A 144,179-nucleotide genomic window follows, 5' to 3' on the forward strand; every position below is an offset into this window, starting at 1 on the left:
AAAATCTTATGTTTTTATTGAAAACATTTTTAGTTATCAAATGTAGTATAATCAGATTAGTGAAATTCTCAAATATTTATGCACATACTTGTAATTATGGAAGTTGGCATTTGTAATAGTTATGTTTTTTATAGTTTTCAGTTAATATTTGTAATGGAGAGCTTATGCCACTTCTATTCTCTTAATGCCATGAATATTTTGAGCTCAAAATTATTTCCGATACTACCAGCATATCAAAATTGGTGTTAGATTGTGTTTGACATATGAGAGAACATTTGCCTTTAGAAGTCTTGTGGCATCAGTTTTAAAAAATGAGAATAAATATGAAGTGATGAAGAGAGAAGTTACAGAAGTGGAAAATATAGCAATTACCTTTTACAGTAATGAGAAATTATTGGTAACTACTGAATATATATTGAATTAGTTTATTTTAACAAGAACTTGTAGGAAACTTAGACAATTCGGGGATGAGTAGCAGAAAGACTGTTTTGGACATGAATAATCTGAACAAAATTAAATAAGTTTTAGGTATACCATCAACTTTGTGTAGTATTAATTTCTTTTTATTCTAACATTTTAATCTATCCTAGGCTAAGTGATGATTTGTCATGTTATTCTAAAATACATTTGATAACTTTCTAATTTTGGTTCAGCAACAATTTGCCTCACTTAACAGTCATAAGCTGGCATATTACTCGGAGTCAGGAAGCTGTTTTATTTGCTTTTATTTAAAAGCACATAATCTATAATCTAAAATATATTGGAAAATGTATGTCACCGATATTTAATAGTCATTCTAAAATTGTAAGTTGCCATACTCAGAGTTAATGTATAATGCTGATATTACTAGAAGTTACTTTGTATTGTCTCCTTCCTTTTTAATTTTTTATTTTGAAAAATACTAGATATAATAAATATGTGAAGAACAAAATATCTTACAAATTTAAACTTCAGAAAATTGTCCTTCAAATACTTCTATAAACCAAGAAGATACCCCTTTTTCCTAAGGGCCTGGAAGATACTTTTGTCTATAATAGACAAAGGCCCTCCCTACTCTTTTATTGTAATAAGTCTGAAAAGACAAAGATACTGATAAAAAAGAGATATTTTCAATAAGACAATAAATGCCAGCAATCATTGCCCACTAGAGGGTGGAGTATTAATTTGAAAGCATATCCTGAGTTATACCGTCAGTTTTCTTTGAGTTTTCACAGTGTTTACTGTTAGTTTCTAGGGAAAAATTATTCTTTTCACCTGCACTTAGGTTAAATGTCTGTCTAACCTAAGAATGAACTATCACAGAAACGTGGCTGAAAATCTGTATCAAGCCAAATGATAGATCATGACTTTGCCATTTTCTACTCACTTCTTACCAATATTTGATGGCAAAAGACCACATGCTTTGTATGAAGGGGAGGCAATGGTTATATGACACTAAATGTAAGGAAAATAGTGTAGGAGTATTTGGGAATATGTAGTAAGAATATACTACATCTCAGGTATACATGGATCTGTAATAGGTTGCTGGGAGTGAGTTAGTTTGCTGGGGTTGCCATAAGAAGCATCACAGGTTGGGTGGCTTAAGCACCAACGATTTATTTTTCACAGGGCCAGAAGCGGGACGCCCTAGGTCAGGTGTTCGCTGGGTTGGTTTCTACTGGGGTCACTCCACTTCTGTAGATGGCCATCTTCTCCTTGTCTTCATATGTTCTCCCCGGGCCTCTGTATCCTAATCTCTTGCAATGACACTAGTCATAATAGACTTGTGCCCACTGTAATGACCTCATTATAATTAATCACCTCTTTAAAGGCCCTCTGTCCAAAGACAGTCACATTCTGAGGTACTGGGGTTTTATGACTCCAACATAGAAAATTGGGGGAGACATGCTTCACCCCATAGCAAGGAGACCTGGGGGTATCTAGAAAGCATGTGTAGATCTGTTACTATTTTAGAAGGATGATTACAAAGTAATTAACATTTCTTTGTAGGACACATGGGTGTGGTATAATATTTAGTTTCCAAATACAAACTTGTGTTAAAAATACATTATTTACTTATACAGATATTTCCACACTGGCTACCAGAAAATTTTGTACAGAAAAATAGGTCTGAGAATGAAAATTAATCTGTATCACCAGTGAGAAAGCCTGTTTTATGGATTAGACCACGCGTGCTTTTCAAATGTTGCAGCACAAGTCATCTCACCTGCTGTGCACTTCAAACGCAATGCGAAGTCTGGCATTTCAGAAATCTTCTCACTTAGCATGTGGGTGTAAACAGCCTCACTTAATGGCAGGTTTAGAAGCAACCCATGTAGTGAACAGAAGGACGAATCTAATGGGTTTACTTGGTAGCTGTAGAACTGTAGATCATACATTAATTTCTGAAAGCCTTAATTTAATTACCCCTGCATCAGGAATAATTTCATCACCCTTGCAGGAATCTAGTTATGGTTTTCTCAGCCTTGGCCCTGTTGCAGCCCTTCCGTAACTCATGGGGGATATGTTCCAAGACCCCCAGTGGATGCCTGCCACTGCCGATAGTGCTGTACCCTAAATATATGTTTTTTCATGTACACATGATACAGTGTAAGTTATAAGTGAGACACAACAAAAGATTAATGACAGTAATAAAACAGAACAATCATAATATAATGGGTAGGCAAAAGTAGGTTTATAGTGGTTCATATTGAAAACACATTCAGGTTATGATTATTACAATAGCTTTATTAACTCAGAAGAATGTCACAAGGGCACAGAGCACAATACAAATTAATGCCATAATTAATAAATAGTAATATAAGAATAAACTGTGTTTTACGTGTTTACAATTATAACCTACCTTTGCCAACCCCTATATTGCAATAAAAGTTATGTGAATGGGGTCTGTCTCTCTCAAAATATCTTAGTGTACTGTGTTCACCTTTTCTCTTAAAGAAAACTCTTTATGGTTTCTCTTTGGTGTAGCCAATTGCCAGCATCACTACTCTTGTGCTTTAACATTATTAAGTAAAATAAGGGTGACTTGAATACAAGCACTGTGGTGTCATAGCAGCTGATAAGATAACCGAGGTGGTTACTAATTGACCTAGAGGAGCAAGCACAGTGGGGGTATGCTGGGCAAAGGGATGATCACAGAGTAGGCAGAATGGAACAGAATGTTGAGATTTCATCATGATACTCAGAAAGGTGTCCAATTGAAGACTTAAGAATTGTTTATTTCTGGAATTTTTCATGTAATATTTTCACACTGCATTTGACTATGGTAACTACAGTTGCCAAAAGCGAGATCACAGATAAGGGGACTACTGTGCTGATATACTGGACAGAATGGGACTGTCCTTTGCATCGTATGATGCAAATGAGGGTTGAAAGCAACAATGCATCCACCTTTAACAGTGGCATTATCCTGAAAGAGAAGTGGCTCTCACTTTTCTACTTGATGCAGATAAACAGGGAGTTTTCCTTTTCTGACTCAGGAGCTGTGCAGGCCATGAGGAAAATATCTATACATTTCTCAATTTCCAGCTCAGTCCCACTGTGTGTATAGTTATTATAGTTACCAGAATCTCCTTCCGCTTTCTGAAAGGATCTTTATTTAGAACTTCAGTTTTTCATTATGTGGTGAGTTATGTCTTTTCCTATTTTCTTCATGATTTACTGAGAAGGTGGTAGAGCCCCCGGAGGGTGTGTTCCTTTCTGGTTTGGAGATGTATGTGGTGCCTGGTAACAGGGTGTGGTCCCAAACCTGAACCAGTCCCCGAAGGGTGAATGGAAATTAAAGGTAAGAGTTGGAAAGAGTACACCAGGATGAGGAAAAAAAACGTATTCAATACCAACGGATATTTTAAGTAAATACTCTTTCTCTTAATTAGTGTGCCTTGCTGAGTCTATGTATCTTTGTGTGCCTATTAAAATTTCTTTTAAGAGAAAAACATAAGCAAGTAAAATGAAATTATACTAGATATATTTTATTCATTAAACTAATAATAATTAAATTTTTTAAAACTTTTTTATTGATTATGCCATTACATTTGTTCTATTCCCCCCCCCCCCCTCCATTCCCCTCCACCCTGCATACCCCTCCCCCACAGTTTCCCCCTTTAGTTCATGAACACGTGTTTCAAATTCTTTAGATTCTGTATTTCCCATACTATTCCTACCCTCCCCCTATCTATTTTCTATCTACTGTCCATGCTACTTATTTTCTGTACCTTCTCCCCCCTTCTTCTCCTCCCACTCCCCTGTCGCTAATGCTCCATGTGATCTTCATTTCTATGGTTCACTCCTGATCCAGCTGTCCTCTTAATTTGCTTTTGTTTTAGGTGTGGTTGTTGATAACTGTGAGTTTGCTGTCCTTTCACTGTTCAACTTTTTTATGTTCTTTTTCTTAGGTAAGTTCCTTTAACATTTCATATAATAAGGGCTTGGTGATGATGAACTCCTTGAATTTGGTCTTATCTGAGAAGCACTTTATCTGCCCTTCCATTCTAAATGAAAACTTTGCTGGATACAGCAATCTTGGTTGTAGGTCTTTGGTTTTTATGACTTGGAATACCTCTTTCCAGCCCCTTCTTGCCTGTAAGGTCTCTTTTGAGAAATCAGCTGACCGTCTGACGGGAACTCCTTTGTAGCTGACTGTCCCCTTATCTCTTGCTGCTTCTAGGATTCTCTCCTTCATTTTAATTTTGGCTAATGTAATTATGATGTGCCTTGGTGTGTTCCTTCTTGGGTCCAACTTCTTTGGGACTCTCTGAGCTTCCTGGATTTCCTGGAATCCAGCCACCCAGGTCACTGGTTTGTGACGCTGTGTTTGGGGGCGGGGTCAGAGAGGAAACAATGGCGGTCCTCTCGGCTAACCCAGTCTGTCTGGTCCCACCACTCGCCCTGGCCTGTTTATCTGATCGGAATTGTGCGAGCCTGCTGCCCCCACCTTGCGGTCTCAATGCTCACCTCTTCACTGGTTTATCTGCACGCAGATGTGTGACCTACCGCAGACAGCCAGCCGCGTCTCTTCCCCGTGTGCTCCCGTAGCTAGCCCGCGAATCTGCGCCTTCAGCTGCTTGCGCACCACCAGGTCAGGGATCTTTCTGGTCAACCCGCTCCGCTGCTGGCTTTGCCCCTCTTACCAGTTTAGCTGAGCATTTCATTTTTTTTTTTTTTAGACTCCGTATTGTTGATTTTCTGTGTGGTTTGGTTGTGTTTATTGTTGTTAAAAATAGTTGTTCCTAGATTTGGTTGTGCACAGAAGCAAGGTGCTTCCACCTACGCCTCCATCTTGGCGGAAGTCCTAATAATAATTAAATTTTACTCCATTTGTATTTTGTCACATTTTCATATAAAATTTTAAATACTTTTTTGTCAGTTTATATTACATGTAAAATATTTTGCATATGCAAAATACTGCATACTGTATACATATGTATACAATATATACACATATATCTAAATATTGTATATAAATATAGAATATAGGTAAATATTGTACATAAAATATATGCATACAAAAGCTATTTTTTAAAAATATATTTTATTGTAGCCCTGGCTGGTGTAGTTCAGTGGATTGAGCGCAGGCCTGCGAACCAGACAATCGCGGTTCAATTCCCAGTCAGGGCACATGCCTGGGTTGCAGACCAGTTCCCTGCAGGCCAGTTCCCAGCAGGGGACGCATGAAAGGCAACCATACATTGATGTTTCTCTCTCTCTCTCCTTCCCTTCCCCTCTAAAGATAAATAAATAAAATCTTAAAAAAAAATAAAAGCCCTGGCTGGCATAGCTCAGTGGGTTGAGTGCGGGCCTGTGAACCACACAATCGAGGTTCGATTCCCAGTCAGGCACATGCCTGAGTTGCAGGCCAGTTCCTGGCAGGGGACTCATGAGAGGCAACCACACATTGATATTTCTCTCCTTCTCTCCTTCCCTTCCGCTCTAAAGATAAATTAAAAAATTTAAAAATATATATATATTATTGATTATGCCATTACAGTTGTTCTATTCCCCCCTTCATTCACCTCCACCCTGCACACCCCTCCCCCACCATTCCCCCCTTTAGTTTATGACCACGTGTCTCAAGTTCTTTAGATTCTTTATTTCCCATACTATTCTTCCCCTCCCCCCTATCTGTTTTCTACCTACCATCTATGCTACTTATTTTCTGTATATTCTCCCCCTTATCCTTCTCCCATTCCCCTGCTGCTAACCCTTCATGTGATCTTCATTTCTATAATTTGCTCCTGTTCTAGCTGTCCTCTTAGTTTGCTTTTGTTTTAGGTATGGTTGTTAATAACTGTGAGTTTGCTGTCCTTTCACTGTTCTTTTTTATCTTCTTTTTCTTAGGTTAGTCCCTCTAACATTTCATATCATAAGGGCTTGGTGATGATGAACTCCTTGAATTTGATCTTATCTGAGAAGCACTTTATCTGTCCTTCCATTCTAAATGAAAGCTTTGCTGGATAGAGCAATCTTGGTTGTAGGTCTTTGGATTTCATGACTTGGAATACTTCTTTCCAGCCCCTTCTTGCCTGCAAGGTCTCTTTTGAGAAATCAGCTGACAGTCTGATGGGAACTCCTTTGTAGGTGACTGTCCCCTTATCTCTTGCTGCTTCTATGATTCTCTCCTTCATTTGAATCTTGGCTAATGTAATGATGATGTGCCTTGGTGTGTTCCTTCTTGGGTCCAACTTCTTTGGGACTCTCTGAGCTTCCTGGATTTCCTAGAAGTCTATTTCCTTTGCCAGATTGGGAAAATTCTCCTTTATTATTTGTTCAAATAAGTTTTCCACTGGTGGCTGTGCCTTTCCCCCTTCTGGTACCCCTATAATTCAGATGTTGGAATGTTTAAAGATGTCCTGAAGGTTCCTAAGGCTCTCCTCATTTTTTTGAATTCTTGTTTCTTCATCCTTTTCTGTTTGGTCATTTTTTTCCTCCTCTGGTCCACTCCTTTGATTTGAGTCCCAGTTTCCTTTCCATTACTATTGGGTTCCTGTGCAATTCCATTCATTTCAATTAGTTTAGCCTTCATATGTTCCTCTAATTTGTGACTAAAATCAACGAGTTCTGTGAGCATCCTGATCACCAGTGTTTTGAACTGTGCATCTGATAGGTTGGCTATCTCTTGGTCGCTTAGAGTTATGGGCTCTGGGGCTTTGAGTTCTTCTTGAGCCATAATGTTTGGTCTGTTCACACCTGTTATGTATAAGGAGTGGAGCCTTAGTTGTTCACCAGGGTGGGGCCACCCACATCGCTGTATTGTGACGCTCTATGTGGGGGCAGGGTCAGAGAGGGACAATGGTGTTTCCCTCTGCTATTTCCCGCCACTGGGCCTGCATAGTCTGTCTCACCGTTCGCTACTTCACCGGTTTATCTGCTCCAGAATGTGTGACCGTGGTCAGCCTTCAGTGAGTCCTTAGCTTTGGGCCCTCAGTGGGTCTGCCCGCTTCTCCACACCTGGGATCCGCCTACTGCTGCCAGCGTGCCTGGGTCTCACGCCCCAATAGTTTCGGTGGGTCTTTCAGGCCCTACCCAGCTCTGGTGCTGGCTCTGCCCCTCTTACCAGTTTGGCTGAAGGGTTGGTTGTTGTCAGACTTCCGTATAGTTCAATTTTCTGTGGTTTGGCTGCGTTTTTGTTGCTAAAACTTTGTTGTTTTTAAACTTGGTTGTGTGAGAAGGTACAGTACTTCCACCTATGCCTCAATCTTGGCGGAAGTTTCTCAAAAGCTATTTTTTTGAACTTTTGCTGATACTTTTTTATTTTGTTGAAGTATAACATACATAAAAATTGTTCAAATAACAAATATACAGCCTTAAGGATTTTAACTACATAAGCATGTGACCACTACCCAGATAAAAAGTTACAACATTAACGGCACCCCAGAAGCGCCCGCATTCCCTGCCGCCATTCTAGTCGCTGGCTCCTCCTTCCCTCAAAGTAGCCATGCCCCTGACATTTAATCTCATACATTAATTTTCCACACTTTTACTTTTATGTAAATCAAATAACATAGTATATACTTTTCTATCTGGCTTATTTCACTCCAAACTAGTATGCAAACTTTATTTTTACAGCTTACTTGAAAAAATAAGCTATAAAAATGTATGCATATATACATCTATTGCTGATGTATAATGTTTTAGTTTTTATGGGTTAAATATGTTTTTATATACTTATTTGGGAACCTGAACACTCTACTGTGTTTTTAGGGAGAAAAGATTAGGGTTTCCTTTCTTAACCTAGTAAAGAGCATGCCGGAAGCATACTTCCTTGTGACAGACTCAATAGTATTAAGAAATAAAAATATCTTTGCTGTTGTCATGATGGTTTTGAGATTTTTTTCAGGTTAAGTGGTTCTTAACCTGAAATGATACATTTATATGTCCATTATGCATTTCTTAGAGACATGTACATAGGTTGTATAAAAATGTGTTATTTTGGTTTAAAGCTGAACAAAAAGCAAACCTAAAAATGCAATGGGATGTATCTTGACCATGATCGCCTCCGAAATGACTTTCCAGGTATAGATAAAAAGCCGAAACCTTGTGCCTAAACCATCCTGTGGAAGTCAGCAGTCCACACGGAGGTCTTTATCCATGAGCGCAGCCATGTGCTTTTTGGGTCATTGCTACCCTGAGGACTGTGCTTACTTACTTCTCCCTGCTGAAAGTCCTATGAGGTAGTGAGGTAACGCTACATCCTCATGTTATAGGATATGGAGACTATGAGGCAGGAAGGATAATGGGTGGGCCTGATGTCTGTGAATCTGGGACCCTCTCAGTGGGGATTCAGTGTCTACTCCTATAACCTCTGCGGTGCATTGCCTTTGTCAGTGGGATTGGAGCTTCCTAAGGGTCCTCTCATGTTTTCGGTCCTCTAATAGTGAAAGCTAATCTATTTTTCCAGATGTTTGTTATTTTCATCTTATATTCTACTCTATTTTAGAGGATAATGAATTTACATGAAAAGTTCATAAGTTTTTAATGATTATTTTAGGCTTCAGAGGCCTTGGGGGATTCACAGATATATAATTTCTGCATGGTGATAGAGTTTTAAAATAAATATTAAAAGCTTCAAAGAGAGCCTAACATTTTTCAACTGGAGAGTTTCAGGTTTAGAACATAAAATCTGAATCATTCCAATTTATTGATTTTTCATTTCTTTCTTAAATTAACAGTTAAGAAGTAACTAGTAATTGTTCATTTGTTGATTCTTTTTAAAATTTTCTTCAGTGATTAAGAAATACTTGGCCAGAGTGTTCTACATGTCTTATATTTCGTAATCCCCTGACAACTGGCTCACAGATGGAATGTTCTTTGCTAAATGTCTTATTTAACAAAAATACTCTATTTTCCTGTTCTTGCTTTTTAAGACATGCTTTTTCAGGATGGGTAATAAGTTTCTTGTGATTACCTTTATAGTTGGTAAGAGATTATTCAAAGAAAGAAAATTTTAAGTGAAATGTATTTGAGACACCTAATTGCTAATACTGGCTTTCTTTGCGTTCCACACACTTGACCTTTTAATGCCTGTGTATGTGCAGACAGTGGTGTAACGCCACTGCTGGTGACTCTGTGATCTGCAATATTCTACATCGATTCCCCAAATGGATGGTGAAATAGTGTGGTCTAAAAAAAGAAAACAAACAAACTTTATTTATCCCTTCCTGTTACTTCTTTAAAATCAATTCACTATGTAACTACTAGGTGCACAGATACCATGCTAAACAGACAAAATTCCTGTTTGTTACTTACATGTAACAAAAGTAAGTTTCAAAAGTTTAGTACAAGGCAAAGTGATATATGTACATGAAGTTCAATGACTGTGGGCATTTAATAGGAAAATGATAAAAATCATCATTCAAGGAAGTTATAGCATGCCAAATGGGGATTGAAAAAGAGATATGATTTGTACCAATCCCTTTCATTAAAACAAAATATTTACCACATCCAAGCACTTCTCTAGGACTTTAAGGAAAATGCTATATAAGACATAGTGCAGTATTTATCTAAAGCAATTGTCAACTTACTGGGAGAAAAAGCTATGAACCGAAAGCTGCATTGTGTTAGTTTCTGATTTAGAGAAGTATGTAGTAAGCTAGCATAATGTTGAGGAAACAAACACTTATTAGAACCAGAATAATGCTTAGAAGTTAAAGCTAAGATGGGGCAAAGGATGAACGATTATATGTACTGTGTGAAAGAGAACAATATCTACTCAGCTAGCTGAACTAACATACATATTATTTCAGGACCTAATGTGTTAGACTTGAGTGGGAGGACATGTGGCTGGTGAGGCAGAGTATAAATAATGGTGTCAAAAATGCCAAGGAGTGTGCCTTTTATTCTAAATTGACTCTGACAACTAAAGGGTGACATGATTAAAATTGTACTTTAGCAAAATCACTGACTGAAGAGGCTGAAATAAATGAGAGAAGGACAAAGTCAGTTTTGGTTACTCAATTCTTTTTTTTAAATTTTTTTTATTGATTATGCTGTTACAGTTGTTCTATTCCCCCTTTATTCCCCTCCACCCTACCCCTCATCCCCACCATTACCCCCTCTTTAGTTTATGACCATGTGTCTCAAGTCCTTTAGATTCTATATTTCCCATGCTATTCTTGCCCCCCCCCATCTATTTTCTATCTACTGTCTATGCTACTTATTTTCTGTACCTTCTCCCCCCTTCTCCTCCTCCCACTCCCCTGTTGCTAACCCTCCTTGGTTACTCAATTCTTAAAGAAAGTGATCAGGAATTAGAATGGCATTAGGTTCCTCAATAGAAATAAGAGAATTGTAAGAGAAAATTCTTTACAATCTACTATTCTATAGCAAGCTAAAGTTCCAATTGTGGGTTAGGTAGAACATGTTTTTCAAGAGTGAAATATCTCAAAAAATACTCTTCATATATTAGGAAGCTACCATAGGATGTGATGCAAAAAATGAGGGATTAAACAGGAAGGAACGGAGGGAGGAAGGGAAGGAAAGAGGAGGATGAGAGGGAAGGATGGTTGGAGGAATGGATGGAGGGAGAGATGGAGGAAAAGGAGAAAAGGGAAAAGAGAAGAAAGACTTAGGATCTAGGAAAAGGGGTATGCAATAAAAGAAAGAAACGGATTCTTATTGGTAAAGTGAAGAATGTCCACAGAAGAGCGGCTTATACAATTATAGAGAAAGAAGGTAAGGGCTCCTTAAGAGATTGCTCTAAAGAGGAAAAAAGAAATGGATCAATTGCCTCCAGTGCCTGACCACATTAGGAGAGACCTGTAGCAACAGTTCCATATTATCATTAATTTTTGATGGAAAATTCAGAAAAAAACTACTTTAAAAAATGAGGTTACTAGTAACTTCGGAATATAGAGAATGTACAGGAGGGAAATTTTAATCATATTGTACAGTACAGGTTAGCACTTAACAATGTTTACTAGTAAAATTATGCAAATAATGAATATTGATGTAATGATGAATTTTAGAAGAGAAGGATCCTATGTTTTGGGAAAAAGTAAATTATGTAAAAGAGCTAAATTTTCTTCTTTTGCATTTTGGAGATGTTAAATACTACCTCATCTTAGAAGACCAAGTAGTATTTATTACATAGCAGTAAGAATTAAATAACAGGAGAAATATCTAGAGAATGCAGGATGGTTGTGACTATGGACAGTGAATTTTGCAGGTGTAAAGGGTAGGGTAAGGTATTGATAATTTAAAAAAATTAGGTCATTTAGAACTGTTTGGCTGTTTGAACTATGCATTACAATGACAAAAATGAAAAGTAAACAAATTAAAAAAATAAATGACTTATAGAGATAAGTGATAACTAATATTCTGAAAAATAGCAAAGGATCAGAAATGGAGGAAAATAGCTTTAAATGATACAAGTTATTTAATTTTTAAAGGATTTGAATATCTGAGCATATTTGGAGGCAGAGGGAAAGGAAACAATGGTGTTGGAAGTATTAAGAGAGAAAAAAATCTAGTTATTTAATTGAGTAAGTCCTCCGGAAAGCAGCTTTAGACTAGTATATACTTATGCATCTTTTTCACACTAGCTGTCTTTGCTTCCTTTAATTATTGTTTAATAATGGTAAAGAAAAAAATCTGCCACTTCAGTTTTTTCCCCCATTCCACTTATATTCGTAGATTATCAAGCTTAAGTGTGCTATTGGCTTTAAATGAAGCGCTAGGTTGATACCTAGCAGAAGAAAGTTACTGGTTGAGGTGAAAATAGTTTTATAAGAGACAGGAGCATCTTTTGATGTGTGTAAGGACATTTAGGGAGACAAATCTGAATACAGTGTATAGAGTGACAATGAAAGAGAAAATTCAAAGAGATTGTTCTGACTCCTGGGGAGAAGGTTTTCATTGAAATGACTGAATAGAGATTTGGAGAAACTAAGAGGTGTGGATAATGCTTGCATATTATAGGAGAAAGATGACAGGTTGCAGGAGAAAAAAAGAACTTATCCAAAGAAAAGTTTATGCTGTATTTTTCCCTTCTTGGATTTTTGGTGTTCCTGAAATGGCTTCATATTTCAGTGATTACAAAAGACTTTCTCATGAGGATCAGATTTTCAGTTTTCCTCTAACAGAGTGTCCAACCTGCGTCCCATGGGCTGCATGTGGCCTAAGATGGCTGTGAATGCAGCCCAAGACAAAATCATAAACTTATTTAAAACACTGAGGTTTTTTTGTGATTATGTGTCACAATATATTTAATGTGTGGTCCAAGACAGTTCTTCCAGTGTGGCACAGAGACACTAAAAGGTTGGACACCCTTGCAGAAGTTCTTCATTTTGTGAAACACAGAAAGGTCGAATGTTTGCTTGTCCTTTTCATCATCAACCTTCCTTGAGGAGACTTCTTTTGCCCTATTTTTCTCCAGATGTACTAAAAGAGTCTACCTTTTCCTATCTGGTGATTCCCTTATTTGAAAATAAAACTGACTCCAGTATTACTCTCAGAAAATGGCTATACTTGTAAATCAGGATAAATCTCATTAATTTTCTTCAGCAACTTCAATGTGGATTGCTCTATTAGCTATTTTCATAATCCCACAATTTGCATATAATGGGAAAAATTTCATTACTTTCTGTTACCTATTATTAAGTTAGAATTTGGCATGTTTTCTTTCAGAATATTTCTATTGGATAAATGAGAGCAGATTCATCTGCTTGCACGTTTTTCTAGGGTGCAGGAAAATGACTGGTGAAACACAGGTTCGTTGACACAGAGTTGGATTCCCATCATGGTGTTTCCATTTATTAAATGTGGCCTCAGGGATGTTATTTATTTTCTGTGGGGATATAATATTACCTGTCCCAAAGGAGTATTGTGAAGACTGAGTTCTCCCTGAAGGCTGGTGTGGAGGCCCATTTGTTTTGCTTTGTTTTGTTTTGTTTTTTTTCTGCACCTAACATAAGACCTCACACCTACTAGGTAATTTAACAAATGGTTTTCCCCTTTAACTGATTGATCATACCTGTGATGTGTAAGTGTGACATTTGGCAAAGGTTGGAGCTTCCATAAGAAGTATGTCTTTCTTTGCCTCTAGAATTGTCTTCTATGAAAAGCATGCTGGCTTGTTTATTTAATTTTTATTTCTTTAAAAAAAAGTGCATTATTCCTATGTGGCCTAGGCCAACAAACTTTTGAAATTATATTTTTTTCTATGAAGGAGTAAAAAAGTGATTTTGAAGTGCTGTCTTAAATTGTTTAAAAATAAAGGTATTATTCTGTTTATAAAATGGAGACTGTCTTAATCATGAATAAACAAGCAGACATATGTTCTTTTCTTTTGACCTCTTATATCATATACATATACATATAAGGGCATATCATATACATATAAGGGCATGTTGCACTGAAAGGTGATTCACTGTCATGCTTTCAAAGTTCTACAAAAGGAAACAAATCTCTCTTCCCAAGTCCAGACTCATGACAGTGCAAAAGAACTAGAGAGCAAGAATGAAGGAGGCAGCTTGTGAAACCGGGAAATCTCAAACCCAGGGGCCTCTGATGGCTGGGGTGTTATAACCACAAAGTGTGATACACCAGGCTGGTAGCAAGGAAGGAAGGAAGCAAGCTAAGGGACATGGTGGAGAATATGGCACATCTGTGAGTTTAGGATACAGTTGTCTGAGAAGGCAAAGAAAGAGAATAGCAAAAATATAAAAAGTATGGATGCAGCTTATTTTAAGATCTTGAATATTTGCTTTGTGCCAGGTGCTGTGCTGATTATTAGACAGAATAGGCAGTCCTCATTTCAGTGAGCTCATGTCTAGCGAGGGAGAGAGGAATAGGAAGACTGCATTACAACAGTAAGTACTTCTACAGAATATATTGTTAGAAGTTCTGTATGTGGAAATCACTAGTTTTAAAGAATAAAATAGGATTTTACTGGCTTATAAGAATCCCTGGAAGAAGAGAGAACACTTGCTGCTCTACAGGGGCTTCCAAAGAAAAAGCAAGAAATAGAAGCAGTACGCAGATGACATGTGACCCTATCTGCCATGCCAAGGAGTTTGGATTTTAATTTATTGAAAATGAGATCATGAATACTTTATTATTCCTCCTTTTCTTATGCAACGAACACTCTGGCAAAGGGTGGTGTGTGGATGTGAAGGAAGTAAAAATGAAGCCATAAAGATAAATTACTCAGGTTTAATATTATTAATTATTTTGTCCAGCAGTTACTGATTGCTTAAATTGTGTCAGGCACAAAGTGATACACACACACACACACACATGGACATACATATATGTAACTGCTGTTCATAAAAGCATTTACAATGATCACAAGGTTACTATTTTTCTTTGATTTAATTTTTTTAGAGAGAGAGGAAAGGAGGGAGAAAGACAGGGAGAGAAACGTCAATGTGAGAGAGAAACAATGGTCCCTCTCATTGCCTTCAGTATCCCCTGATTTGGGATAAAACCTGCAACCCAGGCATGCACTCTGACCAAGAATTGAATTGGTGACCTCTGGGTTTGTGGGACCAATGCCCAACCAAATGAGCCATACTGGCTGGGCAAGGTCACTGACTATTTAGATGAGATCAGGCATGTTCAGGGTGGTATGGCCGTAGACAGGTCACCAACTATTTAGAAGGTAGAATTAACAAGACTCTATCATCCTTTGTAAATTAGGTTTATAGGAGGAAGATCAAATTACCAGAGTTCTGAGGTTGGGCCAGTTAGGATGGTGGTAGTGGTCATAGTGAAATCTAGAAGTCAGTATCTGAAATCTCAGATTGATTCAAAGAAGAAACTGGTATAGTCTGAGTAGGCAAGCCAAGATAAATAGGTATCAGTGACAACCAGGAAAATCAGCGAGAAGAATATATGGTATCAGTTCTCAGTCTGAAATTAGTCCTAATAGATCCAGCTGAGCTGAGTGTAGTAGATAGTAGTGAAGTCTTGCTCTAAAGTAAGAGAAGTACTTCAACATTCAGCCTAAGAATAAGGAACCATTTAGAGATGAGAGCGAAGAGGGAATTAAGAAAGAGCATGTTGGTATCCAGGGGTCACAGGACCACTACTTGGTATAGCAGCTGTTTGCAAGTGTTCTTTTTTGATGGAATAAAGGAGAGCCGACATGTGAGCAGGAGTTTAATGGGTGTAGTGTGTGTGTGTGCATGTGTGTGCATGTGCGATGATTAGAAGTTAGACAAAAGGCTAAGGCACCTACAGTGAGTGCTCCTGTCATTCTTCTAGCAATGGCTGCAGTGGTGACTACTTAGAGTAATGCTCAGATTAAAGGAATGACAGCCATGGCACCCCTTCATGCACAACAAACCTTGGACCTCAGTTGTCTGTAGTTCCATTGATCTCTGTCATGAGATGCAGGCAAATGTTTCTTTTACTGACCATTTGTCTGTGTTTCCATTTGTGGACAATTTGGAAAATGCAGAGGACAACCTCTTATTCTTTAATGTCGGAGGCCAAAAGAATTTTTTGGTATCTTCTTGCAAGAAAAGATTGAAAGATCTACAAATATCTTTAAGTGGAGTAGCCAGACAGATGATGATAGATAGACAGACAGGTAGTTTATGGGGAAGCTTATGGCATTTTTCATTTTCTCGGTCCTCGCATCCTCTTTGCCTCCCTTCTTCTCTGACTCCCCAGCCCATTCACTGTATTCCTCCTTTCCTTTTTTAAATCGAGACATACATTTTTACTATGAGTGAGTATGATGTAAGGATGTCAGGATAAATGAGTTCTGGCCTCAGGAAGTTCTCAGACTTATGGAAAAATGGCATGTGAGTGCCGCAGAAAAGGGGAGATGTCTATTAAATGGGAATCGCTTGTGCCATGGATGGCTCTTTCTAAAGAAATGAGAATACTTCACAAAGAAATTAACTTTTAACCTATATTCTTTCCAGTGTTTTTTTTTTACACTGAGGAGAAAGAGAAATACATCTTAGGCAATGAACAGCAGGGAAGAGAAATGTGAAAATCTATGCTACCTTTGAAAAGGATTTGCTAGTTTTGTGGTGTTGGAACATCTGGTATAGGAATATGACTTAAGGGATATTATAGATCATTCCCGGGTTATGAATGGTCTCATTTACCATGAAGAGTATTTAGAATTTTATACTGTAAATAATATGGAGCTTACAGACTATTTTATAGAGGGGGAACATCATCCAGTTCTTTATATATGATTTTATTTTCTATTTATTTTCTGAAACCTAGTGTTTAAATTTGATGGCAAATCTAAACATGGCAGGGAATGCACTTCAAGGTGATAAAAGGAAGAGGATTGGCTGGGCTAGAATTTCTTAACTAGGAGAGGGACAGAAGGACACAGGGTGTAAGAGGAATGGTTTGTGTATCTGGGAAGATCAATTTGTCTGTTCTTTCAAGAGCTCCCAACTGAATGTCTACTAAGTATCAAGTACACTAAGGATAAAACACTGACTAAGAAATGATACCACTTCATTAACCAAGCAGCCTGAAAGCCTTGAAAAATTATATATGCAGCCACTAAAGGCCATTCCTAATTAATTGAGTGCTTCTGGTGCCATCACTCACTCCATTTTGGCCTCATCTCTAATTTCAACGATGGCTGCAGAACATGTTTTTAAGCATCTTACTTCAAGTCTTTGGCACATGTAACTTCACCTCCTCTACCAAGATTTCTTATATGGTACAGAAACTTGCAGGGGTCCTCTCATCAGACATTCCTGACTTGGGAGTGAGGGTGGTCTAGAATGACTGGTAGAAGAGGGAGATGATGAATATTAAAGACAGCCTCAGTACCAGGTGCAGCCAGATTATTTCACTGGCCTTCTATTAGTAATTCTGCCATTGGGACCATGACTCCCCTCTTCCCTGCACATTCTTTCCATACAGGTATGTCTCGGTTAACACCACCGGGGGCATATCTCGACCAGAAGGAGGAAGATCTGCTGGATAAATATTTTTCAAGGTTAATTCTTAGGCTAATAATTCTGAGAAGCATTTTATTCTCCTCAGAAGCTCCCCAACAGGAGTGAACACCAGTCGACTCTTGTGTTGATTTTAATAATCACTGTTAGAGTACCTTTTCATCTTATTTTCTCTCTTCATTCAGTATCAGGCTCTGCTTTCATATGAATCTCCAAGATACAACAGATATAAAAAGTATAATGTTTGTTGGACTCCAAAACAGTGCAAAGGCTACAGAAAATATTGGAAAAGGGGGATTTTTATAAGCAATGTAAGTTACCAGTGTCTGCAGTTGCTAGTGTTTCCGTAGCCAGGGCAGACTGCTCAGGTCGGCTAATATGAAGGCACCTTGTATCTTAGCATGATTATGCTTCAGTTTCCCTCTATTCTTAATTTTATATCATCAGTAGTTTTCCCTGATAAGCATAATGATTCTATACTTATACTATTTAATTGATCTTATGGCTTTGGATTATGTAAATGTCAAGATTTTTATCAGACTAGTAGAACTGGAAAAAGTAATTTGTTGTCAAAAAGGTGACATTGACTATGCCTTTTTTCTACACTGAATCACTGACGGCAACTTCATAGGCCATTTTCCTGTATGTAGAAATTCTTTTGGAACTTTTCAAGAAGGGCAGGATCAAAAAGTATCCAGGTGTATACTTCCACATATCTGGCCTTTTTGATAAGACTCTGCCATTAAAAGTAAATAAATAAATAAAAATAGTATGGTAAAATTCAGAGTGTAAATATTAAAACTGCTCAGCAAGTTTTTACATTATTGGGTTATATTTATTTGCTTTTTCTCTCTATGTGTATTTAGGGATTAGAGGAAAAATGGAAAATTGGTATTTTCACACATTTTTCCTTGTTGAAGAAAATAATAGTGGTCCAGACTATGAAAAATGATTTTCATTTGGATGATTTTATGGTTGTGCTTGATAGAAATCTGAGCACTTAATGATGAGGTATAACAGTGAATTCCATGGAAGATGCACTGAATTGTAAGACAGACCATAAATGGTCCAGAGTTAGCAGGCAAGCCAATCATTGCAGCCACATTATTTTCATACTGTGCATATTTCATCATGCTTTTGGAAGCCACGTTTAAAATTTATGGTAGAAATGAGATCTAATATTCAGAAGCAGTAAAGAGACCTTCATACAATTTAGTTATTAGATTTCTAGTTCTACTTAAAGGAAGGTGGCTATATTTTATAATAAGAATGATTACTTTTTATAGAATTTATAGTAATAAAATCTATGCCAATTATAGAGTCAAAATTCTTTTATTCAAGTAGAATCAAGATCTAATAAAGTAATAAAAATATATGTGGATTTCATTGGTTTGAAAATATTAAGGTTTACCTAGCAGTGTTAGTAATTATCTGTTTTAATATGTAACAAGTATATTTGTGGGAAATACAGAATTTTTTTCTATATTAAGCTGTATCACACAGAAAGCCATTAAAATGACAAAAATACAGTTTAAAATTTTTTTCCAAGTAAGCTTTTTCAAAATACATTTGGGATAATACTTTAAATTGTATTTGAAATATATTCATCATATGAAAGTAGAATTTCACACCAATTTTAGAGAATAAATTATTTTTAATCTGTAGCCCCTGTTCTCATGTCTATTAGAAGACGAGCCAAACAAAAAGGAAACAACACCCAAAAAAAAAAAAAAAAAAAAAGGAAAAAAAAAAGAAAGCAAACAAAAGAATTCCAGAATAATTCTAGATGAATTTATCACATTGTATATTTGTTATTTGCAATTTGGTGTATAAAAGATGCCTTAAAATTAACATAGCTAAAATTGAACTTGATTCCCTAAACTACCAGTTATAGTTGACATCCATGTTAATAATAGTGCCACTAGCCAGTCTCTTAAATAAAAAAATGTGACTTACTATGATTAAATTTCCTCCTCCCACCTCTAATTAACGTTTTTATTATCCAATATTCAGTTATCTGCAAACCTTCATAATGAAAACTCAGCAAACTGGGTAAAGAAGCAATGTACTTCAACATAACAAAGGCCATATATGTCAAGACCATAGTTAACATCACACTCAATGGTGAAAATCTGGAAGCTTTTCCTCTAAGATCAGGAATAAAACAAGGAAGCCCACTCTCACCACTTTTATTCAATATACTACTGGAAGCCCTAGCCAGAGCGATTAGGCAAGAAACAGAGGTAAAATACATCCAAATTGGAATGGGAAAATAAAATTGTCTCTGCTTGCAGATGGCATGATAATATGGTTATAGTGTTATGGAAAACCCTAAAAATTTGACCAAAGAAATGTAAGACCTAATAAATGGATTCAGTACAGTTTCAGGATACAAAATAAATATTAAAATGGTTGCATTTTGGTATACTAACAACCCTTTATCAAAAAGAGAAATTAAAATATTAATTCCATTTATAATAGCATAAATAATAATAAAATTCTTAGGAATAAATTTAATCAATGAGGTGAAAGATGTATACATTAAAAGCTATGACACTGATGAAGGAAATTGAAGACATAAATAAATATAAAAATATTCTGTGCTCATGAATTGAAAAAATAGTTTTAAAATGGCCATACTATCTAAAGCAAAGTACAGATGCAATGCAATTTCTATTAAAATTAAAAGGCATTTTCTTCACAAAAGTAGAACAAGCAATTGTAAAATTTGTATGGGACCACAGAAGTTTCCAAAATAGCTGAAGCAATCCTACTTAGGATTTCAAAGCATGTTGCAAAGCTATAGTAATCAAACAGTATGTTATTGTTATAAAAACAAACATATAATCAATGGAACAGAATAGAGAACCTAAAATTAATCCATAAATATATGATCAATTATTTTACAGCAAAGGAGCTAAGAATGTACAATGGGGGAAGGGTAATCTCTTCAATAAATTATGTTGGAAAAACTCTGCATGTCTTGCCTCATACATAAAAATCAAGTCAAAATGGATTAAAGACTTGAATATAAAACCTGAAACTATAAAACTCCTAGAAGAAAACATAGTTGATTAGGTCTTTTACATTGTCTTGAAAAGTATTATTATTTTTATTTGATATCGAAAACAAAGGCAACAAAAGCATAAATTGACAAATGGGACCACCTCAAGCTCAAATGCTTCTGTATAGCCAAGGAAGTAATTAACAGAATGAAAGGGCAACTTGCTGATTGGAAGAAAATATTTGTAAACTATATATAATCTGATAAGGGATTAATATCTAAAATACTTAAATAATTCATACAACTCAGTAATATAAAAGGAATCTGACTAAAGAATGGGCAGAGGAACTGAATAAAAAAATTGAAAAAAGACATAGAAATGGCCAACAGGAATATAAAATGGCTCTTTATCTCACTAATCGTTAGGGAAATGCAAATCAAAACTGTAAGACTGCCCAATTATACATCCCACCAACAGTATATGGGGGTTTCAGTTCCTCTACATCCTCACCAACACTCGTTATTGTCTTTTGTTAATAGCCATCCTATAGGGTGGGAAGTGGCATATTTTTCTTGATTTCCTTGATGACAAATTGAGCACATTTTCACATGGTTATTTATCTTTTGTATATTTTTTGAGAAATGTCTATTAGTATCTTTTCCCCATTTTAGATTAGCTCTTTGTCTTTTTATTTCAAGTTGTAGGAATATCGTTTTATAGATTCTGGATAAAAATCCTTAATAAAATACATGGCTTGAAATACTTTTTTTCTGGTTATGTGGCTTGTGTTCTTACTTTCATAATAGTGTTGATTGCAGCACAGCATTTTTAAATTTTGATATAGCCCATTTTATCTATTTTACTTGGGTCATTGGTATGCTTTTCTTGTTTTACTTGAGAAGGCTTTACATAACCCAAGAACATGAAGATTTACTTCTGCATTTTCTTCTGAGAGTTTCATAGTCTAACTCTTACATACAGTCCATGGCTTATTCTGAGTCAGTTTCATTGTTCATGGTGGAGAAAGCAACCCCCTTTACTCTCTGGCACATCGGTATACAGTTCTTCCAGAAACATTTGTTAGAAAGGCTGTTCTTTATTAAATTTTCCTGACATCCATGTCAAAAATCAGCTGACCAAAATGTATGGGTTTATTTCTAGATTCAAAGTCTCACTCCAGTAATTTTTATGTTAGTCTACATGCCTGTGCCATGCTGTCTGGATGTCTCTTCCTCAGTGGTAAGTTCTGAAATTGGGAAACATGAATCCTCCAACTTTGTTCTTTTTTTCAAAATATTGCTTTTGCTATTGTGGATCCTTTGCAATTCTGCATGAACTTTCAGATAAAGTTGTCATATTTGGGAAAAAAACTATGATTTTTATAGGCATTTTATTGAATTTGAAGAATTAAGGAATATTGCCACCTTAACAGTATGAAGTCGTCTGATCAATACATGTGGGAAGTTCTTCTATTTATTTGTATCTTATATTTTCTTTAATAGTCTATATTTTCCTCAACTATATTTTCTTTAATAATCTTATATTTTCTTTCAATAATATTTTATAGTTTTAGTCTACAAATCTTACACTATTAAATTTGTTCCTATTATTTAATTATTTTGATGATATAAATGGAATTGATTTCTTAATTTCATTTAGAAACTTCTTATCAGTGTGTACAAATAATATTTATTTTGAATATTGATCTAAATATAGTACATGCATATATTATGTAGATTTTCAAAGATCCACCTCTGGGTTTCTGATTTGAAGTCAGTTACATTGTTTTTTCATCTATCCAAATGACATCCACAGATAAGTGACTATTATGCATCTTACTCATTTGTACCTATAGATACTGAAAATAAACACTGTAATGTGGAAAATAAATAGTGAAACCTTCAGAAAACATGTGATTGAAATATACTGCTTAAACTATAATAGAAAACAGGCCATTTAAAAATTGTACAAGGAAGTGTTCAATTACATAGATTACTTACACAATTGGGAAAGCTGGGCTATATTTATTTTTAATGAAAATTCCAAAAATGTCTTTAGTTGCCTGTGTTCTCAATCTTTGTGAGAAAAACTAACCATTTAGCCCCTGTCTCATCCTGGAGCAGCCCTGCTCCGAAGTATTTAGCCACATTCAAACTGGAGATCCCATATGCTTCCCCACTGTAAAAACAATGAACAATCCACAACATAAAAACACTGAAGAAAATAATAATTAGAGATCTGATTTTTTCTTGATTTATTATCTAACATCTTTGCTGCTTGGTAGGCCTTATCACGTCTTCTTAAATCAGTTAAACTTTAGAACTCAGTATACCTATATTCTGAACATAGAACCTATGAGTTTGGAGGAAACTTAAAGACAGTTTTCATTCGTTCTTTAGTAAGATAAAGGATGTCCCCTTCACTTTATGAAATAGGTGGGCTGTATTTAAGATATACAAGAACTCTGTTCAGGGCAATGCCCTGTTCTGACCTCTCCTGCCCTACTCTGCTCAGCATCGCCATGTATTCCGGTGCATTTCTTGGTTATCTCATCATCAGCCAATATCTTCCATCTCTCTCAAAATCTCTAATTGCTCTGAATACTCTATGTGTCTCCCTAAATATCTCTTACCTCGAATATGCCTAAAATCATCTCCAAACTTCATCTGCTCCTCTCAATTATACTCTCAAACCTCTTAAAATTTTCTAGTTACTTATACTTTCTTCATTTCTCCTTTATGGCATTTTCCAATATTGGCAAAAAAAAAATACTAACATTCTTTAAAAGGTGAATGCTTTCAAAGTTGTTTTCATTTTTTTAGATTATATTTAAAGCTAATTTTTCTTCTCTTACCTTTCATACTTTACTGCCAAAATCAAAATCAAAATAAGTCCACTTAAATATAAGAATTACCAAAGAAGAAAAATGAGAAAAGAATACATTAACATTTAATGAATACCAGTAAAGGAAGTTGAAGTATAGTTCATTATTTTCATTATGGTATATTCATTTAAGACTATGTAAAACTAAAGTCAAAGATGTGAAATGATAGTTGATCCAGATCTTACGCTATAAAACCTAACTTTTCATCATTCCCTTAAAAAATGAAAGCTAATATTAAGAAATATTGAGAGAATATTCCTGAGAAATAAGAATCTAAATTTGCTATGAAAAACTGTCAGTCGCTAAACTATGATTAAATTTATTAGGTTGAGCACTGTTTTATTAGCTATATTACACAGGAGATGACATATCGAAAATCTTTAACACTGGTTTCCTGTCAGTAGTGAAAAATCTTATGTTAACATAAAATCTTCCTCTCCATTCCAAGAGTTATTTATCACATAGAATAGATTGAAGTTAGTGACCAGTTGACCGGTAAAATAGATTGATTTTGACAGAAAACTGCCTGGATAAAAAAAACCGAATCAGACAAGAAAGAGAATTGTCACCTAGGCTGAAGCCTGGTTGGAGAAACAGAATATTTAGCCAGTTGAGGAGATTAAAGTGTGGAGTCTTGTGTGGATTTTCATATCACAAAGAGCAGTTTGATCAGTGCACAAAGGTAGCCAGCTAGTGGGGCAAATGGGAGTCTAAAATGCTAAAATCCCTGATATTCATCCGAGGCACAGCCAGCCAATCCCTAAATCCTGGTGCATCCATCTGTCAATGAAGGGAGTAGCTCCTTCTGGTATTAGCTTTGTTCAGAGAGGTCTTCAGTGATCTATCTATTAAGAAAGTGACCATTATTACTGTGTTTGCTAAGATGTTTGTATCTGTGACCAAATGTCCCAGATCATTTATAAGCAACATGATCAAGCTCCAGCTAAAAGCTCCACTATTGGAACAGGCTGATTTTCTTGATATAAACCTCAAGAAAACAAGTTTTCTTCCTCATGTTATAGTGATTGTTTGAACCACAAAACTTCAAGGGCACTTAGGCATTCTAAGTAAATGTCATATTTTGCCTTCTTCCTCAGAGGGAAGACAGAAGTCCTGAGATTTGAATCCATTCCATACTGATTCACACTGACCCTTTTCTTCTCTCCAGTTATAATGGGTGCAGAGTCTGCTTTCTGGCTAAGGCCGATTGGTACATTTGTGGCTGTGCAAAACACTCTTCAGTCCTCAAAGATTTTTCTCCACCCTTCCTTCTTTTTTCTGTATATTCAGCTTCCACTTCTTTACAAGCTATATATCATCCCCATTTTTAAAATTATACAAACCTTTTAAATCTTTAAAAGGCATTAAGCATAGAAAAAATGTTTTCCCCACTATTCTCATTCTTGGTATCACCTTAATTAACTGTTTAACAAAATCACTTGAAAAGAGTTACCTAGACTTAGAGTCTAGACTTCCTCATTTCCTATACATTTCTCCACCCAAGTCCATCTGCCTCCTATTCCTCACCGACACTCAATGGAAACTGCTCTTTCCAAAGTTGCCAAAGTTTTAAGTTTTTTAAAAATTTCAAGTAAGTTTAATACCTGTTTCTCAGTCCTCACCTCCTACTGAGTTCTGACAACATTTTAAATTATGATTCCCACTGTGTGCCAGAGATTTCTCACCTTCTACTACCCAGTCTTCAACTCGCTTCTTTTTACTTGCGTGATCACTGTTCTCATTCTGTCACCAGTATTTTTGTTTCTTGTAGTGTTTTCAACCAGTCTCTCCCCTTTTCCCACTTGCCTTTCTCATCTTTTATAGAGGAGTTCTTATACTTCTGTGACTACAGTTATTATCTTATATCTCAATCTCTAATTAAGCTCCCATTGCAGGGCTACCAAGCAGCATATGTGACCGCCTTTAAAACATATCCACTGGGATATCCCAGGGGCATCCTCGGTGCATATTTAAAAGCAAAGTCAGTATGGACAAATCCTATTCAAATCTGCTCTTCCTATTACAATGGTTAAAATGCATTGATCGTGTGCTTACCAGATACTGTGTCCTTATAAACATGTTAACATCTTTAATCCTTTCACTTAATCTTTGAGATAGACACACTTATTATCCTCATTTTCCAAATGAAGGACTTGGTGTACAGACAACACTTGATCAAGGTCACACATCTGATTGGTAGGGAGACCTTGATCACCCCCAGGCAATCTGGTTCCAGAATTCATTCTGACCACTACATTATTCTGCTTTGCTCAAGTCAGAAAGCTAGTCACACACCTGACACTTCACTCTCTTTAAGTAAGTCACCAGTCATGCAGATGTCTTTACAGATATCCAATAGTGCTATATTTTTCCTTTTTTTTCTTCCAAACCTGAACATTCTTTTCTTTTTGCCACTCTACACATCTTCTAAATTCATTGGCCCCCTTTGTTATCATTACCATGAGTCTACTTCCTGCTTTTTATGTTTCTTACCTAGTCTATTACAACAGCCTTGTAAATCTGGTTTTCATATTTTTATTATTTCCCATGCGAATATATGATTTTTTTATCCTGTAATTAGAGTGAGTTTGAAAAAAAGTATGCCTAATTATACTACACACTTATTTAAGAGTTCAGTTACATTTTGAATAAAATATGAATCCTTTATAGTACACAATATCAGTCATGATCTGCCCTCATAAACAGGAAAGCATAATTCAAAATACTATTTAGAAAATGGATTTTACAAATAAAGTTTTTTATTTTTATACCACAATTCTGCCTCAGGACATTTAGTTTCTAAGTTTTTCATTTTTTACAGTCTTCTTTATTAACATCAATGTTAGAGAATTACATGTCTCAAAATTTTAGTAAATTCATTAAAAAATATATATAAATTTAAAGTAGATTTTTGATGTTTACAGATAATATTTAAATGAACAATAATTTCATAGTATATTTCCTTGGTGTCTAGTTTTCTTATGACAGTATTTCTGACTGAGTTCTTTAATTAGGCTAAAATCCTAAGTCACAAGAAACATAGCTAACTGCTGATATGGTAAAAATTAGGGCACTTATTTTTTAATAATATCAATATGTTATCTATGAAATATAAAATCCTTATTTCAACTTTAAGTGTTGTGTGTGTATGCATTTGTGTTTTTCTTTAGTCAATGAACATGGAGCTAAAATGGAAGCTCTGAGAGAAGAAACATGTTCTGGTTTAATGTCCTCTTTATAATACAGATAGAGGTTGATTAACAAATATAAATCATATTCCTTGTCCCACAGTTCATCCACAATTATATCTGTTATGAACATAATTTATCAAAAATGTGAAAGGGAATTATATTGATGAGTGGTTCTGTTTTATGAGTCTAGTTAGTCATTAAATGCAGTTTTCAAATGACAAATTATACTGTAATGTTCTGAATACTTTTTAGTAAGAATGCTTCTAAATTCATTTTGATGATATTATATTTGATATTTAGAATTAATCATTCCATACACATGTTTAGATTTTGATATTTTTGATTATAAAATTATTATAAGTGTATATGGAGATCAGTTGTAGGATTCTGTCAATACTCTTTTTGCCAAAGAATTAATTGTAAGCCTAAAACTACAGAGATTTTAAAGCTGTATAGAAAGAATCGTCTGCTTGACTATGACAGTCACCAGACAAAAGTTGGCACTTCATATAAATCCAGTTGTTAGCTATCATATTAACGTTGGTATTCTGATTCATAGCTCTACATAGCCTGGAAGTATATGTTCTTTATTACAGTAGATCTCTATGTCTCAAACTACAGGGCAATATTTTGAAATATAAGTAGGAAACTGTCTTGGACTGTTCAAGCTGCTATATCAAAATACCATAGACTGGGTGATTTATAAACAACAATTTATTTCATAGTTCTGGAGGGTGGAAAGTCTAAAACCAAGTTGCCAGCAGATTTAGTGTCTGGTGAGAGTGTGCATCCCACTTCATGGAAAACTATCTTTTTGCTGTGTTTTTCTGTATTGGAAGGGTGAGGAAGCCCTGGGGGGGCCTTATATAAGGACACTACTCCCATTCCTGAAGGCTTCACCTTCATGACCTAATCACCTCACAGACAGGTGGGGGATTAGGTTTTAACACATGGATTTTGGGAAGAACACAAACATTTATGCCATTGCAAAATGGACTGTTTTATACTCACACATGCATATTTGTTCACTCAGGCTGTCATAAAAAATGCTGTAGACTGAGTGTTTTAAACAACAGAAATATGAACAATAATTAAATAAAAATGATAATAAGAAGTCATTAATTTCTGAGAGTTTTGGAGACTGGGGAGTCTAGGATCAGGTTGCCAGTATTGTTGAGTTTTGGGGTGAGTTCTCTTCCTGGCTTGTAGATGACTGTCCACTTTGTCATCACGTGGCAGAGAGAAAAAGCAAGTCCTCTGGTCCCTTTAAAGGACAGTATTCCCATTATGTGGCCTTTTCTCAACCTAATTCTCTTCCAAAGGCTCCATCTACAGATATAGTCATATTGGGAATTGGAACTACGATGTAATGGACTTTAGGGGACACATTTTAATCCATAGCAATGTACGGGGGTGGTGTGTGTGTGTGTATAGATGACAGGTAGATATATAATAACATAATATAGTATACTATAATAATATAAGAAATATAATAATATAATATAATAATATAATATAACATAATATAACATAACATAAATACAATTAAAAAATTTGTCCCCCTTCCATTCTTTTCCCAAGCATCATTAATTTATTATTGAAATGAACTATTCCAGTAGATAGAGAAGAAAATGCATCTTTTCAGACTTACTTTTTCAAAATTTAAGGACAGATGTTTTCAGAAAACTGATTTGTCCTTGTTGTCATGACTCCTGAAAGGTAGGTCTGTGGTAGCAGACATTTGGGCCGAATCTGAGCCTCCTCTCTGTGCTTGTTTCACAACTGAAGAAAAGATGCAGAGATAAGCTATGCATGTGGGTGGATGTGTGGTAATTTTCTTTGCTTCAAGTCCATTTGAATTATGGCATTTTGTTTAAAATGACCTTTAGATTGCTTCAAAAATAGAAGCGTGTTTCATGATTACTAGGGGGATAGTAAGAACTAGGAAAAAGGAAAATCTTGCCCACATTGATTTCCCTGGGAATAAAGGGTGTTTGAGCTTGAAAAATAAATTAAGAGAGCAGTTTTCCTGTGCTGGGATCAGATTAAGTTCATGTTCAAGCTACAGTCCTTTCTTAGCTGTCTCCAGAAATATTTTATAAAAAGGTAGTCACATGGAAGAGGTGACTTCCTATGAATTATTTCCCTTACATCTCAACTTTTAATTGTTTTCTCTTTTGAAGTACTTTACACTTCAGCCCCTGCTCTAATTTATTTCAGAAATGAAAACTAGCTGAAAGTTTATTCAGAGCAGTGAACACACTGCCTCGTAGGTAATTTGAAATGTGAGTAATGAGCTGCTGTCGTACACATTCATGACTTCAGTAGACAGCCTGAGTCCCTGTTACAGAGTACATATGTCGGCTGCTTGACTGCTGTTCTAGCAGATTTCTAGGCGGCCTATCTCTCACTGATGTCAGATTCTTTTGTTCCTAATGTGGGTCACATGTATATCAGCAGGCTTGTTAAAGCCAAAGTGAGATGACAACTGCCAACCTTGCTAAGTACAGATTTTATTTTCATTACCAGTAGGTGAATTGCTCTATGGGTCTCTTATTAAGGTCAGTCTGATTCAATAGCCAGCAACCTCCTTGAAACCTGTCTGTGCTCTCTCTGTCTCTCTCTCTCTTTTTCTCTCTCTCTCTAATTTCTATTGTCTGTTATCCAGGTAAATGCTGCAAATAGACTTTTGTCTAGGGGAAGATATCTGAACTTAATCCTAATATTGCATATGTATTTTTCCATACATTTTCAAATAAAAACTGTGTTGCTAATAATCATTTTGAGGTTTTCTGGATTATCTAGTTGTTTTTTTTTAAATAGACAATGCTTAATAATTTAGACACACAAAATGAAATAGCAAGTGGATATTTTCCAAGTCATTTTTATGTCCATTTATAATACATTGTGTCTGATTTGATATCCTATGTAGAAGTAACTGTGGCCTATAGTCATTTGGCATTGAAGAGACTTCTATGTTTATAGTTCTCTTTTTGGAGATTAAGCTTTAATACTGGGGAGGGGAAGGTCAGTGTTTGGAAAGTCTCGGGGCAATAGAGTAGAAAACACACACACACAAAGTTAAGGACAGTGCTCACTGCAGGGTCTATTATGGTAATTTCCATGGTGTAAAAATAGAATTCAAGTTTTTGTTGGACTTTCACTTGCTTTCCCTTTCTTCATGCCAGTCAAAGAGAAGAAATTCAGCTCTTCAGTGAATGAAGGGAATTGCCATGAAGAAAGGAAAGAGGAATTCTTTGAAAGGACAGAAGGAATGAATACAGAAAAATTTTCATTTCATTTTGTCACTTAAATTGAAGTAGTTGATAACATGTGCTACTTTTGGTAATAGGCAGAAACATGTACTCTTTTTCATCCAGCCAGCCGTACTCAGATCCCTATAAATATCTCAACACCCAGTGGACACTAAACCTTTTTAATTACCAAGGATCTCAGTTCAACCACATCTGAGTGCCCAGGAGAACTCTTAGTGGTCTTGGGACATTTCACAGTTAGGGTCTATACTATACTACAATACTTCTTTCTTAAGTTTTTTTAAGAAACAGTAGTACTTTAACCTTAATTTTACTTCCTTTCATTTTACCATACAATGCACATATTTTTTAAGCATTTATTTACAAAAGAGGATTCTTAGGTGTATGGAAAGGAAGAACTAGAGAAGCCACACAAATTTAGTGGTAAATCATGCATGTCTCAGAGTAAGATAAAACTGGAGTCAACTCCCTGATTAATTTCCTGTAATCTTCAGAATACGGGTTACATAAAATCACTTCCTAATGCTGAAAGTAGAAAAAAAATACAGTACTGTGGTAAACACAAATTACAGTAATTTTACAAATACTCAATTTTAGCTTCAATTTTAGCCACCACTGGCAGTAATGGTTTTTAAATATGATTTGTTCTCAAGCTTACAATTTGTTGGAAGTATAATATTTTATAAATGTGATGCAGTGGAAAGAGGTTAATATATCAGAGCTATTTAAATGGAGATGTTTATTCTGCCAGGTTTGGGCTGAGAGAAAAAAGAATACCATTTTAGGAGGAGTCAAATGTTTCATTTTTCCTAAAAAAAGCCATAAATAAAGTGAAAAAGTTACCCTTTATTCTACCTTTATATATAGTCAGCATCCCTGTGCTTCTGAAACAACATTCATTTTATATGGTTATAGTCATAAAACTAAGTAACCTGGGTAAATACAGATTAGTTTTAATAATATTTAAGAGAAGTTCTCCGGAGAATAGCATCAGCTTCTTCAGTAAATTTTGGAGATTCCCACATTCTTTAGTTTTTCATAGGAAATATTATGGTAATATAAGTAACATTTATAATTTATTAATTTTTATAGATTTTTATTTATTCTTCTTTAGAGGGGTAAGAGAAGGAGAGGAGAGAGGGAGAGAAACATCAATATATGGTTGCCTCTCATGCATTCCCTGCTGGGAACTGGCCCACAACCCAGTGGAATTGAACCATAATCCCTTGGTTCACAGGCCTGTGCTCAGTCCACTGCACTACACCAGCCAGGGCCATATTTATAATTTATTAATGATTTTTAGTTATAGCAACAATCAAACCTCCCTGGTCATGCTTTCATTTTCCTAGCTGTCATTTCAGAGTGTCCTTTTCTGTGTCTGTGTAATTTGAAAGGTATCTTATTCAGTAGTCGCATATTTACTAAGTACATCCTGTAGTTCAGGGATTATCATTTGGGGGTGTTTTTTTGTTCTCTACCAACTTGCTCCTTTTTAGATTGCAGAGAAGTTCTTTGAGAAACTTGAGCACTTTTAAATTAAAAATTTAAAGGGGTAATTTAAAGAGTGAAATCTGACAGACTATTCATGTTAGGAAAATATCCAGTCAAAGGATATCACTAATCTCCAATTATCCATTGAGTGTTCAAACTACAGGAGAGATTCTGTCACATCACAGAGATGTTCCCAGGGCGGTGATGGCAAGTGCTCAGTAGAATTTGGAGACTTTCCTTTTCTCTTTTCTCTGAAAGAAACAAGTTCTTACAGAATAATTTTGGGAAGAATGGGCAAATTTGTTCTCTGGATAACTTTGTTCACCTGATACTTACTATTGAGTTAGAGTTTAAATGTGTCCTTATATTAATAGAAGTGATGAGGAGTTCAATACATATAATAATATTATAAGCTTTTATAAGATATTAACAGCTCTGAGAAATATTAAAACAATGAAACAATATTGTATAACATAAGAAAAAATAACATTTAAAAAAATTTTATAAAATTGTTTCTTTAATTAAAATTGTTTCTACATTAAAGTAATTTTATTCTAAATTCTTTCTTTTTCCCTTCTGAGCATCTGAAAATCCCTATGTGGTTGGTTTAAAAAGTCCAAGCAAAGCCAAGAAAGGAACATTAAAAACACTTAAATAAAAGCCCACTGACCATTGAAAAGTATTAGGATACATGAAATAACATAGCTGATCAATACTCTTCAAAAGTATTAAGTTCATGAAAAATTGGGAAGATTGAGGATCTGTTATTGTTTGATTTTTAACTTGAAACGCATCATTCATTTCTTTCAATAAACCTACCACGTGCTATCCTTTGTTATGGGGATGTATTTCATTTGCTAATAATTTGTTCAGAATGTTTGCAGTTATATTCATAAGTATATTTGTATGTCATTTTTTTCTCATGTGGGCCCCACTTAGTATTGAAAGCTTCCCTTCCTTTTTTCTGAAAGGGCTTATATAGTATTGGTAGTACATCTTTTATAAATATTACATAGAACTCACCCATGAAAATGGTAGAATTTTTCTATGTGAAAGGAATTTTGAATATTATTCAATTTCTTTAGAAATATAAGGCTATCCAGATTTCCTGTTTTCTTGGGGTTAACTTTGAAGAAGACTTGAATGTTTAAAATCTTTAAATTTGTGGTGACAGATTTTGAGTGTGACATTTTTAAAAACATTTTTTGAGAACACAAATGTTATAGTATAGGTACTATAGTAGGATGGCTGTATATCCCAGTTTGCCTGGGGTAGTCCTGGTTTTGTGTGTTATCCTGAAATGTATGTTAACAGCACCTACTTTGACTCTAGAAACTCTCCTACCTTAGATTCTAAAAGATGTGCTTGACTTAATTATTAGATTTCTTAATCTTCATGCTAATTTATAGAATGGGAAATGCTGACAACTGTTGAAGTCAAGTAAGAAAAAAAAACTTTAACAACTCTTTGAATGCAGATATTAAATTTTTTACTCACATTTACTTTCCCAGTCTTTTAATATACATGTAAAATTGTATGACTGAAGATAAAATGTTCATCTGAAGTTTCCAATGAAGACTACTTTTGAGATACATTAAATATTAAAAGATATATATGTGTGTATTTATATATACACATACATATATATGTATAAAATAAAAAAACAATTTGTTTATTAAAAACTTAGTGCTTCTGCCATGTTTGTTTTACCTCTTCCACATGGGCAAAACTTTGAAGACTTTTGTCATCCAGGGAAACAAAAATAAATAAAGTTGCTGGGATGAGATCAGGTGCATAGAGAGGGTAAGGCCTGGGGGTCAGGCTGTTTTTGGTTAAAAACTGCTGAACAGTCAGCATGGTGTGGGCAGGTGCACTTGCAAATCATCCCTCATGAAATGGGCAAACACATTGTCTTAAAAAAATTTACTAAAGCCGAACACAGTCTCTCTCAACACCGCCAGCTGATGTAACACTGATTCACAGATGGGTTCCTAGAATACTCACCTAGAGGGGGAAGCCTACCCTAAAAATAGTGTCCCTTCCAGACTGTAATTTCATTTTCTGGGGTCTCCCTTAGTGTGTGTGTGTGTGTGTGTGTGTGTGTGTGTGTGTGTGTGTGTGTGTTTGTATCACTACACATTGGATGACATGTATGTTGTAGCTGCAGTCAGTATAACCACTGATTATTAAAAACTGCCATCATGGGAACAATTCAGACATACAAAAAAATCTGTTATCTAACAAGTGATTGTAAAGCTCTAATGATGAGAAATGCATTGTACAATAAATTTTCTCCCATGTGTAACTATCATATTCCTTTGGGATGGCTCTCAGATTGCTTTCTTTATACAGAGCTGCGACACATATCTTTGAATTCAAATTCTTATTATGATAGTTAACTAGGTCTGTTGGCCCCTCAAGGATGCTATGAACATTATGCTCATAAGATATTTTGATATCCTTAGGAGTAATACATGTAAATAATATGCATTTTTGGGAATCAAAATTATCTTGGAAATTTTGACTGCTAGATTATTTGTGTAATGTCAGTAAGATAATTCAGGTATGACTGGGGAAAGATCTTTGAAGTGTGTGTTGCAAAAGCCAAATTATTTTTTATGTTATCTTGGAAAATGCACTCTTAAAACTTAACCTGGATGAACTACTGTATATTATGTTGCTGACCTCTCCAACTAAAACCAGTCATAAATATGAAATTGCAAAATTTATCTTTAACCTCTTCAACCTCTAATTTCTCTCCTATTTTTCTCTCCTGACAGACACTAATCACCATGTGAGTCATATTGGATTTTCGTAATTGCTCCTGTTCAGGGTAAGTCACAAAGATCGAAGTCTCATAGCACATTTCTATGAATCATAGATCTTACCTATCACAAAACTTTATTATCAATAATAATTTAAAAGATGCCAGAAAGAACAAAGCAGAGACATTGCATTTCTTTTTGAAGTAGGTTGAACCATGCCTTTCACTTACTTTAAAGCTTGGATCATAGTATGACAGATGTATTGTCCCAATGTGTAAAGAAATATTGTTCTCCAAGGAAGCTATTTCCATTTTAAGGCCCTCAGTTTTAAACTGTTAATTGCCCAGAAAGAAGATCCTTAAGTGATTACTTCCCATGTTTTACAAATTCTAGTTAATATATGAGCCAAATGGTTTTTGTTTTTGTTTTATTTTTTGCTTTGTTTCTATTTTTACTTTTCAATACTAAATGAAGAAACACCAGACTTTCCCCTTAAAATGCAGTTTTAAAGCAAGAACTTTCCATTGTATTTCTGTAGTAAAAAGCATCAGCCTTTTTACAGTTACTTCTTAGACTCTGTTTCGTGCGTGTGGGGCTACTTGATGCTGTCTCACATGTCAAAACAGAACTATGATTCTGCTAATTTAAAAAAAGTTCTTTTCCTCTGTTTTTTTCAACTTGGACAATTTCTATTTATCTGCCTGCAATTAATTTCACTGATCATTTTGTTTTCCTCCCACATGCTATTAAGCCTGTCAAATGAATTTTTCATTTGAGGCACTGTAATATTCCTTTCTAGAAATTCAACATAATTATTTTTGTAATTACCAGATCAATGCTAAGATTTCAAATGTATTCTATTATTTGGACCATAGTTTTATATAATGTCATTGATTATACTTCCAGTAGCTAATACAATGGTCTTGTCTGTTAGTTCTGATATCCAAGTCATCTCTGGGTGTGTTTTCTATCCATGGCCCTTATTGTGATCAGTGGTTCTCAGTTTTCTGTGTCTTCATGTATTTACAAACTTTGATTTTATTTGGCTGCTTGATGATCATAAAGACACTGATTTTCTTATCTGTCTTTTAAAAGCGTCTACTTTTGTTCAAAAAGGCTGCTGAATTATGAACATGTTTTGTGTGTGTGTAGAGATGAGTTCAGATAAGCCTGCATCAGTTTTGCACTTAGTTATTTTTTTTTACTATGAAAAATAGAGACATTTACTTGAGAATATACAATATACAAGAAACGTTGTACATAGGACAATGATGCCTCAGTTCCCTTCAAAGTAGGCACCTTGGGACTTCATGAAGTTCTCCAGCATCTTTTTCACTGTTCGAAACACTGCAAAATCATTTGTTGAAATTGACATCAGCTGACCGCTCAGATTTTCCTGAATCTCAACCAACAGTCTGAAATCTCTTCCCTTTCAAAGGTGATTTTAGTTTTGGGAAAAGCCAGAAGGCCCAAATTGCCAAATCTGGGTTGTAGTGGGGCTGAGTCACCTGTTTGAGTTGATGTTTCACCAAAACTGCATGGGATGTGATGCATGAGCAGGCACATCATTGTGATGAAGCTGCCAATCACCAGTTGCCCATAGCTGTGGTCATTTTCATTTTCCTTGTATTGTATCTCTCAACTGACAAAGAACATTGATTTAGTTATTGATGAGTGCCTTAATTCTGGGATGCAGTCTTTCTCTTAGGCATGAGACTTTTGGAATTTTAAATCAAAGCTCAAGTGTGTACCTTGTTTCTCTAACCTGTGAGAATCAAGCTCCAAACTCTTTTCCTCCTGCATTAGGAGACAGCAGAAATATCACCTCAGCTTTTTAAACCTTTTAGCACTTGCTTGCTGTTGGGATACTGGGAGTCTCCACTAAACAAGCCCAATTCATTGGGCATTCAAGGTTATGTGGGTTTTATATTTACATATCAGACATAATCCTGTGTGGTTGCTCACATTCCAGGACTTCCTCAGTTTATAACTGCTTTGAGATCTGCCAACTTTGTTATCTGACATATTAAACTGATAAGCTCATCTTCCTTTTATATTTCTAAGTGCTGTGTACTTTACAAACAGGGGAAAAGGTTATAGAAAGCTTATTGGATCAATTTTCCATTATTGAAAAGTTGAACCCTCCCTAGTTTCTCCTTTATCTTGGGTTTTCTCCAGTTGTTTTAAATAGTTGGGTTTAACACATATTTAACCTAGAACTTATAATTAGCAAACCTGACAGACAAAAATCATTTAACCAACATTTTAACCAACATTACAAGTATATGTACTGTGTTCAAATACATTATTAATATATTTATTTAACATTGAATATTTTATGGAATTAATCATATACAGCACCATAAATAAATCTTAAAATTTTCAAGGAACTTTTAGAGTTTGTTCTTTGGTGAAAGAAAAATGAAACTTAAAATAATATTTAAAATTCAAGAAAAATCATTAGTTCTTTATAAATTAATCAAGATTTGAATCCAAGATTTGTTTTTGGATCAAATCATTAGTTCTTCAGAAATTAATCAAGATTTGAAATTTGGATTCTGAAATCCAAGTTTCAGAAATTACTAAATGTTCCTAACTGAATGATTATAAATGGAAATAAAACCTTATGGGCTGTATATATAGACCTGTGTTTAAATGCATATAGTAAAAAGGCATAACATGCAATGACTTTAATTCATGTCTGAAAACATATAAGAAGGTAGAACTAATTAATGTCATTAAGTAAAAGGAAATACAGACTACCAATATGAGCATAAATTCATGAAATTTAAAATAAATTTACTTTAGATAGGCTCAACCAAAAAGAAAGAGAATTATCCAGAATAGCTAATAAAAGCTATAAACCTTTTGCCAAAAGTATTTGGAAAAGAAAGAGACAGAGAGAATACAAAATCTGGAATATAAATATCAAACATCTATAAAATATATCTCACTATGACTAAAATAGACATAAAAAATTGAAGTAACCCAATATTAGTAAATGAATTGAATTTATAGGAAATAGTTTCTCAAATAAAATATTCTAGACCCAGAAACCTTAACTCATTAATTTTAACAAAACAAAATAAAATAGAATTATTACAAAATTCTTTAAGAACATTACCCATCTTTATTACTGAATTTATTGGTGTGATACTGGTTCATAAAATTATACAGGTTTCAAGTGCACAATTTTTTGGTACATCATCTCTATATTGTGTGTTTACCACCCAAACTCAAGGGTCCTTCCATCACCATTTATCCCCCTTTCACCTCTTCTATCTGCCCACACCCCTCCTCTCCTCTGGCGATCACCATACTGTTATGTCTGTTTTACTGATTTTTCGTGGAATCCCTTACCATTTTTCAGCCAGTCTCCTGACCCCTCTTTTTTTCTGACAGCTGTCAGTCTGTTCTCTGTTTTGTTATGTGTCTGTTTCTGTTTTGTTATTTTATATTGTTCATTTGATTCCACATGTAAGTGAAATAATATAATATTTATCTTTCTCTGTCTGGCTTATTTTACTTAGCGTAATATTCCCCAGGTCCATCCATGCTGTAGCAAAAGGTAAGATTTCCTTCTTTTTTATGACCAGGTATTATTCGATTGTGTAAATGTACCACAGCATTTTTATCTACTCATCTACTGACAGGCTGCTTCCAAATCTTGTAATGAACATAGGGATGCATATATTCTTTAGTTTTGGGGTTTCTTCAGATACATCCCCAAAAGTGAAATCACTGGGTCACAAAGCATTTCCAGTTTTTATTTTTTGACAATACTCCATACTGTTCTCCAGTAGCTACACCAATCTGCATTCCCAAAACAGTGCATGAGGGTTCCCTTCCCCACATCTTCACCAACACTTGTTTACCGATTTATTGATGGCCATAATGACAGGTGCAAGGTGATATCTCATCGTGGTTTTAATTTTCAACACTGAGCATCTTTTCACATGTCTGTTGGGCATCTGTATGTCCTCTTTCAAAAGTGATCAGGAGCATTCCACTGACAGAAGATACGGGAAAGTCATTTATAGAAATGTGGAACCAAAGCGACAACTCATTCTGATTGGTTAAAGCTTAAGTGACTGCCTTATTTGGAAAAGACTGGTTGGCTATTTATGATTGTCTTAGGTTTCCATTTCTTACCCACGACATATGTATTTACAGGCTTAGGTTTTGGTTTGCTGTTATAGGCTGCTAAGGCATTAGAACCACCTCAGTGCAATGGCTTCCTTGTTTAATTAAATTAATGTAACTTAATATCAGCGTTATTCATGATCACCCCTATTGGAACCAACACAAGTTTCCCAAAAGAGAAGATAGATGAATAAATTACAGTGTTTTCATGTGATGGCACAAACTGTTCATACCATTTAGAAAGATAATGATTATTCATAAAATAGGAGAATTTATACATAAACATTTATATTTTACATTTTTCCATTGATGAGAAACCTGTGCAGCTGCACAAGGCCACACGTGGTGTAATGTTCTACTATCACCACCTTGAACTTTTCAGTGAGTTTTGCACCAGTGCCCCAACCTTTCCATTTGGCAATGGCTCTTTCAAATTATGTAGCCAATTCTGACTGTGTAGTTCCATTTACATAAATGTAAGAAGAAGAAGGTCACACTGATACGTGCATTGTAAGTCAGGGTAACTGTTATCTAGTTATCTGGGAAGAAAAGTGTTGGTGTTATTGGGAGAAGGTCTCGATGGAAATGTTTTTCATTAGATCTGGTTGCCGGTTAGATGAATAGGCTTATGTCATGAAACTTTACTGAGGATTTTTTATGTATGAATGTTATACTTCAATTAAAATGTTTTAGAAAAGATTCACTGATGGTGAGTTTTTCATGATTTTATTAGAACCTGGCTATCTTAAAATTCTCTTTGAAAAACATTAGTTATAAGGTTCAGAACTTGGGTATGAATAAGCCTGTTTCATTTTCTGTCTCAAAATAAAATCAGTGAAAACCTGATTCCATTACATTATTTGTAACTTTCACTAAAATGTATTTTTGTGGACTGGTTAGTTGTAATTCCTCTTACTTTGAAAGCCATTATGTTAACTACTAGTCACATTGGCTTATTAACATATCTGAGAATTAGTAAAAGGAGTAGGTGGGATTTTTATATTTGATTCCTTTGTTTTATAATGTGCATTTTCTAAAATTATATGAGATTCAGGTTAACTCAGAAGAAATTCAAAAGTCAGAGTGTTCAAAATTCAAAGGAAGCAAAATAGCATTCTGTTTCATCTAGGCAAAGCAATTGAGCCCAATGCCCTCATTATACCCTGTCACAGGGCTTGGTGGGGCACTGCTCTGTGTGTGTCCTTGAGAATTTGCATGTCATTTGGGGAAATCTTAGATGGGAGATGATTGTCACAAAGAATTTTTAATAAAGGATTTTTCTACTGAAAGGCCCCATATTATACTCTATGTTTTAAACCTAGGGTTTTGTGTGGCATATTGTGGATTTATTTTTCAGAATTAATTGCAGTTGAGGAAGAAAACCTTGAAGGACAAATCAGTAAAACTAGATAAAGTTAAATCAATGAAGAGATAGATACTGGTCATTTTAAACTCTTTATCAGTCATTATTACTAAGTGCATCAAATATTAACTCCCAAAAGGGTTTTTTATTCCTATCGACCTTTAAAAAATGCATCTTCTTTCATATGTATAGATAGATCTTCTCTGTAACTATCATACACAGTCATGTTGATCAAATCATAGCTTATTTTATGAATAATTTTCCAGAAATAGTAGATTTAATTTTCTTTGAAACAGTGAGAAAGTAAATAACATTGAGGAATGTTTTTTTGGAAAAAACATTGATGTTTTTTTAAGATCAACTTATTTATTTTTTTAAATTAAATTTATATTTATTTCCATTAGATGCTTTTGCTCAATTCCTCTACCACCTAACCTTCCCTCAGCTCAGCTGTCAGCCTGCTCTCTATGAGTCTGTCTCTGTTTTGCTTGTTAGTTCAGTTTGTTCATTAGATTACACATATTAGTGAAATCATATGGTATTTGTCTTTCTTTAACTGGCTTATTTCACATAACATAATGTTTTCCAGGTCAATGAATAAAAATACAATAAAAATCCAAAAATTTTTATTTATTGGGGTGACATTGGTTAATAAAATTACATAGGTCTCCAATGTACAATCACATAATGTGTCATTTGTATATTGCATTAAAGTTCCACCTTTGAACATAATAGTCTCCTTTGTGCAAGAAAACTATTGACATAATTATCATATTTATTGCTGAAGATTTTTCATAAATTTGAAACTGCTGCCTGTGTTGGTAGAAACTGACAGTCTTTGAAACACTGCTTTTTCTTTTGCACAGTCAGCCTGTAACCACAGATCAAAAATACCCCCTTTATTTCAGATTGCAGCACGCAGGACTGTATGGTTCAGGTTCTGATTTCCCAGCAGGACTACATTATTGGAAATGGTGCTTCAGGGTGTCTTTCTTTTTCTTTTTCTCTTTCTCTTTTTTCTTAAGCATATTACTTTTGGTTGATCCACTTAGTTTATAATTGAAAATTACAAAAACAAAACATCTGCCTTTCCAGTCCTCATAATTCCTTGTATCATGTTTACGCAATGGTGACCATCAAATTTCAGATTCCTTTGGTGGGCCCTTGCCGCCCCATTGCCCTGCCTACCTTTGGAGTAAAGAGCACAATTAACTTGATATGAGTAGAATACAGTATCATTATTAAGCTTTCTTTTTCCTAAACAGATGCTTTTCCACTTACCAAAAAAGAGGAAATAGAAAAAATGGGGATCATTGAACAGCACTGGCCAAATAGTATGTACCAAACTAGGGAATTAGCTGTAATTTGAATAAAAGATCTAACAGAAGAAAGTGCATCAACAAAACAATGATGATTTGGGAAGCTCTGGGTTAGAGATGAATAAGCAGAGTTGAGGACAGATGATTCTTTGGTCAAATCCAAGAATTTGTGTGTGTGTGTGTGTGTGTGTGTGTGTGTGTGTAAGAGAGAGAGAGACAGAGATCCAAATACTGTATTAGGCCTGTACTAAAAGATCTAAATTTGGAAAACTGTTTGAGAGAACCAAGAATATCATTCAAGAAAGAGCTAATCTATCAATTTGGCTAACTTCAAGCTCTTAGAGAAGGAATGGAAATATTTGCAAGAGAAGAACAGACTAAGAATGCAGGAAAGAGGATGGTTTCCTGCTGTGTGCTTCCCAGACAGAAGAATTCTCAAAAACATTCTTAAAATCATGAGCTTCAGGGTTTTTGATTTCTCTTCCATGGCAACCACAAAAGGCCTATTGCATGTTGAGATCCCTATACATGCTTACCTATGTATAAAATCTTTTATTAACTTTTTCCGGTAGGCTAGGGAAGAATTAGTAGAAACAGAAAGAAAAATCACTAGATTCAACTAAAGAAAAATGTATATTATATGTTTTGTAAAGACTTTTCTGAGATAACTAAAATTTCTTGTAACGGTGCTTTTATTCCCCACTTTTAATCTCAGAGTCAAACTTTCTTATATGTACTGAAAAGCTGTATTAAATAAGAGTTGGGGAAATTTCTATATCAATAATGAATTTCTCTGGGTATGAAATCTGACTATAGCATCTTTTCTAAGATAAATAATTATTGTCTCACCTTCTATGAGCCTGACATTGTAATAGATTCAAGGTGGGGCTATGCAGGAAATTGTAAATTTTGAAGGTTTCTAATTTAGTTGAAGATTGAACAGGTCATTCTAACACTTGCCTTTGTGTACGCTCTGCCTCGGGGCAGCTTCTTTTCTGTTGTTTAGGCAAAACATTATTCTGCAAATATGTTTTTGGCATAATCCTTCTTGTAGAGGATCAGTAAATAATAGTACCCGTTAGAATGAATGATAAAAATTATTCTTTTAATTCAACATAAAGCCATGCAAACAAAACGTCTTTTTTAATACAAATTGAGATTATTTTACAGTTCTCGTTTATGCTGCTGCTCCTTCTAGTTGATGCCCTCTGTATGTCTTGAGGGCCACTGGCAAGCTAAAAGGAAATTGACTATGGTTTTAAAAAATTCATGATTTATACGTTAGCCTATCTTACTCAGATGGAAAATGCATGAAATCATATTTGGAACAAAAGTAACTTATTGCACACCCACTGAAGTTTGAAAAATATTGCTTCAGTAGTTTGTACAAACCACAAAAATACCTGCAGCATGAAATATTGAAATAATTATAGTCATTTTAAAAGTAATGAATTTCTTATCGATTATAGTAATGGATTGAGGTGAGGGCATTTTCTTTGTATTCTAAGAAGTTTTAACATATAATGAAGTATAATACTAAGAGATGGTCATGTAGGAAAACAATTTCTCACTGTTAAAGTCAAGCTGTATTATTAAAATCATATAAGATACCGAAAAAGCTTCTCTTCCAGTAATATGACTGATAATCAATTTCTGGTAAGGGGATGGATTGATATTAATTGTTCCAGTTCTTTTTACCACTTTTTTAGATGGTTTTAAGCACTTTGAATTAATTTCCTTTTTTTTTTTTAAAGCCATCTGAGTAGATCGGCTTTTTCTTTTGGTTCACAGAGTGTATCTGTGGGCTGCTTAGGCAATTCCATCCCAGAGAACTTCCTGTATTATTTTTTTACTCCTTGGGGAACAGAGCCTTTCTTTACCTCATGTCCCCTAAAATTACTATATGTGGTGTTTCGTTTTAATAAAAGACTTGGATTGAGCACATGAACCCTTCTAATTGCTTTCTGATTGGGTCTTGAAGGGAAGCTTATGAGCAGAATTGGAGTGCAAATTTCCAACTAAAGTTTTATGCTTTTAGCCCTCCCCTTTCTGCTATACTTACTCTGCTGAACCACCCCCATGGAGGAAGCTCCTTCACCTTCCAGTTGCCTCTGCCTTCCTGATCTCTCTCTTTGCCAAGATGAAAACATGTTCTTAGAGAACCATTCAAAATTCAAACAAAGTGAACTGAGAATACTATTGATATATGAAGTAAGTAAGACTTCTTCTCAGGTCTTTCTTTGTGAATAATGGATCAAACTAATTAACACATTAGGTATAAATCAAGCATGGAGTAGAGTTTAAAATATCAATTAATAAAGGATACTTGTATTTTGACAATGATGTCACCTAGTAGTGCCCAAGATTAATTTCATCAAGTCAGCATTTAAGGTTCTAGTGATCCATTGGGTTTTTATGTATAAGAAAAAGCAAAACATAAGCGAAATTCCCAAAACTGTGACTTTCAATTAGGGAAGACTTAGTGATGTTCATGGTTAATATCTAGACTATATAGCTGACCTGAAAAGCTTATTCAAGTTTAAATAAAATTTAGTACGGGGTGTTATTGGCAACCTACTAGTTCTCACCTATCCCTTCATAGGCATATGAAGATTGTGTTAGTAAGAGCCCAGTCTGGTCATTGTATTTATTTATTTTTTTTTTGAGGCAAGAGTATGTCTCCAAGAGAAGTTACAAAAAGAAACCAGAATATATAACAAAATAGTATAACTTTTTGGGGGGGTTGGAATGTTTAGACATTCATTTATTCATGAACTCATTCACATAAAGAACAATGACAAAAAAGATTACTCCTTGCAAGGCTCTGCATTAGATACTCCACAGAAACCCTGCTCCTGCCATCAGGGAGTATATTTTCTAACAAGAGGCACATACATTAAGGAAAGATTACAGAATCAGTGCAGTTACGAGTGGTGCTATGACAGTTAAATGCAGAGTGCTGTAATAACAGCATGTCAGTATGACCCACAGAGAATTCCTCAGGTTATATTAGTGCTGAAGCTGACGTCAGGTTTGTCTAGGTAAAGGCAGCTGAGGCACAGAGTATACATGTAGGCTGTGCTGTCTGTGGCTGGGCAGCAGTTTGTGGATAGAAAGGTAACAAGATATCATGATTGCAAACCTCCAAATTGAATTGGTTCATAAGGATTATCCGTAGAATAATTCTTTTAAAAATTGCTCCTCATCATTTCTACTTTTAAATTTAGAATATTTTTTCTTTTTCTTTTTATTGAGCTTATTGGGGTGACACTGGTTGACAAAATTATACAACTTTCAGGTGCAAAATTTTACAATACATCACTTGTACACTGTATAGTGCATTCACCACCCCCACTGAGGTCTCTGTCTATCATCATTTACTCCACCTACAGACTCCTTACATCTACATTAATTAATAATTAATTCTATATGCTTGCTTACTTATTTTCTTCTCAAATTTCTTTGATGTGAGTCTTCTGGAATATTATCTCGTGCAAATCTATCATTATTTTTAGCTGTAGACTAATTTGAGTTAATTAAAGCGAGACCTTTGGCCCCTCCCCGTGCTGTGTGCTGGTGCCTTCCACCCATTCAGCCTACGATGGCCACCGAGAGAAAGTATGTGAGACCAGGAAGGAAGGTATGACTTGATTTAGGTTTCCAAGTACCATCTCTTTTATATTTTATTTATTTTTCAATGAAATTTATTAGAGTGATGTTGGTTAACAAGATTACATAGGTTTCAGGTGTACATTTCTATGATACATGGCCTGTATATTGCATTGTGTGTCCACCACCCCAAGTTCAATCACCTTCTGTCAGCATATATTTGACCCCTTGACCTTTTACTACCCGGCCCCCTTCCCTCTAGTAACCTCCACGCTGTTGTCTGTGTCTATGATTTTTTGTTTGTTTGTTTTTCTTGTTTGTTCTTTTTTAGCTTTCAGTTTTATATCCCACATCCAAGTGCAATCATATGGTCTTTAAATTTTTCTGTCTGACTGAATTGCTTTTAATTGATATTTTAACCATAATAGAGAGAATGTAGTTTAAAATTTGTTATTTTTATCTGCAACAGCGGGACACTTTATAAAAAATGCATTAAATATATATATTAATTAATATTAATGACAAGGAGTATACATTATATACAATGTATAGTGTCTTTTATGTCTATATGTAATCACATATACACCAATGTACATATTAATACATTTTATTGTATATGTCCCTATTACATTATAAATGTATATTTTTGTGTGTATATATGTACATATAAGTAGATGTAGCATATTATTTCTAACAATAGAGAAAAGAAAAAGCCGTGAGACTATCCATATGACTTAGCTTTGTCCTATTTTTATAGGTGTCTATTTCCATCACTTTGAAATTCTTTTTCTACTTTTCTGTGCTATGCAGTCAAAGTGGAGCTGACTTCTATTTCTCCTTTTGATGAAATTACATCTTAGAACGATTTTTCTACTTTTACCTACTAAAATCTGGCCCTGAGAAACACTGTAATGTGTAACCTTTATTCAACACAACATACACCTGTGTGTTTTCTGCCACTCATCCTTTCCTCATCCCTCTCCCTCTCCTACACATGTAGGCCTGTGTTTCACCCGGTACCTCTTCCTACCCGACAGTCTGCTGCTGTTACTGTTCGGAGTCCAGGAACATGCTTCACCTCTGCTCTGGTGGCACAAACAGCAGCCGATCAAGGCCGTGGGAAGCTAACTCTATGGTGGATTTGCCTGCCAAGTGCTCTTCTCTTCTTGACCTTGAGAGATGCATTTTTATAATTTTCTTATCTGTTACCAAGCACTTTTACCAAAACAAACATTAATTATGGGGTTTGTAAAAATATTTTGCCAAATCGAGAAAGAGCGTTTCTACTAACATTTCCACTTCTAAACTGCTGTAAGCTTTCATAGACTCCCAACAGCTTTACTGAAAGAAGCTGCAAGGGTTTTCATTTTGACATTAATCTTATTTTAGCCTCAGATGCTCTCAATTAGCAGCTGTCTTTGTTTCTTGAGAAATGCTTTTGATTAGCAGGTTTTTGTTTACATGGTTGCTCAGACCACAGTGGGACAGAACAGCTAATTTGCTCACCAACTGCTTCTCTCTTGTGTGAAAGATGGCTTGCGTGTTACAGAGAATTGTCTCTGTTTAATTAGTTACAAATAAAATAAGTTCAAGTTTTGGCAAATAGAGATTATTTTCTTGTACAACTCTTACCTTACACCTTTCTTTAAGCTTAAATTCAGTCACTACATCTTAAACTTCATGATAAATAGTTCAGTGTAACCAATGAATTTAATTATCTGTGTGCAGGAAATGTCTATAATGGTGAATGCACTTCTATATAATGTAATTTGATCTTAATGAGATTTATATATATATATATATTTTGATAGGTATGAGGATTGGTGTTTTGAAAATCAATCTGCCTTAAAAACCTTCTGTGATGAACATATTTACTTAAGTTACCATAGGAAATTGTCCTTGCTTTCAGTGTTACTGTGTCTTCAACAAAGGAAAACTTGATTATTTTGATATTTGCCCAGTGAAGTGTCTTATTCATCCTTTAAATCTTTGAGAGTAGCACTTAAATTGAAACTTCCAATTGAAAAGAACTCCTCAGCTTGGCTTAGAAATATGAATTATTCAATCTTAAATTGAGTTGAAAAGCCATCTGCATGGATGTCATGCCTATTTTATGATCTTTCTCACAAATAGACCCTATGTAAATTTTAACAAATTTCGTCATTACGAGGCTTTAAGCAGAATGGGGAGAAACAACGTTTGTCTTTTTCTTCTTCTATCTCATTTATACCTCTTGCCTATTTTCTAAGACCCTAATGCCCATATCCCCACTTTGTATCCACTTTATTAATAACATTGCTGTCCTGAGGTTAAATGTGGGTTTCCAAATGCTCAGAAAAATGAAAAGTCAATGATATGACTTTAAACACTAACAACCAACTAGGAAAAGCACATTTTATTTTGGCAAAAGGTTATTATGCCCTCAAAATAAGACTGTGAGGGGCTGCTTACGGTGTTCGGTAGGAAGACTAAAATAAACCTAATTTTGACTCAATTTTAACATTTATTATACTTCAAACGCATGGATTAAGGAAAGAAATAAGGAATACTTACATACTTAGATGCATATTATTTATGGCAAATTTGGTTTAATGCTTATAACTTAAATATTTGAACATTGTACATTTAATAAGAAAATAAAACTTTTTAGGCCTGTAAATGATCATAAACCATATTTTATTATTTGGATGAGCTTTAATTTATCTTACTGAGCTCTAGTAGGGTATATTGTTAATATAAAATATCATTATACAATGATGCTAAGTATATTATAGCTTAATCTTGGTCCACTCTTTATTTGTTTTGGAAAAGTTTCCAGCCCTGGCTGGTGTAGCTCAGTGGATTGAGCACTGGCCTGCAAATACAAAGGTCACTGGTTCGATTCCTGGTTGGGGCACAGGACTGGGTTGCAGGCCAGGTCCCCTGAGAAGGAGCTGATCCATGTGTCTTTCATATATCAATGTCTCCCTCTTTTTCTTCCACCCTTCCCTTTCTCTAAAAATAAATAAATAAAATATTTTAAAAAAGAAAAATTTCAAAAGTTGGGAGCACAAGTGTAATAATAATAATATTTGTAATTAAGTACTTAAATTCATATTTATTTATTTGTAAACAATTTTGAGATTATTTGAAGACAATTACACATTCTTCTTATAAGGTTATGAATTTTTCCATTGGAATGATTCATTTTCACCTTTAAGATTTAGTCCCTTGGACATGGACAAAAACAAGGGTGGGGTGGAAATGGGAGGGAGGTGGGGAGGGCTGGGGGGTGGGCTGGGATGGGAGTGAAAGACAGAAAACTGTACTAGAATAACATTTAAAATTAAAAAATAATAAATAAAATTACTTAAAAATAAATAAATAAAAGATTTAGTCACTTGGCACATGATTACTTTAAAGAAGAGGTTAGCAAACAAAGCAATTGATAAATTTGATACAAACCATACAGTTGCCAAATTTTGCTAGGTCCCAATGATGAGTAAGATTTACTTCCCTTTTTATATATTCCAGCATAATTACTAAAGTGCTGTTGAATAATATTTACACATCTTTTTAAAGCAAAAAAAAATCCCAAATTAAATCATATTGAGAAAAATTGCTTGATTTTATTTTATTTTGCTTTTTTTTGGATCCATTATTACATTTGACATCAATTATAAAGAAATTATTTAAAAACATAACACTTTCCTGTAGAGTCTGTTCCCCAATGTAAATTACGGAATTTAATTTTATTTAACCTACATTTTGCTCACATCTAAACTAACATGCAGTTTGAACAATATTGAACATACAGACATTATTCAAATTAAAAATAATTCACAATTGGAAGACAGTCACTTTATTTTAAATAATTGAGCAATTCTGTTTGGTTGTGAATATGTATGTAAGTGTGTTGGAGAGAGAGGGTGGGGAGACAGAGAGAAGGAATGATTATTTCATTGATTGATTGAAACATAGAAATTCAGGGATAAACACATAAAGTTATAATCCCATTCAAAGAGTGAAAATATTTTTATTTTAAAAATAATGGTATTAGATAATGTGATAAAATAAATATTTGATCTTAAGACAGGAAAAAAGGGATTTGCTCTTTACTGAAAATATGACTAGAAAAAATGAAGTCATTTCTATATTATAGTTTTTGAAAATGTGAATATATATTAATATGAATATGTCATTGCTTTTAGTCAATATTTAGAGGAATCTAAATTAAAACAAAACAAAAAACAAAACTTACCAAGCTCTTTTTAGTGAAACCATTAGTACACTAATAGAAGCTAATTAAAAATTCAATGTTGCCTAATAAAAAGAAGAAACATAAAATGAATTTATTGACTAAAATGTGTATGCAGCCCAAGGTTAAGCCAAATTTCAGGTTTATTCATGGCTCTGTATTTCCATGATGAAGTCACATGTGATGACCACTGTTACATTAATGCTCAAATCACATTTCTTATTCCTGGAGAAGAAAACTTTAGATTATTTAATAAATCAAACCAATTCTCAAAATGATAAACAAAGACAAGTCATGCCTCTTTTCCAGAATTTATGAGTGTAACAAGAAAGCTCCATGTCACCTACCACCTTGGTCTAAGTCAAGAGCTAGACCAAAACATCTGGACTGAGAATGGGAGAACATAAATTTCTCTGAAGCAAAATTTAAGAAATGTTGCCCCAAGAAAATGTAGTTAATGAACAAAAGAACAAAATAAAAGCTAGCACAACCAGGAAAGAAAGGATAAAGTTCTGTTTTATAGTATAATATATTCACTGACCAATAGGTTGTTACATTATTTGCTAGGAACTGTAGCTTCTTCTTAGATAAATGTGAAGGCAAACTTAAACCAAAACATCACAATCCCAAAGTGCACATCATCACCTGGAGCCTGGAATGCCTCGGTTTTGAGGGAGATGTTGGCACTGAGCAATGGTGGGACCTTGCACTTATGGGGACTATTGAAAATGTCCAGTGAACATGGAGCTGCTTTCCTAGAAGTGAATGTACTACTCAAAATTACAGAAATTAAACTAAGGAGTCTAAGGAATGGCTCTCTCATAGGAGAAAGATCAAATGCTCAGAAGTCAAACCCCCTGATAAGGACTCAGTGTGAAATGAGGTGAGAGTTTTACATCTCAAGGAAGATTGGCAGTGGTCCCAAAAGATCTAACAGAAGAGGTTAGTAAAAGAATCTGAATATTTTTAAATTCCTTAGGAAGGTCTTAACCCAACTTTACACCATAACTGAGAGAAATCTCCCACCAGAGAGCTTTTATTTACTAAACAGATGAATTTACTTTGGGTAAGTCCTTTGGCTTAGAAAACTGTTCTTATTTTCAAGACTACACCTAAAGAAGGAGGAGGAAACAAAACCTAACAAGAAGGCGGCAGAAAGGTGGGCTGGACATAAAAATTAAGTTATCACGCTTGTACACTTAGTTGGTAGACCAAGATTCATATACAATACATGTTGTGGAGCCTCTTATCAGGATGGATAAAATTCTTAAATGTTTGGGAAGTTTAAGAAATATTTCTTTGAGGTGTTTAAACATTTCATAGAAATAGTTTGGTGATGTTCTTTCTTGAGGCAAAAGATATATTCAATGTGCTTTTAAAATTCCTTTCAAAGTAATGATTCAATGGTATTTGCTTTTATGTTCAGGATAAAAGTATTTATACTGCAAAACTGGTGGCCTTTATGATTCTATACAATTCTGTGACACTTTTATTATTTATATAGGAAAAACTTGAATCTCCTTGAGCACTGTATAATGAGAATTATTTATTATGGAATAATGGAATTTTCTTTTTATCTTGTGTCACTATTGTTTGGGATTAGCAGGATATGGATGTCCACAGTCCATCAAAAGCAGCAGGTGAAATATGTTAGCTTTAAACATCATAGGATTTTGTTGGCTCCCTCTTTGTTTAAATGACAGCCAGCTACCTATAATACCTGACTTCATGCCAATGCAGGGGCTGTGTTGTCTATTGTGTCACACTGGAGAGCCTGATAAAATAGGATCACAGACCAATCTTTAGTTATGAGCAGTAAGGCTGGGACAAATGATTCCATCTCTTCATAATGAATGTACATGTTATTTAATTAAAATAAAAAAAACATGAAGTAAGTACACATTTTAGAGCTGTGTTTGAGATCTCTTTTAACCAAAATTGGTGTTACCTAAATTGATTCATTGTATTTGGTGTTTGATTAAAATAAACCAGTAAACTAAATTTTTAATTAATTCAATCTCTTTGGTTGTCAGAATACTTAAAAATACCACAATATTAAGTGCTTTTTGTTTATATACTTATTTCAACCTCCCAGGTAGATTAACATTATTATTTTTGTGTGTGTGTGCAGACCAGAAAACTGAAGCACAGTAAATTTAAGTAACTTGGCTCAATGTCACACACCTTCAGTGTGGTCAAAATGGAATAAAAACACAGGTCTGATTAACTTCAAAAATATATGTTTGCAACTAAGGACTCTGCTCTAGTCCTGGTTCGACTTTTAATGACATTGAGATGAGCCACTTATTTTTCTTTTGCTTCAAAATTCTTTTTGTAATACTGGACCAGGTGATCATTGAAGTACCTTCTGGTTCACATATTTTCTTCTATGAGATATATTGTATTATTATTCTCATATTTTATTCTGTGAGATAAAGACTGAGTATATTTCTAAGCAGGCAACACATCTGTTAACATTATTTGCCCAACAAAAATAATTTAAATACATTTTTGCTAATTAATGCTCCTTCCTGCATATGGAGGCAATGCAGTTTTAGTAGTATCTGTTGAAATAGAGAATGCTTTTAAGGTCCTTTTTAAAAAAATTTTGCCACATAAAATATCATATGTATTTAAGGTATAAAACCTCTTCTTTTGGTACATGTATAATTGTGACATTATCACCACAAATCAGGCTAGTTTACATGTCTATCACCACACAGTTTGGTTTTATTCTGGGTGTGGTGATGACGTTAAGATCTAGTCTCTTGGCAAATTTCAAGTACACAATACAGAGTAATTAGTGATGGTAACCATGCTGTGCATTGGGTTTTTAGAGTTTATTCCTCCTGCATCACCGAAACCTTACACCCTTTGACCAGCATCTCCCCATATCTTCTAACTGATGGCAACTACTATTCTTCTCTCTGCTTATATAAGTTCAACTTTTTCAAATTCTACATAAAAGTGAAGTCATGCAGTATTTTGTGCCTGGCCTATTTCACTTAGCATAGTGTCCTCTAGGATCAAACTTGTCACCAATGGCAGGATTTGCTTTTTTTTGTAAGGCTGAATAATGCTCCATTTTGTATATATATGACATTTTCTTTATCCAGCCATCTGCCAATGTACATTGGGTTGTTTCCATTATGTGGCTACTGTGCATAGTATTATAAGAACATGACAGTGAAGATATCTCCTAGGGCTACTGATTTCATTTCTATTGGATATACCCAGAAGTGGGGTTTCTGGATTATATGGTGGTTCTATTTCAAGGAACCTCCATAGTGTCGTCCATAGTCGCTGTACCATTTTACACCCCCTCAATGGGACACCAGAGTTCTCTGTACTCCACACTCTCTCCAGCACTTAATATCACTTTTTCTTTTTTTGATAAGAGTCACTCTAACAGGTGCTAGGTGATATGTCATTGTGGTTTTGATTTACATTTCATATGATTAGTTACACTGACCACTTTTTTCATACACCTGTTGGCCATTTTTATGTCTTCTTTTGGAAAATATCTATTTGGGCCCTTTGTCCATTTCTTAAAATTCTGACCCAGGGATAAGTTTATTGATTTGAGAGAGGAAGGGAGGGAGGGAGGGAGAGAGAAAGAGAGAGAAAAAAACATTTATCAGTTGCCTCCAATTTGTACCTTGACAGTGGATTGAACCCACAATATTTTGGTGTACAGTGTACAGGATGATGCTCCAAGCAACTGAGCCACTGGTCAGGGCTAGCTATGTCTTTATTTGTATTAAAATTTTCTTCTTGCCCATTTTTAAATTGGGTTATTTGTTTTCTTGTTTTTGAGTCATATGAGTTCCTTATATCATTGGGATAATAGCCCCTTATCAGTTACATAGTTTGCAAATACTTTCTTTTTTCCCCATTGGTTGACTTTTACTTTGTTGATTGTATGCTTTGCCTTGCAGAAAATTTATAGTTTGATGAAATCATACATATCTGTTTTGTTTTTGTTGCTTGTATTTTTGGTGTCTTTCCTAAAAAACATTGCCCAGACCAATTTCAAGGAGCTTTTTCCTGTTTCCTTCTAGGAGTTTTATGGTTTCAGGTCTTAAGTTTAACTCTTTAATCCATTTCTAGTTCACTTTTTGTCTATGGCATGAAATAAAAGGCATGTTATCCATTTTATAGTCTTGGTATGGCCAATGGAGAAGCATTGCTTATGTGCCCTTGTCAGTATCCCTTTGCAAATATCCTTTTGTCTCCTGTTAGGACATCACAGTTTGTTTATCAACAGGGATGACTTTTACTTCTGAATGTTTATGTTTCTCTCAATAATTCAGGATGGTTACTCAGTTATCCTAATTTTTATTAGGTGTATGTTTATATTAGGATCTACATAGGAAAAATCCTGCTTTTCAAAGTGTGTTTAGACTATTTGGCAAGACAGAGAGACATCAACAGTAATAATTGTAGTATATTGGCACTAAAGGCGTTATTGTTGCCGAATGGCCCAGGCCACTTTGTCTGTTCAGTAAGTATCAAGTGTCCTTGGTGAACATTGTTAGCTAATGCTGGGTGGATGTTTTTAGGGGCCAAATAATCAGGTGGAATGTCGCAATGAAAGTAAGCCTAAGGTCATATTTCTCCAAGCATACAAATATTGTGCAAATGAATATTTAAACTAATTTTAAATTAATAAATTTAGAGTTCCAAACCTATTCAGTACTTTTGGGAATTTACTAATGAAAGGCATTTTAATCAGCATTTTGCATGAGGTTTGACTTGGAGGCTGATGAAAAGTTATGCAGACAGAAGAGCCAGTTGCCCCTGACACTGAGCGAAGTGGAAGACGTGGAAAGGAGGGATGCAGGGCTGAACAGGACTCTTGACAGAGTAGTGCTCAGGTAGCATTGGTCTGGCCAGATTCTCCATCTTTCTCATGCATGCCTTGAGATACCTGTATGATGTTTCCTCCCAATTAAAATTTTGAGCACACTCATTTCACCATAAAAACATTATTGGGAACATCCTTTCTGCTAACGAACAAACTTTGATACCAACGTTATTAACAAAATTGAAATGATAGATTATTACCTCTAATTGCATTGATTCTTGATTGGGGTACTTATGATACTATCAGGAACTTTGGTTTCTGATTCTGATATCTCACATTTTAAGTTATGACCTCTAGGTTCTAGATTAAAGCAAATATATGGCTTATCCTGAATGCAAATCATAGCAAAGGGCATACAACTGGTATATTATAGTGCAACTTTGGGTACTGATTTTCCTTCTAAGACCTACACTGATTTCAAACTTAGATCAAATAAGATAATAGTTTTTAAAGGAGGAGTTGACAGGTTGTACTTTCCAGAACAAGTATAACAGCAAAAATAGACCTGTAAACAACAAAATTAACACCATCATTTAGTTGTCTCTTTAGCTATATTATATATATTTCTATTTGAAAACACATTAAATATAGTTTCAAAATCCCAAGAAAAACTCCAACAACATTTCCAGTCTCTATAATAAACTTATTTTATTTTCTACTGAATTTTCCATTTTTCCTTTGATGGTTCTTTCCACACAGTTTAAGTGAAGACCAATTATATTATAGACAGTGTGTTAGCTTAGGAGTAAAATGAATGATATAATTGTAGCCTCAAAGAACTCAGTCTCAGGTGAGAAGAAAATACATACAGTAGGTCCTAGCACAAACAAACGATTATGGTGGGACTATGGAGAGATAGTACGTTTGTTAATAAATCATTTTATTTTTGTGGTAGTTCTCTAAAATAGAATGGTACATGCCTTGCTTTCTTATTCTTGGGATCATTTATACTGTAGGATTCATTAAAATTATATTAAATAAATGAAATCTACCTTTAAAAAATTCTTATTGGAGTGGGGTAATTGTCATATATTGCATTTACATTTAGTGTTTCCAAATGTATAGGTTGTGTGGAACAACTCATGTGAACTCAGTTCAAGAACAGGGTGGAGCAAAAGTAGATTTACAGTTGTGAGTATGTGAAACACAGAGTTCAATCTCATTATTTATTAATTATTGTATTATTTTCAATTCAAACAACTGTAAACGTACTTTTGCCTCATACCCTGTATAGTAAATTATACCTCTCTCAATGAACTTGATGTAGGTCTAAAATCTTCCACACAGTTCTCCAGGCAGTTGTGCTAATCAGCTGTCATTAGAAATTAAGATGCAAATCCTTTGTATCATTTTAGAACTGCTATGATCTAATGAGGATGTAATATTTTTATTATTGCTTAAGCTCTTACAGTGGTTCCTGCTTTCCTGCCCTTCCCTCCTTTACCCAACCCTGCTGTCTCCCAAACCAAGCCAATATATGTACAGTAGTTGAAAAGTGCTCTTTGATAATATTAAGCTTATTTACCGCACTTGTAAAGCCTAAAGCAAGTAACCTTTCCCCAGGCCAAGGTGTTAGGGAGCTTTGCAAAGTGTCCTTCCCTTGTAAAAACAACCCAAATGTGTTCCTAAATGAGAAGCAAGTTCTAAGCAATCTAAAACCTTTCTTACATAACCCTTTTAAATAAAAATCTTCAGAAGATATTTTCTGTAGTTTATTTAACATTTTGCGAGTCCTGCTAACCTTTTATGCTTGACACAGTTTCACAGGGTGTTTGCTGAATTTTGCTTGACATGCAGTAGCTTTCTCCTATTCAGCTTCCAGGTTGGGCTGCCTTTAAAAACAGCTGTGCTTCATCATCCTTTCTTTTGTCCAGTGAATACTAAGTGGTAACCTGCTGCCGTGCTGCTGCCAGGCAAATTAGGTGCTTGATTCCTGTGTAGTGCCCCAAATACAGGTAAGGAGGGCACTTACCATAAGGTACTTGTCCTGATGTGTGGGACTCAGATTTCAAATGAAAAATATTGTTCTTAGGAAAGACACTTATGACTGATTAAACAAAGACTAATTTGATATCATCTCAAAACCGGAAAACTGAAATTTTCTGTGAGTGCCTAATTTTTTAAATAAATTTGGTGTATATAAGAGATTAAATGCCAGTTCTAGGCAAGAAATTTGCATACTTTGGATTAATTTAACTATGAATTGGAGTCTGTGTTTTGCACGTGTATCTCTGCATATATCCCATATTTTGCCACGTATAATGTGTACTTTTTTGCCCAAATATTTGAGGGAAAACTAAGCATGACTATTTTACATGGGCATAATGATTACATACCATAGGTATAATAATGGAAATAATAGCGCCATGTATAATGCACACAAACACATGAGTGAGTGTGCCTTATACACAGCAAAATATGGTATTTAGGTCCTCCTTTTGTCCAGATACTCTTATCTCATCTTCCATGCTCATGAAAGAGTTTGGAAAACATGTTTCTACAGAAATTACCAGTCAATTTAATGGTGGCCTTCCCATTTTGGCTGTTGTTTTTTATGTTGTTGACATTGTGTTTTGTTTGTTTTTTCTTACATGGCAGGAAAGGAAGCTAATGGCTATAGAAGATATGCCAGGGTCATGCTAAATATTTTTACATGTATGCTTTCATTTTACCCTCCAAATAACCCTGTAAGTTCCTGGAATACCACGCATTTCTGGGACCTAATATTTCCATTTTGCAGATTGAAAAGTTGGAGATAGAAAAATTTGGTAACTGATAAAAATAGAGCAAATTAACTAAGACAGTGTTCTGTCAGTGTAATCCATAACTTTGCCTGTCCATTTGCTGGCAATTTATATGTCATTTTCTGACTCAGTTTCACCCTGATGGTAGTTAGTGGAAGAAGAAAACTGGACCTTCCTCTTCATCAAACTCCATGCTGTCTTCTACTTCATACTGGAGTTTGTTTTTGTGCCTTTGTGCTGTTGGCATTTCCCTTCCCCATCTCAGCCTCTTCATATGATATTCATCCTTTCCATGTTCTAGGGCCTCTGATCTGAGATAAAACCTTTCATATCTTTCCAAGCTACTTGGATCTCAAACTTTCCTGATCCTTTGCTCCTACTGTCTCACTTAGCAAGCAATTTATAAAATTGATCTGTTCTTAAGAGTTTGCATTCAATTCAGGATCTCACTATTTGCGATATATGGCTTTAAATAAAAAGTATATTTTTCCTAGCTATACACTAGAATTACCTTTCCTGTCTTATTCAGTATATTTAGAAGTTGATTTTTGTCCTCTAGTCTAGACTGAATGATTCTGTGAATAAAAGCTATATCTTCCACCTCATTTTAATCCCAGAGTTTTAGTGTAACATTAGCACCATATTAAGTCTCCAGAAGTATTTTGATTGATTAAACCAAATCAGTACTCAGTAACCTATAGCCAGCCTGCTGTTCCAGACACTAGACTGTCCTTCTTGTTATGCCTCTCTGATTGACATTAAACTTTGCAAGCATGTACATGAGCAGTTCAAAATAATTCCCAATATAACTCAAGTTTGATGACATTTGGTACTACTGCACTTTCCAGAAATTGATGGAAAATGTCAATTCTTCCCTGCAGCAATTTTGCCAATTTCAACTAAAGTGAAAGTAGTTGTTGCTAGGCAAACAAACCAATTTCTTCCAGAAATACAAGTGAGTTAATGAGCAAGGTAGTTTGCTTCCAAAATACATGTACCCTGAAAAGGATACAGGATAATACTGAAATTAGCATATGGACTTTGAAATATTTTTATTAATTAAGTAACAGGCTGAATATAGTTACTTTGATCAATTTATACTTGATATAACCTCTCTGAGTATAAGGTTAAAGCAGTCTTATTTAGTTGAGGGAAAAATCCAAAAAATAACTAATCCCTCTAGCAAATAAATACCTTTTGACTGAGTGTCTCTGGTGTGACTGACAGTCGGTCCCTGTACCATAGTAGGCACAGGAGGGTGAAATTTCATCAAGAACTGGTCCCTGGACTTTAAGGTCTCATAATCTCAGAGAGATGAGTAAAGATAGTTAATTGTTGTTATTAGTGTAGTAGGAGCACTTACAAACTACATGAACGGCACAAAGCAAGTAGCTCTATTATTGATCTTGGAATTCAGATGAAGATGGTAAAGGAATCTAGACCTGACATTTGAAGGATGAAAAAGGATTCACCAAGTAGATGTGTGGGAAGGTAATTTCCACTAGTTTTATAGTCTAATGCCCACATTATATACTGTGCAAGTATATATTATATGAGGTAGAAAGAAAATAGACTTGATAGGACTTAAGAGTGCTAAAGTACATAGTTTGGATACCTTAGGCAAACATTCTAAAAGTTCTATAGAGAAAAAAATCCTCTCATCATTTAAATGGAGCATTCTGGCCGATGATTGAGCATGGATGGTACTGGAGGTACCTGGCAGTGGCTCAGGAGGAGTAAGTGAGAAGACATTTGTCAGTGAGATATAACTGCTTATAGATAATGAATATTAGATTAGACTGGTCAAGACTGATTTAACTCCAATAATTTTAATGTTGGTTTCTAACTAAAAACCTGGAACTTGAACAGTTATGCTATATATAAGAAATTAGATAATTAAAAGATGGCTAATCAAAGATTTACTTTGTACCAGAATGCCATTTTAGGACATTCTAGTAAAAAAATACCTTTTGGTAAAGTTAAATTGTGAGCAAAAAGTGACCTTTTTAAGGATTGTATTCACATGTGAATTATATTCATATTTTTGGTTCTACTGAACTGAACATATGTTCACTCAAGTTCTACTCAAAGCCCTAAGGGATTGATGAAGATGTCTTCCATTCAGCAAAGACCGGACAAACATTTTTCTGCATTTCCTACTCAGTTCTATTTATCCGTGGAGAGGTCCCATCCAGGATACATTCAAACTAATTTAATTCACTGCTGTATATAGGCAGAGAGAATGAGAGCAAGAAATTGATTGTAAACTCATAGGCCATCTGCCTCACCAGCAACACTTTCAGCATTTGCCCTGAATTGACTGTGAGTTATGTCAATCAATTCCCAGTTCTCCTCTTGTCAGTTCTCAACTATCTCCAATAATATAAAAATCATTGCTAATTATAAATATATATTTCAAAGTAAAAGTCTATGTACCTAGTATTTAGGTACTAGGTACCTAGTTTTATTGTACCTAGTTTTAATTTCCTATATATTATGATGTTTGACATCTTAAAAAGCCTTCCTGGTACAGGAGACTATCCATCTCAGGAGTAGCTAATTCTGAGAGGTAGGAAAGGGTCCAGCTGGGAGAATGCCTTTGTTTTGTACACTAAACCATCCAGAGTCACATATGCCTGGTCTCTCTGGCCTCTGCATCCCAGGAGGCAGCATTTCTCTGCATAATCACCCCAGGGCCTAGTGCCAGACAACTAGGGACCATCCCTACAGTGCAACACTTGCCAAATTGAAATTATCCAGAGTTTGCCAATCTTGCCTTTCCCACAAAAGAGAGAATAAAGGCCCTGATATAATGCTTCCTCTGGCTCCTGCCTTCTGTCTCCTGACCACCCTGGTGTCGTTCTGGTGGCCCTGTTTGGTGTGCTGTACTTCCTGTTCCTAGGACCCGTGAGCTTAATACATATTGTTTTCCTGGGTGTCTTTCCTCTTGAAGAAAATTTCAAGAGTAATTTTGACTCTATGGTTTCTAAAAACCTTTTTATGCCTTTGACCCTATCAATATGCATGTCAATAATCATATCCCAATGGATATAGCAGGGGCTCTTTTAATAGTTAGCTCTCTCTTGTTTGTGTGACTTTGACTTCTCCTAACTCAAGTTTTTAATAGGTTTCTATTTATATCCCTTAAGGCTTTTTTCTTTAACATTGGGTTGTATTATAACAGTTTTATATGAATTGTTCTATATGGTGGGATGACCCCTAAAAAGAAGTCATATATTCTGGGTTAAATTTAGGCTCAGCAATATATATATTCACTTTGAGATTTTGGGTAAACTTACTTATAATTTCTGATCTTAGTTTTTTCATATGTATTGGCTTTCTATTGCTGCTTTAAGAAATTACCACAAACTCAGAAGTCATAGAATCTAGGTGTCTGCCAGCCTGCAATTCTTCTGGAAGTTCTAGGGGAGAATAAGTTTCCTCACCTTTTTCAGCTTCTAGAGGCTGCTGTCCTTCTCTCATTCTGTGCTTGTCTTCCTCACTCCTACCTCTGCTTCCACCATCACATCTCCTAGGACTCTGACCCTCCTGCCTCCCTCCCATGAGGACATTGTGACTGTATGGGGCCCATTCAGTATCTGCAACTTAATCAGATCTTCAAAGTCCCTTTGTTATACAAAGTAACAGGCTCAAGTTCTAAGAGTTAGGACTTGGGTATCTTCATTGGGGGCCAGAGCACTTTCTGTCTAACATATCATCTTCTGGACTTGGGAAAATAAAACCTTTCTTACTTATTTCTATGGTTTATCATTAGGCTTAAATTAGATAATTTTGGGGAAAGCTCTATGTAACCGTTAAAGCTTTTATTTACTATAGGAGAACTCATTCTATAGCTCATATTCTATGTATTCCTCTTTATTGTGTGAACTATTTTTTTTATTCTTGGGTTATTATGTGAATTGATTTCAGTGTTGTTATTCATACAACTTTTCATGGTACAATGCATTTTCTCATAGAATTGCTTTTGTTATTCATCACAAACTATATTAAGAACATATTGACAAAGAATGCTTATAAATCACAAAATATAAAATGCAGTATTTCTATAGACTTCTTTTAAATAGAAAGTGTTGATGCAATGACTAAAATAATAGAAAAGGGTTTTTTTTTCCAGAGAAGCTAGCCATTAGCTGGCTCTACAATATTATTTTCTTTATTTTTCAAAACTACATCAGCTATCCATACACTAAAAATATGTGGAGAAATCTAGAGTTACATAAACTGTATTTTCAAGAGCAGGGATGCTTGTCTGTTTGATGGACATATACACATACCTAACTGCCTGATAGAGATTCAGGCCCATCTGTCTAGATGACATTATGTCTGTTTCCAGTTGTTTGTGTTTAAGTTCAAAGAACACATATAAGGAGAGTGTGATATCTTCAGATTGCATTCACATTCCTATTTGAGACAGTGCTCTGAAACATTAATCTTAGCTTATAGGTACAATCATGAAAGGAATTATATTTTATTTCTGTAAGACTCCTTCACAGTGCTTATAGATGCTAAAACTTCAGAGAGATACAGTTGGATATATATATATGTGTGTGTATATATATATATATATATATATATATATGTATATATATATATATATATATATATTACAAATTGTATTTATGCATTTATTTAGTTTTTTTTTTACCTTTGCTCTAACCTTAGGATTAGACTGCATTGTGACTCACTTCGTATTTGCATACCTACTTCCCCTGATACGTTTCTTGCAAGTCCAATCTCATTTTGATGTTTTCTTTACTAATTACCTGAACCAACACATTGATGAAGCAGTAAGAAGTTATTCATGTTTTAAAATCTTGAACATGGAGTATATATTGCTTTGATATTTTGTATGAAGAGAAGGGAAGTACATATAAAACAGTTTTGCTGTACACAGCAGTAGAATAGTGTCTCAATGAAAGCATGTTGTATGACTGAACAATGAGGTAAACACATGACATTTCATAAAACATTATTATTGCTTTCAGGGACTACTGACAAACAAAAGACTGCCATCCATGTTTTGGTACTTTGCCAGACATTTTCTCAGAAATATATAAAGTGAGCCTATTACTCAGGAAAAACAATGGCCAGTACTTGGTGGCAATTATAGAAGTCAAATTTATAAATAAAAAAATTTAAAAAATTTTTTAAAAAAAATTTTTAAAGAATTAAAAAAATTCTTTTTTTTTTAATTAAAAAATTAAAGAAAAAAAATGTGTCTACCACCATGAGCTTCACAGTTACTCAAATCTTAAAGGATCTTGTCATTTTTAAAGCCATTGTCAATTACTTGAAAACCTTCATTTTGGGAAAAATTGTCCACAAACAGGTATGTGGGTACTTTGGTGACTGTCAGAGCGTTCAGTATTTTTATTATGCTGGCGGTGACACTACTGTGTGCGTATGTTTGTGTGCACAGAACAACACATTAAAAAGAGTGAGTTTTTCTTCTAATTTCTCTCACTATTAGAAGAAAAATCCACAAATGTAATTGAACAATAAAAATTTTAAAAAGTGAATTTTGGTATATGTATGTAATATTTTAATAAATCTGACTTCATATGTGTGTGTGTATATGTGTGTGTGTGTGTGTGTGCCCAGAATCTCTCCAACAGTTTGGTTTTGTTTTTCTGGTATAATTCATTTTTTAAGAAATATATGTTATGATGGTAGTATATATATTATATGTGAATATAATCTCTTTATATATACATATATAAACACACATATACATACACAAGATGGGGCAAAAGTAGGTTTACAGTTGTTCATATGGAAAAGAATACAATAATTAATAAATAATGATGCAAGAATAAACTGTTTTGTGTATTCACAGCTGTAAACCTACTTTTGCCCCATCCCGTGGGTATATATTTAGATATGTGTTTCACTCTCATTGAAACATATCAGATTATCAAATAGGATAGAATGTGGTTTTCTTTAGTAACAATTGGGAGTGATGACATAGTCTGTTATACTTGAAAGCAAGGGACTATGTAACTTTTTGTACAACCACTAATGACAAAAATCACAGTGAATTCTTAAAAGATACTTATTAAATGTTGCTACTTGACTGAGAAACTGATTTTCAAATTTTAAGCTACTTATCAGAGTAGAAAGAATATTTGTCTCCTCTGTTTAATAGATCGAATGTTTGATTGTTATGATATCAGTTAGATTCTGTATTGTTACCTCTTCAGTTCCCATTATTGATACTGCATAATCTGCTTTCTGAACCTGTTAAATTTCCATCCATCTTTTTACTGTTTTTTAGAGATTTTATTTATTTATTTTTAGACAGAGGAGAAGGGAGGGAGACAGAGAGGGAGAGAAACATCAGTGAGTGGTTACCTCTTGTGTGCACCCTACTAGGGACCTGGGCTGCAACCCAGGCATGTACCTTGACTAGGAATTGGACCAGTGACCCTTTGGTTCCCAGGCCAGCACTCAATCTATTGAGCCACACCAGCCAGGGCAAAGTCTTCATTCTTCTTAAAAAAGAGACCTTGGAATACCCAGTCAAGAGAGGAAGCTATATATTTTTGGCAATGCACATAAAGCACAACCCCAAATCATCATTCAGTCATGCAGAAGAAATATACATGAATGTAGCTAATGTAAATGGTCACCAGGGATGCAGGCTTTGAAGTCTTAGATAATTTGATGAGTTCACATTTTAATTGCACAGTTATGGAACCATAAAATTAATTACTTTGTAATTCTTATTTCATGATACATACAAATATGTGCATACTGACCTTTATCCAATCTATACTTAAAACTGCTATAAGCTGCCTCATTAATAAGAATGCTTAGTAATGAAGCCTCAAATGATATAAAATGTCTCATCATTTCAAAAGTTTCCTCTATAATTATGGCTCATTTGTTCACTTCAACATTTTTGTTAAGGTCAAAGATCCTAGATAAATGAAATCTGGATTCCTCTATCTCCACTTATTAGTGAACATTGAATTTGACTGAGCCTTGGCTGTGTGCTGTCAGAGGTTTACTTTTCCATATTGCATTTCAGATTCACTTAAGTAATATTTTCATTATCTATAATGTTTCAAATATAACATAAGCCAAAACCATAAGAAGAAAAATGTATTTCCTTTGCTTTATGAATTCACAGACCCATTGGAATTGTGAAGTGGTAACTCAGATCTTTCATCTATATTGATATTAAAGAGTTATTATTAATAATGATAGTGAACTAGGCAGGTTATATTTTACGATATCTTGTCCACTTTACAAAAGTCTTTATATCTAGCTTTAGACATTCATTTTTTGTTATACTTATATTATACCAGGTAATTATTTGTTTCAGACTTGCTACATGTTTTTAGCCAATGAGGTTTCAAAGAATTGTGAGAGTTAATGTGGTTACTATATTAAAAATTCTGTGGACCTGCCACTAAATTTCAAAATTGAATTGTATTTTGAAATAGAATCTGTCACTTACAGTGACACTTATTAAATGAAAATATAGTAATGTGAATGATCAGTTTCAGAGTAGTAATGTGATAAACACGCACTTCCGAGGTTTTAAAAGTGATGTTTCACTATTATCTCTATTTTTCTTGATACATTCTTTCAATACAATTTGATTAGAGAAACACCATGGTGCCATTTAAAGACCTTAATTGTATAAATTTATAGAACTTCTTTAGTCAATTTATCATGGTTGCAGGAAAAATATATTTAAAGACTTTAGGATACAATGAATGGTAAAAACTCTCATTCTGTATAATTTCAGTTTTTTAAAGGTCATCTCCCACCCATGGGAAAGACTGTGCTCACTAGAATAATTATAAACAGAAATTGAATATCTGTGTATGTCCCATTTAATAAACTAGAAAAGGTGAAACTAGTTAAATATTATAACATGAATTTTAATTCTATTATATGCTTATTTACCATATATTGTCAATATGATCATGTTTCATTAACTGGACGGTGCTCACTTTTTCACATTTAGTGCGTCTAAAATCTGGATATAGTGATGGCATGTGAAAATGAGAGTTTTATTCTCTCAGTGGTACATAAAATAATAGTGTATTTAATGGTCAGTGGAATCTTAGATTCAATAAAAATATGCTATTATTCCTAGTTCCATTAGAAATAATTGCTACAATAAGTATAATGGATAAAAAACTCGCTGGATTCAGGAGATAAGTCCTATGATTACAGCCATAATGGAGTTACTGTGTCCTGAAGCTTTACATAATTATAACACAGGATAAAACATATGAAACAATAAGCCTTTAGACATTAAGAAATAAACAGCCCGTGCCAATGAATCCCTAAAAAGAAAAGTAAATTAAGGGAGTCTTATAACTGACCCCCCCCCTTTTTTTTTTGCCTAGAGTGAGTTTATAGGACACAGCACAGAAAGGATGATTCCAAACAGAGCCACAAAGGTAGCTTAGTTGAGGAGAAAGCTTTGAATATTCAGGGTGGACAAAGCAGGTAATTGAAGGACAGGAAAGAACAAATGAGCAGAAGACAGATGAACAGAAAGAGAGCATCTGCCGTCTCCCCACTGTTCCTCAGCTGAACGGTAATCAGAATACATGTGGGAGGGAAACCCCCAAGGCTGGGAAAGAACCCCTGGAAATGAGGAAGCAGAACAGCCTCTGGATCCCACATAGACTGGGGATAATGAGTTTCTCACCAGTCAGAATGGAGAAAAATAAAAACAGACACATAAATATAAAACCTTTTTTGTGCATCAGAAAACCAGAAGAATGTTTCAGTAATTGGTCATAATAATCCTAGACTAAAGGCTGCTGTGGTTTCAGATTTGCTATGATATCCTTGATGAGATGAAGGCCCAATAATAGGTAAAGTACCAAAAAATGACACACATGATAGAATAACAGACAAGAATGTTAAAAATTGTTATAACTATGTTTAACGTGCTCAGGAAGGTAGAGGGAAGCATGAGAATATTAAAAAACTTAGAAGATGTACAAAAGACCCTAATAGCCCTTGCATGGATAAAATAGGCAATGTTGGAGATGATAAATTAGATACCACAGAAATATTTATGAAGCAGAAGACAGTGATATAAACTACCTAAAATGGAGAACACAAATGGGAAAAAGAAAAAAAAACTGACCCAAATCTCAGAAAGCAATTGAATGTGCATTTGATACAATATTCTGGTTTTGCCAGGTTTTCTTGTGCTTATTTGTGTGTGTGTGTGTGTGTGTGTGTGTGTGTGTTGAATATAACTCTACACAATTCCATTGCATAGATTCTTGTATACACCATCGGCAAAATAAGGACCTGCTCTATCAGCACACAGGTCTCAGGTGGCCCTTTTATAACCACACCCACTTTACATCACCCCTCTCCCATCCTTAACTCCAGCAACCACTAACCTGTCCCCAGTTCCTAGAATGTTGTCATTTCAAGTTGAATAAATTGACTCTTCCAATATAAGCTCTTGGTATTGGCATTTTTTTTACTCAATATAATTCTCTAGTGATTTATTCTACTTGTTCCATGCCTCTATTCATTTTATTCTTTATGGCTATAGTCTGATTGTTGTAATTGCTAATATTCTTATGTTCACTGCTCCTGAATTGAAATAGATGGTTTATAATTTTTGTTTACTATTAAAATGTGTTAGGAACATACTTTAACATGTATATTGTTGCAAATCTGTACAGGTCTCTTTGGATGTGTACCAAGGAATGGATTCAGTGAGACCTACAATATGTATATGTTCAGTTGGGAAACAAACATAATGGTTTTCAAAGGTGAATTTACCAATTACACTTTCATCAGTCTGCACTACCATTTATTTAAAGGCATGTGCATTTTAATTTGTGTTACGTTGAACCACATTACACAGCTACCTACCAAGTTTTGATTGCTGGTACTAAAACCCTACTAAAACTGCCATTATTAATAGCTTCAAAATCCTTAAACACCTTTAAAAATTTCTGTTACTTAGATTTGATAACGGTTCTTAATCTTTTCTTCTTCTTGTGTGTTATATATTAAGTGAACTTCGGAAAGCATATCAGTAAAAGTGTTGTATGGTAGGCAACCACAAAAATCTCAGTGGCATGTAATAGGCGTTTGTCCTTTCTCAGATTTGAAGCCTGCCTAGCAGTTTGCTAATGCTGAGTCTGTATGAGTGTCTCTGCGGATCTTAACTCTGAGTGAACTGGGAGTTAATAGATCTAGGCTGAACTCTGCTCCCAGTGTCAGTCATCTTTCTCCTGCAAATCATGGGTTGGCTGAGCATGTACGTTTCGTCCTCATAGTAGAAGCACAGGAGAGCAAGCCCAGATGTTCAGGCCTTTCCCAAGCCCCTGCCTCCATCACAGGTAGAACACAACCATTTTACAAAGCAAGTTACAAGTCCAGGTGGGGGCACACTGAAAAGTTACAGGACAAGGGGCATGGTGTTTACTCCTGTTGCTATGAAAAGAGTAAAGAGTTGTGTAAGCATGCAGGCTACAGCTCAAGATGTAAATTAGCATATTGTACTAGTTTAACTGGTCACAATCATGTTATTTACATGCTATTATTCCTAAGCATGTTTTGTTTTATTTAAGAAATAGGAAAATGCTGCCATCCTATGCCAGATGGGGGGAAAGTAGGTTTACAGTTGTTCATATGGAAAATAATATAATAATTAATAAATAATAATACAAGAACTGTCTGTGTTTCATGAACTCATAACTATAAACCTACTTTTGCTCCACCCTGTCTGTATTAAAGTTTCCAGAGATATTAAATGAATATGATATTTTCATATGCAATCACTTGTGCAGACTCTGAACAAAAGGGATGAGATGCCAAGTTACAAATATTTGAATTAAATGACTATCATGTTTTATTCAAGAAGTGAGGGCTCATTATATAAGATTTTAGAGCTTACTATTCATTTTAACAGTTTTCAGCTGTATATTCAAATGTGTGCCCCTGGAGGCTCTTCTCTTGGGACCGATGTTATGATGATGAGACTAAGAACTGTCTTTCAAGGAATATTCTGACAGACAGTATCTTGATTAAGATGAGCTTTAATTAGGATAAATGAGGCTGCTTAGTCATCTGTTTGGCATGATGAGCCCTGAATCTTCAGAATAATCTTGAAAGTAATGAAAAAATTTCCATTTTCTTATTGGAAACACAAATTAGATTTAGAGTGGAGAGCTTGCCCACCTGTGCAACAGGCACGTGTACACCTGTTTGGAGCACTGATGTCACCAGTTCATCAGCGCCAGTGATCCCAGATGGACCATGCTGGCTACTAAACATTGCTCAAGGGAGTTTGTCAGCAGGATTCACTCCCAGGGGGAAAAATGAAAAAAGTTTTGTGTTTTTTTAAACAAAGTTAAGCCTAATTGGTGCTGATATGTTCTTCACATATTTGATAAAACTATCATCTTTTTTTGTTATTAATTCATTCATATTCTCCAAAGAAATTACATAGTACATTAAACTTTGACATTCATTGCTATTACTTGATTGGGAACAACTTCCTTAGTATCTCTGTTCATTTTCTGTTGCTACGTAACAAATTACCACAGAGACTTAAGGTCTTACCACAACAAAAACTATTGTCCAAGTGTTTCTAAAGGTCAAGATTCCAGGCATGGTTTAAGGAGATTCTCTACTCAGAGTCCTCCATGCTGAAATCCACATGGCAGGTGGCATTGCTACCTGGCTTGAGGCTCAGGGTCTTCTCAGTTCATTCAGGTTATTGGCGCGGTTCAGTTTCTTGCAATATACAGGGTCCGGCAGAAGTAATGCCTGCTTGGCTGTGCTTGGTAGGGTAATAATATGGGTGTAATATTTTATATTTTTATTTTGAACATTTCACCTAAAATGTCATGTGGTGTGCTTGACTGTGATATTGTTATATTAAAGAATTACATGGTTATGATTTTATAATGAACAGGGTCGATAGTTGTGCCAGACCCTGCTGTACCAATATGTCCATTGTCTTTTTTTAAAATTTTTTCATTTAATTTTTATTGATTATGCCATTACAGTTGTTCTATTTCCCCCCCTTCATTTTCCTCCACCCTGCACACCCCTTCCCCACCATCCCCCCCCCTTTAGTTCATGACCACGTGTTTCGAGTTCTTTAGACTCTATATTTCCCCTACTATTGCTGCAGGCCAGGAGTTGCATCCAGGATCTAGAACATTAGTCTCTAGAGTCATTATTATTTTCTGTGGGAAAAAAACAAAAAACAAAACAAGGAGCACAGCTTGTTTTGCTGATTGATAATTTCAATCAACAAAATGAGAAGAAGTGATTTAGAATTTTGAGTTCTCATATTAGAGAACTTCATCTTTAATAGAATACACGTTCGGATCGAATCTTCTAGTCCACTGTTAGATAGTTTGGGCAATGAGTTCTATTAAATTACGTGTGATACCTTCTCTTCAATGTTTCAAAAGTGTGGGTTTATTGATATGTTTTTCACAGTTATCTTGAAAAAGGAGGAGGAAGGGTAAGAGCAGAGCTCTTGCAAGGAAAAGATCACGGAATTCTGCTGCCTTAAAGGCCGAAGCTGTGATTCCATGAATAATCCTGGAGTTGGCAGGACTTCAGTGGGGAAATGCACACAGGCCAGAAGCAGAGACTCTGGGCTGTAGCTCGCACAGACCAGGCATTTATGAAAGGCTCTGACATCCGAAGTCATCGCTGTAGTAAATCTTCAATGACAGACAAATGGAGTAAAAAACCCATGTGCATATCTGGCTATTCTGCTGATTTCTCAATAAAGATTACTCTAAAAATATTTATAATCTCTAGAGTCTGTCATGGGCCCACTTATTTTCTCTATATATTCTCCTAAATGATTATGTATGTGCATTTTTCTTAATTTATATTTCCAGTCAAGAAGCTTTTTTTTTGAAACACAGACATTTATAAGCAAATATTAGAAAGTCTAATAAACACCTCAAAAATCAAAGGGCCTAAAACTGAACCATTGTTTTCATTGTGTCATTTTTCTCCAATGATAACCTTCTGAGTGAATGATAGCAGAGACTCACTGCCACTCTGAAAACAACCTTATTAGTAACTCTTTCCGTTCCCTTTTCAGGCAACCAGATTATTAGCAAGTCCTATCCATCGTACCTTTAAAATATCATCCATGTATATATGCTTCATCAGATCCTTATGGCTTCTGCATAAATCTAGGTCACCAGTAGCTTTTTGGTGTCTAATAGATGGCTAGCTGGATTTTCTGCCTTGTATATGATCAACATTTGCCATTGCATTCTTTCAAAGATACAGATGTACTTGTGATTCCTTTATTTTAAATATATTTCACTTAATATCCCTTTTACATAAAAGAAAAAACATACAGATATAGCTAAATATGTCTTCTGTTATCTGCATGCCACATAAGCCTTATCCCTTGTGATTCCTGCCCATCTGTCAGGAGCTAGTCACACAAATATTTCTAGATTAATAAGACATTTTATCTGTCTTTTCCCTATGACCTGTCAGTTGTGATCCATAGACTTTTCCCCTGGAATCCTCTTCTTCATTTCCTTTCCTCATTACGACGAAAGATTAATCATTCTTCAACTTTGAGTCTAAATCAGCTTCTCAGGGAGGTCTGTCTTAACTTTGTATTTAATTAGACAAAACACTGCTTTGACACCTGTGCTTTCGCTGTCTCAGCACTTTTCACACCTTGCTTTAAGCCTTAGCCTCACAGTCTGGCTTCTCTGCTTTACCGTACGATGGTGGAACCAGACCGAGTATCTCGTATCAGATTTGTTTCCTATAATACAGTGTGTGGGATAGGTGCAAATGAACAGTTCACAAAGGAAGGAGGGAAAAAATACATTTTAAAAACCTGCTCTTTGGAAAGGAGCAGAGTATATATTAATTAGTCAATAAATAGGTAAAAAGGAGACACCAAAGACTTTAAATAAGAAAGTAATAATATCAGATATGACCATTAGCAAGTTGAATTGATAGTGTTGGTAAAATAGACTGAGGGATTGGGAATAAAGGAAGCCTGTTTTCTAGGGTGAATTGAATCTGAATTGAGGTAATGACATCAAAGTGGAAAGAGAGTCATGTGTGAGGTACTCTGATCTTTACTGTTACAGGAATTGGAAAATAATTAAAAGAAGTTGTGATTCAGGTGTCAGATGTGAGGAAGGAAGTTAAACTGACTTTCAGTTTTTGACTTTAAAAATTTAAGAAAATAGTATTGACATTTACCTAAAGGAATCTAGAGAAGAGATCATAGGTTATATATATATATATATATATATATATATATATATATATATATATATTCAGTTTTAATCACAAATTTGGAATATTGGTGAACCATTTATAAGGAGGCTTTTTTCTCAGAAAAGATGTTTACGTTCAAGAAGAAGATATGCTTACCACTTGAAATTCTCATAAATCCAATGAAACACCCAGATATATTTCTCTGAAGAAAAGCAGATAGAAAGAATATACCAAATATCCTTGCTGAATAAGATGGCCTTTGCATTTCCCTCAGATGGAATGAACTTTGGATGGTTCTCTTTCCAACTAGAAGCCCCTGACCTCCCTTTTCTTAGAGCATTTTCTTTAGAAAACTTGCATTTGTAAATTCTTTTAAACTGCCCCTTTGAGATGTAAATCTTCCAGCTTCTGGAGAGTTTTACAAACACAAAGTGCCCTTTTTAAGAACTGAGAGCACTGTCTTTGAAATAGAGTCAGGAAGGAGGACACTGTTTCCTAGTCTTTGTGTGAGAGTAGAAGCCTAACTTCCTTCCGTAAGCACCAATTAACAAACACAGAGGGCCAGGGGCATTGACCAAGGACCCCCTCGGACATCCTCCAGTGTTTTTCCACTGGCTCCCTTCAGCTTGAAACTCTCTCACCTTTTGTTTAGATAGAGCTGAGTTCAGTCTGTCCCCCTATTCCACTAGTCTTGACCTCTATTGCCTAGCATTAAATCAAGTCTCAGGTTTAGAACCTGTGTAGTTTTGACAGCAGATGGGAATAAAACTATGTAAACATAGGGGATTAGAAGTCAGAGTCTGATATGGTTTTATAATTGTCAACCACTTGTGATGTTACCTTCCAATAGAAGACAGCCAGTAGAACATCACCTTGGGGGTCTCTTTAAGTTCATATTAGTTGTTTTCCTTGGAAATTTTCCTTTAAAGTCACACAAAACAAATAATTTCCTGTTCCAAGCAGTGACTGATTAGTCCCTCAAGAAATGTCTGTAATGCTATTTTATTTTTCCTTCTAATAGACTTGGAAGATGAGAAAATAGTAAGAAGCATATATTTGCAAATTAGCTTCCTTTGGAAGTATACGATATTTGCAAGGAAATCTATGTTTGGCCAGTTGCCTTTTCAGAAAATGTTAGAAGAAGGCAGAATAAAAAAATACATTTAAAACACCCCATTTAGTGGCTGAATACATAAACTGTAATTCCTCAGCAGTAATGCATTTAATAGGCAAATATTACTTTACATCACCATTTTGGGAAAAGGAACCATCAAGTCCATAACCCGACAAGTACTATTATAAATTTCATCAGGAATCAGTGCTTCCTGTGACTGGGAAGCTATGAAGCCAAATGTGAGGTTTAAATGAAACGATATCACGTGTTTCTCGGGGATTATACATAATCAACCTCTCGACTTGGCAGTTTTATTAGACAACTTAGAATATAGATGACTGTTATTGTAACTTATTCATATGTCTGTTTTCAGGTGTTTTCTTCTCCGTTGTTAAAGTTCAGTACATATGAGGTTATAAGTAATTTCCCTTTGGATATTATTATAATATCCTCTCTTATGAACTTCATCATGCTTTGTTTTTGATGTTTGCAACTTCATGCCACCGTGCTTTTTACCTCAGTTTTCCCATGTCACACGATGCTTTTAAGGATATCTCATTTAGCAAATTTGTGTAAAACTTGCTTTCTGTACCTCCTTTTCTTCGTTTTCGGGATATACATTTAATTGTTATACTTATGGTAGCTATTATTCATACAATTTTATAGTTGTGATTTTGCTTCCTACTTTGTAGTAGAAATAAAATTCTAAGATTCTGGAATCTAAGCTGACTCTTGGTTGTCTTAGAATATCCAGACCAGCTGATTTTCCAGATGAAGACAGCTCCATGAGTGAGCCCAAAAGAAACCAGTTAAAAACTGCCTAGCTAATAGAAACTGCCCTGGTAATTATGGGAAATTATAATTTTCCGTCATTTTGAAGCTCTGAGTTTTGGGGTCCCTTTGCAATAAATAACTGTTACAAGGATTGGCACGTGGCAGTGTTTCAAAACAATAACCTAACAGGCATCCTTGGATTTGAGCCAGTGTGATGGGCAGCACTGCAAGGGTGATGAGGAGACTATAAAAGGAGCTTGGGAATGGGAGAAAGAGTAACTGGCATTATGTAATTGAGAACTCTTGGCAAAACCTTACTTACCACAAGCAAGTAGGAAGATAGAAAGTGCACTTGAATGCTCCTGTAGGTCTGGTTTAGGAGATTTTCACACAGAAAAATGAGTGTCATGTCACATTATTATGGTTACAGGTGTTAAAACACAGGAAGGGGGATGAACTAAAGAAGAAGCTGTGTGACTGCATGCAAAACTCAGAGGACTTAGGTGATTCAAAGTAAAAATATTACTCATCTCTAGTCACTGATGAGGAAAACATTCTCATGGTGAAGTCAAACCTTGGCTAAGTTTAAGTCAAGAGTACAGCTTTAGTGCCTTATGTTTAAATCTCTGAAAAGTTTAAGATGGTACCTATTAACACTTTTCAGCAAGTAAAAAACGGTCTCAAAGAATTAACAGGCACCTGGGATCCTTGCTTTCCAAAACTTCACTTGGTGTCTCAAAAAAATGTGTGGCATCTTCCTTTTAGGTGAATTACATCAATAAAACACTACCATATTGGATTTTTAAAAGCTCAATGTTAAAGGGGTGCCCAGCTTTTTGTAAGCAGAAAACAGGATAAAAAATTTTTACAGCTCTAAATCTTGGGCATTTACTCTGGGTCACTTACTCTTCCTGAAAAGGAAATGGGACTTCAGGGGGCAGCCGAAAGCTCTGATGGTAGAATCCAGAGCTGAGCAGAATTATAGACCAGGAAACCATATCCAGGGACAGAAATGAGCCCTACTCAGGACACATTCCCTGCCCCTGCAGGAGGGGGGACTAGAAACATGTGTTTGGCTATATTGTGAAATTCTCATTGGCTAATGACTGCTTCTCCTTACCATGTTACCATAGGATTGTCTGTTGTTGCTATCCTGTCACAGTCTCACAACTGCATGCCCTCTGTCTGTATGTGTCTCTGTGTTAGGGCAGAGGGGCTCTTCTATGCTCACAGGTCTCTGGATCAGCGTAGCTGTACCCAAGAGGCTTCTTCCACGTATGCACCTTGTGCAGATCACAGGATACTAGGGTTTAACCTCGATGTCATAAATGAGATTGAGTGCATTTGGAGGAATGACTATATATTCTGTTTTCTATTAGGAGCATTTGGGATAAAATTAAGATTAGAGGGTGGACTGTGGAAGATTAAGCAAAGCCACAAATTATTTTTAGCTCTACCCATCTTTATCTCCAATGCCTATTGAATCTGAGGTGTTCTTCTAACTTATATAAACAAGCGTTTTGTGGAAGAAGTAACATTTTACATATTCCAGGTTTAAGTTTCAAAGGTCCTTGCAGCATCTGTATTTGCTGCTTTGCTACTACTATGTAAAGAAGCATTCAACTCTGCTTGAGGATAGGAAGCCATGTGGGGAATAAATGAGCCACTCTAGCCAATAGCCAATGCCTACAGCCAGACATTGTGCCATTCTGGCCTTCCAACCTAGCTAAATCTCCAGCTAATTTTAGCCACATATGTGAGCCAAGGTAAAATTGATGAAGGAACAGAAAAAAAAAACTGATAGTGATGTGAGGCATAATAAACTATAGATGTTTGAAGCCACTGAGTTTTGGAGAGGTTTGTTAGACAGTAGTAGATAACTGATACAGTTAGTATACAGTACACAGTGTTTGGAAAGAAATGCACCCTCCCCACTCCACACACAAGTAGTAACACAAAAGCACACATAACACACATACTAAAAAGTAGATATGCATGTCTAAGAATCTAAGATTTATAGGTATAACATTAGATTTGATCCGGAAGTAGCTTTTTCACTCCATTCTTTACTGGTGAATGGAATTATTTTTATTCTGTACAGTTTATGTCTGTTTCTTTCTTTTTGTTTGTTTGTTTCTCTCAACCTGCCACATAATTTTCTATGACCCATGTACCAGTGAACAGTTAAATGACTTCAGAGGATAATAAGTATGGACTAAGTAAACATATAAATGTGTTTGTGCCCTAGAGGCAAGAGAGCCAAAGCTCAATATATAATTTAAATCCTCAAAACATTTAACCATCTACATTCTCCCATGTGCAGCATCATTCAGAGAAAAAAATGAATAAGCAATACATTAGTTACATTTTCTCAAGTTAAAGGTAAGATAAACCTGTTTGTATGGTAAGATGCATTTCAGGAATTTCTCTAACATGGTTTAGAAAGCAAATCCAGGGTCTCCTAGTATGGTAAGAATTTTCTCCAATGTATTTAATGTAGTAAGTTATTCCATTCCTTTGTGATTATATCATTAATATGTTTATCAATTAAAAAATAAGGAGCTATTGAGATCAATAAAAATCTTCATTAAATACCCCTCATAATGAGCAATACACTTGTGAAGCATCATGTCATACTTATCAAAACAGAGTCATAGATTTGTAATTATTCCCAATGTTATTATCAGGTTGTGATACATAATTTATTTAATTAATAATTCTTTATTTTCATTATATTAAAATTGTCATGAATATAATACCCATCTTCTGAGATTTCCCCACCTTCCCAGAGAGGATTGTGGGTGGGTGAAATGGATGAATTGTTATCACTTACAGAAATAGGTAGGACACAGGGGTGTGGGAACATGGGTTTCATTTGGAATGTGTTTTATCAAGATACTCAAGTTAATCTGGCTAGAATTTCCCCAGAAGGATATAGGATCAAACTGTTGGGCAATAATGAGATCACCTAAGGTAGAGACGTTCAGAGAGAAACACCCAGTATCAAGTCTTACATGTCTTAAGACTTCTAAATCTACACTTGAGGCTGGAAGAAAATGGTTAAGGAACAGCTCACAGAGAGGAGGGTGTGGTTCACCTAAGGAAGGAGAATATTTTAAGAAGGAAGGAGTATTACCAGCTTTAAATAATGCTGATGGGTAAAGTAACATAAAGGTTGTGATGATTTAAGGGTCATTAGGAAGGTCACTGTGACCTCTTCAAGGATGGTTTAGCAGTGATGGCTAAAAACCAAACTAAAAGCATGCTTTGCTTCTGGAATAAGGGAAAATTTAGATGATTAATAATTTAATGCTGCTGGAAGTTACTGACATAGAAAAGAAGTCCCATGGCTGTCATTTAACACCTTTTATGTCTTTTGTTTATCTTTAAGAAAAAATAATTGTAGAGAGTAGTAGGCTTTAAAACAAAGGAGAATTAATTGATTCTTAGATTGCAGTACACACTTGAGACATATATTTAGAAAGATAATTAGTATGGGAGAAAATCAATTGAACTAAAGCCATCATTTTGAAAGTTAATCATTTTTAAATAGATAAACACATAAAAAACAAATCAAGATAAAACAACAAACGGATGGTTGATTGCCCTTTTCCCACATAATACTGCCTTTGTCTACAATCTGTATCATCCATATTGATGAAAGGGTGTTTTTGGTTGTGGAGTTCAGCTGTGAGAACCACACTGAAATGGAGAAACAGCCTGCTAGCTCTGTCCCTGTTGAGTTACAGGGGGTTCTGTAGGCCTGTAAGCTCACACTTACCTACTCAGATGACCTCATGCCTTGTGGGGTTCCCTGCATTTGTGAAAGAAGACTGTATGGATGGTATAGTAAAAACACCCTGAAATATGCTTAGCTGACATATGGACTATTTTGAGCTAAAGGCCTTTGAAAAACAACAGATAGAAGAGGGACAGCCTGGCCTCTTCCTTTTCTTCCTTGTGATAAATGATGCAAGAGAGGGCAAATGGAAACAGTGACTATTCATCCCTAGGAGTCTCAATAACCACTCATACCCAAAACCAAATTAATAGGAATCACAATCTAAAGAACCATAATTAGAATATTTTTCTTTTGCTAAATCTTTCATTTTTAAAGATGAGGAAAAGGAAAAATGTTAACCTTCCTATCTGGACAGAATAGTAGAGGCATACATCCAGGAGGCTGAGATTGTAAGAATCTTACCTCTTGCTGACTTTTTCTCAGTTGCCCTCAATCTCAGCTACAGCTACATTCCCTGGCCAGTGGGCATCTCAGCAATGATATCCTGCCCTCACTGGCAGACACCATAAGGGAAGCAAAATTTTGCTTCAGCCTTCTCAGGGTGTATGGCTCAGTCTGAGAGTAAAGCTGAAATAAAACAAACAACAGGGGAACAGTGTATGTATTTATAGCCCTCGCAGTAAAATACACTCGAAAAGTGGATAGGTCTAAACTTATACACTAGGTTGTACAAAGAGTAGTAATTGTAAGAAAGTCACTGACATGTAGGTGGGGACTAGAGGGCACATAGACCAATGGAACAGAATGGAGAGCCCTGAAATAAACCCAAGTCTCTACAGTCAATTAATATTCGACAAAGGGGGCAGTAACATAAAATGGAGTAAAGATAGCCTCTTCAACAAATGGTGTTGGGAGAACTGGACAGCTACATGCAAAAAAAATGAAACTTGAGCACAAACTTACACCATACACCAAAATAAATTCAAGGTGGATAAAAGAGTTAAATATAAGCCGTGACACCATTAAAGTCCTAGAGGAGAACATCAGCAAGAAAATCTCAGATATTTCACGCAGCAACATTTTTACTGATATGTCCCCTAGAGCAAGGGACATAAAGGAAAGAATAAATAAATTGGATCTCATCAAAATAAAAAATTTCTGTGTGGCTAAAGAAAACAGTATTAAATTAAAAAGACAACCAACTGTATGGGAAAACATATTTGTCAATGATACCTCAGACAAAGGTTTAATCTCCAAAATATACAAAGAACATACACGACTCCACTCTAAGAAGACAACCAACCCAATTAAAAAATGGGAAAAGAACTTGAACAGACACTTCCCCAAGGAGGGCATACAGAAGATCCAGAGACACATGAAGAGATGCTCAATATCACTAGCTATCAGAGAGATGCAAATTAAAACCACAATGAGATACCACTTTACACCAGTCAGAATGGCTATCATAAATAAAGCAACCAACAACAAATGTTGGAGAGGTTGTGGGGAAAAGGGGACCTTAGTTCACTGTTGGTGGGACTGCAGACTGGTGCAACCATTATGGAAAACAGTATGGAATTTTCTCAGAAAAATAAAAATCGACCTGCCTTTTGACCCAGCAATTCCACTGCTAGGATTATATCCTAAGAACCCCAAAACATCAATTTCAAAGAACCTATGCACCCCAATGTTCATAGCAGCACAACTTACAATAGCCAAGAGCTAGAAGCAACCTAGGTGCCCATCAGGAAATGAATGGATCAAAAAATTGTGGTACATATACACAATGGAATTCTATGCAGCAGAGAGAAAGAAGGAACTACTACCCTTTGCAACATCATGGATGGAACTGGAAAGCATTATGCTGAGTGAAATAAGCCAGGGGTTGAAAGACAAATACCATATGATCTCACCTTTAACAGGAAGCTAAACAACAAAACAGACAAGCAAGCAGAATATAACCAAAGACACTGAAATAGAGAACAAGGGATAGAAGTGAGAAGTGAGAGGGGAGGGAATTTAAGGGGAAAAATGGGAGGGATTTAGAGGAACAAATATAAAGGACACAGGGGCAATAACTAAGGGGAGGTAGAAATGGGAGGTAGGTGGGGTGCATGGGGTAGGGGTGGGCTGGGATGGGAGAAATAAACAGAAAACTGTACTTGGAAAATAGCTAAATAAAAATTTTTAAAAAAGACTATGACAGCAAGCTCTGTCCATATAGAGTTGTCTGGGCCTCGCCTCCCCATCTCTGTTGTTGCTAGGACTGCTTCTTTCCTCCTGGAATAGGGAAGGGGTTTTTTCACATGCAAGTTTCATCTCCTATTTTCAGGAAGAAGTGGGGGTTTTGTAATGTTCCTTTTGCATCTGCAGTTTTCAAGTGCTTTTAGCTCAATATAGTCCATTTGCCAAACCAATATATTTTGGATTGGCATATGCTGCTACCTCAATACAAAATTGTAGTCACCGGTCTCATATTTGTTTAAAATCTGAAAAGTCTGGTACTCATTCACTTCTGTCAAGTTCAAGGGTATGATATTCCCACAGTTTCTGAACCAGTCTTCATGACAAAATATTTTCAGACAGCATTTGTACTATTTATTGGTAAAAGTAGCAAGATGCCACTGAATCTCCTGCCCGAGCACCAAACAGATATTCAATAAAGTGCTAATAAAGAGCTTGTCATTAAGATTTCTATTAAAGTAATAGTAAAAGACTTCTTTACTTGTTTAAGACATAGGGGGCAAGACAGGACAAAACAACAGGGAATGTAATAGAATAGGTGGGGTATTTGGATCTAAGTGGTCAGAGACATTGCTCAATCAGCAGCCTAAAGATTCGCCATTCTTTCTGGCTCAGAATGGAAACATCCACAGTTCTGGAGTTCTCCATGATCTGCACACAGTAGGACACTACTTGTGTCTCCTTTTTTAGGAAACAGAAAGGATCCAGGTTTATATTTTGCATTTTGTTGTATCATAGCCTTATTGTCCATAGCCAAGTCCTGCTTCTCTAGCACTTACTCTACTTTTCTTATGTAAATCTATGTTCCTACAAAGTGTGCTCTTTATAGAAAAATTTGGCATTGGGTTATGTATAAAATGTGTTCTCTGTGTTGCATAAAAAACACTCTTTCTTCCATGAAACATTTTTCCAAATACTTCATTTAAAGAAGGATAGTATGTTTAATGTATATAGACTTTTAAAGTTCTTTACTTTTGCAAATGAGCCATGGTTCTTTGCGCTGCCTTTGGGCCACTGTGAACTTAAATCAGTTAAAAGTCTGCAGATATCACACTTATTTGTTACATTTGTTTGGCCAATGGCTGGCGACAATGATATCCATGAAAATGCCATAAATTTTTCTCTCTGAAAGTACTGATTTTTTTTTTATATTTTGTACTTCCAGCTATAATATTCTACAGTTCATGTTTCTTTTCCCCTAAAATTAGACTGGTGGCAAACATTTATGTGAGTTACTGAGCCTGACACCTAATTAACACAGTCTTTACAGGTTTAATGAGCAGTGATAAATTTCTATCCTTTCTTTGGCACATTTTAATTAGTTGTAATTATGAGTGGAGTGACCTGAAAAGATTGTTGTCCTACAAAATCACAGTAAATTTGCACAATTTACACTTGCAGGGACAGAATACGTTTTTATGACTTGAAAAACCAAAAGGTTATTTAAGCCATTTTAGTAGTCACATAAAATCCTTTGTAGAGTGCAGGTAGCTAAAACATTGAACCTTCATATTTTAACAACATCAGGTGAGATGCTTCATAAAGCACATTTATCACAGATCATTTCTCCAGAGTCAGCCTTTGCAATTACATAAAACCTGAACTCAAGCAGACATATGTATGTAAGCTGGTTTTTATCTTATTAAGAATGCAAAACTTCTTAAGGTTTAGTAAACATTCATGTACTATGAACTTTTAATATGACTTTAAAGCATAATTTGTAATGCTTTGAGGAATAGAAAAAGATAGATGTTTGAACTGTGAGGTTTGAAAAGTGTCATATATCCATTAGGAATAAAAGGAAGAACAAGGTGGACTGTGGCCCTGTTTTGTAAAGATAATAGTGCAGCAGAGGGGAAGAGCTAACAATCCAGCAAGTGCCAACATGTGGGTGACACCTGGTGCAGGGAAGCCCTGCATTGCAACGAAGGGATCAGCGGAAGTTTCTGAGAAGTGAAAGTAATTACGATGATGGTATATAAAGAAAAATAACTAGTATTTTCTTTGTGCTTACTAATCGCTACATACTATTATAAAATTTTACATATCTTTTAGGTAACTGGTAATTTTTAGGAATAGGAGCGCTAGTCAGTTGAGTTTTCCCATTTACAGCAAAGTTGTAGAGACCAAGGAAAATCTAAGATTATATTTAGAATTTCACTTCCAGTGGAATACATTATAAATACAGTACATATCCTGCCGCTTCCATAGGATGGGGAGGAATGGCTCATTTTGCCCTTCTTCTATCCTCTCTAACATAGAGTTTAATACCAAGTTATTATCATCAGTGACAAGCCTGAACTAACATGCTGTTTTTTGTAGCTTTCAGCTCCTGAAAGCTACAAAGCACTCCCAGCTCCAGAGCTCCAGAGCACTCCCTCTCCCCCATACTATAATCCCATTTGAACCATCATCTTTAAAAAGGAGTCTGGTATCCCATTCATCTTGGGGAAGCTGTATAACTTCATGTCCTTATAGGCTTTCTTAAGAGAAAGGTCATCCGATTAAATATCTGCCATTGTCGGGGGGCATAAATGTATGCATTCATGAAACCCCTTGTCCAGTTCTGCCTGTCATCATTTACAAAAGACTCTTGCTTCACTGTAAGATGTTGTAGTGGATTTTATTTCACAAATATGCTTGCCACACATCTCTCATTCTACACTCTTCTACACTAGGACCTTGACATTAATCACATCAGCCCTCATATTCATATATGCCTTCACTGGAATGGCTGAGCACAGTGGGAGTGGGTTGTGACTCATTGAAACCCATAGAAAGCAGAGGAAGCGACACTGTATGACTTCTGAGGGTAGGTTAGAAAAGGCAATGCAATGTCTGTCTTACTTGCTGGAACATCTTTGGAGTTCTGAGCTACTATGTCTGTGTTGTGACTATCCTGAGGGCACCATCCCAGAGTCCACATGGAGTGCTCTGCGCAGAGGTCCTGTGACCACATGAAGAGAGATGAATGCCTGGTGGGTCCTCAGCTACTCCAGCTCCAGCCACTGCAGGAATGCAGCTGTATCTGAAACCCTCCTAGACCAAAGCTGTTCACACATGGAAACCACTAACACACAGAAACTGTAAGAGATAACAGCCATTATTTTAAGCCAGAAAGTTCTGGCATGATTTGTTATGCAGCATTAGATGACTAGAAAGGAGTAATTTTATAATTTACTATCAAGGTGTGCCCTCCAAGTGTTCCTGAGGTAATTCCCAGGCTGCAGGGAAATTTTTTCTTTGAGATATGCCTCACTCTTTTTATATTCTATTACGTCTAGGTATTATTGCCTAATAGAGATCTTCAGAAAGACTGCCTTTAAATGTAAACACAAACAGGATGATAGAGTTGCACAAGTGCTCTCTTGATTCTACCACCAGTAGGTTCTGAGTGCATTCTGAGAATCAAAGGCTTTCACAGGCTGATCCCAGCTTGGCACTGTAATGTGCTCTGGCTCCTGGCAAGTCACTTAACATCTGCAGAATATCATTTTGCTCTGCAAAAAGATGATAATCTTACCTATCACACAGGGGTGTTGTATGGTTTAGAGAGAGCTGCACTCTGAAAATATAATGTATTGTACTAGAATTTCAAGGTAACATTATAAACACACTTCTCCTTTCTCATTTATGACCATATGGAATGGCTGTTATGAGGACTTGGTTCCTAGTTTGCCAAGTCTCCACAACTCAAATTGTCACCTTGCAGCCTGCTGTTATCCTAACCATTTAAGCACTACTGCAAAGGTTGGTTAAATAAAAATCCATGTGTCATCTAGAATTGCATGCTATTTTGGCTTCATTTTCCTAACTTTAGAGAAATTTTGCAAAGTTTAATAGTTACAAACGATCTTGGATTTGCAAGAGCATTTTACTGCACTCCTAAGCAGCCTACATTAGGGAACAATTTGCTATGGAAATCTAAGGAACTGGTTAAGTCTTAGTTAAAATGTTCTGGTAAGAACACACTAATGACTCTTGCTCCCTCGGAAATCAATATGAATTTCTTGGCTACTGAAAGTATGTTTCTTTTAATAGAGTCTTGGATTATCTATCTAGAAAAATCTTTTTTAAAAAAGAATTACAATTAGCTGAATTAGTCCTCATTCAATTTCATAATGATACACATGAATTGAACAGAGAAGAAGTAAATAATAGTTTAATACAATTTAACCAAGCAATATTTTAATTTAATTTGGTCAATATTAGGGAAGGGGGAATTCATTTATATTTTTATTGTACCTCAAAACTGTAATTAATTCAAGCAGCAATATCAGACCAAACTTAGCAGTATTTAAACTGGGCTGACTATTCTCCCTAACTCATGCCTGTATAGTATCTTAAAATAAGACAGAAATAAACATCTATTAGAAATGTTATTTCATGCATTTTATTAAAATATTTATAGTTGCAAAAAAGTGAGAATTTTATTCTTTCTACCTATTTGACATTATTCACACTATCTGGTAAATAATCCTTCTCTAGAACAGGGGATTTATAAGGAAATTATACCACTTATGTCTCACCATTTTGACATTTTAGTGTTGTTAATCCTGATTTTGCATTTCCATATAGTATATTTTTTTAAATACCAAATCTAAACTTTCTTCATAAGAAGTTTTAGAACCCAAGTTGAACTCATTCCTATTTATCTAATAAACTGCTAGATTAAAAAATTCATGGCCCTTTCACTTGTTATTTTGGGGAGATCTAAAGATTTAATATCTTTTATCATTAAAAAAATCACACAACCCTGTCTTCAGCCTGAGATTCTGTGAGGGCTCACCTGAACTCTGTGTGACAGCTGAAGAAATGGGTGAGTCTCCCGCCCCCACCGTCTTCAAGTTTCTTCCACCTGGCGCGGCTCTTCCAGCATTAAACATCTATAGATGGTGGAGCTTCTGCTTCATGGGGCCGTGGAATTTTTATTTAAGATCAAACCCAGGAGTGCAGTTCTCTGAAGTGACATCGTGTCATTGAAGACTTTCACAGTTGGAGCTGGGATGTGAAAAGGGGGGAAAGTGCAGCAGCTACAAGTGGCCCTTAGGAGAACAGAGAAATTCTGCATCTCCAGGAAAACCGAACAATGCTGAAGCCCCACGCTGCCTTCTTCATGCAAACCAACTGCAGGCTCTTCCTTTTTTTCTAGTTTTATTTTCATTGTTTATGCTGTTAAAGTTGTTCCTGCTTTTTCTCCCTTTCCCCACCTCCACCAAGCCCCACCCTCTCCCCTGAACAAGCCAATCCTCATACTGTTGTCGGTGTCCAAGGGCTGGCTGTGCATAAATGTTCTTTGCTTAGTCCCTTAACCATCTTTAATCTTCTCCCCTTTTCCAGCTGTTAGGCTCTTATCATCAAAATGTGTATTCAACTAAGTGAGTAGAAATCCCGATTTGCATTGAAAACACATGCAATTGGCATTATGACTCTATCTGGACCCCCTTTACAAATCTAAACAAATAACCAAAATCCCATTGAATAGTTTAGGAAAGTTAGGATGCTGAAGTCTGGGTTCGGGGGCAAGAGGACAAAGTGAAGGGATTCTTTACCTTGTTGATGGGCAACTGGAATCCATATAGCAGTTTCCATATGAGGTGTTATTTGTGATGACTCTTAATGAAGAGAATAATTTGAAACTGGGCTTTGGATGAGAATTTAGAGTTTAATGGTTTCAATATTATGGATTAAGATAACTGAGCATGGCAACACATATCAAAATATTAATTAAATAAATAAAGTTGTACTTGAATTGGATTTATCTTCTTCTGAAAGGGTTTAAAATTTAACAGATTTTTATTAAAAATTTGATAAACCCTTTATTTTGGAGCTGGTTTTAGCAACACAATAGCTTAAACTCCCAACATAGTAGATCTTAGGCAAACCCTATTTTTATTACCTCTGTAGTTATAAATCATTCTTTGGTTTGCCCCATAAATTTAAAGTCATGGTTATAGTTTCCCAAGCTCTATTGCTTGTGCCATTATAAAACCAAACTCCATAATACTGGAAAATAAAACATTTGCATGAGTATAAAAATAAAGTTTAAAGATAGATCACATAGTTTGACATGGAATAGGTCCATAATATGTGTGCTTACCAAAGATAGAATGGTGAACTAAAAATGGAATTTAGGACTTCCTGACTACCAGTTACATTCATAGTAAAGAAATACATTTTATTGACAAGTGTTCTGGAAACATTATTTTGAATTTAACCAACTAGAATTTTTGCCACAAGAATATCAAGCCTATGAGAATGTACAAACATTGCTCTGTTTTAGGCCAGTGTTGTCAGAGAAAGAAGTTGTGACATTGTACTAAATACTGAAGATATTTCTTGGTTCTTTAAAAAATATTTTTTTATATTTTGGAAAAATTAATTTGATAGGAAACTTTTAATATTCAAGGAAAAACAACTAATAACATATGTTATATTGCCTTTTGTGTTATTTGCAACTTCTATGGGCCCTTCCAACCAATAGTTTTTCTAATCTGTATTCCCTATTCACTATTAGCTCCAAAACTTAGGGACATTGTATTCTCTAAATCTGGCATGATGCCTGACACTTTCTAAGAATTAAATGACTATTTAATGAGTAAAATTACTATGTAGCTATTAGTCTAATCTCTTATAAAAGTATACTCTATTTAATCAAGTTATCTTTTCTGAGGAGTTGGCTTTTCATGACTCTCTGGTTCATATGTTATGAATATTCATATTTTTATTGCTTTCAATCAGGAAATTATTTTTATTTAAATGCATTTAATTTTTGGACTTTTCAGAATTTTATATATTCATTTATTAGAAATCTTAAATCTCATCTGCATAAACTCCTCCCCCATTTTTTGTTCTATTGGGAATAGTCTTAAGCATTTTAATTACTGTAAATTTTATAAAAGAAATGCAAAAAATTTTTTTCACTTGCATTTTATGTTGTTTTAAAATTAACATTTTTTCTGTACTTTATAGTTAAGAAGAGAAGAACTAAATTTTGGGTGTAAAGATATTTTTTTGAATACATTAAAATTATAGTATATTTCAAGGCAGTATTATTGTTGCCATAGACATGAGTATCTTTGGAGGAAAGCTGACCCAGTTCCTGGCATTCTGTAGCCATAAGAGTGCATGTGTTAAAAAACAGTACCCCAGTGGATGTCAACTGATTGACCTGGGGCCTTACAAGGAGACAGTATGTGAGGTGGGTCTCATATTACAGAATTAAATCATCATGTTCATAGGACGAGAAATTTGATTTTTTTTCAGTCTTTCTAGGGGGATCTAACTCTTAGTTACTGACCTGTAGTCATAAGAATCCCCAAAATATGATATAACATTCTGAATAACTATTTCCTTCAAAGAAAACTACTATCCAACCTATAGTTTCCACTTAGCATGGAAAATTAGTATTTAAAGTCTCCTTTTGAGGATAAACAAGGGAAATGAGTTTGGCATTCTTTAAGTCTGTCAATATGATAACCTAATGTAACTTCTAGGGCAAGGTTTGGAAAATTAATGCCTGTACAGCAACTGTGGCTTGCTGCTTGCTAATGTACATACAGGCCAAGCAAGTTATTTTTCTCACATTTTTAAATGATTGACAAAAATAAATATAAGAGTAATATTTTATGACACAGGAAACTCATATGAAATTCGAATGTCAGTGTTCATGAATACAGTTTTATGAACACAGCCATATTTGGTCATTTACACACAGGGCAGGGCAAAGCTAGGTTTACAGCTGTGAGTACACAAAACACAGTTTCTTCTTGTATTATTACTGATTAAGTATTGTATTATGTTCCATACGAACAACTGTAGGCCTACTTTTGCCCAACCCTGTATTGTCAATGGCTGCTTTCTCTACATGGCAGAGTTGAGACGTCCTGACAAGAGATTGCAAGACTCACAAAGCCTAAAACATTCACTATCTGGCTCTGCAAAAAGTGGGCTGACATCTAGCCTAGAGTCCTAGAGCCAGGCTTGTCAAACATTATTGGGCTTATAAATTACCCAAGAGCCTTATTAACAATGCAGCTTCAGATTCACCCAAACTGTTGAAAGACCTGAGATTCTGCTTTTCTATGAAAGTATGACGTTTGAAGGGGTAAAATTCTAGAAATAGTAGCTTTAAACCCTGACTGCACATTGGGATCTTTGAAAGATACTGATGTTTGTTTGTTCCAAAGGTAAATTAAAACACGTTATTGGATGGTCCCCAGTAGTCTTCATTGTTTAAGAGCTTCCAGTGATGGGAGATGAGCAGAGGGATCACTATTAGAGGTTTGAAATATCCTGTTCACAAGGCCACTGCAGTTTAGGACAGTTGGCTATTTGGATGACTTGCTGAGGCTCAACACGAATTCTGGTGAGAACAGGGGTGAGGTTCCCAGATAGTCAAATTATGAACAAAGAAAAGTCACTAACATTACACTACCTGTCCAACTACCAAGAGGAAGCTCACACTATCCCGTTCTAATACCTAAGACAGAGTAAATAGTGAGTTTCTGCTGCTTTCCTCCTCCTTGGTCACTATGTAGAACAAGTACTTACTTCCCCACGTTCAAGTGCTTTTAGAATCCTCAATTTTATTACCAAATTTGGTGGATAAAGGAAGAATTAGAGTAAGCTTTTTTCTTGGATAAATAACAAGTATCCAAATATAGTTTATTTTGACTGGATTTTTATTGGTTTTGAAAGTTTTTACACATAGACGATCTTGGTGTAGTATTATTTCTAAAGACGATAAGTCTTATGTATCTGATTCCCATTTAATTATTAGGGGACTGTAATCAATCATTGGCAATTGGGGTAGAATAAAGTAACCTCCTGGTTTCCATGCACTGAAATTATAGGGAGAATGATTACTGAAATGGGAGCAAAATAGAGTACTTCAGTGAAAAGTGAGAATGATGTGAACCAACACTATATTTACACTGAAGGTGACGTGTGAAGAGAGATTGACTAACACCAAAAATAAAAGAGGCGTATGGTTCCCAGGACCCAGAGAGTGTTTTCTCCTGATTGTGACCAGCCTCCAATATGGCGTCCAATGACCCTCAACTCCTGGTATTCATCTGCTTTTACTGTTCCTCCCAGCCCCTGCAGAGGGCTGATTGTGTAGCCAATAAGATATAATAGAACTAAAATGAGTAACTTTTATGCCTCTGGAAAAAAGAGGCATATTATGTGTTACTGATGAGACAGATAAACTGAAAGATGGGATAAATGTAATTAGTGGTGTCTTATTGTAATAGTAAGCATGGAAAATCGAAGTGAATTATGAATGCACTTAATAGCTAGGAAAGAAGTAGAAAAATTACATTACATTGATATACTGCTTTGGTTCTTTGAGAAGTTCCTGGCAGTAGACTATCAGGCCGATGGAAAACTGTGTATCCGCAAAATACTCAAAATGTCTTACAGCAATTTGGAGATATGATCAAAGCAATCTGCTTATTAATAACTCACGTTACTACTAGGCATATTAGTAATTTTTTATTTGTACAATGATTTTCCCCATCCTTGTATTTTTCTAGATATGTGCATGTATATGTACTTACATATATATCAATGCAAAACGATGTTGTTAAAATATAAAATGTAAAATGCAATAATTTTAAATTTACTTGTGCTTGCCACATGCCAGGCTCCTTTTAAATATTAATAAGCATCATCTCACATGTTCCACACCATTATGAAGTCTTTGCATAAGAGAACCAAGGGCTGAAGGTTTTCATGACAAATATTAGTCACTCATCAAGTGGAGAACGGGCTTTAGTAGAAGGCAAAGTGACTCCAGAGTTTGAAACCCAATCAATATGCTCTCTGATTACAAAATATGTAATAAATGTGCCCTGTTTTACACTGTTCATATCAAATTAGAAATTCATTTAAGTTAAAAAAGAATATCACGTAATTGCAAGTAGTCAATATACTCTTATTATCCTTTATCCTCTTGTTATGCATTTTTAAAGTGGAGCTTTATGAAAATGAAAGTGCTCAATTAATATTCATTTCAGCAAATTTAATAAAATATTAATTGCTTTTCAACATTATCTTAGAACTAATGAAAGATCTTAGTTTTGTAAGGACATTAGGTAATGGAAAATGTAGCTTTCTGTTCCCCTTGGTCTTTCTCTTATCTAATAAGTGAGAAAAGCAGTTACACTTGCAAGTTTTTTTCACCTGAGTGCTTTTAGCAACTTTGAAAATGCAGTGCAAGTGCTAGAATTTAAATTTCTTACGTAAGTTCTCTTACCTAATTGTTAGTGACTGACCTAAATGAAATTTCAACTTTGAGTTTTAAAGTGTGTTTTACATTTTCTCACATATACAGTTGGGTGCTGCATTTTTGTTTTGCAAGTTTGGTGAAAGATGAAAGTTGTTTTTTATGTTATATAAATTCATAGATAAGCAAGTTGAACCTAAGCTAGATATTAAAAAATACATTTTTAACTTACCTAAAATAGTTCTTTTAATATGAGCAAACAAAAGATACGGAAATTTGTAAAATTGGTTTTACCTTCAAAGAAATGTAATTGAGAGTAACGATATGTAAGAATAAAATTCAAAAGATAGCTTTCCTCAAAGTAAACATCCCTGGGTAAAATTAAAATAATGTGAATTTAGAGGATAATATCATTTATGAAAGTCTATGATTTTATTCAATATTAATTGAATTGATTACTATATTAGTTCTCTATTACTGGTAAATCAAATTAGTACAAGTTTAGCACTTAAATCAACCGAAGTTTACTATTTTACAGTTCTACGAGCTAGAGGTCCAACACCAGTCTTAGTTAAATCAAGGTATTAAGAAAGTGTGTTCCTTTCCATAGTCTCTAGGAGTACAGCTTGCCTTTTCCCATTTATAGCAGGCATCCACATTCCATGGCCACTTCCATTTTCAAAGCCAGCAATACTGCATCTCTCTCAGTGCTTTACTTCCATAGTCACACCTCTCTGACTCGGACTCCCCATGAGCCCCATCCTTTCCCTTCAGGGCACCTGTGATTATATTGAGCCTTCCTACATACAAGCTGGTCTTACTTTACAGCTAGCTGATTAGAAAGTTTCATTCTATTTTCTATCTTAATTCCTCTTTGCCAATAACATATTTACAAATTCCAAGGGTTAGCATGTGGACACCTTTGGGGACCATAATTCTGCCTACTGCCAAAACTTATTCTTGGTTTTTATTTATATATTGACACGTGCACTAACAAGCAGTGCCTGCAGTGTCATGGATGAGACATGAGACAAATTCACACAGACTACCGAGTCCTTTGGAGGAAAAGAGATAGCAGGGCTACTCCCTCAAAGGGGGAGAGCCTCAGAATGGCCTCTACCCTCTCAAGGGGAGAGTGCCTTGGAGCAGCCTGGCAATTCTCTTCCAGGGCAGAGAGAGCGCCCCAACCCTTGCCTACCCAGGCTTTTATTGGGATTTTTGCACAGGAGTTCAGGTACAGCTTATTAATCATTGTCAAACAGTAAACAGTAGATCGTATACAAAGAATCATTAGGGCTTCTTCTAAATCAGGGCCTGTCAGCTAAAGGGCTGCAGAACTTTGGGAACATAAACTCTTCTTCTGCTCAGGCTCTTATCATCTAACTGAAAGCATTCTTAAACAAAGCAGGTCTCACAGGGTTTCACATATTCCTTCTCAGGCCTAATTACCCAGGGAGCCCACCATTCCCAGCACAAGGCTTGCATTGCCTCCCCCATCATAGTTTTTTAGGCTTAAGTGGATTAGAGCCAGGAAGTACTTCTCCCTGAGGACATGGGGACTTGGGCTTGGTCAAAGCCCAAGGGGGGGTGGTGAGAGTCCATCACTACCTCATTGTTGAAGGCCCCCGAGTCCTTCCATGATGGCCTCCCAAGTGATCATGTCTGGCCTAGGTTGCCCCTACTCTGAGGGGTCTCACCTGCCTCTGACCATCCGACCATACTTTGGAGGCAGGGAGATGGGGGCTGCCAGAGATAAGCTTTGTCTCCTCAGTGTCTCGCATTCTGGAGGTTGCTTACAGCCTTAAACATGGAAGACGGTTTACAATTCCTGAAACCAGGCAGAGTGGTCCCCAACAATATATTACTCATTCTAGATTCTTTTATTAAAGCAAAGTGGCAGTTGTCATAGTTTATCCTGGTGTCATTAATTTTTCTGTTCTATTTTTATGTATCATTGATCCATGAATATTCAAGTAGTGGTATGTTTCATGATGTAACAAGGAAGAACAAGTATAGAGTTAGTGAATACCACTTAGATGATCCTCAGTCTTTTTCCCTCTGTACCTTTATATCAGTTAATTTTGCAAACATTTTTAACAGTGGACAAGACACATAAATAAGGAGCATCTCCCAGGATCTTTACTTCCGTGGAGAAGAAATGGAGATGAATTACAGACCAAGTGTGATAGAAGTGCCTCCATTGGCAAAACATAGACGTTGGTCAGGATCCGAAAGTGGAAAAAATGTATTTTGTGAAAAGAAAGCATAGCATTAAGAGGATTATTTATTTCAATTATTATTTAAGCTCATCTAAGTTAATTTATTGGCTCCATATTTTCTTGTAATCCAAAGGAGAGAAATCATAAATATAAGTAATAGCATATGGCCACCCCAGATATTCTGAAAAACTCAGAACACCAGCGGAGTCTTGCTGGCCTCTTTGAGAACTTGTGTATAAACCAGCAAAAACACAGGCAGATGTGCCTTATAAGATGTGGAAAATGATAAATAGGTGCAGTCATTGTGTCTTAGGTGGCCTGCCCATCTTCCAGTAAGTCTCTTATCTTTTTTTTCATGATTTTCTTTTATTTAAAAAGCAAGATGAATTTTCAGACACATAATTAAAAAATAAGATAGAAATGGTTAGTAAATAAAATTCTAATTTTTCCGAAGCCCTTCCTTTCTGATTAAACTTTAGCACTTTAAAAAAAAATTTTTATTTAGTTATCTTATCTTTGTCCCAGCAAAGTTTGTGCGTTGGCCTCATTATGTGTAGGGTCATTTGATCTGCAAATCAAGCTGTAGCAAATCAGAATTTGTCTATTGGTCTATAGGCAGACCTCAGAATGAGCAGGTAACAGGTAACAAAAATGTTTTCCTCCGAATTCTAGCTTTTTGTCCTTCAGCCAGCCCTGTTTCAGGTGAAGGCTCTCAGGTGTGACTGGTGTCAGGGCCCCGTCACACATTCTGCTGTATCCCGAGCTACTGCCTTTTGCAGTGTACTCCTTCCTCTGACCTGATTAGAATGTATGGCTTCGTTGTACCATGGGAAACTGCAACGTTAGATGTCTCTCTCTCAAAGTCCATTCACGTCTGCAGATAAAACAGACAACCAAGCATCACACTCCACCGGTACCTTGCCTGTGAATAAGCAAGCCTCTTTATCAACACATCTTTTCAGAGCGTGAAGCTGTGGAGATAGCCATTCTCAGAGTGAACAAATTTCTCCAAATAAAGGAAGTCCTTTAAAAATGCTACCTATGATGGGGAAGTTAACCCAAAAGAGTCAGACCCAAAATGTACTCTGGAAAATTATCAGACTTTAATAGTTTACCTCTGGGCCTTCAGGCAAATAACTAAACAAAAAGACATTTCAAAGGAACCACCACAAAAACAAAATCCCATTGACACCTTGCCTTTTTAACAGGGTTCAGTGAAATAAAACAGGGAGTCATACCTTAAAATTGCTCAACAACAACAAAAATATACACCAAGGATCAAACATCTAGTAACTCAGCTAATTTATATTTATTATATTTATATTTAACATATATTAATTTAATAGTAATATTTAATAGTAAATATATATTTTAAATTTAATGGTAGCAAAAGAAATAAATCATTAATATAATATACCACAACTATATAAAATATGGGTACATACTACAATTGGTTTGTGGTATATCATCTTACCAATCAGTTCCTTCTGATGTTCTTAAATTAAATAGGGCCATATTTTCACAAAAATAATTTTGACTTGAGAACAATGGTTTTAATGGGGAGAAATGCTTCTTAATTTTATTTCTGCAATGTCTTTTTATTCATGTCAACTATTTGTTTATAGGTAACTATAACTGTTCAGTTTACTGAGTACTTACCATGTACTAGGAACATTTAAAAGTGTTATGTGTACTAATTTGTTTAATCTGTACAACTACTCTCTATCCCATTTGAAAACAAAACAAATCAATAACAAGAAGTGAACAGGTCTGAAGCTTAGAGAGTATAAGTAACATGCTGAAAATTATAGATTAACTGGTGCCAACATTTGGATTTGAATCCATGCGGGCTAATTCTAAAGCCTTCCCATGCTCTGAAGTAATACACGTGCTGCCCTCGTCTCTGCTGTTCTTCATTCACTGCGCAGTATTATCACCTGGGAATACTCTGAAAACTCATCAGTGCTCTGGTCTTATCCCCCAAATTTCTGATACAATTAATTTGGGAAAACTCTGATATTTTTATTTTTAAAGCCCCCTGGTCATTATCATATAAATCTGGCCTTGAGAACTATGGCTCTAGATGCCAACGAATGACATGAAATAGACTGACAATGTGTATAGGTGACTGCGGAGTTTCAGAGTTTCATGTAATGAATTCTATGGAGTACTTGTGTACCGAGACAAGTGAATCAAGTTATAATTAGTTTAATTAGCACTTGTACAATCTTTCAAAGCTTTACTGCTAACTACCTTTGAGTCTCAAAGGGCAAAATTCTTGTTTTAACTAAGAACATAAAGGAAATCACTGGCTGTAAACCTCTTAGTGATTAAGATCTTAGCCTGTCAATCCTTCAAGGTAATTACTTTTTTATTCATGCATTAAGTTTTACTTCCCAAATAAAATAACAATAATGTGGACTTATATGAAGAGAGATGTGGGAGTAAAATTACAAATAAATAGGTGACAATAATGTCTATCTTTGTAGATAGGTTAAAAGCAGGAAGAGGATGTGATTATCATAAAAACTTAAACCTTCTTAGATTATCTCAGTGGCTCATTTGAGATTTGAGAATCTATTTTCATACCTCCTTTAGCCCTGTTTATCCCTGGAAATAGGCCCCATTCTTAAATCTTTTTCATGGGAATATAATTCACTTGTAGAACTTCTTTAGTTCCTTTCTCTATGTTGGTAACCACATGGGGCTTTGCCATGATGGAACCATTGGCTCCTCTCCTGCTCTCGCTAACAATCTGTGTGCACAGTTTATAAGACTCATTACCTTTAAAATCAATAAGCACTCCACTGTACTGTGCTGAGTATTTTTATAGCCTTAGCAGTGTAAATGATTACTTGCCATTTTGCAGATCTTCTTTGCTTTTGTCTATTTTATGGGTTTATTAAAATGTAAAATATGTATACGTACATTTTCTTGAGCAGTTATGGCTTTACCCTAGGATGTAAGAAATTGTTTTACTTGATTGCCATCTTCAAATTCTGCCTCTAAGTATTTTTATACCAAAATTTTATTAAAAACATGGTCATGATCATGCTCCTTCCATGCCCAGAGAGAGAGAGAGAGAGAGACAGAGAGACAGAGAGGAAGAGCCAGAGAGTGAGCGTAACAAGAACTAAGCAATGCACGCTGAATATAGTTGGCAGCATTTTCTACCATCTTTAATGCATTTTTTCTTTCTTTGCCACATGTATTTATAAACAAGCCAAGCAAAAGAATATTTAATATTTTAAAATAGATCTAGCATCCTCTTGTCTCTATGCAGTAGTTCATGACTTGAAATACCCTTCTGGTCCTTTACCTATCTATCCACTTGTTCAAATGTTATGTACTCGATTAAGCCTTCTTGGATCATAAAAGGGTATTTTTCTTTTTTGATGTACCTACAAAGTCTTGCTTATGTATTAATTATTGTGCATGTATGTTAAATTACTGCTTCCTTCACTAAATTTTATGCCCTCTTGGAGCACAGCATTAGGCATTACTTATCTTGAATTTATCATACATGATAGGAAACTTGAAATGCCTGTTCCACTCATTTGACTTACACTTACAAACCACATTCAGTAGTATTATGGTTTATAAGCTGTGTTACTTAGGTATGTAACAAATATGTATCGTATGGTTGGCACATATAAAATGTTAGTGTGTATTAAAATTACCTCATGTCATCAGTATAATGTAGGACAGAATGGCTCCTGATATTTACAACATTTCATGTATAAATTAATGGTGAGCTCCTGTTGGAGATATATTTTTATGTAATATATAATACCACTGTATTTTAGTTTAGGTGCAATTATTAATTATTCACTGACTTTTAATTTATGATCATCTATTTAAAAGAATATATAAACAGTAGTCTCTTAAATCTTAGGAATGGATTGCAGAAACAACTGTGAATTTTAACTCTGAATCCTTTTCAACTACAAAATAGGTAAACATGCTTTTTTACATCAAAATGAAAATTGTTGCCATAGGAAAAGTGATAAAATACTGATTACAAACGACATAACTGAGATTGGCAAAGTCTAAACTATAAGAATGATTTATTTAAAAAGGGACTTTGCAAACCTTTCCAAATGATGAGGAATAAGAGGTTTTCTGTAATAATTTCTTTTGTGCTTCCAACTAGATTATGCTTCCATGAAATGGTACTGTTAAGGAAAAGAGGACAAAACACTGAACGATTAATGGTATAGGCATTTTTATCTCCCAAAAGAGAGAATATTCTGATAAGAAAACATATAAATTTAAAGTGCCCTTTCCCCCTATGAAAACTTGATAGTTGAGAATGATTTGTGTATTATGGAGAATCTCTCTCTGTACAGTGGCACTTCATATTTTATATTGATGATCCCCAGAATGGATATATCTACTCATACTCCGATATGTACTTTTTAGAATCTCTGTAGAATATTGTTGGAAAAAAATATTATCTGTTGACAGAGTAAATATATTTCTAGGGATACTATCAATGGTCTCCATTTATTTCACATTTCATATTGACACTTGATGGTATTTAATCTATAGAAAGTGGAAGCGGCCCGTGGGTGCCTCAGTAGTTTGGACCAGCTTCTCATAGTCTCATCAACTGCCTGAAGCATTTCTGTTTTTTGATGCTTCTGGAAAGGCACACTGGCTAGTAATCTCCCAAGAGACTCTGCATGCTGCTCTGAATTATAATCTAGACAGGGTTTTGCAAGGAAAAAAGAAATCATGTACATCATTTAGGAAAACACCTGAGTGATAATAAGAGCTGAATAAATAGTAGCTTCTGTTACGATTTCTGTTGTTATTTCCATTGGTATGCCTATTGAATTGATGGTGAGAAAAGAGTCCTGGAGAACAGTCTCACTCCAACTCCTGGCCTTGTCACCACTTAAACAAGACCACGATTGACCGTACATTCATCAAAGGTCACCTGATGTGTGAGAAGTGTTAGCATTTGTTAGTGCCAAGTGAATGTGGGCTCCCTAGATGATCAGCAGGAAGGAAATAGCTCTGTGAAGATGCAATTTATCAATTACTTCTATAGTTTTTTGGAATTATGTATTATTTAAATATTTTATGAAAGATACTCTTTGCATTAAAAGTTTTTTAAATATAACAAGTCAATGACTTAGAGTATTTCTGGGTAAATTAGTTTGTATTCAGTGCAGTTCTTGATGTAGTACCTGTAAAGTCAACCTACTGCTTGGATTTTTAGCTGAATATTTTTCTGGAAATGAAAATACTTTAAGCTAGGGTAACCAGACATCTCATTTTTTGCCTATACCAGTCTTGGTTTAATCCTGTTGACATGCTGTTCTGTATGGATTAGTATTGTTCTGAATCATGGACTGCTTTAAATTGAAGTGTTATTTAAAATACCTTAAATGAAGCCATAAATATTCTTAGTAGATCACCACTGTTTTTTACAACTTCTGCCTTGATCTTATCTAGTAGTGATATGTAAAATGCATGCAAAGGGTGCTCTTGTTTTAAAACATGATTAATACTTTAAGGTAAAAAATGAATAGTAAAAAAATCTCTCTTCCGTAACTTTCTAGACAGAATATTAGCCACAGACACTCTTCAAATAGGTAAATCATGCTTAGACACCAGAGGCTGGGGGAGGGGTGCAATTCATTTCTTCTGGTCTATAGGGTTGGAGAGAGAAGTGTTGAGTCAGGATGCCTCAGTAGCCAGTGGTCTAGTGGCTGATGCAATGGCCTGTGAGATATATCACACTGCAGGCAGCCAGCCATTTGGCTCAGATGTACAAGGGGCAAATCTCTGGATAAGTGTCTGTGAAATATATGCATGAAATAGACACTGAGAAGCCCTGCTAATGGAGAATATGCTGAATGTTCTTGCTATGGAGAGCTTAAATTTTATTTTTGGAATATTAATTTGTAGGTACTTATGGTTTGAAACTTTGTGCATTTCAAAAACAAAAAAATAAATATTATGTACTGGGTTTAAGTTCTTAAAGATAGTTGATGACAAATGTGGAATGGGACCAAACCTTGACATTTATCATCTTACCCTGAGGGTTAATGGTGTATTCCTGATTAGATGAAAATCAGCACAAATCTGGTGGCAAAGCATCAGTATCTACTTCAAAATTTAGTAAATATTTCAAAAAGACCGTGCTGGACATGATGACTTAATACCTATAGGTATAGAAAGAATTTGCTCATTACTCTATGGAATATGAATCTTTATTTACATCAAATAACTTCTTCAAATGAATTTTACTCATTTAAAATTTCAGTTTTCTTATGCTGAGATTAAAATCACAAATTAGCTATTAATACATTGCCTCCATGAACATTTGAATTTTGCAAACATTGCAAATATGTTAGATTTAATAGTTCTGATCATATGGTTCAAACTGAAAATCAGTTAAGTTAATTTCAGATGTTTTTATTGATTTTATCTAGCACTATCTACTTTCAATTATTTATTATTGTGACTGTTCTTGAAGTATGGATTTAAAGTCCAATACTGAGATAAAATAATTGGCTTTGATGTTTATTATATAAATACAAATTTTTGTTGAGCACCATTGCTGTAGAAAATTGATATTCTTACAAAATCGAGCATCTGTGCTTGACCCTTGGAAAGTATAAAGACTCTTGGAATTTATAATTGTATGCAAATTTGTTGCTAAATTTTACAGTGGAAAAAGATAAGTTTTTCTTGTTTTATCATATTGTACTTTTTAATTGTTGTGCAATTATAGTTGTCCTCATTTCCTCTGATGTCACTGCCCCCTGACCTTGCCCACCCCAACCTTCCACACAGTTTTTAAAATTTATGAAGACACATAACCAGAATAATTATACTTCCTTAATTTGTGGTAAAGCTGATATTGAAGAGAAATTATGCTTAAGTGTTCCAGAATGGTGGCTTTCTCCTTGCTGACCATCATCAACTAATTTAACAAAGGTTCAAACATTTAAGAAACTAATTTTATATCAAACATAGTCACCCCCCAAAATATTAAAACCATTTTTTTGTAAATGGGTACTCAAGTTTTGCTATATTTTATACAAGGTCAGTTGAAACTATTTAATCAAATTATTCTATATATGAAACATAAAACATGTTTCACTTTTGAAATTTAGTGTATTATAATTATTGAAAATTATGCTTGAAATAGAAAGTCATTTAAAGCTATCTTCTAAACCAAAAAAAATTAAACCAGAGATCATATAGTGCTATGCTTTAATTTTGAAGTTCTAAAGTCAGTTTTTGGATTATCTACAGTTTCAGCGAGAATCCTTTTAATGGAACTTTTGTGGAGCTCTTTTTAATTAGATACAACTTATTCTGTATTAGAATGAAGTTTTTGTACATTAAGTGCAAAAATGCACTATAAGGACTGGGAAAGATATAATAGTCAAAAAATAACAGTTATAGTATATTAGAGACAAATATAGGTAAGAATTAAATGAATATGTGACTACCTGAATCAAAAAATAATAATTTTACCTCTACTATTATATGTTCAACTAACCAATAAAAAGCCTGTTTTTGTTTGATTTTTAAAGACTTTATTTTTCAGAGCGATATTAGTTTGATGGAAAGTTGAGAGGAAGGTACAGTGCCTTCCCGTATCACCCCTCAAATTTTCTAGTGCCCTCCTGCTGCTACTGATGCTTCAGTTTCCCCGCTGAGCGTCATGCACATTGCAAACTTCTTGAAGTTTGGGAGTTCTGAAAACTACCTACTATCCAACCTCATTTCTATCACATTGAACTCTCAGTTCCAGCTGTTTTGTTATTTCTTCATGTGCCCTTTTTATCCCAGCGTTTGAATGCTTCTTTTTTGTATCTTTTTTTAAAAATATTTTATTTATTTATCTTTAGAGGGGAAGGGAAGGAGAGAGGGAGAGAAACATCAATGTATGGTTGCCTTTCATGCGTCCCCTGCTGGGAACTGGCCTGCAGGGAACTGGTCTGCAACCCAGGTATGTGCCCTGACTGGGAATCAAACCGCGATTGTCTGGTTTGCAGGCCCGCGCTCAATCCACTGAGCTACACCAGCCAGGGCTCTTTTTTTGTATCTTTACCCTGCTCCCTTGTACTAGTGCACTAAACAAATTTATTTTATCCAGATTTTCGCTTTAGTTTTTGCATTATATTTAAAACCTGCCTTTTTAAACTTTCATTCCTGAATGAAAGATTGTCATTATATATGTGAATTTCAGAATAACATTTTTCAAATATTTTTTAATTAGTTGGAAGTTTCAACAAAATTTTTACATTTTTGTTACATTGATATTCAAATTTGATCTTATTTGACTATTAAGCTTTTAATGATATTCCTAGTTTAATTTATTTAGTTATTTATTTACTTATTAATCTTTTTTCTTGATCAGTCTTATGAGAGTCAATTTCAGTTTTTGTTTCTAATAAAACAACTTTTGGTTTATATGATATAAAAAATATATACATATTTTTGTTGATTTTGAAAGAGGGAGAAAGAGAGAAATAAGAGAGAGAAATGGGAAGAGAGAGAGAAACATTGATTTGTGGTCCCACTTATTTCTGCGTTCATTGGTTGATTGTATGTGCTCTGATGGAAGATTGAACCTGCAGCCTTGGCATGTTGGGACGATGCTCTGACCAACTGAGCTACCCAGCCAGGGCTAAACATATTTTTAAAGGTAATTATGGTGATTGTAATCCATGGAAGCACCTTAAACAAGCCAGAGATGTTCACACTAAGCTCTCACTCACCGTGATGTGGCTCCGCAGGTTTCTGCTGTGCACCGCCCACCATCTTGGCTAACACATAGTTCATGCACAAGACAGCTTACCCACTTCAAAGGTACAATCCAGTAGTTGTCAGTGTATTCACATACTTTTTCATGATTTTCTCTCTTCTTTCTCCTGCTCTTTTACTAGGCTTCCTCTGACCTACTTCTCAACTAAAATGTAGTTTTATTAGAAAGATAATGATATGAAATGACCTGGTATTGCTGTTGGTAAAATGCCACCAAGAACCAGCCCTAACTGAGCTGTACTGTGTTACACTGGTGGCTGTTATCACTTCACTTTATTAAAACTTTTACAGGCGATGGAATGGGAGTAATAAAAAGATGCTGTGAGTACAGTAAGAAAATAACAGGGGATACGTTTGTCTCCAGTAGGCTTCGCATCCAAATTAAAAGTACTGTAGGGAAAAGTACTGAAGTTCAGAGTCCCATTATATGTTCAGTAGTGGTGATGGTCATGGAACTAAAATTCATAAATGCCTGCTCTGAATTTACCTCCCACACTAGGTGAAGTAGATAGTACGGACTTAACAGCAGTTGAGGTTTCTATGCATTCCTGTGCCGTGCGGAAGTGTGTGTAAGGTGAGAGGGCCAAAATCAGGTGCACTACTCATGAAACCACATGAAACAAATGAGAAGGAATGTCTGTGTCATATGAGTTCATCATTTATAGGCTGTTGATAATTTCTAACACGTTAACATGTGATACTTAAACCTGTATACTTGAACATATTAGTACATACCAATACTAAAAGACTTTTCAGTTTTACAGCCTAAGCATTCATTTTACTCTATTTTGTGTTGTCTCCAACTCTAGTGTGCAAATCTTAAATAAATCAATGTCATCTTAATGTCACTGCACATCAGTCATACATTGTATCATGAAGAAACCCAAGGAGAGTTACAAGCCTTATGTTTTTACATGTAATCATCTAGAACTGAATTTTAGTTGAGTTAGCCTACTTCCAATGGGAGCTTTTATTGTTCACTAGAATAATGGAGAGTTAAGTTGTTAGAGAGATTCAATCTACCAGACATCTTAATGATACATTTTATTTTCTGTCACACAGGGTTTTTCCAATAGTAAAAAGTGCAATTTAAAGATTGTTCATAAGGTTTATTTGTGAGATAAATTTTGTATAACATGAAAAAACAAAGATATGTAAGCATCATTATTAGAAATGTAAATGGTCCCTCTAAAAAAGAAAAACAACCTATTAAATTGTATCTTAAAATGTATGGAACTAATTCTGTGGGGAAAAAATAAACTAAACAGTGTCAGAATACATTTCAATAGTGTTTTATAATATGTCTGCTAAACAAATAATGAGTATAAATTTATGATTATCTCTGCTGACTCTAAGATTCAAGCTAATAATAATTTTCTTTTTTAAAAAAAATTTAAATTTTAATTGTTGTTCAAGTACAGTTTTCTGCCTTTTACTCTGATCACAACACAAAGATGTCCAGTCTGAATGTTTAAGCTTTTAGCTCTCCTTTGAAATTTGGCTCAGAAATCTGGGATAGTGGGACAGATTAAACCTCATTTTGTTGATGCTACTCTAGATAATAAACCAGCAGTCTCACACTAAATATTTAGCATTCCTCTGACTTATTTCTCATTTATACTCTTATCAAAAACGTATAATTGGTAGTTACTTTAATAAAAGTCCCAGTATACTTCGGAGCCCTACAGAGGGAATAAAAAGGGAAAGGGCATGTCTTTGGTTCTGTTTTGCTCATTTGTCTTGTTCATTAGGTTCCACTTATAGGTGAGATCACATGGTAGTTGCTTTTTGCTGCCCAGCTTATTTCACTTAGTATAATACCCTCTTGCAATTGAACAACAATAAAAAAAAGAAACCAAGAGTTAGGATTTTACTGACGTAAATGGAGTTGTATTATAATGATATCTTTGAAACAGAGCAAACTATTTGCATACTTTATTCAGACATGTATTCTTTCAAAGGAAGAAACATGCTCTAACTTAACAATGCATATAGAGGGAATTCCAAGTTTAGTAATCTAAAAGTTTCTGAAATCTATAAGGAAAATATGTCCAGAGCAGTCTACTTATAAGTTTCGATCTGCTTTCCATGTTGGAAACCTGTAGAGAGTTGTTTGTTCACTCTCATTCCTTAATGTGCAACCAGTGTGGTTTCTGCAAACCTTTCAGCAGAGCATATAATCTCTAGTTTCAAATTCTTCTCATTGTGTACTGAAGACACATGACTTCCGACATGATAAAACCTGTCATTTCACCACATTAAGAAAGAAGAGAAGAGCCAGCTGAATATGAACATCCACATGGGCGTGGACACATGCACATAAGTACAGAGAATCTGCTCTTTTCATATACTCTGTCTCTTCTCTTCTTGACTGAAGTCTTTGATGGCAGGGCATGTCACTATCTCACTGTGATTACTGTTTTTTATTATTTGATTATAGTATCCCAATATGAGTGATCAGATAACCAAAAGTTATTATGTCTCTGCATAACCAAAATTGCTGCCATTGTCATCCTGCCATTGCTTTTATCCTGGGAAAAGGAATAAAATTATTTTCCAAAAAATTATTTTCAGGCAATTTCTCTAGCAATAAAATGACTTGTGGAATGGATGTAGGATAAGGTGAAAAGGATAAAAATGAGTTCTATCACTAAGTAACTCATCCCTTCAAAATCTATGAAGGTTATAAGCAAAGAGGAAGGGAAATAAGGGATATAAAATGTGTTATGATCTAGAGCCATAATAATAGACTCCAGTGAATAACACAAGTGAGTTAGGTTTGACCCAGTGCAGAATTACATTGTTCAAATCAATTGCAATAACATAAAAACAAGGCTTTGGCAACCTGCCATGTATCTTTCTGGCCTACTGGTTAGCCTAAAAGACATTTTGTGTATAAACAATGTGAAGAAACACCATAGCCCTCACAGTCATAGGAAAAGGAAACACAGAAAGAATGTCCCAATGACGGGGTAGGGATGAAGGAGGGAGACTTCTCTCTAATGGAGTTCACCTTGGGGCTTGCCTTGAATAGGTTCTCGATGTTCTTCAGAAATGGCACATCCATGATACCCTGTTACTAGGCATTGTGAGTCCTTCACTAGTTATACCAAAAAACAAACACCAACACCTTGACCTGATCTGTCCAGAGCAGTGTTCCTCCTTCTTAGCAATGATAACCAGTACTGGGTGATTTACTTTCTCTCTTTTTTTAAAATTAATTTTATTTAGTTATTTTTCTTCTGATTAGCAACCTGAAAAACTTAATAGTCAATATGTCTGCATGTCTCTCCTACCAAATTAGTTGAGTTCTGATGGAGAGTGTGTAAACTTACTCAATAACCACTTTCAAATACTTTCTATAACTTTAATAATTTAAAATCATGGTTGGGAAATTATTCTTAACTGCCACCCCACTCCCCAAGTGCTTCAGAACATTTTGTACATGGTGTCGTCTGTGACTTGTTGGTCACTTATGGGTCTTTCTGTGCCATTGCAACTTTTTTTACCATTCAGATATCCGCAGAAATGAAATTCATGTTTTAAACAAAGTGGGGGCGGGGAACTTAGCAAGCCAGGCTTCTTAGGAGAATTGAAAGTGCCTGCCTTTTTTATAAAATAAAGAGGGAAAACTATTTGAGAAAAAAATCGTTTCAATTAATATTCTCATTAAGGAGGAACAATGAGATCATTATAGCACTGCACTCTGAACTACAAGTAGCACTAGATCTGAATTACTTATGCTGGATATTTTTACCCACCCATGTACAGTTCCCACAGTGAAAGAGGATCTTCACACTCTTAGGCATATTTGCAAAGACGTACATGACCTCAGGGTAAAGGAGGAGTATCTGCATCACTAGAGAGCAGCACACTTGCTGGCCGCCTGCTCTCAGCAGTGTGGCAGAACCAGAGGACACCGTTGCTGCATATTGCAGTGACGTACCACTAAGGCGTGCAGTGCAGAGGATGTTTCTTCTAAACATATTGGATTGCCTCAAGCTAGCAGCTTGTTTAATGGCATATTGACTCCATATGTTAAAAAGTGGGAAATTATTTAGAGGAGTGCAAAGCTATAATTATCTTTTGTACCAGCCCGCACATTGCAAATCATCCTTTCAAGGTTACAAATTTTCTGCACAGTATAGCTCAAGCCTTAGCTTCTCTTTTTTATTTGATAAAGATGAACCTGAAATAACTCCATATGCTGTTTCAATAAAATATCTTCTTGATTACTTATGATACCACCCTTCAGGCTTATGAGGCTGGAGATCCATGGGCCCATCCTTGACTCAAAGAACCAAAAATCTCGAGAGTACCTGCAAGCCAATAGTTGGGAGCCAGATCTTGTTACACACAAGCAAGCACACCAGGTGTTTCTAAGCCAGCCACCGGGTTTGAGGATTACTATTTGCAGAACACAGGGCAGGCAGTCACTTTAAGAAAAGGCTTTGGCACAGTTTGTTTAAATCACTGCTCAATATAATTTTGAATGTACAGGTCCAATTTAGAAGAAATTGTCTCCTACGCTTGAGGTTTCACCGTCAGAGGAAACCACTGCCAGACCTGGCCTCTCCTCTCCACCCATCACGGTGTTTACTGCAGAATAAAGGGATGCGTGGAAGGCTGTGTGAGTTCCATTTGGGAACATGGTTTCCATTGATTTTGTGTAGTTGGATCCTCTTGGTTATTTTTATTTTATGTGAAAAGGAACAGAGAACTGCAATTGTTGGACTTTTTAAAGAGAAAGACAAAAACGTACAGGGAAAAAAAGACTTATAGGAAACACTTTAGCCTCACAGCCAACTTGGTGAAATTAGAACAGTACTCCTTATCTTTCTCAATAAAACATTTTATCGGTACCAGATAATCTAGTAACCTGATAGCAGCTGCAGGGGTTCCATTTTTCTTTAAATTTTCCTACAATTATGAAGCCACTAAAGAGCAAGGGAAGACATCTGTTTCTGCTCTAGAGACTCATGCATTGTTTCACTCTCTAGATTTGCTTTTTCTCTCTACTGACTACTTCTGTCACTGTTCTGGATTTGACAGGCTCCTTATCTTTCCATACATCAATTTTCTTAAAATAAGGTATACTGGATCGATTTGTTTTAGTCAATAGAGAAATCAATTAATGGCAAGATATCTCTGTCAGACCCCCCGGAGATCATGCCTTTCTCAGGAGGTCTAGTGTGTGGCTGTTTATTCTGTCTCAGGGGCAGCCTCCTGGCGTTAGAGGTGGTCATAATCTCACCAAGGCTCACCAGGTAACTTGCTACCAGAAAACTTTAAAGAAGGTTTTTTACCTTCTTTACCTACTTTGGGTTTTTTGGGGGGAGGGGGTGAGTATGCACTTAGAATGTTACTGGTTTTGGTTTACCTGTGAAAAGAAGGAGGAGGGAGGGAGAGGAAGGGAGAGAGAGAAAGAGTGAAAAATTATTGAAATTTTTGACAGTAATATCTTTCACCTAGACAACTTATTCTGTAGAAAAAAATCCTTTATAGCAATGTGGAGATACAGGTGGTTCATTAGCTTTCTGGCAGTTGCTACTTAATGATATTATTTATCCTTCTATGTTAGGTACGTTGGGTTGTAAGTGGCAAGGGTTTTCAGTATTCCCTGTGGTTTAGAAGAGTGACTCAGGATGATATTACATCAAATGCTTTGAAAATCTCAGCAACGACATAGCAGACTGCCAGTTTTCTCTAATAAAGAGGTTGTTTTCTTCAAGTGACAACCATTGTCACAATAAGAAATGTTCATGTAGTTAGTATTTATTGTCTGGCCCCATTATTTCCTACTTGGTCCCTGGTCGTCTTTTAAAACTTGAGGGTTATTTCTGAGTCAAAGCTACAGAAAAAAGAATTATATTTCCACAAAAGCCTTCAAATAAAAGCCTTATGTCTTAAGTTCTATAAAACTAAGTTGTGATTCCAGGAACACACTGCTCAGTTCTTCTGAGCAGCACGTCGGGGAGAAGACTGTTACGATCACAGCTACATGATGGTACTCAGCTGAGTATTATTGTTTTATTTGCACTTAGGACCAGTGGCACTCTACCCGTTTATTAAATGTCCTACGCTACAGAGAATGAGAATGGAGATTATCATCAGCAATAAATAAAGTATACCTCTTTCTGTGCAGAGGTTGTGGTGGGAAATTCTCTGCTTCCTCATATTGTAAAAGAAAGCACTTTTCTATACTACTTATTGAAAATGCTTGTTTTCTTATCATCTCCATTGAAGAATAAGAGCTAAGTTGTGTTTATTGTGACATATTTAATGTCAATCAGAAAGCCTGCCACAAGACAGAGTCATTGAAGAGTTGTTCATCATATAGATGGGTTAATGAATTAATGGATGTATTGACAAATTGGAGAGGATTAATTTATTTTCCCCTCTTTCTGTCACAAAGTAGCTGACCACATGGCTTCTCAATACTGAATGTGCATTCAAATAACCTGAGTGACCAGGTAAGATGCGTAGTCTGCTTGGTGGCCCTAGAGTAGGGGCTGCCACTTCTGGTTTCTAACCTGAGTGGTGGCGATGCTTTTGGCACGGGATCTCCATTTTGAGAAGTGGTTGAAAGTACTGTTGTAAACAGCAGATTCATTAGTTATAGATTTTTTGAATAAGATGAACAATATATGACATTAAAATGAATGCCATGGTCTACTGCATGACCATGTTTTTAATTTTTGTCTTTGTTCATTAAAAATATAATGTAGATAGCTGCTTTACAATCAAGTTTTGCTTCCAAATGTATCTACATTTTATTTTTAAGCATAAAAGAGTAAATATTTGCATGCAGCATAGTATTTATTAATCTGCATAAAATATTTTTAGAGCTTCAAGTACTCAAACAATTGTTCTCAAATGAGTCTGTGCAGCAGTGGGCATCCTAAGACAAAACACATCTATGAGGTCAACATTGTTTTCATGATAAAACACAGATGTTTTACCACAAGAATATTTTGTATAAAACTAAGGTGTCATTTTCATTTTTATCTTATTAAAGTTTGCATGAAATTGCATAGACGACAGCTCTTTGGCATGGATCAGAGCAGAGGCACCAACTGTACTAGTCATCACGTTCTTGACCACCATGGACTCACAGTTAAAACAATGCCTGTTTTACAGAAGCATGTCTACGGTGAAGCAACTGAAATGATATCTTCTTCATTCTTGGTTTGTAGTGCATGTCTTGTGAATATTCTGCATAATAAAATAGGAAGGATGCATATAGCACTTTTCTCTGCATAATGAAATGCAATGCTTGTCTTAAGGAAAAGCGCTTGTGCGATTTTTGATTTGTGAGCAAAACCAGTTGCTGTTTTTTACAGAACACAATTTAACTCAAAAGAATGAAAAACTATGAGTTTTTCTGACTTGTGTGTGTGGCAGACATTTCCTTGAAAATAAATGACGCAAGTCTTCACGTCAAGGTAAACAACTGGCAGTAATTGTTGCCAGTGATAGGGTTTGAGCTTTCAAAGAAAATCAGATTTTTGAAAAATTGCATCTGCCACTGTGAATTTGACAGCTTACTTGTACCTAACACTTTTCTGATGAGAAGTGTGGTGATATTTAAAAATGTGATTTTTTTTGGTGTTGTATAATGAAATCTGTCAACATTTGGAAGATACGAATAACACACAAACCAATATTTTCCAAACGACCAATGCAATCTGTTATAAAATCATACACAGTGAAAGAGCCTTTCACCAGAAGAAAGACAAATAGATTTTAATGTAACCAAGTAAAAAAGTTCAATGATACAGTTTTAGATTCCATATGGCAACTAATATTTTTTCAAAGTATCATTTGTCAAGAGATTGATCGTGATATCATAAATGCATAGTTTACAGTTTTAATGTACCCTATTTTATGAGTACATCTCAATTTTTAACTATAATTCATAAAATAAAATGATCAATTCAGATATCACTTCTCTGCTTTTTACTGATTTCTTATCTTTGAAGTATATCTTGGAAAAATGCTGGAATCTTCTAAGCAATCCTGCATTATTTCATGCATACATTTTATAATGCATATTCATATAATTATGTATGCCTAATAGTTGGTTAGTAGCTCATATAATTATGCTTAGTTTAATTTGCAGTCATGTAAACTTATTTGCAAATGTGTAAGTGGGTATTTGTGTTTGGCTTTATGTTTATTACAATCACAAATGTATGGATGCATTCTGTAAAAATTATAAATATACATTTGAACATGTAAAGAAAATAGAGTAGTTTATAATAATTATTTTAACATAGTCAATATTTTCACTAGTTAACACTAATTTTCTTATTAATGTAGCTACACTCTCTTTTATATATTAAAAACATTCAATTATTTGTTGTTGCTATTGTTAAATTGAGAGATCAATGCAGAATGTGCTTTGATTTTAAGAGTTCTCAAAAGCATTGATTTTATTTTGTTTTTAATATTCCCATGGACTTGGCATTTTAGAGTAAAAATGAAATATTGGCATGTATTTTGTAAGTCATAATGTCTGAAAGAATAAATAACTGCTAATATTCAGCTCTTCAGATGTGTCAAGTGGAATGGCATTGACCTATCGATATAATTACATTTTAAGTTTTTGAAGATTATTATCATCATCTAAGTAATTATAGACAAGTTGATGGAAATCTTCAAGATTCAGATCTAGGGTTGTGCTTTAGGCAAATGGATTGTGGTTTTATATAATCTGCCTTGTAATCACAAAAAATCTACCAGTGTAAGAAGAGAATAATACAAATGAATCATTTCCTCTTTTTTTTTTACTCTAGAACAGGGGTCAGCAAACTTTTTCAGTAAGAAATCAGTAAGGAAATATATTTGTATTGCGGCCTATGCAGTTTGTGTTACAACTGCTTAACTCTGTTGTACGAAACAGCCAAAGAGAAGAAATGCGTGAACATATGCCAGAGTAACTGCACTTACAGAGACAGATCATAGGTGGATCTGGCTGGGGGTTGTTAAATCTTCCAACCCAAGCTCTAGAAAGATGATGCAGCTTGTCACCAGGTCCCTGACACAAACAAATACAAAGTACTTTAGGAAGTACTTGGCTTTATAGTAGTCAGTGCTATTTTTAGCATTCTTGCTGTTTTAGAAGGACAGTTGCATTCGTGTGCCAGGCACTGCCCCAGTGCACACAGTATGGGAATCAACAATTTCAATGTCAAGTCAAAGATATCCATATATCCTTCACCAAGAATGGCAAATTTGATGGATGCAACATGCAGAAATATGCTGTGTCCATAACAAGAGACCCTAGAAAGGAAAATCGTGAAGCTGTAAGTGATGAGGTGCTATAAGCCGAGTTTTGAAATGTAAATGCATTTAGCTTTTTTTGAAACAAGATTTAAAAACCATATACGTGAAGGGGTTTTTGTATTTGTCTTTGTTACTTTTTTGAAGTAACTAATTTCATGTTTATCATAGTTTTCAGGGTTTTGAGTATGCTTGACATTATGTTTTTTTTTCTTGCTTTAAAAACTGAATTGGGGTAATATAAGTTAATAAAATTATAAAGGTTTAAGGTGTACAGTTCTATAACACATCGTCTGTATATCATATCATGTGTTTACCAACCCAAGTCATGTCTCTTTCCATGACCATTTATCCTCTTTTTTTGTTTTTGCTTAATCCCTTCACCTTTTTCACCCAGCTCCCCTGTCACCTCCCCTGTTACAGTGATGACTCTGTTTCTATTTTGTTAGTTTATTTTATGCATTAGATTCCACATATAAGTGAGATCATTAGGTATCGCCTGGATAGTATTATGCTAAGTGAAATAAGCCAGTCTGATATAATATTTTGAGTGTACCTGACCTTACTTTTAATTTTTTACATCTCCCCTGTGATCCAGCTTTGAGAGATCAATCACATGGTTTTGTATAATCTCATTTCCTCAGTTGGTCACCGTTTGGGAGTATCTGGATCTCTGGTGATGGGGTCACGGTCCCATAGGTGTACTGCTTCTTTCCTGAGTTCTCAGTCAACTCAGGAAAGAAAAATGAACCAGCAGACAGGGCTTCTTTAAGTTTCTGTGTCTTCTTTATAGTTAACGATGGTCATTAGAAGTAATCTATTTCATAGGATTGTTATGAGAATTCAATGAGATAATATTTATTAAGCAACTAAAAGTAGTGCCCATTCTATCCATTCAGTAGAAGTTACCCATTACTATTAACAAGCTACAATTATATTTTTAAATAAACACTAACTATATTAATGCAGAGAGTTTCTCATGGTGTTTTTAATTACTTTCATTTATACACATGATAATATTTAAAGTTAAGAAAACAGCAACACATTAGACTCTTACTGTGTTAATGGTAAATTTAATTCTACTTCATTAGAAATATAAAGGAATCCTGAATTTATTTCTCTTCAATACAAAATGTTGGCTTCTTATTCCTCTAATTGTTTACTGTGATACTATAATAGCTTTAAAGTTCCACTTAAATAGTTTTTAATTACTATTATCTTATTCACAATGGTACTTAAAATGAAAAATAAAACCTATAAATATGGGTTCATACTCTCTTAATGGGAAAAATTTTAACTCTACTCGTTTGTGATCATAACAGAAAGCTGGATTTATCCATACATTGCATATGTTTCTTGTGGTACTGAAATACCTTTAAATTTTCTAGTTAATTATAAACTGTGGAAGGGAAGTGTACTATTACACAGCCCTTTGTGCCACATAGGTTATTTCCACTCCACCAGATAAGCCCCCATTTCTACCACTGACCCCCACCCCCATGCTGCATGCTATCATAGATGGACTACATTAACTGGACCCTTTATCCAGAGGTAGCCACGGATCAGAAGAAAAGAGGAAAAGGTAAGCATGAGGTCCAGGTATTTATATCCCTGCACGGTCTCACTGGATGATTTCAATCCCAACATGAGGCTACAGATCACATTAGGCACCTCCATCTACACAGCTCTTTCTCCAATTTCCACTAAATGTTCCCCACATTCCCCTCTTTAGGCCTGAGTGAGATAACTGCTCCCACTTTAATAAATCTTAGGGTGATGCTCTATGCCATGTGGTTTTCTTATACACAACTTTGTAAATAATTATTTTATTAATTATCCTCAAACTGTCCCAATATGAATGTCACTTAACCATTTTAATTCTCAGGACACCGATGACACACTTTGTGTGCAAATAAGATTCAAAAAGTTTTTGAGAATAGCAAATATTTGTCTTGTAGCTAGAAGTATAGAGACAGCAGCCTGAAAGGGAGGTCTTTCAGTTATAATTAGTAAGCTCTTCTCAACTGCTTTCATTAGCAACTCTGAAAAAAATGAATACAGAATTGCCTCTCTCTACACCACACACAGCACACGTACTGCCTGTGGCCACTGCAGGGTAGTGATTCAATGCAGGGCCTTAGCATCTGGCTGCTTTCTGGGCGAGGGCTGCTCACGGACAAGTGAGGTTGAAGAAAGCCAGCAGCTGGATGATACCAGCCCTGAGGAAACTAACCCCCAAGCTTCTCTGCCACAGCCGAACAGGCCTCCAGAAGTAGACACAAGACTCACTGAGGAAAGAGAGCAGGTGCAGAATGCTTGCGAGGTGCTCTTTTCAGAAAAGCAATTTCAGAAGAGTTTTGGAGACTGACCACCACCAGTCTCCAAATCTCACAGAGAACCATGGCTGAAGCTCAGGAGACCTGAGCAGAGATGATCCACCATACCAGAAGACCCAACTCTGGAAATCCATATGGTCTCAACAAAAATGACCCTCAACATTGAAAATAAGAACAGACTGATAGAAACCCAAGGGGAGGTGGGAGGGGATATTGGGGAGATTAGGGGGAAGGGTTGCCAAGGAACATGTGTAAAGGACACGTGGACGAAGCCAAGGCAGGTAGGATTGAGGGTGGGTGATGGGGATGGCTGGGGTGGGGGGTAATAGTGGGGGAAAAATGGAGACAGTTGTACTTAAACAACAATAAAAAACAATAATAAATGAAGACAATGACCCTGAACAGGAAGCAGAACAGTCCCTCTCTAGTTCTCAGTGCAAGAGTAAAGAAGAGAAAAATGGACCAGCTTCTCTGCCTGAATTAATCGAAAGCCTTACAGAGGTGAGTGAGAGAAGAGCTGTTTCCTGTGAGTGTTAAGACCTGGCCCTTGTGAGCTGTTTGTGTTAGAGCACCGTCTCGTCCTGCTTCATATCAGGTCCCAGTGTCCCGACTGCATGACCCAGGAAGTGGGGCAACAGGCCCAGGACCTCCCTCAGAGATACAGCAACACTAAACTTCACCAAAGGCAGTGCCAGACTTCTGCACATGAACTGCCAAGATAAATTGGGCCAAATTTTGGCCTTCAAAACTTCTGAAACCTTTCATGTGGGCTAGACATTTGATCTGATTTCTAGACGTTATTGGAGTGGTCCAAATAATACAAAAAGAAGGTCAAGTTTGAATAAACTCTGCCCTTCACACTGTAGAATTTGACTTTGGACTCAGTTGTGATTTCCTACTGCAGGATCATTAAAAGCCTGCAAAAGTTATTAGAAGTAACACCTACAAGGGTGGTTGTTGGTCATCTTTAAAGCCATATGTAAATTTCACCCAAAGAAGACAGAACTTTAATCACCCAAAGTGTTATGTTCTTCAACACAAGCTACCTTTATAAATGCCTCCCCAGATTGTGAGCATGTCCTTCTTTGACATACAATTGCTGCTGTTTATGACTCTTGGTATCATTTTTGAAAAATTGTTTTTGTTAACTTGTGCTCTCTCCTTCCTTCTACTTTACTAACACTGCTACTTCCTAATTTGAAATAGGCTTTACCCATGAAGTGTCTGAACATTAGGTAAAAAAAAAATTGGTTTTATTATTTCATGTAATTGCTTATTTTTTAACAAATCACTTACTAAAGCATTAGAAGAACAAAATAACTAAGAGAATCAATCAATCAATCAATCAATTCAGCATTCACTATTTTCTAGCAGTATTTAGTTTAAGAAGTAAGCTTCTGATTTCTTTTTTGTAAATTAGGGAAAGTAAGATTACATACCCCATAGAAATGTTTTGGAGAGGAATTTAAACAAACTTCTAAAGCACTTAGCAGAACTGAGTTCACATAGAACACATGAATAAATGCCTGCTGCCATACCATTCTATCATTATATTAGCAAATAATAGTTGTATCATTATTTTGATAAAGTGGATTGAGGTAGAATCAAGGGAATCTGTCTTATTCCATTTTATTGAGTTTGTTCATTTGAGCTGAGAATATTAAATTCTGCACACTTGGATTGTTAAACCTGAGCTTTTTAATATACTCAGAGTCCTTAAAACACCTGACATTTTATGCAGATTTTTAGGGAATGTATATTCTTTGGGTTAAAAAATATAACTGCAGAGTAATAAGGAGGGGTAGAAATGGGAGGGAGGTGGGGAGGGTGTGGGGGCGGGCTGGGATGGGAGTAAAAGGCAGAAAACTGTACTTGAACAATTAAAATAAAATAAAAATGAATAAATAAAAAGTGAACTAAAACACATTTTAATATTTGAAAACTCCATTATCTTATAACAGAATCATTTTGTGTTTGATTGGGAGACTTTAGATACTTTTGGAAGTTTAGAGTCTATGCTACCTGTTAGACTGTAAATGTAGCTTCATATTTAATACTCACGAAGATTTATCCAGCTAAGGAAAATGACTGTTTTGAATACTAAAATGCATAAATAATTCCAAATTTATAAAATGCCCCTCTGTTAATATTTGAAACAAACTCCACTTTGATAAAATCTGTATTTTTACACACACAGGTGAAAATCCAGAGGCAGATGCACTCCTGCAAATTAATTTCTTTTAAGTTAAAAGGGGCATTTAAATTAGGAAACCTTTAGATATAAACAATATGCTGAAAATTTTCCAAAATATGTTTTAAAATTCCTAGACTTTATTAAACAATTACTTTGAAAAGTGTGTCCACATTAAAAAATAAGCATTTCTCTTGGTGATAGCCATTTCAAAAAGTTTGAGGTGATGTCTCACTGTGGTTTTGAATTACATCCAAATAAAACTTCCAGACATTAGGATGTCTTCTTTGGAAAAGTGTCTATTAAATTTCTCTGCCTATTTTTCAATCAGTGAGTTCTTTGTTGTTATTGAGTTGATGGAGTTCTTTATATATTTTGGATATTAACCCCTTATTCAATATATGGTTTGCAAATATTTTCTCCCTTTCATTTTTTAATCATTTTGATTGCTTGCAGAGATGTGTTATTTTGATATGGTCCCATTTGTTTATTTTTGCTTTTGTTACTTGTACTTTTCATGTTACATCCAAAATTCATTGCCAAGACCAATGTCAGGGAGCTTCTTCTTTATGTTTTCTGCTAGGAGATAATAAGTGTTGGCAAGGATGAAGAGAAAAGGGAACCCTTGTACACTGTTGGTGGGATGAAAAATAAGTTTAGCAATTGTAAAAAATTAATGTCATCCAGCAGTCTCACTTCTGGGTATACCCAAAGGAAATGAAAACCAGATATCAAAATGATACCCACACTCCCATGTTTTTTGCAGCATTATTCATAATAGGCAAGACATGAAAATGACCTAAGTGTCAACAGATATATGGATAAAGAAAATGTAACATATATACGCAACGGAACATTTTTTTCAGCTGCGAAAAAGAAGGAAATCCTGTCATTTGCAACAACATGAATGGATCTTTACAGTGTTTTTCTAAGTGAAATAAATCAGACAGAGAAAAATAAATAACCTGAATATCACTTACATATGGAATCTAAAAATGTCAAATACAGAAACAGAGTAGGGTGGTGGTTACAGGGGTGAGCGGGGGCGGGGCAGTGGTGGAGTTGGGCAGATGTTGTTAAAAGGCACAAACCTTCATCTAGAAGATGAGTAAGTTCTGGATATTTAATGTACAACACAGTGATTATTGTGAATGATGCTGCGTCATATGCTTCAAGTTTCTAAGAAAGTAAATCTTAAATGTTCTCATTAAAAGGAATGAGATGTACATGACATGATGGAGGTGTCAGCTGATACTGCAGTGGTGATCATATTGTAATATGCAGGGTGGGGAAAAGTCGGTTTACAGTTGTTTGTATGGAAAATAGTACAAAAATCAATAAATAATAATACAAGAATAAACTCTGCATTTCACATACTCGTAACTGTAAACCTACTTTGCCCTATCCTGTGTAAATGTACCAAATCAACACATTGTACACCTTCAACTCACACGTGTTTATATCAATTATATTTCAGTAAAAAGTGATTTCCCTTGTAAAAACTATTCCATTGATTAAGCTAAGCAAAACAAAAAATAGAATAGAAATGAAGAAATAGAAATAATCTTTATGATATCAACACTCTATAGTTATCCACACCCAATCTTCTCTTTCGATAACATGTGGATAGGTAGGTATGTAGGTAGGTAGATAGACAGATACTGATACAGACACAGATTGATAGTTTCTTTTAGTCATAGCCCTAATAGAAAAACTACCAGCATGAACCTCCTCATTCACCTACCTGTATCGTTTAAAGTATATGGTGCGCATTGGAACTTCACTTAGTTGCTAGACAAATCTCCTGATCTTCAATATGCTTTAGAATCCCTGTTCCCACCAGTATGTTTATTGACAATTTTCCTAATCTTTACATGGCTTCTAGATGAGGTTTAAATTACTCCACCCGTATACCTGTTTGAAGTGATGCCACAGCAAATTTTAACTATAAAGCCATTGTGTGCCCAAAATGAAGCAACACAATTACTTGGTACGTAAATTTGTGTATTGCATTTTTGCAGAATATACACCGAGTCCTGTTTTTAATTTACTCCAGTGGCAAATCTCCTTTGTTCACTGAGAATCTTTTCAGAATGAAGATGATAATTATCAATGTATTGAGTAAAACGTAGACATTCAAATAGGAAATATATGAGAGAATTCAGCACCGTCCTGTGTTTAAGCATTTTTTTCTATTCCATCAGTCACTGATGCCTATACATACTTGAGATAACATCTTAATGTCTCTCATGAGCAGCAGAAAGAGGGTGTTATTTTATCCCAATAAAATCAAGTGCTGTTGTAGTTCATCTAATTTTCCAGTGTCTATTTTGAACCTTTATATTTTTTTATTTTACACTTAACTTGAATTTAGGTTACAATCACACAGGATTGGAATATGGATACATTCTTTGGCATTATTAGTGAGTACTTACATTTTCGAAACTGAGTATGTTGATGCCTCCTAGTGTCCTTAAAGCCGACTGTTTCTGTTGTTGCTACGTTCCTGCCTTATTCTGTTCACTGAAGCAGCTGATTTAGTTAATTATATAAAGCAGCTGTTGTGCAAGGGCAGCAGCTGTTTTGCATAATGTTTATTTATATTGCCATAATGTAATTTAAGAGGCTATTATGATTCCATTTTGAAGGCCAATCCCATATTCCTTTGTGGATTTTGTGGCAATGAACGTGCATCTTTGTCAGGGCCTAAAATGACAAAATAAACCAAATGAAATCATGATATATTTCTTTGACTTTACTTTGTGAGTTATGGATAGAAGCACATAGTTTATTCTGCACTCACTAATAACTTATTTGGAAAGTGTGAGGATTATAAAACATTCAGTACAATACTTCATTTAAGCCTTCATTAGGAGAACAAGTTTATGGGCTTCCTCAGCTTCTGTCTGTGCTTCCCTCCTTTTCTTCTCCTTGCTTCACATGCCTTTTGTGTGGGTTGCTCCCCACTTTCAGATTTGGATGAAGCCCTCAAATTTAAGCCTGAGAGGTTACTTACTGATGTGTTAATGCCAATTGATTCCTCTGTAATCTTGGTCAAGTTAACCCCCCGTGGTATGAACTTTAACTCATGAGAGACAGGATCTGAGTAAAATAATTACTGCTCTCTCCTTGACTATTTTATGGTGAAGTTCCTCCTTCCTCTCTCTAACCATGAAGACACCAAGTTGTGAACTGTACTATGGGGGTCCCAGGTAGCAAGAATCTCAGGGAAGTGTCTGGCCATCAAGGAAGGGGGAACTGAGTTCCAACCACCTGTGGGCAACGGAATCCTGTCAATAATCAGATCAATGAAGTTAGCCTGGAAGCTGACCTTTCCCAGGTTGAGCCTTGAGATGATGGCAGTTCAGTGGACCTCTTGTTTAAACCCTTTGCTAGGTCCTGAGACAGGGAACCTAACTACTGCATACCCTAGTTCCTGACCTAGAATGCCATGATAAAATGAATGTGGCCATGATAAAATGAATGTGGCCATTCTAAGCTGCTGAGTGTTCAGATAATTTGTCACACTTACAGTTTTTAGTAATTACAGGTTTGAGTTTGAGGTTCCTCAGCTATGACACACACCTAGTGCCTGCAGAGCATTCACCTGGGACCCACTGCCCCATCTGTCTAGGACACAGGACATGGCTGGAGCCAATACTGCAGTCTGTTCTCATTCTACAGCTGAATCCTGTTGGTAGTAGCCATCATCAAATGTTGTATGAAATCAATAAAATAGATTTGGTTCCAGGCCCTGTGGGCACATTAAATAGAGAACCAATAGTCAAAAGTACTCATAGGAAATTTTGCTGAAAGCTGAGGGAGTGTAGAAATTAGAGGTGGATATTGTGGGAGACCCTTATTAACAGGTAGGAGAGTGGAGGAATTGCTCATCCCTTCCTTCCTACCAACTTAGCCAAGAACATTCATTCCTGAAGTGAAGTGAAGGTATTCTAAATATTCATTTATATATAAATACATATTTATATTTTAATAATCAGTTATAATACTTAATTTCCATTATAGATTTTTTGTGTTAATTTGTAGTGTAGACCTTAAAAATAAACACATATTTAATAAGTATGTTGACTTTAACTTCATTTCAGATAACATATTCTATGTAATTTTAATTCTTAAAATTTGGTGAAATGAATTTTATCGTGCAGTGTTCTTACAGTTTTGGTAATTCATTTTCAAAACTGACAATAATTCATCTTTTTCGCTTCTTGCTAGTAGCATTTGTATATGTCTGTTAGGTAAAGTTTACAATTATATTACCACTTTTTCTATAGTCTTAGTGATTTGTTTTATTATCTGTTCTATCAATAACTAGAAATAATATATTGCAAATGTACACATCATTGTGGATTTATCTTTTTACATTGGAATATATCAACTTTTGCTGTTTTATATAATGAATTTATATTGGTGAATGGAACAATATATCGTGTATTTGTTTAATATTAATATTGCTACACTATCTTCTGCTTTGTTAGTATTTGCATGATTTATTTTTGTTCATTATATTATTTTAATTTTTTATTTGGCTGCATTTTTAGCTTTGCTTCTTGTTAGTAGCACATTGTTGGATTTACTTTTTTTGTCTAGCCTTATATTCCTACATCAATGGGAGTATTTATGTCATTCATGTTTTGTGTGATTTTTAGTAGGTGTCAGTTTAACTCTACAGCCCTATTTTTGACAGTTTCCTGCTTTTATAACCATTCTTTTTCTTTTCTTTCTTGCCTAATCTGAGATTATTGGGGCAGAGTCTGTGATGAGATTAGCTAAAACATTAAAAAATATCTATATATTTTTAAAAATAACCAGGGGGAGAGGGAAGGGAATTTAAGGGGGAAAAAGGGGAGGGATTTGGAGGAACAAATATGAAGGACACAGGGACGAGAACTAAGGGGAGTGGAAATGGGAGGGAGGTGGGGAGCACGGGGCGGGGGGGCTGGGATGGGAGAAATAGACAAAAAAACTGTACTTGAAAAATAACTAAATAAAATTATTTTAAAAAAGAAGTTTAATTTTAGATGTCATGACACACCTCTTGGTCTTAAATTTATGAACATCTGGCAAGTTACGATTTCTCTTCATCAAAGGAAGTCATAAAAAAGCTTCACTCAGTGAAGCTTTTGATTATTTGGAAGGCTTGTGGAATTGATGGAAAGTCTGTCTGCTTAATGTGTCAGTTAAGAAATCTCTTACTGCCAAATCAACTTTTCTATGTTTGCTTTGTTCTGAAACTCTGTTGATATTCATTTTTGTCATCTGGATCTCTGTCGAGTTGTGGCATTAGGGTGTGATGGAATGAGCCTCCAAAACCATGGAAAGAATAGACTTACCCTTTCCTATTTTTGTTTCCTGTGTGATTGCTCTATGCTGCCTGCCTCATTTTTTTCCTGTCATCATCATCAGCCCATTTTCATTCTAACAGCATCAGTTCACTCCCCTGCATTTTTCTGTATCACTTTTGAACCACAGAGCCCCTTCAGAGACATCAACTTGCTCCTGAGATCCCTTCCCCAAGGTCAGAGACACACAGCAGCACCTCTTCCTCAGGGGTCCCTGAGTTCCAGAAGTGTGGGTATCTTTGCCAAACATCTACATGTGAAGGGGACTACGCTCTATGCTTTTTCCTTTATTCCACCAACCATAGGGTTGGCAGCTGCCTTTCTAGAATTGTTTTTTTCAGTGATAATTTAGGTGATTTTTGTTTCTTTCTCCTAGATTATATGGTTAACAGTTTTATACCTGGACAACAATTCCTTCTACTAATATTTTTCTGTTCAAACCATTAATGTAGTTTTTGTCTGGTGCAAGGACCTTGACATTATCAGAAGTCAGTACCTGGAGTCAATACAAGAAGCAGACTCTAGAATGTCAGGTGTTGAATTGGTTTAGGTTTGTCCTTATGCTTGAAGGCAGTGCTGATCTTTTTGCAAATTGGAAATAGGGGGCTAGACATTCCTAAATTACAGTGGTTGGTGTTATGATTAATCAAACTTTTACCTATTGATGGTTGTGATGAAGGCTCTTCTGAAACCAGCTTGGAAGCAGGTAGTCACTGCATCATGACAGTGACAAACATGTGGGATGTAGGCTTTTTAGTGCACTGAAGCACTAACAGAAGGGACATGTCCAGGGTATATGCATCTGTGGTATTTCTAAAAGGTTCCTTTATTTGTTATAGCCACCAGACTTAAACATTCTTTAAATGTGATTTTACCCATTGTGGAACTAAAGCATAATTTTAGCCCAGTGTCTCACCAAATCTCATCTTAAGTTTAGTGCTATTTTTAGTAAGAATTGTGACCCTACAATTTTGAATGAGGACATTTATTTGGAAGCAGCTTTCCTTCTCTTGTGGGTACATATTCATGTTGCCTTTGCTCAGGAATACAGTAATAGGCTTTGGCTAGGTAGCTCAGTTGGTTAGAGTGTCATCCCAGTACACCAAGGTTGCAGGTTTTGATTCCTGGTTAGGGCACATACAAGAGGCAAGCAATGAGTGCATCTGTAAGTGGAACAACAAATTGGTGTCTCTGTCTCTCTCTTTCTCTCTCAAAAATCAATAGATAATAATGAAAAAGAAATATAATAATAATGACTCCTAAGGATTTTCCTTTCAGAAAAATAACAATTCTTCTCATAATCTACCTTGATATGTCTTTTCCCATTAGACTTATAACTAGTATTATATTGTAGTATTTTTCAGCAAAGCAAGTAAAATCTGATACAACAGGCATTGGCTTATATACCAGAACAATGAAATATGTTGCTGATTTATATTGGTGGAATCATGAGGAACATATGTGGGAATGGATACCAAAGGTATTATACTAGGTAGGATTGAATATAACAGCTAATTTGGTTGAATTTATTGATATGAATGTGTTTATTAAACATTCTGGATTTAATATGTTTGCTCATTCGACTGCAAATGTCCCTAACAGCATACTTGTTTGGTTGACTGAAATTTGCACTCTACAGTGGCCTATGCTTAATGAAAGTGATGTGCCAGAACATTTCATAATGTAACGTGGACAATGGAATTCGAAGGTTTAAGGGAATAGGAATGTTGGAGTAGATTTTTTATGTGTGAGCTACATACATACTTCACACACTGCATCTCACAAGGGGGCCCAGAGGGCATATTCTTTATAAGGCCTTGAACTTCTTAATGAGATCAGTACCAGCCTCTGTGACAAGCTCTGAGGTTACTCAGCTTTGTAGGTCAGGAGTATGACAGTGGGAAATGCTGCCATTCATAAGGGCTCCTCGATTTCAATGGAGATAACCAGATCCCACAGTAGCAGAGGCCAATCACATCTCTTAACTTAGGAAGACAGAGTGACAATTGCTGTACTGGGAAGCTGAGATAAACCAATGATTAGAATGCTTGATGAACAGGGATCACAGTTGTGGCTAATTGATCTCTATGTCAGTTGGAACAACATAGGTTAGCAGTCCACTGAAATGTCACCAAACATATAAATGAAACAGCGCCAGGACGAATGAACAAAAACCTAACTTACATTTCCCAATTGCTTACTCTCAATTTCTTGCCATTCTTCGAGACCTTACGTCTGTTCACAGACCAAGACTTCTTGACTGAAGGGAAAACCACATCCCCTTTACTTGTACAAGAATATACTGCAGTGAACTGTGGTCATTTTCTAAAGTGCTTGTATACTGGGTGAAGGAAATGCCCATGTCTATTGGGCTGCCTTTGTAGTGGTACTGTTTTTTGAGGACCCTAAGTACAATTACAGTCCAGTAATGAAAGTGAAGGCAGACAGTATTTAAATGCCAAAATTTTGACAAAGTTTGAATCATCATAGATCACTTGGAAATGGGCCTGTCTTCCTGGTATGTCCTCAGTGCCAAAGGTAAAAGTGGAATATACATACTGGTGGATAAATAGAATGACCATGTTGATTATCTGACCCAAGAGTAAGGGCATTTATGTATGAAGATGTAAATTGAAGGTCCTAGGACATCTTTTTCTTACTACATTATTAGTGTAAAAGCAATGCTCCATCCTGGGAGAAATGTATAGATTAGCGCCACCATCAAAGACCTGAAAGATGAAATAGTGGTATTCCTGACTGTATCACAATTTGGCTTCTGTTTGTCTGTAGAGAAGTTAATGGGTTTTTTCAGAATGACCATAAATTGTTATAAACTTAATCATAGACTCCACCTTCAGCTGCTCTTCCAGATGTAGGTCCATGGCACCTGATATTCAGCTATTTACCTGGTGAGTGCTGTTTTCTATATAACATTTTGCGGGAACCACTGTAAGCCATAGCTGTTTCCCTTTACCTGGCAGATTTAACAGTATACCCTCACAGTCTGTCCTTGGAGGTCCATCATCTCTCCAACTCCCTGTCATGCTGTAATCTGGAGAAAACTCAGTGATCTTCAAATTCTTCATAATGTAATGTTTCATTACACTGGGTCATTTTACTGATGATGGATGCTGATTAGAAAGTGACAAGTACTTCAGGGGTCACGATATGACATCCATGCCATAGACTGGGAGATGAACACAGTGACTTTCAGGGGCCTCCAATTCCAGTGTTATTTCTTGGAATCCAATGGTTAGTATAACATGGTACTATCCACTCATCAATGAAGGCTAGGTCACTGCATTTTGTGTCCCTTACCAGTACCAAAAAATGAGTGTTTGGCGAGCCATCTTGGATTTCTGAGGCAACATAGTATATATTAAATGTGCTATTTAGACCCATTTACTAAATAACTTGTAAGGTTGCCAGTTTTGAGTGGGATCAGAGAAGAATACTTCTGGACTTAAATAATGAATATGTTTTTAAAATAGGCTTATTCATCCTACTAGTGCTTTTAATCATATAACTCATTTCACAGCAAAAAGTGTGCAGCAATGGGCTCCACATATATGGGTTTTGCTTACCTTTATGTTACCAATGAGAAGCAGTTAAAGCAGTAGGCTAAAGGAATGATGTAATAGATGATATCTCTTGTATAGCCAGAATACACAAATATTAGGGAAAAAGGCGTGAGATTGGAAATAAATTCTCTTATTATTAAGATGATAATCCAATGGAGAATTTTGGCTTCCACAACTTTGAGTCCTGCTGATTTAGAGCCTTTAAGTTGCTAAGGGAGAATACTTCCACCAAGAAGGAATGGTTTTTTTAATTATAAGTTGGGATTTCCTCCTAACCATTGGAGCTCCTCATAACACAAAACAAAATGGGAAAGAAATTTGTTACTGTACTGGGTGAAATTAATGATTCTGATTACCATGGGGAAATTGAGTTATTAGTAGATATTGAGGTCAGTTTTTACCTGAGGCACTTCTTTGTACTTCCCTGCCCAATAGTAAAATGAATAGATTTCTATAGCAACCATAACAAGAGGTCAGGTCCACAGAGAACTCAGTCTCTCCAAAAACCAAATCTGGGTCACTTCTCTAATAAGGACACCTCAGTTGAGATTCTGGCTGAGAACAAAGTAAATGCAGAAGTTATAAATATCAGCTTTAGCCATGGCAGCAGTGGCACAAATGAAGGATTTTGTAGTTATAAGAATAGTCAAATGAAACAGCAACCGAATTTTAGGAACAACAAAAGAAGTAGCACATACAAAGCCTTGAGTTGGAAGAGTGTCTAGTGTGTCAAAGAACAGTAAGAGGGCTGAGTACAAGTGAACGAAGAGGAAAGTGTGGAAAGATAAGTTCTAAAAAATAAAGAAGACCCTAAAAATTGGGGCTTTGTAGATAATGGGCACTCACATATACCATGGCTTGGGGTATACATCGGTAAATATCGGAGGGACAAGCAGCAGCTCAAATTTTAGAACTCAGTACTCTCTTACTCAGTAACGGCTCCCATTTTACCCTGGGACATTGTCATGCTTGCATTCAAAGATATATGTAGCAGAATATTTATTGCAGGATTGATTACTATAAAAACACAACCAACTGAGATATCTGGCTGAAAAAATATTGTACATTTATTAATGGAATTCAGCATAGAGATATAAAGGATGATGATTTCTGAATTTTCTAATAATAAGAAAAACTTTCTAAGATACATTATGGAATGAGAAAAGCAAGGTAAAAAAATGTGCTACCATTTATTTGAAAAATGTTTAGGCATATGCATTTATATGTATATATAACACTCTGGAAGAAAATAAAAGAAATATTAATATCCTTCATCCTTGACATGAAGAGAGTTTCTTTCCCTATCCTTCTTGACTATTAGAGATATTTACAACTTACAGTATTCATAATAATAAAATACAATATCAAAGATTAATTAAATAGAAAATTAACTAATTAGATAAATTAATATAAGAAAATTAAAAGACTGCCAATGTTACCATATATGTATTTGTTTGGTTTTGAATTGATTCTAATACCTTTTTGTTGGGTATAGATTGGGCAGTTTTCTCCTGGATTGGAAAACTACTGGTTAACAAGGAAATCCAGAAGTCTCTTTGTACTTTCAGATGCCTGTTGTTGTAGGAGATTCTAAGAGATTGGTTCAGCGTACATTATGTTGAAGTAACCCTGAATCAGAGTGTAATTTATAGCTTATGATTATAAAAATCATTGCTCTCGATGATGGACAAGACTGAAGAAATCCACAGTGAGTTGGCTAAATTCAACATTCTTTGCTGAAAAATTTACAATCATGAGCCAAATAGTTTTTAGAATACCAAAAATAAGTGTTCAAACCAAAAGAACTTAAATTAATTTCTGAAAAATAATTTTCATAGGCTCTGAAAATTTACACAGACATCAAGACCTAGTTCAAAACCTTTAAACTGTCAGATTATAAAGTACAAAGTCAGAGTATTCAGAAAAAAGGATGTAGGTAGCTTTGAAAGCACAAGGAAATCAATTTTATTATGTCAAGTATATATACATGTTGTAGAGAATTTCTAATTAAATGCTTTAAAGTTTTTTACTCTTTCATTTTTTGACAACTTTGAAGAATACCTTTGAATCTTATTAAAAATGAAATGTGAATGTTATTTTTTGGAATAAACATAGCTATTTTGCCTAACCACTTACTTGTGTAAATGATTTATGGGCATCGGTTTTACAGCTTAATTTATATACTTTCCTTTCAGCATATTGTCCTTGATTGTTACTGCAAGGTCTTGAACACACTATTTCTTCATAAAACCAGGAAGTTATTAGGAAGGGTGGTAAGTTATTTTACATTATTGTACCTGACAAGAATGTGACAATGCTGAAATATATTCATTTATATGCAATAAATTGTGTACCATAGTTTTTCATAACTATTATATCTAGACCTGTGTGTTCTGTATAATCAGAAACAAATTCAAATACAAAAATAGCCTTAAAATAATTGCCAGCTCAATATGATATTAACTCATCCTCTGTTTATAACTTTTCCAAATGAAAAATGCATCACTGAGAAAACCAATCATAAATATCTAGAAATGTACAATGATTTGAACTTATATGAAATCCTGGGCTTCTCCATATTTGGGCTTCTATTTTTCTAAAATACTTGAATACTTGATTAAATATATTAACTTATTTACAATCAAAGCAATTGTAAATATTCTCTTTTTATTAAAGGTAACACTTAAAATTAAAAATTTTGTTTTACCTTATAATATAATTTAATAACTTTGAGATAATAGAATTTAAGCTATGCTTTATATTTATGTTTTACATTATTGATAACATTGTAATTAGTATATTTTGTATGTAGTAACATTACTTTAATTGATCTCTTCTGATTTAAGCATATTACTTTTGCCATTTTCTATGTTAAAGGCTATTTGGTAGAATTCTGGGTGATTATAACAGATCCAGCAGTTATTTAAATCATACTTACATTAGGGATATCATATAGAAATTTAAATATGGCAGTAAGTGGCTGTTAAACATTTCTGTGTAGTTTTCTGCTTCTATTTTACTAAGAAAAATCACTTAAACTTTGCAATTACAATGTGTTCTCAAGTGAATAGGGCAAAAGCCCTATGACTTAATTGATCAAGAAATCAGAAAAGTGAAAAACACAAAGAAAATCCCTGTGGAAGTGACTGCCAAATGATTTTTCAAGTAGAAGACATCTTAATGTTCACATGAATCTCCGGTTACCACTGAAGAAAAACACATTTCACTATTTAGAAAACATCTTCGTAATTTATCCTGCAAAGAGTCTCATTTACTTGGATTTATTTGAATAACGTTCCTCTTTCTAAATTAGTAATGGCTTACAAGAGTGAGGTAGTTGGAGTGGTTCACCCCAGTACAGGCAACGAGGGCATGAAATGCCTGCAGAGAATGTACAATGAATAATACAAATAACTGAAATTGGTCTTCTCTTTATTAGCACCATGTGATGGCAATTCTAAAGACTGACAGAGGCAAAAACTCCCCTATGTACAATTTTCATCCTAACTTTTAAACATTTGCTGATTTACTGTTGAGTTTTAATTTTATATACACACCACATGTAATTACATATACGTAGGCCTCCAATCTGCACTTTTAAAAAACGTTTGAAGAATAAACATTGTACGTTACATAGAATTTAATTCAAAGCAGTGCCAGCCATACCAGTTGCACAGTCAACCAGAACTCATGTTGGCCCCACTGCTGGCACTCACTTTGGGCACACCGGCACTCCTGTCCCCAGTCCTGTGACTGTGTGTAGTGCTGGGTTTAAACAGTAGATGTGAAAACAACTGATATAGGCCTAATTGTAAAGGAGAAGAAAGACACTTGATTTGCTTTAATTCTGTCATTCTTTGTAACCGCCTGGATAATTTCTGCTTTGATATTAAAGCAGTGAAATAAAGTGTGAAGAGCAAGATGTAATATTTATTAAGCGGATATTTTTGTTTATATCTCAACACTTTCATTGAAAATTCATGTTTTGAAGTTGAAATTTATTTTTAATTGTTTATAGTGTGACTAAAGATAAATGTAGAAAAATTATTACTTGTTTGACATGATCATTACTAAAAATAATTTGCTGTAATAGGAGCAGTGCTCTTTAAAAAATGATCCACTGTTGGAATCAAATATGCTAGGAACACATATATATGTGGCAACACCTATTACATAGGGTGAAATTCCTAGTTGATCAAACACCTTAATATCTGCTCAGAAAGTACCCAGCCATGCACTATGAAAAACAGAGATATTTATTAAAGAAGATATAACATCCAAAAGATGTTGTACATAGGACAGTGATGCCTTAGTCTCATTGAAAGTAGGCACCTTGGGACCTCACACAATTCTTAGAGTCTCTTTCACCATTCAAAATATTCTGCAAAATCCTTTCTTGGAATTGCCATCAGCTTCCCCATCATATTTTCCTAAATCCTGTCAATGGTCTGAACTGTCTTTCCTTTGAAAAGTAATTTTAGTTGAGGGAAAAGCCAGAAGTCGCAGGGCACCAAATCTGCACTGTAGGGGGACTGAGTCATCTGGATGATTTGATGTTTTGCAAAAAAGCTGCACGAGCTGTTTTGTGTGAGTGGGTGCACTGTTGTGATGAAGCTGCCAATCACCAGTTGCCCATAGCTGTGGCTGTTACATGTATTGCACCTCTGAACCCATGAAGAACATTGCGGTAGTATTTCTTATTAGTTGCTTGGCCTGGAGGGGTGTACTCACGATGGGCAGCATCTTTCCAATCAAAAAACACAGTAAACATGGTTTTGATCTTGCTGCAACTTCACCACACCTTCTTTGGGCCTGCAGACTAGGTGACTTCCACTGGGACACTGGGTCTTCATTTCTGAATCATAGCCATAGACCCATGATTCATCTGCAGTTATGACCTTCTTGAGGAAAACTGGCTCATTGGTAGCGGTTTGAATCAAGTCATTAGCAGCTGCAGCACAATATTCCTTCTGCTCTGGTAGGAGAAGCCATGAAACAAATTTTGCCATAGAATGTTGACATGTGCACTGACCAGCAGTGCCTGCTGTGTCATGGATGAGACATGAGACAAATTCACACAGACTACTGAGTCCTGTGGAGGAAAAGGGCCAGTACAGCTGCACCCTCAAGGGGGGAGAGCCTCCAAATGGCCTGGCCACCCTCTCAAGGGGACAGTGGCTTGGAGCGACCTCAACTCTCTCAAAGGGAGAGAGAGAGCATGCTGACCCTTGCCTAGAGAGCTTTTATTGTATTTATTTTTTTTGCACAGTTCAGGTACAACTTATTAATCATTGTCAGGCAGTAAAGAGTAGATAGTATACAAAGAACCATTAGGTTTTCTCCTAAATCAGAGTCTGTCAGCTAAAAGGCTACAGAACTTTGGGAACATAAACTCACTTTCTGCTTGGACCTTTATCATTTAACTAAAAGCATTCTAAGCAAAGCAGGCATCACAGGATTTTACTTATTCTTTCTCAGGCCTGATCACCCGGGGAACTCACCATTCCCAGCACAAGGCTGCACCACCCTCTGTCACTGTTTTCAGGCTTAAGTCAGGCAGAGGAGGCAGAGAGCCAAAAAATTCTCATAGACTTCTCGGAGACAGACTGAGGACTCAGGCTTTGTCAAATGCCAGGGGGGTGTGGGGTCGGTCCATCACCCCCTTTCTCCATAGCCTCCCAAGTCCTTCCCTGGGGCCTCCATGAGATCATGCTGTCTTAGGTGATTCCCCCTTGGGGAATCTTTCCCATCATTGGCTAACTGATCAAGCACTGGAGGCCAGTGCCTTGGAAAAAAGAGCAGGAGTGGTGCTCCTGCCAGGGAGGTAAGCTTTGTCTCTTTAGTGGCTTATGGTTGGTCCGAAGGTTGCTCACTCAGCCCTAGCCATGGGGGATTTCAGCTTCTGAAACCAGGCAGGGCAGTCCCCAACAACATGTTTCGTGCCCAGATCCTGCATCAAAATCTTGGACACAGTAGGTTTTAGAATCCCCAGATCAGCTTCTAGTTCTCACACTATCAGTCACCGATCTTTGGTAATTGCAGCCCATACCTGTTCTACATTCTCAGGTGTTCTGCTTGTTGCAGGCTTTGCAGAATGTGGGTCACTTCCCACAGATTTTTCAGTCATCTTTGAAGTGTTTGTGTCACAGTTTTATTTGTGCTATACTAATTTCATCATCCCCAAAAGATTTCTGAATCATCTTAATAGCTTCCGTGGAGGAGTGCTCAAGCTTAATGAAAAATTACATGCAGATTTGTTGCTCTACTTACTCAGTCATTTTGAATGAGATGGCCACAGAGTACACATGCTCACTCAAGGGCATCTACTGCCCCCACTGACTAGTACAGTGAAATTGTCATTGTTCATGCATGTGCCTTCCAGTCCATTCTCCTTGGCTGCCAGGTTACATCAGTGTCACACAAACCATTCTTGTTATATTAACAATGGCTGGACTTTTTCTGGACAGACCTGTATTTTGCCATTTCTTAACAATTATTCTGACAGATGTATAAAAACTTATATAAACATATAAGAATATTTGTTTTAATCTTTGTAGCTATTAGATAAGGAAACTAGAAAGTTCTTATCAGTATATCATTGTCAGTCAGAAGAGGCATAAAAAGTTTTATTTAATCATCTTTGTTTCAACATCCTTGGAATGTACTTAGAAAGTTTGCTAATGACATTGAATTCAGACTGAGTCACAGCCAATATTTATTTCAATTTCAAGTGACCTTAGTGTTATATTCAGAAGCATAACAATTAAAATTAATAAGACCATGAGCCAGATATTATACCTGAGCAGAAAATTATAAACTGCATTCAAATCAGTAGTTGAAAGGAAGAAAAAAAAGCAAAAGGAGCAAGAGGATTAATACACAAACTTGACATCAGCCTATTTGTTTGAGTTGCCCATTTAAAAATCATGATAATGAAATTCATAGAACGACAATATTAAGGCATTGGCTTCCAGACCACATAACTCACAAGCTAATTTTTAAGAAATGTCTTTGACATATTATTTCCTACAGTGTCCATAGCCATCCTGTGTTGCTTATGAAGCTGACATACCTCCATGTTTTTTTAAGGAAAAACTGCAGCTGGCTAGCCCCAAGCCATTCCATACTCAAGCGGTAGAGCCAAGGCCAGAACACTGTTCCTCTGGCCCTCAGGATGAAGGGTTAATGCTTCTAATGAGCGTATCCCTCACACATATTTGGCAGAATAAGGTCTGCTCTGGACTTTATAACTAAAAGGTCAAATGATGAAAGTAAGGAAGAAATAAAAGCCATCACAAAAATGATTGAAATATTGGAATTTTGTATCACCATAAAAGTTTTAAGGTGCTATATTATGAATAAAAAGTGTGAAGCAATTTATTATACTTATTAGTACATATGATTCCTTCCAAAATGATAGAAAGTGCATATTTTTAACATTTTAAATTTATTTTTCCTACTCTTCAAAAATGGTGATTTCTTGTTTTTCTATTTATTTATTGACTATGATTAATTTAATATATTATGAAGGAAAGGGGAAAGGGGTGAGGAAAAAGGGAAAAATAAAAAAAAAATGTACTGTCTAAATAAAATTTAATATTAAAAAAATAAAAATAAAATAAAAATAAATAAAATAAAATAAAAAAGAAAAAAAAAGAATCAGACTATATTCTAAGAAAGAAATGGGAGCAAAACTAGAATAAAAACTCATGGTTTTGCTTTGTGAGTATGTGAGATTGACTGATAGGCTACCTCACTTAGGATGAAACAGAAAGCTAGGATGTACGGGTGAGTCAAAAACCTTGGGTATTGCCATTCATGCATTTCTTCAAATAAAGTCATTCTTAACTTCTGAAGCATACAAAAAAGATCTGAGACAATGAAGTTTTCTGCCCTTGTTTGTTTAAATCAGGCTTGTACTTGACTGCTTCTTTTCTGAACGCTTCACTTCATTATCCTGATTCTGTCGCAGTGGCTTACAAAGAAGGTCTCTATCTGTCTCTCTCAATATTGAAAGTAAATTCTTGTACCAGCAGAATTGGAAACCGGAATAGAAGTCATCAAAAAATGTTTGGTCCCTCAGAGCCCAGCGCAACCAAGTGCCTAAAAAGTAACCAGTGTTCAGGGGGCAAATGGGATGACACCTTATGGAATGACAACATGGTTTTGACAAGTGAGCCTTCAGTTGAGTCGCTTCCCTGAGGGGTTCTCCAATTGGTCAAAAAGATCGAGGATGATTTCTAAAAAAAGGAATAGCTTTCAGAATGGATAAATCTGGCTTAAAAGATTTGCAGCATTTTATCTTCTCAAATGGGAAGATTAAAGAGTTTAAGTGAAAGACAAGAATTCATATAACATAAAACCTTTTATTCTTATAGGGTTGGGGAATGCATAAATTTTGTGATTAAGAATTATAATTGAAGTATGATATGTGCATTTTATTTCTTGCTAATGAAATGAACTGAAAAATAATTCTTATATGTTACAAATGTTATATGCTTAAAATTACCTGATTGCTTTGTGTAACACAAAAATAATTCATAAAATGATACATTGCTGTTAATCGACTAATATTTTCAAAGGAAAAATACAGAATATTGTTAAATAAAATATAGAGTGAAATAATACTTATTAAAATATAAATTCTATTATTTTTGATATTTTATTTTACTTTTAATAATCCAGTTATGGTTACGTTTAATTATGTATGAATAAATTATTATTTTCATGGGTTCGAACAATAGGTTTAGTATTTAGCATTCTGTGTGAGAAGTAAAAATTTCTGGAACCTTTAATTCTAAATGTAATGTTAAGCCAAATGGAAGGCCCAATCTGTTTCAAAATCTGCCCTGCTCAAGAAAAATATATACCATAAAATATCCTTACTGTATAAAGAAATTGCTGCAAGTGATATAGTAAACTACATTATTGCTTTCATTATTAACTAAAAATTATGTAACATATGAGTTTTATATGTTAATTATTAACATATTTAGTTAATTTTTATTAACTAAAAATTATGTAACATATGAGTTTATATATATATAAACATATGAGTTTATATATATATATATATAAAACTCATATGTTACATAATATATATATATATATATATTTCTATTTGGAAGTCATGGGACGTTTTTGTCATTATTTTTATTATGGAAGGTAAAATAAGTTAAGATTAAAAACAAAACTTTACACCCAAATGATTTTCACCAGATTATGTTGATTTAATAAAATCATAAGTATAAAAGAGTGAAAAAGAAAAAGGTAACCTTACATTGCCTGTATAAATTTATCTTGGAGGTTACAAGTTAACCTTAAAATGATACCAGGAAACTCAATCTCTCTGTTTTTATCTATTTATATTCTCTTTAACTGTTAAATATAGTTTTTTGTGCTTAGTGACAAAGATGAGCGATTCAAATGTTACAGAATCTTAGAATATTAGATCATGTATTCCAAACTATCTGAAGAAATTAAAATCAAGACAGCACAAGGGACTTTAATAAAAGTCATGGAGAAAGTTAGGAGCACAGCTAGGATTAGCAATTTTCTGACATGTACTCAATAGGGGTTTGTATTCATTGGCAAAAGCTCTAATTAATTTTTTCTAAACCATCTTAGTGATGTAATATTCTTAAAACCACATATTGATTATGATAACACTGATTCTCTTAAGTAGGGAGTTGATGTTAATACTTGGGTAATCAAAGATAACCCCCTTTTTTTCCTGACTGTGGACCATTCAGCAGCATTATTAGTATTATTCTCATCACCAAATGTATGCATTTACAGTCAATCAAATATTCGTTGATTGTTTTCTTTCCACTCTCCACAATAAAAGGTACAATAAAGGGCAGATTTTATAAGCAATGAATACTGCCTAAATACTGCCTCAATTGTTATTGAAGTTATTGAGTATACAGGTGACTAAAATAATTTAAATAATATATATATACAACTATATCATAAGTACCATAAATATCAGTATATAATCTACAAATAAAATAACTTATACAAGCCCCGATATTGTATTATTGTACTGATCTCCTTGAAAGTAATTTCAGCTTAGTCTGTAGTGGTGTCTCCAGAATTCTACATAAAGTAAGCTAAGAAAGTTTATCTGTAGTCTGTCATAAAATCAAAACCAGATTATGCCACTTTTTTTCCATTTGCATTTGCTGAGAATGATGATTTTGTTGTTTATCAGTGATTTTCAACTTTTTCATCTCATACCCTAAGTACTAAAATTCTATGACACACCAAAAATGTATTTTTGCCAATCTGACAAAAAACAGGTATAATTTTGATTTATTCACAACAGATAACTATTGCTGTGTTGGCTGTTGTCATTTTTAAAATTTGACAGTCTAAGGGAAAGAGGTCAGTGCCCCTGATTTTAAATTTTTTGTGGCACACCAGTTGAAAATTGCTGTTGTAGATCATAAGGACTGTTGAAGCTTTCAAAACATGATTTTTATAAGCATAAAAGATTTAAATGTCAACATCATTATTACCAATGTTAATTGTAGAAGTTATTATTAAAACAAGCCTGGAAGCTGATGAGGATTACAGCAGACAACTCACTCAACAGCTACAACAGAACTACTTTTTCACCATCACTGTTTCCATCTGTGACTTATTTTAAGAGCAGTAAGGGCATGTAGCTACATACATATGTGCATGCATACATAATACATATATGCATATATACATGAGTGTATGCATACATATAGAGCTAATACTGGTTATATGTTGGCAGTTGAATTATTGTTATTGTTACCTCGGGGACTTGGCCTAAGGACTGTGTTTCAGGTCAAAGTTTCAATAGATCCTGAGAAAAGGGTTTGGCTAAAATCAGAGGATTTCTAATGCTATTGGGGTCCTGATTATCCAGAATTCTCCTTCTCTAGCAACTACTTTTATAACCAAATATTTTAAAAGTTTTACAATGCGTTTAAAATTAGACATAAAGTAGATATATACAGTTGTTCTTCCCTAGGGCATTGTACTTTTGGACTTCCTTACTTATTCCCTACAAGCACTGCTTGACATTCTAAAGAGCCGTTGCTGGGTTGGACACATTTCTAGATGATATGAAGTTATGATGGTAGGAAGCACTCAAAGTCCACCCCTGAAAAAGTCTTTCTTTAAATGTCTCTACAGAATACTCAAACATATTATAAATGATAGATAATGGAGCATCCGCAGGACCTAGTCCCATGGCCATCCTCTAGGACACCAGTGCCAGATCAGAATTTCCTCTTTACATTCTGTGACTTTTTCAATGGCCATTAAAAAACATCACATAACTGGGCATCTGTTTGTTAGCAGATGTGACTCAAGTTTAGCAGAGAAACTGACTACTAGCTAACATGGTTGAAGTTCTTAAATTAATTAAATAATTACAGTTTATCACTATCAAATCTGATTAATCACATTTCACAAGCTGTGCTGAAAATTTGAAATATTTACAGTTTATCTACTTTCTCTGACTAAAATATCCAGATCCCTGTTTGGATAACTAGTTATCTGGGTATTTTTGCTTTGTTAACCAAGTCTTTGTGTAAACACAATTTACATATTTAATGAACACTTTTGTAAAATATGTATAATTTTATTTTTTAAAGATTTTATCTATTTATTTATTTTTAGAGAGGGGAAGGGAGGGAGAAAGAGAGAGGGAAACATCAGTGTGAGGTTGCCTCTCACATACCCCCTACTGGGGACCTGGCCTGCGACCCAGGCATGTGCCCTGACTGGGAATGGAGCCAGTAACCCTTTGGTTTGCATGCCAGGACTCAATCTACTGAGCCACGCCATTCTGGGAAAATATGTATAATTGTATTATTGTCTTGCACATGACCTCAGTAGGTAGACTTGAGGAAATACATATATGTATTTTCTCATGCTTCAAAAATCAGCTTATAAGAGGATCTCTATAATATAAAAGAGTTAGATAAAATTTTAAACTATTTCCAGGGATCACTTTTCATTTAGAAGTTTATACCACAATATGACATGCTAGTCATTCTATATGTGCAACAATACTTATTAATTTAATGGACTGATTTAGAGAAGCAGCTTATGATGCGCCTAAATTAATGCAGATATTTATGTCACCTGTTTTGGTAGGATTTCTTTATTTCACTTTTCTATCTACCTTACCTAGCTTTCTATTCTCATCTGCTTTTATCTGTCTATATTTCTACTCATCCCCTCACTTCCTCATATGTCACCATATACTTCTTGTGTGACCATCATTGGAATCAGGAAGTCCTAGGGACTCTGCAATTACAGGAAAGAGACAGGCACAGGTAACACAATGGAATATCTAATAAAAAATTAGGAATTCAGGAAAAAAATTTACTTTTAAGAACTTTCTCTAATGTAAGTCTATTATCATTGAATCTGTTAATAAAATTAAACCATATTACTGAATTGTTTTCTAAAAATTTGAATGGCAATTTAACTTTTATAACTCTCTATAGTATTTGTGATTTACAGATTAAGAGAAGATACAACATTTTTAATTCAAATGATGTAATTAATGTATTGTTTAATTTGAATACCATATATTTTGTAGGCATATAATCCTCATTTCAAAATGATTTAAAATTACAAAGAAAATCCTTGGTCCTCATTTTTTTAAAACAAATATTTGTTTTAGATAAATCTACCTTTAAAAAATCAAAATTAGTCTCCTCCCTTTTTTGAGTAAGAAGTCCCTAGTATACAAAGTGCAAAATGTATGCAAGTTTAATAATTTGATTTTTCTCTAAAATAATAAGCAGTAAATAATCTTTTCTATAAATTAGCTTTATTGATTTTAACCTCCCATCATAAAATATAAAGAACCTTTGTGTGATAATTCAGTAATGTTTATATTTCTATTTTTTCAAAATGTGATATGTGAACATTTTAGTCATGTTTAATGATTTTTAAAAAAGAAGCCTTGGCTGGTGTAGCTCAGTGGGTTGAGCGTGGGCCTGCAAACCAAAAGATCACGGTTTGATTCCCAGTCAGGGCACATGCCTGGGTTGCAGGCCAGTTCCTAGCAGGGGCCACCCAAAGAAGCAACCATACATTGATATTTCTCTCCCTCTCTCTTTCCCTTCCCTTCTAAAGATAAATAAATTAAATTAAAATTATTTAAAAAATATTTTTCTTCTATACATTAATTTGCAGTATTAGTTTAATGGTTTTGTTTGCCAAGAATATCTTATGGAAGGTTTAACTAAATCTCTAATATCTAGTACATAAAAATCTCTGCAAAGAAAACAAAATCAAAATTTTTATTTCAAGAGCACTTAGCTTAGAAAGCTCTATTTACTTTAGATTATAAATTGATTTTTAATCAAATGAATAAACACATAAAAATACCTTATATTTCTCAAAAATTAATTAAAATAATAAATATATTCTAAATTTTATAAAGCCAAAGCATGCAATTATTTCTAAAAAGTGGCATGGCTCATTACTGGATTGCTAAAAATGGAATTATAGAAAAGCCCACAAAATCATTACACATCATTCTTCCCAATTAAGTATAATAACTTGACTTTGAAAAATTTTCAGAAATAACTCAATATTGATTCTCTGGTCAGGTTTGCAATGGCTTTCCCACTAAGCCATTGGGCCATTACAAGGAAAAATTGCCCACCACATGGCCTGGCAATTTGTATTCTGTAATTAGCTGCCTGAAAATTCTTTGCTCTGTTCCATTTTTACTTGGGATTCCAGCCATAGCATGACAGCAAGAGGACACTTGTTCAGTAGTTTTTCTACATCACACGCTATGTCAACAATGTGGCCTAAAAATTACATTGTTTTTATAACTATCACTGTCACCATGTCAAAGGAGAAAGACATATTGACATTGTAATTTCATTCATTTTTAAGTATATGTTTGTCTGCAGCATCACCATTAGTGGTCATAGAAAAAGTGCAACATAGTTATGAATAATAGGCATTCAAAGAACATTATATTGGTGTTTACATTTATTATTTGAATTCTTCTTATGAAACAAGGCTGGACATTTTAATAAAATAATCTCAAAGTAGAAATAGATGAGTGGCTATTGCACTAGAATGTCCTAAAAAATAGAAGGCTATAAAAAGTTAACTTTTACTCTATGACAATATTTCTGTTTTCTTATCTCCATAAGCCTCAAAAGTGATCTATAAAACACAGAATATTTCAATTGTGTTTACAAGGGAATTGAGGCCCGGAAATACTAAATAATTTACTCAGCGTTACCCAACTTGAAGGCCAGCTTCTAATTACCACACTTCTGTTGAGGAAACCCCCTACCAAAATAAGCAGGTAAGATATGTTAATATTCATGATTCTATGTCAGATTGTCAAACATGGAAATGTCAAATGTGTGCTAAATCAGGGCATGTCAATGTATTCTAGACCATAAGAAGAGGGTGCCTAATCATCAAATTTAAGGTAAATTTTTCTTAATTTTCTCTTACCTTATTTTCTCTCTCTTGATAAACTCTCTTTGCAAAAACTCCTACCTGAGAAGAAGGAAGTAGGAGACTGATGAGATAGACCAGGTAGAACTGAAGGACTTTGATCCAAATCAAGAAACATGGTGCCATTGTAATGGAGAAGCATATAAAGATGAGGAACATCATCCTAGGGTGTGTTCAGTGTCAAACCTCTTAATGGGACCAGTGAATAACACTACTCACGTTTTATATACAGTAGTGAATGAGTGAAGGACTATAATCATAATATGCTCACTAATTGCTATGGTTTTTGTTTTAATACCCAACTATAGTAGTGTTTTAAAAGTTAAGTGAAGAGTAAACTCCAAAATAAAAGCTCTGAAAAAGTAATTATGAATCCAAGAAAAACCTTTCTACAACCTTTTTCAAACACACAAACATAAGAACACATAAATGCTTTTATGCCCAAAATGAAATTATCTGAATATCAAAGTGAAAACTCTCAAGAAAATTGATAGTTTGCCCAGAAACACTGAAGTTTCCATTATCTGTCTGTGAAACTAATCACAAAAGGGAAACAATCAAAAAAATTGTCTCAAACATTTTTTGAATTTGTTGTTTCAGTAAATAAGAAATATATTATAAATGTATTTGACTTTGATGATTCTCACTCATGTCTTTCCCCAATGATCTTTCTTTTTTTATTACTTAAAAAAATAAAGACGTTAAATCATTGAGTGAAAAACTGAGGCATAACATTAATTAATTAACATGAATTGTTCTCCAGGACAGCACTAATACAATTGTATGTACTGCATACAGTTGATTGGTATACAGTAATTTGGTGGAGTAAGCACAGTTTAGCATCACTTAATAAACGCTACAGCAAAGATTAAAATAATTAGCTTAATTCCTCTTCTCCCAGTCTCATATGATGGCTGGATTGAGTTAAATATAGCTTTTAGCAGTCACGCTGTAGAATTGTGGATGAAGGAAAGAATAGGAGCTTGACATGCAATCATAAGTTATTTTTCTAGGCTTGACATACCATAAGTTAAATACTAATGTTTCTTGCAGTGTCATGCATTAGCCAGGCCAATCTGAAAGCATTACTGTACTTCTTTGGTAACATTTCTCACAATGACACCCCAGAAAGGCGCCAGAATTGGGTCTGCATGTCTGATGTGTTTAAGTGTTCTTCACGATTTTGAGAAATATGTATGTACAGTATAATATCCTAAGAAATATCTTTCTAGTCTGGTATAATCAAAAACTGTTTCACTATTATTATGCTGTCATTTTTATTACCTGATGCTTTACCTTCATACATTAATTTACTGAGAATTTTTTCTCCATCTATCCACAAAGCTTTTGTTTTCCTTTTTTATCTCAAAATATGCTGAATTGTCAGATATGAAAGCATTTTGATATTATCTATTGTAAATGTGTACTTATTTTCTAGCCCTCCCACTAAATTATGAGTTCCCTGAGGGTTTCCTGGTCTTCTTTTCTTCATTACATAATGGAATGTGTTCATGAGAAGACCATGTCACAACATTTTTATGAGAAGAACAGTGTTATTCCCATTATACCATCATAACCAGAGACTTAGACAAAATTCTTGTTTATTGCTGAATAGCTAGAAAGCAGAATATTAGTGTCTTTTGTCTATGTATGTCTGATTTCAAATTCCATTTATGTTCTATGATTATATCACTGTCCCTCCAAATTCCAATGTGTGTGTAGGTATATGTGTGTCGGGTAGGGGATGGTGATGTTTATTGTATCTTTGTATTTTGAGCACTTCTTAATAATTTCCCATCCTATTCTCACAGAGATGAACCATCATACTCATACCTAAGATTTTGTATATTGTTTATGCTGCTCATTTACTTTTACTAACTATATACTAATAAATCATGATTTATATGTAGATAGGGTAAATATTAGGTGTAATATGTTTCAGTTAGGTATATGAAATTTAGTCTAGATAGTTTCATATCGGTTTGCTGAAAATGCCCCCAAAGGCCTCATATACTGGTCAGCTACTGCCACAATAAACCATCTGAAAACTCAGTGTTTTACAACTACTATTGAATTTTTACTAAAACTCCAGCTGACTTTAGGAGGACGTAATTCTGTACATTGATTGAGATCAGCACTGCTCCATGTTTGTTTCATTCATATGGGACTCAGCCCACAAGCACATTTAAATCTGTATTTGCATCATGTCAGTTAATTTCCAATGGCAAAGGAAAGCACAAGTTCCAACAGAAATTCACTAAAGTAGAGCAACATTCTTTGCCTCTAATGATAAGCATTGCAGAGCTATGAGGCAAAGGGAATGCATATAGGTGTGGAGTGAAGAACTGAAACCAATCATTCAGTTCAGCACAGAGAGAAATCAGCAGTCTGTGTCTGTGTGTGAATTTAGTATCAGCTCCATTAAACACCTTTTCTCATTTGCTCTTCCTTCTCCTATTCCTTCCATTGTCTTTTACTGCTGCTTCTCTGGAATCACATCCAAAAAAATATTAGGAGTAAAGTTTTGGTCTTAAACTCTGTCTTCTGAAGTTTATGGACTAGAAGTGTCAGTACCATGGATTACAAACAGACCTCAGGATGGGATTTGGGGTCGAGTTTATATCAATATGCGGGCAACATTCATCCCATCGTGACTGATAATTAGGGTATTGAAAACCACTATTAGACAGTAGTATCCACCTTTAGTAAAACTTTCACTGTGTTTAATACAGGTGAGATGGAACTGTGAGATAGCCACACTGGGATAGCAGGTCCTTACTGCACTTGATGGCATGATCACAAAAGGTACTGTGACTTTTGCAGATGTCATTTGAAGTCTTGCAGAAAGGAAGTGATAGGTTTAGTGCAGCTAATGGCCCACTTAAAGCACATTGTGAAACACATGAGGCTTTTTCTATGACCTTTAAAGAAAAGCCTCATATGTCTTTAAAGGAGAACCTCAAGAAGCTGAAAATAAGGTAGAAAATCAGAATCAGAATTTGGGGAAATATCACTTCTGCAAACGAAACTAAGTGTGCAGTCTTATGTCAAAATCAGAACCCATTATATTAGGAATGGGACTCAAATCCGGGATGGATTCACCTGGAAAAATGAGCCAAGAAATGTTGAAATTCTAAATGCCATGCCAATCACTTGACTGGTAAAATCAGCCCTCTTTTCCTTGCAAAGCAGGGAAGGGACTTGGACTGGTTGATGGTCAGATCAAGGCAAAATATTAGTTACTAAGAACTATCGCCAAATTATATTTTCACATGGCATAGCCCTGAAAGACAACAGTAAAGAAATAATTTTAAGGGGTAGGCACATTTTACTTTTTGTAGTGAAGGAGCAAAAGCCACAGTACTTTTTGTTATCATAAAGGAAAGGTGGCTTAGAGTTTTGAGTCTATTCCTGCTGAAAAGCATATAGTGTGGCCAGTCTATTAACCTGCACTGAACAGAATTGAAAACTTAGATCTTTGGAAATCTAAGACCTACAGTGGTACTACTTACCAGCAATTATACATTACAAATATGAAATTATACATTATAAAATATTAAATACTTCCTTGGTCTAAGGGATATAATTTAGAAAAAAGGAAAAGTAACATGGCTCATGACTAAGGGATTCCTTTGTTGTATCACCAACTGCACTAACTAGACATTCACTTATTTAATGGTGAAATGGCCTTTTTAAAAAAAGATTTTATTTATATATTTTTAGGCAGAAAGGAAGGGAGAGAGAGAGAGAGGAAGAGAAACATTGATGTGAGAAAGATCAATCAGTTACCTTATGCATGCGCCCTGACTTGGGACTGAACATGCAACCCAGACATGTACCCTGACCAGAAACAAAACCAGCAGCCCTTCACTTTGAGGGATGATGCTGACCTGAGCCACATTCATCAGGACTGACATGGCCTTGAAAGTTTAGGAACATTTCTACATGGGATTGGGCACACTCTTTCAATTGATAGTCTGTGGTACAGTGTACCCAGTAACTAGGTGGGGCAAAGAACAGAGTCTGAAGGAAGATTTAACATAACTCTCTGTGATGACTAGTGGAATTCTTGACCTTATTTCCACACTCTTTTCTGCTGGTTAAAATGTGATTCTCATGGGGTGGGCTCTTTTAATAGCTGACACAGTGAGGATTCCCTTGATAGAGAAGGTTTAATTTCCACATTGCCACTTTGGCCTTATGCTGATGAACTAGCAAAGAAAAACGATGCTGTACTAGATGGCAATTGTACAGGTTTAGCATGAACATCTAGGGTTGCAGAGGGAAATATGCAGGAACCCCAGGGACTTACTTTTGTCTTAAAGAGAAATTGTAACAACTACAGCTCTACAAGTAGAAGAAAACTATGGGCCTCTACATCTTGGGGATGATGCAGGGCCAAGACTTAGGTTCACCAAGCAAGGCACATGGGACATAAATATAAGGATGCATTCACTCTCTTGGATCTGCTTTTGCGGGACCCTGATAATGAGTATCTTCTTCAACTTTGCTGTGTAGGAATCTTGCTTGCCTCACCTTAGTCCGGGCCATTTGGTTTAGATCGCCCTTCTAGCCAATCAATAGACAAGCTGAAGTGCTGCACGAGGGTGAAGAAAAATGCAAAAAGTTGGTAAAGGGAGTAAATGATGAAAACCAGCTGTAATCCTCAAAAAAGCTGTTGTATCAAGTCTTTTTTTCTCTTTTATTAAAAGCATCAAGTCTTTTAAGACATTGCAACTTTCCACCCCTTTCCCCGTTCAGGAAGAAATGAAAGCACATAACTGAGATTAAGATATTATGAGAGGGTTGAGTGACTATAAATGAAAGAAGGACTGTAACGGATTCTGCTCATGTGCCATCCCAGATGGTCACAGTCTTGCCTACAACCCCTCCAGGACTTGACAACTTGTCCTGCTGGTCCTAGTGACAGTTTGAATTATTTCTGTGGTTGTGAAGCCCATGCTACTGCACCTGTCACCAAAGTTGCCTCTAAAGTCTCCACATGTGCCTACACTTAGCAAGGAGAGACCAGCACGCACATCTACCAGGTGGACTAGACCCCCAGAAACTCTGGCTTCTCCAGAATGTGACAGGAGGTGCTAGGTGACACAACCCCAGAGTGTGGGTGAGTTTGTTCCCTGTAGTGTGAAGTCAGTCCTGTGGAAAATAAAGGAAGAGGGAAGCAAAGATAAATAGTTGCAGCATCTTCTACATCTGTCCCAACTGCACAGTCTGAGATGCCGTGGTTCCAAAGGCCCTGTCAGAGCATGTACCAGTGTGACTGAGCAATGGAAAACATTATTATGTAGCAGTGATAAGTTGATAATGCATCTCTTATCAATGCATCAGTTGATTTTTTTCTCTCACTTCCCTAAGAATATCTTTTCCCACCCCAGTGAAACATTATCACGAAATCTGTTTTGTTGCCTGGTTTCTTTTTTTAAGGGATCGTATCACAGATAATATCAATCATGACCTATTTTCATGGTTTGACATTCTCTTCTGATAATATTTTTGACAAGTAGCAAATAAGTAAATCAATGGTAGTGAGGAAAAACCAACTAATAAGCCAAACAGTACAGCTCTTCCCTGCAGCATGTGTTGCCGCTCTATTAATGCCAGTGTCTCAGTACTACGGGATGGGCTGCCAGCAGAGCATTACCTGGCAACAGCCAAGAGTGCAAGCACATTGCTAATTGCAACATTACATCCCCCGGCCAATCAGAGACTACACAATTTTAAGCTGTCTGTGGCTCAGCTGCAGTGGGAAATGTTATTTGGCTGAAAAGAAGGTAGTTATTTACTTGTTTCAAGATGAAACATTTCCTCTGACATATTTGAAATAGAATATTAAAAATAATAATAATACTTAGTAAGCTAACCTTCTGTTTGTATTATATGGACAGAAATTCCACTAACTTAAAAAGGGTGGATTTCCATCTTTTCCCACATTTGAATTATGAATGTACTGGCACAATACCTCTTTTTGTAAACCATTAAGAGAACTTTGTGGAAGTACAGAACCTTACCTTCGGCTGAAAGCTTTTGCACAGCAAAAAAACAAAAACAAAAATAAAAACAAAGGAACCACTGTCAGCAAAATGAAAAGGGAACCCATTGTAGAAGAGAATATACTTGTCAATGATACATCTGATAGGGGCTTAATTTCCAAAATATATAAAGAACTTATACAACTCAACACCAGGTAAACAAGAAATCTAATTAAAAGATGGGTAAAGAACATGAATAGACACTTCTCCAAAAGAGACATACAGATGTCCAATAGATATATGAGAAGATGCTCAACATTATTAATCATCAGAGAAATGTACTGAAACTCCAGTGAGCCATCACCTCCATATCAATAACTACTCTCAACAAATTAGACAAGTGCTGGTGAGGCTGTAGAAAGAAGGGAACCCCTGTGCACTGTTGGTGGGAATGCAGACTGGTACAGCCACTGTGGAAAACAGTATGGAGTTTTCTAAAAAAATTAAAATGAGACTGCCTCTTTACCCAGCAATCCCACTTCTGGGAATACATCCTAAGAATCCTGACACAGTAAGTCAGAGCTTCAAACTCATTTTCACTGGGGGCCACTAGCCTCCTGGTTGCCTTCAAAGAGCTGAATGTAATTTTAGGGCTGTATAAATGTAACTACTTAACTAGGGGCAAGGAGCTCTATATGGCTCTTTGAAAGCAACTACAAGGTCAATGTGGCCCCCTGTAAAAATGAATTTGACACTCCTGCTCTAAGTCAAAAGAATATATGCATCCTGATGTTCATTGTAGCATTATTCACAATAGCCAAGATTTGGGAACAGCTGAAGTGCCCATCAGTAAATGAGTGGATAAAATAGCTGTGGTACAGTTACACAACAGAATACTGCATGCCCATGAAAAAAAAAATCTTACCTTTTGTGACAGCATGGATGAACTTGGAGATTTTTATGCTAAGTGAAATAAGCCAGTCAGAGAAAGACAAATGCCATATGACCTAATTGTAGAATCTAATTAACAAATAAACTGACAAACATAATAGAAACAGAGGCATGAATACATGGCACAGACTTGACAGCTGTCAGAGGGGAGGTGGAAGAGGTGTCTGAATGAAAGAAGGTGAAAGGGTTAGCCAAAAACCATTTTGCTGATGGTTTCCTTTGCTGTGCAGAAATTTTTTTTGTTTGATGTAGTCCCATTTGTTTATTTTTTCTTTTGTTTCCGTTGCCTGAAGAGATTGATCAGAAAAAAATACCAAGAAAAATGTCTGAGATTTTACTGCCTGTGTT

The sequence above is a fragment of the Artibeus jamaicensis genome, unplaced genomic scaffold, assembly GCF_021234435.1.
Source record: "Artibeus jamaicensis isolate MK-2021 breed Jamaican fruit bat unplaced genomic scaffold, CSHL_Jam_final scaffold_537, whole genome shotgun sequence".
Lineage (NCBI taxonomy): Eukaryota > Metazoa > Chordata > Mammalia > Chiroptera > Phyllostomidae > Artibeus > Artibeus jamaicensis.